The following is a 133991-nucleotide window of genomic DNA, read 5'->3' as shown; positions in this document are numbered from 1 at the left end:
AAATAAGTTCATTTATATCATTTTTTAAAAAATTCCACATATAAGCGATATCATATATTTGTCTTTCTCTGTCTGACTTCACTTAATATGATAATCTCTAGGTCCATCCATGTTGCTGCAGATGGTATTATTTCATTCCTTTTTATGGCCGAATAATATTCCATTGTGTGTGTATGCATTTTTTTTATCCATTCATCTATTGATAGACATTTAGGTTGTTTCCATGTCTTGGCCATTGTAAATAGTGCTACTATGAACATTGGGGTGTATGTATCTTTTTGAATTAAAGTTTTTGTCTTTTCCAGATATATGTCCAGAAGTGGGATTGCTGGATCATATGGTAAGTCTAGTTTTAGTTTTTTTAAGGAGTCTCCATACTGTCCTCCATAGTGGCTGCACCAATTTACATTTCCACCTACAGTGTAGGAGGGTTCCTTTTTCTCCACACCTAAGAAGAGTTTGTTTCTGCCCTGAAGAAAATTAGATATGGAAGATTCACAAAGAGGTGTTTGAACTGGGACATGGAGGACATGAACATGGAGAGATGAGGGGTGGGAAGAGGGATGGTGTTCTAGGTGAGGGAACAGGCTGGGGAAAGGCACAGAGGCAAGTTGAGTCTCAAGTCCATGTGGTTAAATTAAGAGGATAGGATTGGACAGCTGTGCACCACCCCTTTCCTCACAGGGGAGGAGGAGGAGAAGGAGACAGGGGAGGAGCAGTCAGAGAGAAAGGGAGTGAGGGGAGACAGTAATACAGAATTTCAAGGGCATCAAGACTGAATGCCATACAAAGTGGGGCAAGTGTGGTGGACACGTGCGGTTCCCGCATCTATTCTTGTCCTCATTCTGCCAACAGTTACTGGGGTTTCTTTGGCAGGAAATCCTCCACGTGCATTCTCAGAACAAATTGCTTGGGTAGAACTGATGGGACCTCTAGTTCTGAGACTGATCTGCTTATCTAAGCTCAGCCAGTCACAGCAGGAAGTCCTTACAGCCACTGTGATGTGTTCAGGGATAACACTGCCAAGCAGACTAACTGTGTCCAATGAGGGCAGATCCTAAGACTTCTGTTAGGTTGATCAGACAAGAAGCTTTTTCTTTCCTGCTGGACTTGAATCCTGGAGGGAATAGTCCTGTGAATAGAGCCAACACAGACAGCAGGAGGGAGAGATGGAGAGGGACTGGGCTCTTATGACATCGTTAGAGCTCCTGAAACTAGCCATGCCTGAAGTCCCTTTCAGACTTTCCAATGTTTGCTTCAGCCAGTTTACTTTGGGTCTTTTGTCATTTTCAAGCATCAACTGACAGAAAATGGGAAGATACTTCGAGTTTGAGGACTATGTAGTCACATGTAACCTCGGAGATGGCATTTTTAATAGTGGAATGCAAGATATTATTATTACCAAATTTCCTTAAGCCTCAGATTACACACAAACCTCAAAATGATTAAAAATTAGGAAACATCAATAAAGTCTCATAGATTTGGCTGTCAAGCCAGGAACAAGAAACCCAAGAAGGTTATGCAATTATTGTCAAAAGACCACTGTGTAAAGGTGAAAAGAGTAATTGTAAATGTAATGAAACTCCACCAAGCTACCCACGTAACAACACTCTAGGAAAACAAGACTGGGTGTCAGAGGTTGTCACATCCCTTCTGAAACTGCTCAGATGAGTGATTTCAAAGGTTTCTTTATCTCAGACATTTTAGATCATGAAATGCCCTGCAACACAACACAATGCAAACTTTCCACTTTTAATTAACTCAAACTTGTATCAGAAAAGGAGGTTTGTAGAATGTCACTGAAGCAGGAGGAAATGGCTCACTAAGATTCACTGACCGCACAGAAGAGAGTGGGGCGTAAGTTTGAGGAGAAAGGCCAGCTTGCAGGAGGGGTCGTCCCCGTTTCTGGCCACCACTGTCCAGATGCCGGGTGTGTCCAGAGGCTGGACATCATCCAGCAGCTTGCCGCGTGTCGGGGGGCACTCTGAGCAAACGTGCTCAGAGCAGAAGCCTGTCCTCAGAAACCCCTCACCTCCCCCTTCTCTGCCCTACTCAGCCACCTCCTCACCCGGACACTCCGCCCTCTGTCAGGGAGCACGGAGTCCCAGACACGGTGTTGGCGCCGGAGGCGCTCGTTTTAAAGGAGGATTACAAAGATCGCGAACGCTTAACCCACAGAGACATACCTACTTTGAAGTGTAGGTGAGAGCAGTTCGAAAGAAAGGCCTTTCCTGCCCTGACTGATAGTCCTAAGGGACAGAAAGGCAGAGCAGCAAACGGTGACTTCCTTCACTGAGTAGCTCAGGGTTTTTGGGAAACAGACCCGCCGAGCCCAGTTGCATTTAAGTCCCGAGTCTCCGAGTTTTCTTTCCCTGTCCTCCTAACCCATCTCCACCCCTGCTCTCAGCCCCTGTGGCCATGAGGGGGTTTCAGACTGTTGTTTCCACCTAGAGGGAAAGCTGTCCATAGGGCAGAAAGAGGGGACAGTGAGGGTGTGTGAGCAAGACTGCACAAGGAGGGAGCTGCCGTCTCCAGTATGTGGGAGCCAGGCTCTGTGGGCAGGCGCAGTCCCCTGGCCCTCGCTGGGATGGAAGTCTCCTGGCAGAGTAGTGAGTTTATACCTGAATCAGCGATAGAAGAGGTGGGTAGGCAGCCTGGAAGGGAATTGGGAGCTTGATCCCTGCTCTGATGCCAATTTCTGGTGTGAGCCTGGGCAGGTCACTTACTCTCAGGGCCTCTGTCTCCTCGACTGAACAAGGAGGAGCTCAGTGGGCAAGAACTTGTAAGATCACCCTTTGTGCTTTTACAGTGCTGTGGTTCTGTGAGCGGGGACAAGACACCCATCCAGAGGGTGCCTGGCATAGTCCTAGAGTTAAATTCTTCTTGGGTCAAGATAAGTAGCTTGGAGACCATGTAGGACTTGCCTTCTAGATCAGGACTATTTTATGTCTGGTCCTTCTGCTGAGGCAGAGGCGATCTGCTTGGAATGGGTGCCTCATACAGAGTGTAAGCCATCGGGCGATGATGCTTGGTGGGACTGGTCTTGAAGTCTTTTCTCGGGTGAGCAAGGACAGCACCTTTCTGCTCAGCAATAACATGCATGCCAGTGGGAGTGGCCCTCTGACTCTGCGGAGCCACTGCACAACTCCAGAGGGCACTCTTCCCTGAAGCACCAGTCCTGAGCAGAAGGAGGAAATGATAGCCCTGAATGACAGTACCAGCAATGGGAGCTAAGATTTACTGAGTACTCGCCCCAAGTCAGTCCTGGGCCACGTTCTTCACTTGCGTTATTCTACTTCATCCTACACAACAACTCTTTGATTTCAGTACTATTTTCCCCCTTTAACAGATGAGACTTTTGAGGTCAAATGAGCTTCTCAAGGTTGTAGAACAGTAAATGCTAGAGTTAAGTCTGTCACTCTGGAACCTGTAATTTACTCGTTATGAGAGTCCAAACTCTAAAGCCAAGTTCAGATCGTAGCTACACTTGGGCCTCAGGTAATGCAAATGGATGAACATGATCCCAGAAGGAAATCCTGCATCCATCATTCTGGCATCTCCAGCACTTCTGACATGGGGCTTCAAAGCTGCTTCAGACAGTCATCTAATATTGGGTAGCCATTCTATGTTTTTTGCTCAGATAACTAATGTTATGAGTGTTAAAAAAAAAAAAAAGTGGTCCTTTCTGTAACCAACTGAAAAACTGGTGGGACCAGAGCCAACACACCAGTACTGACCTGCCCTGGGGGAAATTTTTCAGCACATGGCACCTAGATAATTCAGGATAATCTCTCCATTTCAATAAATCCTTAACTTCGTCATATCTGCAAAGTCCCTTTTTCCATGTAAGGCAACATTCACTGGTTTCAGGGACTGGAAAGGTATCCAGGTACCTTTGGGGCCTATAATTCAGCCTGTGACAGTGCCTGTCACTGGTCCTGTCAAACAAAAAGACGCCGCCTTCTCAAGTGAGGGCGTAGGAGCACCAGGCTCGGCTCCAAGGTTCCTTCTGCCCATTTTGCCTGCAGCACTAATACTGCTTCCAGAAACTCTCCTGCTCCTCCACCTCACTCATACTGTGCCATGGTTTCCAAGTTATTTGGAGCTTTCTTAGCAAAATGTATTCCAGCAACATAATCATACTTAAGGAAACAGTGAAAGCACTCCCTTGATTAGAAAGAATCTAGTAAGGTGAAAGAAAGAAGCTTCGAGCCAAACTGATCTAGATGTGAGTTCCGGCTGTATCACCCACCATCTGCGGATTGTTGGCTAAGTTCCCTATAGGTTCTAAGCCTCTTGTTTATTTGTTTGTTTGTTTTTTAAATAGTGGTGTGAACCCATAATGGGCGATACATTTTCATTGAGATAACTCATGTAAACCCCATAGCATAGTGTTTGTTAGATATTCTTTTCAGCAAAACCAATGGTTTTATTTCTCTAGTCTAGCATTTTGTTCTTATTAATAGTTTCCCTTTCTAAATGTGAGATCCACAATCTTATGAAATTATTTTACTGCTCCTGGGAAGGCTTTTTGCAGCTTTACTGAGATATAATTGACATTGTGTAAGTTTAAGGTGTACACGTAATGATTTGAGATATGTATATTTTGCAAAATGTTTACCACGAAAAGGTGAGTTAACACATCCATTACCTCACACATAGTTACAACTTTGTGTATGTTTGTGTGTGGTGAGAACTTCTAAAATTTACTCTCTCAGCAACTTTCAAGTACACAATATGGTATTAAGTATAGTCACCATGCTGTATAGTAAGTCCCCAGAACTGATTCATCTTATAACTGGAAGTTTGCACTGTTAGACCACCTTCACTCATTTATAACCCTGCCCATGGCCACCACCAATCTATTCTCTGTTTCTGCGTTCAGTTTTGTTGGAGTCCACATACAAGTGAGATCATGTAGTACTCATCTGACTTATTTCACTTAGCATGATACCCTCACAGTCCATCCATGTTGTTGCAAATAGCAGGATTTCCTTCTTTTTTATGGCTGAATAATATTCCATTTGTTGGCCCAAAACAAACAGACTGCCAGATATTTCTCCAGCAGAGTTGGTTTATTTGCAAAGAATTGCAGTTCAGGATCTGCCACCATTGTGAGCCATGTGCAAGTCCATGCAGGGCAAAGGAAGGAGAACTTGTTAGTGGCGGGAAAAAGGAAGATGGGAGGGCTGTAGTAAACAGAGTCCATGGCTTTTCATTGGCTGAGTCCTTGCCAGGAATGAAGGGGAGTCTTTATTCCTGTTGGGCTCTGTACAGGTTGTGAGAGTTCCCCTTCTGGCCTTCTAAATCTATTTGATTGACCTTTCTGTTTCTTGATTTTTTACACACTGTGTGTATGTGTGTGTATATATATATATAAAACTTTTTTATCCATTCACGTGTTGACAGACACTTCTATGTCTTGGTTATTATAAATAATGCTGCAATGAACATTAGTGTGAAGAAATCACTCTTTGAGATTTCATTTTGAGAAAGTTTTTTTTTTTTTAAGAAGCAAGAGTAAATCATTAAAAAAAATTACTTGGACTTTTGCTACATAAGCCAAATAGAGTTTGAATATTGCATTTTATATATTTATTTTTTAAATAAAAATTAAGTAAAATACATAGATTAAATCCTTCTTTTTAAGTGTACAGTACTATGAATTCTGACAGAGACATGCAGTTTCAAGTAACCACCAGCACAATCAAGATAGAGATTATTTCCATCACCCCCCAAAGTTTCCTGGTACCCCTTTGTAGTCCACCTTCTCCCCTCAACCCTGGCCCCTGGCAACCACTGATCTCCTTTCTGCCCTTTGTATTTTGTTGACGAGACTTGGATACAAAGTCAGCTGCAGGGTATCTTCAGGAGGGTTTACCTACTTTGGGTCTGCAACTTAGAAAACCTATGCCCTGCATCTAAAGCAAAACCCCTTGATGCTGTCAAGGTCTAAAGCTAAAAAGATTCAGAGGCAGATCTTACTAGGATTTACTTCAACTTTTCCAGGAATCCTGGGAAGTCCTGGGCCAGACCACTGTTGGGGCTGAAGCAGGGACAGCAGGTGCTGTTCTGGAGACCTCATTACGCTGTTTTAAGTTATGCAGTCATGACAGTGTCAGACTGACGCTCCAGATGTTGGAGCGTGAGCATGAGACACAGAGAGACGGTAGTCAAGGTGTGGCCCCCTTTACATGCACCTGTCCCACCTCCTCTGATGTAGGACCTTTCTATCTCTGCACTGTGAGGGCCATCTCAGTTTACACTTTTATTTCTCTAATATAACTGGAAGGTAATAGAGTTTATATCTTCCTCCTTTTTTAAAACCTTTATTCATCTTAAACAAATATGTCTTGAGAGAAAATTGCTGTTTTGCTGTGAGAGGTTTTTAGTACCAAACAAGGTAAACACAGTGAAAATGTGGTTTAAGGTCAAGGATAATACCAACTACCCATCTGTTGTGTAACTGTGTACTTAAGGGCACTAATCTGTGAGCTTCTGGGAAGTAAAACTGCACCATGTGTATTTATCTTTGTATTCAGAGACCCATCACAGACCACAGCCGTGCATAAGAAGAGCTCACTAACTCCATCTTCACCTTGTCAACGTCACGCACGGGACTCTGTGGAGGGGCTTTTTAGTGCTTGGCTCATGTTAATAAGAATCCAGTTAAAGCCTGACTTGAGTATTTTGAAAACCAAGTATTGAACTATGTGTTGCAAAATAAATAACTGTAATGCTGAAATCAACCACTAGATGGCTTCTTGAAAAGACCAACTATTCCTTTGGTTTTCTCAGCAATTTGCTGTAAATATACAGTAAGCCACCCCTGGTGACCTTTTATCTCTATTGATATATAGCTGTTATTTTTCCTTTAAAGTTGGAAAAGAAAACAGCTTGTTTATTTATTCTCTTGAATATGACGAATGCATCCTTTGTGGACATCTGTAATGTACAATTTCATATTGTGAAACTATGACTTTCTGGATGTATCAAATATATTTTTCACATTAAACAAAATCTTCACATTATGATTTAAAGAGCATATAGATTGAGCATGATTACTGAGCATATATTAGTCCCTCCATAAATCTTTAAGGAATAATTAGTTGTTGAATTTGAATATGCTGGGCACTGGGCTAAGGCCCTTACATATGTCATCCCATCTCCACAGGAATTCTATGAGGTAGGAAATATTAATTCCATTTTACAGATGTAAAAACCATGGCTCAGAGAGGTTAACTGCCAAAGTAACATAGCTGATCAGATTTCAAGGCCAGTGGTGCCCACAATCACTGCATTATACTGCTAGGTAGATGAAGACAGTATTTTCTGTCTTTAATTCAGTAAAACAACTACTTTTCTCCTGCAGAATAAGCAAGATTATTTGTAGAGGAGTAGCTTAGACAGAACCAATTCTAAAGGCAAACAGAAAAAAATGAATATTATTTGTTTTTGTTCTCTAATCTCTAATAGCTTTATTGAGATACAATTTATATATCACAGAGTTTGCCCATTTGAAGTATTCAGTGGTTTTTAGTATATCTACAAAGCTTTGTAGTGTTCACCTAATCTAATTTCAGAATATTTTTATAAACCCCCAAATTAACTTGTACCCGTTAGTTATCACCAATCCTAATACTCCTCACCTGCAACCTCCGTTCCCTAAATGTAGGCAACTAGCAATCTACTTCCTGTCTCTATAGATTTGCCCATTCAGGACATGTCACACAAAATAGGATCATATCACTTGTGGGCTTTTGTGACTGGCTTCTTTCACTTAGCATAATGTTTTCAAAGTTCATTAATGTTGTAGTATGTTTTAACACTTCATTCTTTCTTATTGTCAAATATATGTCATTGGATGGCTATATTGCGCTTTGTTTATCCATTTATCAAATGATGTATATTTGGGCTATTTCTACTTTTTGGTTATTATGAATAATGCTACTATAAACATCGATGTACAAATTTTCTTTTGGGTATATATCTAGGAGTGGAATTTCTGGGTCTCTATGTATGGGAAATGGTAAGTCTGTTTAACTTTTGAGGCACTGCTCAACTGCTTTCCACAGTAACTGCATCATTTCATTCCCACCACCAATGTGTGAGAGTTTCAATTTCTCCACGTCCTTGCCACCTTATGAAAACTTAATACAGTAAAGAGTTATACTGCTTCCAGTCCCAAAGAGAAAGGCACCTATTGATGCTTCTGCTGATGTTTGAGAGGCTAATGTCTGTCACACAGGTCTGTTCTGAGGAGTGGGAATGAAGTACATAGGCATCCGGTACTATGGGTGCTACTCAGGAGGCACTCAATACGTGGATACTTCTTTTCATTTCACATCTAGATGAAGGTTACAAAGCACTGCTTTGTGCACTTGGCTAACATCTCTAATAACTCATGAGCTAGACAAATGTGAATTATGTTGTACGGTGATAACTCCATCGAAAACAGCAATGCAAAATCTAACCCAAGGAAAGTAAAGGGAACATTCAATGAAGTTGACCTTCACACAATGCACAATAACAAATACAAAGTCAATATTTAAGTCAGACTTTGAAAAACTAAATCTAAAAGCCAAATTAGATAAGGAATTTCTATGTTCCTTGAAATCAGAGCTCAGAGTATAAGAGAGAAATATACGAATATTCAGGTAAAATTTGATCCTATTGTAGTGAAATTGAGAAAAGTTTTTGAATATTGTTTATATGTCACCATAATTTCTGAATAGAGTAAATTGTTTGTATTTCTTTTATTTATATTTGCTCAATATATGTTATTAGGTCCGTAGCATGTAGCCAGCCACATCTTTCATGGTCTGGAGCTCTACGGAAGCTCGGCATTTTGGGGCCTTTTTAGAATAAAATAAAGAAGTCTGTGTCAAGACGCCACTTTACCTTTGTTTAGTGAATCTACGTCTCATTGAGATACAACCATAAGTTGCCCTGTAATCAAGAAAATACGACAGTGATTACTATAAGAAACATGCTTTTAAAGACAGTTCTACTAATATACAAAATTCATGACACTCACGGAGGGGAGCTTGACAAAAGATTATTTAATTTGAAAAATGAGTATAATGAATGACAGTAAAATGTGTTCCACCCTCTTATTTTTTTCTCTAGTTTAATCCTTACAATAACCTTTAAGCATAGGTGTTACCCCATTTTCCAGATGACACAACAGGGCTTAGTGAGATCAACTGATTTATTCAGTTATAAACGTTCTAAAGTAGCAGAGCCAGGATTCAAACTGTGGTGGGTCTGACTCCAAAGCCCAGGCTTTTCCACCTCACTCTATTATTTCTCCTCAGTAAAGCTTACATGTCCCTTTTTGGAAGAATATTAAGTTCTTGTCCGTGAAAAGACAAGCCTCCCTCCAGCACGTGGGAAAATCCACTCAAATCGACATCTCCATATCTTGACTTGAAATCACTCAGTAAATTCTTTTCAAGATATTTCATGATCAGTAAACCATATGTGCTCTAGATTAGCATAGGGCATTTTAGCCTTGCAATGTTCCAGCACTGGTTTCCAAATTTTAACTCTCAAAACCCTTTGTTCAACTGAAATCTCATAGGAAAGTCCAAGACACACAGATGCTGCTGGAAGAAGTCAGGGTCACAGCGACCGTCAGCTGTGACCACGGTATCATCTATCCAGCACTCACACTGCACTTAATTGTCACTATTCTACCTAGTTTTTATATATATGGTCTCATTTGTCCTTCAAACCACTGCTGTTATTCCCAATTTAAGAACCCGCCGATGAGTTAGGCATGCATTACTCTGTGGGTGACTGAGAAGCCTACTACACTTGGTTCATGGAACCAGAAGTTGAGGAACAGCACCAGGCCTAGGCTGGTGCAGTTGCTCAGAGACTTTGGGCTTTTTTTTTATCTTCTTTCCTTCGAATCCTTAAAATGAGGCTTCTCTCCCCCAGGATGTTGAGAATGCAGTGTGTGCTACCATGAAGGAACTAAGTGATCTGAAAAATGACTAGGTTCAAAGAGTCCACGAAAACCTGTCTCCAGGTTCAGCCACTATGGTGATTTCCTCAGGCCCCAAGCTCAGCAGGCTTCTGTCTCCTGGGTCTTGGAACTCCCTTCAGCTCATCCCAAGTGGGCTGCTACTGTCTCTTCTCCCTTTTCTTGCTCCCACTGGGACTTCTATTCTGGCTGCCAGTTCCCTGCCGTGATCCCAGGGTAAGTGGCTTCCCAGAAGCACTTGGAAAGCACACCTTCCTGAGCTTTGGAAACCAAGACTCTTTTCAGACTTTTCAGAGACAAGATCTCGCTTACTTGCTTTGTTTTTTGGGGGGAGGTGTTTAGGTTTTATTTATTTAACGGAGGAACTGAGGATTGAACCCAGGACCTCGTGCATGCTAGGCACACACCCTAGCACTGAGCTATACCCTCCCCACAAGATCTCATTTAATTCAAGCTTCAGAGATGTTCTGTTTAATATTCAGACAATGACAATAATAGCAAACACATAGTCCTTACAATGAGCCACGCACTGCTCCAGAAGCTTTCTATGTTTGAATTTATTTGCTCTTCCAGGAGCCCTTAGTTATCCCCATTTATAGATGAAGAACTAAAGTAGAGTGATTTGCTGAAGATCACAGGACAGGAAGGAGCAGGACAGGCAATGTGGCTCCAGATTTTTGCTCATGATGTTGCCTCTAATAAATTTAAAAATATTTTACAGGTTATGATAACATATATTGAAATAAACTTAAATGAAAAATAACTAATTGTTAACATTCACCAACTGCCTAAATATGCTTATCTAAATTTGTATCAATGCTCTGATTTCTCATTCAAATATGCTAAGGCAAATTGCTATGCCGTTGTATTTCTAATAAACAAATATAAGATATGCACAATTAATGTACCTGACATATGACAGAGGAGCTGAGTTACTCTGATGTCCTTTCTAGGAAATGAGCTTCTTACTGGGACTGTAGCACTGTTTTTCTGCTTAAAAGATTAATTCTGGCAACTTAGTGTTTCCTATACAGCAGGTACTGTCCTGTGGTAGATTAAAGACAGCACAAATTCTTTGCTAAGTCTGTCTGCTATGGAGAGTGGAGTCTATTTCCCTTTCTATAGAATCTGGGTTGGTCTTAGTGATTTGTTTGACCAACAGAACATGGCAGAAGTGACATTCCGGGCCTTCTGAGACTAGGTCTTAAGAAGCTTTTGCAGAGACGTCAATTTTCAAATAGGGGCCCGCATGAGTAAAACAGGTCCTATCGAGTGGCTGTCGTCTTCTCCCTGCAGGTCAGGAGGAAGGAGCTTGAACGGAGCTTGCAGGTGCCTGCTGCCAACATGACTGGGTCTACAGTAGGGACTCAACAGACACCTAATGAATACAGTCTGCTTTTTTGTCCTTTATTCTTTTAATCAGTCCTAGGCATTTATTTCCAGTTTAACAGTGGATGATGGCGTTAAGCGGTAACAGCAGCTAAAACCCCAACAGCGCTTCAGAAGACTCCCCTCACCACATGCTCAGTCCCAGTGAAGGACACTAGCCGAGGCAGGGCTGCTGCCCTCAGAGCCAGGCAACACAGCCCTTTATTCCCTTTTTCTTCCTTCATCCCAACACCAGAGCTCTGACAGACAGACTGATAAGGCAGAATACAGTGGAGAAGATCTAAATGACACATGATAAACTGAGAAATACCTACTACAATATATATCCCGTAAACAGAGAACACATTTTTTTAAAAAGTGATCCTGAAATATTTTTAAAATTAAGAAAAGACAATAAACTCCCCACAACAGATATAACACACATAACATTCTCTTGATGGTCTTGATGCCGAAAGATGAAAATTAATAAAAGAATCAGAAAACAAAAAACTACTACCCACACCAAAATGCCATTAACTAGAAAAAATCAGCAAAGAAAAAAGGAAAAAAATCTTCTTTTATATAGTTTGAGTTAAAGAGGAAATAAAAACAGAAACTTCAGAACACCTAGAAGATAGAAATAATGACAACACTAATACATTTAAGTGATTCAGCTTAAGCAGTGCTCAGAAATAAGTCCACATCTTTAATCTATATTTATAATTAAGAATAAATAAAAATGAATGAATTAAATGCTAACTCAAGGAGGTAGGGGGAAAAACAACAAAATAAAGTAAGGAAAGCAAAAAGTAGGAAATTTATTAAAGAAAAATTAATTGGAAAACAGAAGAATTATAGAAGAGACATTCAAAGCATACCATTAGGGGGAAACAAACAAAAACCAACAAAAATAAATCAACTATTAGTTATCTTAATTAAAAAAATTAGGGAGGAAGCATAATACACATTAAGGTGGAAAGAGCCACAGGCACAAAAGAGGAAGGGTAACTCTGCTCAACTCTAGGCAAATAAACTTAAAAACTTGGACAAAATGGATGATGATCCCAGCTAAGACATAAAAACTACGGCAGACACCAAAAGAGCTGTTTACCAAACATCCACCAGACCCAGGTAGCTTCACTGAAATTTTAAGGAAGAGAAAATTCCAATGCTTTTGTAAACTGTTCCAGAGCACAGGAAAAGGAAAAAAATGTTTCCAAATTTACCAGCATAAAATTAATAACAAAACTTCTTAAAGATAGCGACCCCCCCTCCACTGGACTAATCAGACTAATGAATACAGATGCAAATATACTAAATAACATATGAAACAATCTGGAAATATATTAAAAGAATAATACATATGGTCAAGTAGAGTTTATTTCAGGAATGCAAAGATGGTTCAAAATTACAAAATATATTAATAAAATTCATCATATTAAAAGATCAAAGGAGAAAAATCATATGATCATCTCCATAGAAAATGAAAAGGCATGTGATAAAATTCAACATGCATTCTTGACTAATTCTTTTTAAAATAGGGATCAATGGATACTCTTTAACATGATTTAATGTATATATATCAACCCAGTTCATTATAGCCAATATATTTTAACATTATTTTTAGCAGTACTAAACAATGCAACTTAGACATAAAGAGGTATGCAAATTGGAAGACATGACTGTAAAACTGGAAAACACAAAAGAATTAACTGAAATACTATTGTAAACTATAAGAAAATATGAGTCTGGTAGCTGGGTAGAAAATTAACAAAAAAATCATTAGCTTTCCTATATATAGGAACAGTATAGTAAAATCAGACTAAATTATAAACAAAAAGGACTTCCTTAATAATGGTAACAAAAATAATAAAATTTCTTAGAACTCTTGAAACATGTACAAGATCTCTGTAAAGTAAAATGTGAAGCATATCTGAAGGAAACAACAAAAACAGACTTTAACAAATGAGAACCATTTTCAGAAAGGGCACCATGATTAAGACAGAAGCTCTGTTAACATGGTAATGATGTCACATTTCCCTAAGTTAATCTATAAAAGTAAAACTGTCAAAAAAAAAAAGTACTATGGATTTGTTTTGTGGCACATAATGAGTTGATTCTAAAGTTCAAATGGAAAAATAAGCAAGAATTTTTGAGCATTTAAAAATTACAGTTATTAAGACTGTGTAAGACACATACTAAAAAAGAAAGGCAGGTCAACTGAAGACAATGGAATGAGAGTCTGGAAACATATCCACATAATATGAAAATCTGATAAAAGGGCCATCTCCAATAGTGATGAAAGGATAGATTATTTAATAGACAACTTTGCAGTAATTAGTTACCCAGGGGAAAAAAGTGGAGCCTTAAATTCAGGATATATCAATTTTTAAAATGTCAAAAATGAAGTAACAGTTAATACTCAACTTTAAACATTTAAACAGTAGTAGATACACTTTTTTTCAAGGGAAAAAAAGTGCAGAACAGTATGCATAGTATGTTACAATTTGTATTACAACACAGAGCATTTATACATATGGATACACTTATGTATCTATATGGTGCTTCTGGGGAATATACAAGAATATGGTATTGGTATCTGTCGCCTTTTGAAAGGGAACTAAAAGACCAATGTCAGGGGTAGGAGAGGGAGTTATTTTTTACTGTTTGAATCAATTAATTAAACAAAAAGTTTAAATAAAGTTAATTAAACAAAGAAATTAAAACACACCCCAGGAAACAAAAACAAAAAACCTATACATGATGGAATATTATTGGACCTAAACAAGGTTAATTTAGTAACCCAAATTCTGCCAGTAAAATGTATAGGGGTCTAAAATGTATCTGAAAATAATATAAAGAGAGAACTGGTTGAGTTACTGCATCTTGTAAGATACATCAACTAAGAGACAGTTTTTTCAAAGGCAAAATAATCCTCAGGTCCTTAAGGATTTTTACCCTTAAGAACTGGTATAAGCTACTACTTTACGATAAGGGAGGTAAGAAAGAATATCCCCCCTTTGGTTTCTCTTCTAGACATATTGCATATTTCATGGCCTGAATTTGTATTTACAACAAATGAACAAAATAAAGAACAACTTGGATTTAAAAAGTACCTCAAGGCAATACAAAAAAAAAAAGTCATTTTAATTTCTGATACATATTAAAACATTTCAGTCAGTTCTTCCTGACAGCATAACACGACAAATACACAAGACCTCAAACATGCTTTAAAATGACATTCAGCAAAGTATTTAAAATTTAATAAATAGCAATAATCACACACAAATACATTTTTCATACTCAATCATTAAGCTATTCAAACAGACAGCTAAAGAATAAATAAATGGGAACTGATAATAAAAAAATATGTGGGGTTTTGCAATTCACTTTACTTAAAAAAGGGAGGTGATATGAATGATTTAATTTGCTTTTCAACATGTAGCATGATCCTCCCTGTGAATAAAATTTATTGAAAAAAGTCACTTACTTACAATAATGCGATCTTTAAATACAACAAATAAATATGAACCCAGCAAAGCAACTTCAAGTTGTAATAAAAATGCCACCCTCACCCCCCAAAAAGCTATGGAAATATATAGTCATTATGATAGCAAATAATAGTATTTAAAGTGATAGTGCTTGTGCACTAAACTCATCTGAGACCTTGATATGATTTTAGTGCAAATCCCTAGGGTCCAATACAAGCATAACCCTGTATCAGGGAAAGATACTACCAGCTGGAACATATCTTGTACAATTTTTGTACATATCGTATAAAGTTCAAGATTTAATGCATAGTAGAACATCTTCATTTGCTTAATTCTGTCCTTAAATAGAGATGAAAAAAGAAATGACTTGGGATTTTTACCATTTGGTTTGTACCATATTTGAGTATTAAAGTCAACATTAGAAAATCTATAAAAGTTTTGTTTTTGCCATTAATTTATCTAAGTCTAACTAAATTTCACATCACTGCATGTTAAACATAGAAGAAAAAATTTTAGACAAGGTTTTTCCTTTGACAAGCTCGTATCATGATGAAATCCAACACTATTTAGACATGTTATATAAATAAAAACAGGTGAGTATAAGGGCTTTTTTCTTTTTATATTAACAACCTTAACATCTAGTATTTTAAGTTACAAGATGTATTGGCAAAAGCATAAAGGGTTTAATTAAAAGAAGGTATTATTTTGTACAAAGAAACATTTTAACATAGGATAGATAAACTGACAGTCAAATGAGTTTGAGCAGCCATATCTCTACTGTGAACTACAGTACCAGGATGAAAACAATTAGAAACAAATGGAAGAACATTACTGAACAACATGTATACATAATACATTTTTAGCTGCTAAAACGGTAAACTCTAAAGTTCATAGAGTTACAGTTGTTTAATTTAACCATGCAGGCTAATATACGATAATAAGAAGTCACCCTGCATCTTTTTTCTTTTTAAATTAAAACTAGTTTAACTGTAAAGTTAACAAAAGAATGAATGGATATTGCTCCGACTTGAATCCAGTCTCCCTGGTGGGACCCGTACCTAACAGAGTAACAAAGCTTCGTCATCACTCGTTTCATTTTTCAGCGTTGGTTCCATGCAGGTGTCCGGTATCCGGGCAGTGTGGACAATACCACAGCGCTCACAGGGGCCATCGCGATTACTTGCCCTCACTGCAGGGTTTGTCGTGCTATAAGGCTGTCTGAACCCCTGCCCTTGATCGGAGGCAAGATCGAGAAGGGGTCTGGAGCAGTCATTCACATCAAAGTCTGGCGCTCCTTCAGAAACTGGAATTAGCATTTCGACATCATCGTCTTCTTCTCTTCCATTTACCCCAGTATCAAGCTGTCTCAAAGGGCTCTGGTTCTGACTTACGGAGCTTGACCGCCCTAGTGTGAAACGTACCCAGCGCAGCCCCTGAGTCACACGACTGAGCGCGCTTGTGAGCTGGTGACGTGCTGGACTCACACTTGGTGGATCCACACTTGTCACATCCCGTCCAGGATCTGTGTGACCACCTCGGGTACTCTGAGTTGAGGAGCTTCCACTTGCTCCCACTGTTGCTTCTACAGCTGTTGTGGGAGGGACTTTTTGGGGCAAAGGAGCTGCAACCCCACCAGATGCTCCTGCCGTATCTCTTCTCTCATTTTCTGTGTCTGTGTCGTCAGACTCTACGGAAAACAAACTTCTGTGAGTATGACTTCTTTCAGGTTCTCTGCTGGTACTCTGACTAGGGACAACCTCATCTCCATCTGCTGAGACCAGAGCCAATGACCCTGAATGGCGTGATCTTGCAAAATTAAAAATACGATTCCAGATATTGCTGGATCTTCCTGCCATAGGAAGCCTGATTGAAGTAAATCCAAGCTGAGATCGTACAGCAAGCCTCAGGTTTTCCAAAACAGAAGCCTGCAAAAAAAGAAAAAAAGAAAAGAAAGAAAAAAAAATCTTAAGACAGCTAACAATTGAGATATTAAGATGGAAAATACCCTTCTATTAAGAATGCGTTGTGGCTAAAAATTCTATTACTGAGTATCAGGGTCTATGGAGGATGAATTAAATTCTCTCATTGATACAGGTTCACCCTACTCCAGAATCTAACCTGTAACTTGAATCATTATTCACTGTGTTTAAGATTTCCTTGATGCTTCATTTCATATATGCAACTTTAAAATGATACTTGATGTCAATTATAACAGTTATTTTGTTTCAAAACCTCACAGAGTAATCTAATCCTAGAAGTGTATGGAAGCTGGAAAATAAAATTATTTGATACTTCTTTAGCTAGGAAGATAGAAGAATCTCTACCATAATTCACTAAATGACCTAAAGGAGTGTGAAAACTAGGCCTTTTATCTGTTTGTTTGTTTTTTAAATATACAACAAGTTAGACTTGATTTATAAGGTTAAAACATTCTAAAACATGTGAAAGTTGTATTTCACAGTTGGTTCTCAAGGACTTATTGAATCAGTAGATACTGAGGACTGATTTATATTGTCATAAATAAAGGAATATTTGTAATGCAGCACAGGAAACAAAAAGCCAAAGAAATTAATTTGTTTACAGCACTATACAACGGTATCTGAGACATCTGGGTTCCTTCTCAGTCTTAAAGGTTAAGCCTTATTTTCTATCAGCTTAATGTTAAACATAAATTATATCCTTATTCTTTGAAAAAAATGGTAATTTTTAATTAGTACATATAGGAGGTGACTACATTGTCCAACTGAAAGAAAAATCTACTCTCTCTTCTAGATGATTGACTTTCAGTTTTGTTTTTTTTTATAAAAAAAACTACAGCATTTATAAAAAGTCTTTAAGCGCCATCTAGTGGTTATAAAAAGTAGTAATCAAACTTAGAACAAACAGAGCTTTCATCAATCTGGCATTTAGTATTTAAAATACAGTATTCCTAAGAAATAATGATGAGTTGATATACTCCCTTTTACATGATACAGTTTCCCTCGGCCAAAATGAATGACTCTTGCCTTTCCCCCTCACAGAAGAAAAAAAGAAGGGAAAAGAGTAAGATGTGATAGCATACGTTCCCCATCTCTCTTTGTGACTGGTATTGCATTTATTCTTGATTTCCATATAGACCTTTGAACACAATCCCTAGAATATAATTCACAAAAGCTAATAAGCTACTATCACCAGAATATTTCATAGTCTAGCCTTAGTAAAGAACAGACTGTCAATAAGAAATCTGAATATCAGCACACATAAATTTACTATACAAATGAGTAAGATTTTCTACCACTTGAGAATAAAAACAACAAACAAAAAAAAAAGTTCACACCTCTATGAACTTCGCCATAGACTTGGTCCTCTTCATTTGGCATTCAAGTTCTCAGGCTTTGTGTGAGCACTGTCATTACATTCAGCAGTGAACAGAAGGCTCTCTAGATATCCTCCCCTTTATGCAGCCAGTCACCCATCAAGATCAAGAATGCCTCCTGCACACTTTAAAGCCAACTTTAACAGTGCAGTCTGTCACAGTGAGGCGAAGCTCTCTACTCATTTCAAAGTCTGTTTAATTAAATGATTGCCAGTTTAACATTAGTGTCTACAAGGGGATCTTATGATTGTTCTAGGAATACTTCTATATACTTCTTCAGTTTATGAAGCAGAAGAAAGCATTCCTCAGAAAGGATTTCTATTTTGAATGAAATGGTAATTCAGAAGGTTATTTTTCTTTTTAAAAACTGCTATGGAAATTTTGATAATTTATTTCCAAAAGTTTCAATATAATGAGAATATAATCTCATTAAATGAATAAAATGTAGTTTACCACCTGCAAACGTATTTTATTTTAAAACTGTTGAAACAGAATTCCCTCACAGGGGCAAATTATGACCCTAGAGAAACGCTATAGTAGGTAGTGAAGAATGAAACCTTACCCAAAGTGAGGTCTGATCTGTGCCCTTTACTTCTGGGATGAGATCTCAGACCTTGGAAGGTCATCTCTGATAGAAGTGTTGCTGCATGGAGCCCTGGACCAGCCAGACAGTAACACTGTGTTTTAGGCGGAGGCTCTGAGCCACACCAACAGTATGAAGTAGCGTGGGGGCTTTGAGTCAGCAGTATCAGTCAGTCTCTGGAGGAGCCAGAGACCGTGATGTGCAGTTAATCATGCCCGTGTGATGGAGCTCCAATAAAACCTCGGACACTGAGTCTGAGTGAGCTTCCCTAGCTGGCAATGTTCCATGCATACTGTCACACATCTGTGTTGAGAGAGCAACGTTGGAAGGGTGGTGTTTGATACCCTCCTGAACTCTGTCTTACATGTCTCTTCCTTTGGCTGATTTAATCTGGGTCCTTTCCCAGCAATAAAAGTTATACCTTCTTATACTATGAGTATAATAGCCTTCAATGAGTTCTAGTCCTTCTAGTGAATTACCAAACCTGAGGATGGTTTTAGGAGCCCCTGAACTTATAACTGGTGTTAGAAGTGTAACTGATGTTAGAAATGTAACTGGTGTTAGAAGCGAGGGCTCTTTAGAGTGGATTGTGCTCCCTCTAACTTCACAGTTGGCTAAACTCTAGAAGGTAGCCTTAGGGTTCAGGGGTGGTGGGTGATAGGTGGGAGAGTGGGTGGGTGGAATTAACCATCCTCTGAATTCCTGCCTAAAAAGAAACCTTCCCAGTGGCAGGACTAACAATATATAGACACCACAAGGCAGGTTTTTCCTATGTTGCACACAAAATTCCAACCAGTGGAACTTCTGAATTATTTACCTAGCAAATAACATCCAGAGAAATGTTTTAAAACTACAGATTCTCACAAAGATTTTCTAAGACCTTGTCACAAATAAGGTGACAGACTGTAATCAGAAATCTCATTAACCAAAAAGGAAATGGTCTTCCATTTTGAACAGAATTAAATCACTGGGAAAACAATATTTATCAATTTCTCTTAATTCTAATACTGGAGACAAATTTTAGAAATGTTTCTGGATGAATTTTATATTTTAAATGTATAAACCTTTATGACCTTATGAGCCCTGCTACAATTTTAAGCATTGAAAAAGAAATTTAAAAAGAAATCACTAACAAAAATTTAAAGAATTCAGAAACCTTAGTAAAGAATGAATTATTATTTAAAGAAAATGATACGAATTTTTAAGCACTGTAAAATCCAGCTGTGAAGTTTTCTCTCAAGTCAGGTGGAAATGTTAACTTCATTTCAACTACTTTCATTTTAATCTAGCATGTTACTAATCTATTACTAGGCATATCAACTTTGGTATTCATTCTTCAATCTTCTAAATATTAAGTTCACGTAGAAAATAAGTTGTCAAACTTTACTTTTGAATTTTAATGCACTAAATTATCCTAAGCAGTAAAATGCTTAAGAATCACATAATGAAATCAGAAGTAAAGAATGAAAAGTATTTGAATTTTGTAGTATTTGTTAAAATACAATGAAACAATTAAGAGTTGATCCTTGAACAACATGGGCTTGAACTGCCTGGGTCCACTTACACGTGGATTTTTCTCAACAGTAAACTTAATAGACAGTACTACATGATCTGTGGTTGAATTTGTGGACATAGAGCCTGGACACAGAGAGAGGGCCGAGTTACATGTGGATTCTCACCTGCATGGAGGGTTGGTGCCCCAATCCCCACGTTGTTCAGGAGTCAACTGTATAATTTCAAGTCCTCCAAATATTTAATTCTTGACTTGACTGCAGAAATTCTGACACAGTCAAGGACCTTTACCATTACATGCAAGTACAGATTTTATTTTAAGAGGTATTGACATAGAAATCATAAATTGTAACATACTTGATTAGGTGAACAAACGGGAAAATCTTCAACTGGTGGAATTAAACCCTGAGCAATCAATTGTCCATAAGAGGGAGGAGCTTCTCTTCTCAACAATTCTGCTTCCACTCTTGACAACTGTGTTTCAAATGATCTTTGCGAGGAAACAGGGATTAAAAGGGTTAAAAAAAAAAAAAAGACAAGCCAAAACAATAATTTTTAAATTATCAGTAATTAAAACAATCTGAATTTTAATATGTTTGATCAATTGGAAAGCTTAGTCAGCCAACATTGGCAGAATATCTACACGACCCTACACTGAGAACACAAAAATGAAGCAGACAGTCTATCCTCATGGGGTTTCACACTAGGGGCCTGTATCACTAAGTTTTAATAAATCAGACATCCCTGTAAAAGGTAAAGGTACTAAATCTTTAAACCTCTAAGAATATAGGGGGCTTGAGATGTTAGGTGAAAGTTTTGAAAACTCTTAAAAGACACTTTATTCATCAAGTCCAACACATTTATTTTTCAGATAAGGAGAAGAGTGGAATGAATTACCACAATTCTTTCTGGAATAACTCATTCTTAAACTCAAGACCTCTCGTCTTCATGTTGCAATGCAGTAAAAAATTTTCTGGCCATTGATACTTACACAAGGAAATGATGCAGCATGGTTATTGAGATACTGTGCATCTATGCTTAGCTGTGTTATAGTTGACGTGACGTTCTTTGTTGTACCTATTATTTATAACTCTCCTGGATCATGGTACCCACAAGAGCCTTCTATGAAGACCTCCCTGCCACCACTTCTCCCAGGACCAGCCTGTTGTCTAGCACATGGAGGACAACTCTCCCTGAAGGCTACCCTTTAACTCTGAACTATTTCTTAACTTAAGTGAGATTTTTGACTTTAATATCACTTTGTTTTATAGCTCTTACAACATTTATATTTTTTGTCATCTAATTCTACCCGTTAGTTCCTTCCTCCCTTCTAACTGTAAACTGCTCGGAAGGTAACTCCTTACTCATTTCTCTATTCACTTGTATACTGCTTTGAACATAGTAGGTTCTCAAATATCTGGAATTGTTGAATTAATATTTATAAAAATCCAGGTTAAATAGCTACAATGGAGAATTACAGCCTGCAAAACTCCTGTAAAACAGATTAATCTGAAAAACAGGAACATCATGATACAGATTGGCTTTTCTCACCTCATAACTCTTATGTATTTATTTATTTATTAGCCTTTTGAGTCATAAGCTTTCCACAGTAATTTTATAAATCATAAACATTATGCACCTCTTTCTACAATAATATAACAAAAATACATTGCTAATCACATTAAAATATGTGGTGCAAATATTTGGGCCATGCTTTTATAGTGGACAGCATAAGCACTGTAGTCTTGTCTTAATACTGACCTTCGTTCAAACATCCTCAGAGAATAAAGCTTACAGGTACATCCCAACGCAATGACCAGTAACAGGCCACAGATCAGGCTCCCTATGACGGCTGCAGTTATGACTCGGGTGGGCACAATCACCGGGCAATTCTCCTCATCGCTGCCATCACCGCAATCGTCCTGAGAGTCACACACCCAGCTTTCAAACACACAACGGTTGTTTTTACAATGGAAGTTTCCTGGCTGGCAAAAAAAGCAGTTTTTTTCATCGGAGCCATTTGGGCAATGATTCTGGTAGTTGCAGCGATCAGAACGAGGGTAACAGACACCGTTTCGGGAACATGGAAACTCTTCCTTTTGGCACATGGTACAGTTGACTTCATCCCTTCCATTTGGGCAATGCCAATATCCATCACAACGCTGCTGCTCTGTGTAACACCCCCAGTTCCCCCCACAGGGTATTTCCCACGGCAGACAGAAGCCGTCTACTTGGTAAGTAGCATTAAATCCCCTTGCAGCATTGACCTTATCGGCACAGAAATGTACCCTTATCTGTCCAGAAGAAGACACAACCGTGAGAGGCGCGTGAGAATCAAAAGCAGTTAACACACGCAAAAGCTTGTGTGGATTCTCCTCTAATCCATCATATATTTTAACATAATCACCGTAACCAGTACCATCAAGTTTAAAGTCAGTGAAGCGCAAGATGACTTTACGATGATCACCAGTGTCTATTAACCAGGTGCAGTTGCTTCCAGGAGGATAAAAGTCTGGATAATTGGGAGAATTAAAAGTACCGTAAAAATATTTTAACCACTGCCCACAAGTTGGCACATCACAGTCTATCTCATCTCCAAGGTCGAGGCAGTCAATGTTCCCATCACATTTTAAAGATTCGGGGAGGCAAGTGTAAACTTTGGTAAACCGAGACAGACACTGGAACTGGTTGTAAGCACAGGGCTGGAAAGAAGCAGATGTTGGAGGATTAGCTTCTTTGGCACAGACCTCTTCATCAGAACTGTCTCCACATTCATCCATGTTGTTGCATTTCCAGGCTGCTGGTATACACTTCCCATTACCACAACGAAACTGGTCACAAGCACAGTTTGGTTCCTCAGATTTCCCTGGGAGGACATCGGGAAGAGGGAGATGCGGAGGTAAGGAGAAAAAAACATACTTTTAAAAAGATATATAACAGCAAGTGGTATTTTTATAATAAGTATTGATTAAGCCCAAGGAATTGTTGGGCTTAATCAAAAAATAAGTTAAGTTCTAATGGCAAATACTGGCTCACTGATTACTCAACAATTCGATTTATTAAACATTTATGATTTGTTCCATGAAGATCTCTGCAGCTGATCTAAAGAGAAAGGGCCAATTCAGTTCTTTGCAGAAGCCATTTTATTGCAGAATATTTACTAAAATGATGTAAGAAATATGAGCCACTATGATATATTGCCTAAGAATTTCAAATAACCTATTGTATAAACATTTTGAAGTGAAGAAAAATTTATCCACAATAATCACTTTTTCAAATACATTTTAAATATTCTTCCGGTTATTTATAGATATACATATACACAGTATTTTGCTATGTATGTCATAGCGTATTTTGTAAGCCCATTATTTAGGCTCAAATTTTTGCTAAGATTATCCTAAGGCTAAGTTTACACTATTTATATGTTTCGTGTAACCACAACATGGTACTTCCATTTTATAATTTCTATTATTTTGATACAACTGCAAAATAATTTATGAATCTAAGCTGAAGGTATAAATTTACTCATCAAAATACTAGTGGGAAGGAGAGAGAACTGAAATGTTTATAGAATTCTAATTATCTTCATGTTCTATCCTAAATACATAACAATAAAGAGGTAGGGGAAGAAAATCAAACATTAAAGAGTCCGACGGTCCAAACTGACAATGATGGCCAATACTTACCTTTCCATTAATATTTACTGGTAATAAGTAACAGAAAATGTGCTTCAGAACCTAAATAAATATTACAAAAACTGTTTTTAATTAAAAAAAAAGGGAGAAAGCAGCATATATTTGCTAAAGGAGACCATGTAATTTCAGAAAATGTAAAATGATTTTCACCAAAAATGGACCTGACTCTAATGCTCTGAATTGTTCATATTTGTCACTTTTTGGGATAAAGTTTAAGAACAGCAAAAGATGACTTCTGATGCTACAAACTATGAAGGATAAATCGATTATGTCTTTTCTTTGAAGGTGCCAAGACAATGCTAATGCACATATACAAAAATACATTCTGAAGTAACTTTCAGGATCTGGATAAGCACTTGAGGGAAAAAAGTTGCTTTTCAAATACATGTATTTAAAATGTTCTTAAAAAAAGAAGATTGACTTTAGTTTTTAAAATTAATCATTTTCCTAGGATTATACGAAACTCCTTTTTGAGATCCAGCTCTAGGGCACCTGAACACTGGGCCTCTAATTCATCAATCTCAGATGTGTTTTTAGGATTTGGTCACAATTAAATGGATATTGTTTAGAAGACTCGTCTTAAAGTGACTGAGCAGTTAATACTATGGAATCTTGTTCCACAGCTTTCTTCTTATTTAAAAACACACCTGAGAAATACGCCAGTCTGAAACCCTTTCTAGAGACGCTGTCATCGGAGTGGAACCTGATCCAGACGTGGTCTTGTGAAGAAATATACGGTGGTGGGACTGTGGACCCACAGGCTCTGTAACTTTCAATATTCTTGTATGTTTCTATCGTCAACCAGTCCAAACTGCATCTTCTGGACCCTTGAATATCAAAATCCTGAAAACTACAAATAAAAAGTCAGAAAAGGCTATTGAAAGGGGAATTTTGGAAAAATAATTCATAATACAAAGTGAGTGAGGACTTGATTATAAGCTTCCACACATTCACTGATTTTCCTGGGTCTTCCCTGCATATAACTATATCATCAGCCAATATTACTGCTTCTAGGCTCCTAATATTTATACCTCTTTCCCAGGTTCCAGAACAATACTTCGTAAGTAACACCAGACTACAAAATAATGCTATAAAACAGACGATAGTTGCACCTTTTTTCTTCCCGCTTCTCCCTGTCTGTGTTTAGGAAGGACAACTTCTAATTTATAACACCCTAAACTGTTCTTGGCTTGAACCAGAAACATCTTTCCATAATCCAATAAACTGAAGAACACACACTGTCACTGTCTTCTCTTAGATTAGACTGGCTCTGTTTACTTAATGAAAAGTTTACAGCTTACTTTTTCAGGAGAGCAAATAGCACAAACCTGAGCAAAAAAGGTTAAAAATGAACGAACAAAAAACTTCTTCAGAGAAAAGTCCCTGAGTTTGAGAATACATTTCTACATAAACCATTTATAGCCGAACTACAAGATACTGTTTGGCTATACATACAAAATTAGCCACTGCTATAAAAAAAAAAACAAAAAAACCCAAAATATCATTTATCAGTAACATTTCTCCCCTAAAAGTGAGATTATTTACCTCTGCCTTAAACCAAACGATAATAAAGTTAATTATCCAAGGATTTTTATACCAGGATATTTCCTCTTTAAATATTCTGAGTAACTATAACAAAGGATGACAGACAATCTGATTGCGTCCAGTTTTTTCACTGTTATGAACAATGCTTTAAAGAATCCGTATTCATGTTCTCTCCATGTAAAGAATCCTGTATACATAAGTAAGTGTTTCTCTAGGACAAATTTTTTGAGAAGTAGAATTGCTAGGTCAAAAGACACAATTCCACTTTAAATTTGATAGTGACACTGAGAAAAATGTTTATACCAACTCAATTCCACTGACTGTGTATGAAAAAGTACCTTATACCCTGTAACTTTGGCAAAGCAAAATATTCTATTTCTAAAGATTCACTGCCAATTAGGGAAGGATATGGAGAAAAGGGACCCCTTGTACACTGTTGGTGGGAATGTAAATTGGTGTAGTCACAAAGAAACAGTACGGAGGTTCCTCAAAAAATTAAAAACAGAACTACCCTATGATCCAGCAATTTTACTTCCAGGTATTTACCCAAAGAAAACAAAAACACTAGTTGAAAAAAGTTTTATGTACCCCAGTTTTCACTGGCAGCATTACTTATAATAGCCAAAAATGGAAGCAACCTACTTCCATAAAGTATAAAAATATACATTTAATCAACTAAAATGTTTAAGATTCATGAAATGAGGGACCTGGTCCAGAAAAAAAAGAGTTAATAAACATCTAATTGTGTATGTACTATTGGGGATTTGGTCTGCTAATATTTCACTTAGGATGTTGAAAATATATTTATAAGTGGCAACGGTGTTTCTGGTTTTTCTTTTTTTATGCTTCATAATAGTTCATGTAACAAAGATATGGTTTACAAACCTGTGCTTGTGCTTCTTCAGAGTACAGATGATTTAGGTAGAGATCTTCAATGTCTTCATGTTTTTTGGTTTAAGCAGCTTTTCCTAAACTTTCATTAAGTCAGTGTTGATAATTTAAATGCTCTTAGAAATTATCATTTTATCTTGAAAGTAAAATTTATTATTGCAAAGCTATACATACTACTTTCATACAATTGTTTAAATTTTCATATCTGTGGTCTTTAAATTTGTTTGGATTTTCTACATAGATAAATGTAATACTGGTAAAAAGAGTTTCATCTCTTTTCATTTATTATACCACTAATCACTACTTATTGGAGTGCTGCATTGACTGAAGGTTCAAGTCCAAGCAGTGAAAGCATGTTCGTTCCCCTGTCTTGGTCCTTAGTGCTAAAATTAACTTCAATGTTAAGTTTGGTTTTTAATTTTTTTTTAACAGATACCTTTTATCAGGTTAAAGAAATTCCTTCTCTATTCATTTGGTAAAACTTGCCTGTAAAACTCTCTGGATGTAGAATCTTATTTTGACTGTTGATTTAATTTCTTTAACAGCCATTGCATTAATAAGTTTTCTAATTCTTCTTGAATCAATTTTGGTAACACACACTTAGAAAATGAATCATTTCATCTAATTAAAGTATTAATATAAACAATTCATGATATTCCTGTATGACTTTTAAAATCTCTCTCATTGTTTTCATTATTACAGACACTTTTGTTCTTGAGATTTGGGGGGTTTTTTGGGGTACCTTTCCTCTTTTTTCTTTACTGTTGTCTTGAAATTTGTCTTTGTCTGTTTTCCCCAGTCTTTCCAAAAATGAGTTTTTGGTTTTTTGAATCATTTTTTGTTGTTGTTGTTGTTTAATTATTTTCTGATTTTAACTTTATTTTTTCTACTGAAGATTTACCCTGTAGCTGTTCTTCTAAGCAGCTGAGAAAACGCTGAGCTTATTTATTTCCCATCTTACTAATTTTTAAATCAATGCATTAAAGCTATAAATTTCTAAGTACTCTTTCAACATGTTCCAACAGTTTTAATATATAATGCTTTCATGATAACTATTTTAAAATATTTTAAGTTCCACCATAATTTCCATCTTTAATGCAGGAATTATTTAGGAAAATGTTTCTGAATATATGGGCTTTTAATTGGTTTCTAATTTCATTGCACTGTGGTCAGAGAACACAACCTGAAGGAAGTAAAGGCTGGAAATACAGTCAGAATTCCTTTGTGATTTAATACATATTCAGTTTTTTAAAAAATAAATGTTTCACATGTTTTTGAAAGGAATGTGTATTCTCTGTTCACTGAAATAGGTATAAACATTACACACATATATAATTATGCTTCTACTGGATCCAGCTTATTAATTTTATTGAGTCTTCTCTATTTCTACTAATTTTTTGTGCTTAATGTATTAAATTCAGATTAAAAATATGTTTATAAACTTCCACTATAATTGTGGACTAGTTACTTTTTGTTTGGTAATTTCCCACATTTTGCTTTGCTTGTGTTTCTAGGCTGTTTAACACAATGTTTAACCACGATTATACCTAGTGGATTATTCCATTTGTTACTAATATTTTGTGTCTTCAGGTCAATTACATCCGTTGTTAACCTTCCTACACTAGCTTTCTCCTAATCAGTACTTCCAAAGCTTATCTTTCCCTATCCCCATTTTTCAGACTTTCTGTGTTAGTGCTGCTTTAGGTATGTTCCTATAAGACCATTAGAGGGGTTAATAACACTTAACCAACCAATGAACCTGATCAGTTGGTCTATCTTGCAAAGGTTAAGTCAGTTTTTTTATTTGAATAGTCTTGCTATTTGGGGGGAGGGGGAGCTCTCATTTTCCTCCTTTATTGTTTTCTTCTGTATTAATAGGTTTCTATTTTTTTAATTTTATTTTCTTCCACTAGATGCTCAATTTTGTTCTAATAAAGTCTAAGTAAGAGTATTCAGTGTTTCTATTCTCCTCTCAAATTCAGTAGAAAAATGTTTAACTTTATTTTCACCAATCTGTAACTGCAATTTTAACATTTCCTACACTTAACGACTATAAACAAGCCATGAACAGTATTTACAGTGTCTTTCACATTGTCACCAACAGAAATCACAGATAATTTCATATTACATTTCAGTTTTAACAGATCTCTAAAATAACTATTTACACTCAAAACCACTTTGAAATTACACTAATTGTTAGAACCATCGCTTGCTCACTAATATGTCAACAAGCATATATGTATTATGTTATAAATCTGTAGAAATGTCGGATAGCTATATTTCAAGAATAACTGGTTCCCTCTGTAATGCTATATATTTTGTTTTATAAATTTAAAAACATCCTGGGAAAAGATCTATAGGTTTCATCAAACTACCAAAGTATTCATGGCATAAAAAAAGTCAAGAAAAAAATCCCCTATATAATAAAGCATATATTGTCTGTAGTGAATTTGTGTTCCAGCTTGATTTTGTTGGCTGTTTTCATTAATATTCATTTTTTTCACACATTCTAGAAATTTGGGTTGCAAGCTTTTGTGGAAGTTTTAAAAAAAATCTTCTCTCCCCTTACATTCCCCCAAAGCACCTTTTTTGTGGCCACCTCTACTAAGCCTCCATTGCAAAACCAGCCCTAGCATGGTGGTTCCCAGTGGTATCACCAGTCAAGCTGCGAAGTCAGCTGGGGGCTTAGCTAAATTTCCAATTGTCATGGTATGCCCAGGCAAACTCTCAGCCCCATGAAAGTTCTGGCAGAGGTTAGAAGTTCTTTTAGCTTGCTTTCTTTCTTTCTTTCTTTCTTTCTTTCTTTCTTTCTTTCTTTCTTTCTTTCTTTCTTTCTTTCTTTCTTTCTTTCTTTTCTTTTCTTTTCTTTTCTTTCTTTCTTTCTTTCTTTCTTTCTTTCTTTCTTTCTAACATTTTTTTATTGATTTATAATCATTTTACAATGTTGTGTCAAATTCCAGTGTTCAGCACAATTTTTCAGTCATACATGGACATATACACACTCATTGTCACATTTTTTTCTCTGTGGGCTACCATAACGTTTTGTGTATATTTCCCTGTGCTACACAGTATAATCTTGTTCATCTATTCTACAATTTTGAAATCCCAGTCTATCCCTTCCCACCCTCCACCCCCCTGGCAACCACAAGTCTGTATTCTCTGTCTATGAGTCTATTTCTGTCCTGTATTTACGCTTTGTTTTTGTTTGTTTGTTTGTTTTTTAGTTTCCACATATGAGCGATCTCATATGGTATTTTTCTTTCTCTTTCTGGCTTAGCTTCCTTTCTTGAGCAAAATATCCTGACCCTAGTCCTTGGCTTCAAACAGGGAACAAGAATCCAATCCCCTATCTCCTATGGGTAAGATGGCCCTTGTGTATTCTGGAAGATTTCAAGGGAGAGGATAAAAATGCTTTTATATTACTATCTTTAGCCAGTTTATATTGTTTGTTTATAGCAATTTCATTTCCCTCTTTCATCTAGATTTTAACTATTTTAAATTCAGAAATGAATGCAGTTCTTTTTTTTTTTTACCAAAATGTTTTAAAACATCTTAGTCTAGATAATCAAGTACCTTGCTTTGACTTGTTAATATGGTAAATTAATACTTTCCAATATTGACTCATTTATATGTCTAAATGAGCTGCATTTGAGGATGTATAAATTTCTTTTGAATGACTTATTTTAGATTTAACACCAATAAAATGAATTTGTGAATTTCATTTCACAAATGAAACGTGACTTTGTGTATTATGTGGGTCTGTCATCTTCTTAAAGTTTGGTATCACCATAATGATTTCAGTAAGAACTAGGACAATTACTAAAATTACTCTCATTTTATGAGGTTGACTGTGTAAATCCAAATTCATTTACTCTGTCCAGAATTTAGGAAATCTTCTTAGATGTGGGGCTCACCCTCTAATTTTGTCTGCATTTCAGTATTGTGCTTAGTTTTTAGTAAAGTTTTGTGAAATCTCAAGGATCCAACACATGATCAGAACCAGATGGCAGTATTCCATGTAACCTCCTCTGTGCTGCCAAGAATTTCTGAGTTTTACGTAACTGAGCCGGCAGGCTACAAATTTAATTTGGGGTTGAATTTTTAGGTTAAAAAAAATTTCCAAAAATTCTAGTTTTATGTTTAAAAGAATATTCAGAATCCCTGTGGTAAAATGTTATTTTGAGCGCACATCTGTACTTAGTCATATTTTAAGTAACAGAAAATTGTTCAGATTACAACACTGGTACTGATGCAGAAGGATAACCTTAATGGTACATCCTATCCATCCATCAGGCAAAGGAATTACACTGCTCACAGAGGAATGTTACAGCTTCTATAAAAGCTCAGCTCCAGTGTTCCAGATGACATGACCTGGGGCAGATGCAAAGAATAAAAAGAAAACAAACCATATGTCCCTGTTTTATGGCTTCCACATAGTAAAGGGGACAGACTGCAATTGTGTTTCTCCAGAGACTGGTTTTCTCATTAGTTAATAAATATAAAAAAGGAGGATGGAAAGAATCAAAAGTAGGCTAAATTTATAATCTAATTTTTTAAAAAATGTAGAATGAAGGGATTTGTGTCTGTGATCTGTAAAGTCTCTCCTAAATCTTAAGTTCCATGATTCTTACCTATAAAAGTGTAACTAATGGAAGCATGTGGAAGATGCCTTTGTGCTGGGTCTGTGACAGGACGGCATTCTTAATTACGTTACAGTCCTTGTTTAGGTACACTATTTTTTTTTCTTCTCCCCTTCAGGAAAATTTTCTTTCTAATACCTTGATATAATTTCCTTAAGCAAGCAGTATCTAGTTACACTGAATATTTCCTCCGTAGTATCTTATTCCCACAGTTTTTCTTGCAATTTTAAATGTCTTTAAAATAATCTTAATCTTCCTTATTGGTATTTATTCCCAGAATCTTAAACTTCTGTTTATTTTCCCTAAGAATATCTTCCACTTCGTATTCTCAACAAACGTTCTTTTGTTTCATTATTATGAAAAAAAAAGACTTTTCTAGAACACAGTATTTATCCATCATCAGCTTGTTTCAAGTTTTATACACACATACATACACACAGACATAGCCTAAAACATGTTTTTACTCACTAAGGTAGAGGGCTCTATTAACAGTTAGACCAAGATTACGGGCTAGATCTCCAAGTGGATTAGTGAGTTTTGTTTACCTGTCTCATGGCCAAAAATTATACTCTTGATCCTAATAAGCTATTTTGCAATTGTGTACCTTTTGTTAAAAAGTGGCCTAGAAGAATATGGATGGTTTGGTGCAAATTCATTACCACCATTAGAAAATATTCCAAACATATGCCCCAACAGAAGGATAAGAATGGGCTGTTACTCTTAACCGCAAGATGGTATCGATAAATATAATTTATTATATTTTCTGAAAATCATCTTTTTATATTACTGCATGATGAGTGATGATACCTAGAAACTGAATTTATATTTTGTAATAAAATATCATGTAATAATACAGAAGGGTATCAGAATTACCTTATAGTGATGATTTCCCCCGGGTTTGCCCTTATGAACCAGCTACAGTTAATTCTGTCAGGATATTCAGAAGGCCAGCCTGGGCTCGTGATTATACCACTTGGTGCTCGGATTTGTTCTGGAGTCTCTCCACAAGCTGGAAGACAGCCAAAGCAACGTTAACTAATTATTACACTTTAAAATAAAGCATTGAATAAATCAGTATTTATTTTAAAAAAAAACCACTTCAAGCCATCAAATCATATACAATAAAACATGGTATTACCAACCTTCCAAAAAATTTTATTAGTCTAAGGAGATTATTTTACCTTCTTCCCTTTTAGTCAAAGTATCTTATCCTATTTAAGTACAATGTTTGGAAGGCATGGAAGTTTTCAAATTGCATCTTTGAATAACAACGTAAGAGTCAGAAGTGCTAGCTTTAGCCATGGAGATCAACTGGTCCATCCATCTATCTATCTTTCCAAAATGCATCCTTTAAATTTATTTTATTATAAACTACATAAAGTTCAACTTTACTGAACTACTTTTTGTACACCTTAAATAAGGGAATATCATACAAATAGTGTTATGAACAAAATAATTAAAGGAAAGTACATATAAACATATCAGTAAGATGCTGGGTTGTTAAGAAGTTAGTGGATGATTGGATAAAGACAGCAAAACATTACTTCAAAATTTCTTCAAAGTAGTTCTTTAATTTATTCCATGAATACTTCCAAACTTTATTACAGGATCATAAATGATTCCTAAATTTTAAAAATAAAAGCTTGAAATAGTGATTAAAGTATCATTATGTGATTAGATATCTAAATATTACAGAATAAACATAAAATAAATTCAAACTATTGCCAACACTTTCCTGTTATTATTTTCGTTTCATTATCCTGAACTTTCACAGTAATACAGTTAACACTTTATCAATCCAGAATTCAGCCGATAATCTGACAATTTATTCTCCCTCAATTTGTAAAAGAATCACTGATTATAAAAAAAAAAAAACGTGATGAATGTTTAAATCGTCAGTAAAATTTAAAATCTTGGAACCTCTTATTTGATACAATTTTGACAAGCTGGATTATCTGATTTTTAGAGTAAGAGCAGGTCAGAAGGAGTAAATCAGAAGTGGGGAGATTAGCTGCCAAAATGACTTTTGTTTTTTGTAACAGGGTATATTATAGTCTATTCAATTTAGGTTAAGTATGCTAGGAAGTATACTATGGGTATTTTACAAAGTTTTTATCCATAATGATCAAAATAAAACAAGCTATATTGCTCAGAGTCAATCTTCTACAGCATTACCCATTCTCTGATGAAAACATGCAATCGATGTTTTAAACCTCTGTAGGCTCATGCCTAAAATGGGTCTAGCCTGCAACCAGGGTACACTGCCAGAGGGATCTTGTTTTTAATTACTTTTCGAACACAGAAACTCACGGCATAGAACACAAAGATATAATATACCAAGAGCCTAGCATACATCTTAATTGCCCACACACAATCAAAGCTTCGAATTTTTTGTTGTTGTTAAATTTCATTAAGAGGAAAATTTCCCTTGCAAAAATGTTTAATTTGATACTTTAGAAAAAGACTAAATGTACCAACTGTGATTCTATGTTGAGCTTATTAATAATGAAGTGCCAGAGTTTGCTTCCAACTTTGCTCTGAGTTATCATCATAATAATTAATGAAAAGGTGCCCTAAGTCATTTATAAGACCTTTTTTCTTTCTTCACTCTTGCCAAAGCATTCTGCAGCAGTATACAGAATGAATTCTTAAGTTCATGAAGATACAAATATACAAACAAACTGGCAAAAACTATCATGACCTCTTCCCCAGAAAGTAGAAAATTGTTCGTTTTCACTAAAAGATTCACTTACATTAAAGAGAATAATACAAGTTTGAGTTAATCTATACTTAACTTATAATTGACTTATAATACTGTAATGGCATGTAAGTACTCAAATATTTATTAGCTGCTCAAACAACAGTGGGACACATCCAAAAACTAGGTGGGAATAACTTATGACAAAGCTGATAACTCTTAACCTTTAAATAAATGGAGAGACTAGTTATTGGGAAACACTAGAAAGAGTTTTATTAGGTTTTTGTTTTATTAGGTTTGCTTAAAATTTCCTCCCCAAATACCTGATAAACCCATAGGTGGTGCTCTCATACCAAAAACTAAAGAAATTATGGTCTGGAATGGATGCTCAAAAATACTGTTGTGAATATTTTATTTTCACACAACTGCCAAAGGGTAAGACACACCACTCGTAAATAAGAGTGATTATTTAAAAATTCCGTAGTTTACATTTCTAATTCACTAAGTACTTTTATAACATTATCTTAAAATATTAATGATTCTCCCCAATCAAAAAATTATTTTCTAAATATTAGTTATGAATACATTTTGTTTTAATTTTGCACATTTGCAACATGACTGAGTTTGGCATTTTGCTTCAGATGCAGCCAGTGGCTTTTTATCAACACATTTTTATATGTACAACACACAGGGCATGCAGATTAATATACTCTAGCACAACCATAACTTATTCCCTTCTATATGTGACAAAGAATAAATTCCAATGCCCAAAGAGTATGAGAAACATTAGAAACCATTAAAAAATTTCCCTCCCTTTTGAGTCTACAGTTTGCCTATATATCCTGGCAGATTTGTTTGGAGTCAGAAGACCTAGATGCTGTGTGTCCTATGTGTCACTACTTGCTTTGCCATCACATAAACTACTGAACCTTTTTGGGTCTTGGTTTCCTCATGGGTTAAAATAAGGAGTTGCTATTTGAATAACTCTAAGTACTATTTCAGCCTTAAATCATGCTCCCCTTCATCATATTTCTGCCATATTTCTGATACTTATCAGGATGCACTGATACATTTCAAATGCCCACTGGACATTCCAACCTTAAATTCAACATGATCAGAAGAACTGTGCGTTTCCCAAATCCTTTTCTTTATCCTATATTCTCAATCTTTATTGTCTTAGGTATCGTATTTGGTGAAAGGAATAGTTGTTTCACCTAATTCAAGTGAAAAGGAAACTTAAAAGATTACCACAGGCAATCTCAAGGATTTTTAAGCACAGGAAATAAAGCTCACAACAACTAAAACTAGAAATCTTAAAGTCAGAAGCTGAAGTTGCCTGCATCACGTCTTAAGGAATCAAGGTGTGCTTTATGACCTGCACATCTGCTCCAATCTTCCAACTGGCTTTCTGAGTCCTCTATTTTTTCATTATTTCAGTGTCTTATAATGATGTCCCATTCCCAACTCATCATAACACTTCAGCTCAAGCACCTTCCATCAACTGTAACTTCATTTTTTTCTTTATTACATTTATACTATTATTCATTTTATATTATATATACCCTTTTACAGAAAGAATTGGAGGTAACTGATTATTGCAATCAATTTGATAACACTTAATCCTCCATTTCCTCTCTTGTAAATGGGGATTAAAGCACTACCTACCATGTAGGGTGTTGCAGGAATCAAATATAATTATTTTGGTAAAGGATTTAGCACACTGCTTGGATTATGGCAAGTTGTTAATAAATAATATCACATGATATGCCAAAGCAGACTAGGTAGCAGCAACTGAGGTGATTACTAAGGCTGTGTTCAGGCTAAATGGGAAAGAGGGCAGTGATCATTTAATATGTGCTGGGTATCATTATGCTAGGAAGAATGAGAAATTATGCCACAACTAACTGGTTATCTGACATGGGTTGGGATACACAAAAAACATTGCTTTAGGGAATGAATTTTTGTTTTAAACAAAATTTTTATATGGTTCTGCTAGTTTGAACCTCATCTTTCTAGATTTTGACTACACTCCAATTTAGGATGTACCAAACTTGACCTTTCTTTACCTCCATTTATTCTACCCACACCTTCTGACTGTTTACATACAGTCATTTTAGCTACTGTCTGGTTATTTCTTCAATAGAACTAGTTTATGTGTAATTGGCAAACAGAGGAATCTCGTCAATATAATGCTAAGTACTGGAAGATTTTATTCCCAGGATGTTAATGATTTGAAGTATCCAGGGGCAGGAGAAAACCCCTACAGCATCACCTTCCTTACTGCAAGAAGGGGTTAATTTTACTGGTTTAAAACTGAACTGCTTGACCTTTCTTTATATTAAGCTATCTTGGGAGACTGCAAGTATAGATGGAAATGGTGCACACATTTCCCTAGAATCAAAATAAAACAGAACACCTTAATTGATGAAGGGTATCTCTGAATTATGTTTTTAGTTTTGATTGAACTGGTCTCCATTAGAAGCATCTACCTTCAAGGATGAAGAATGAACCCCAGAATATATGGCTGCAAAGAATGGGCTGAGTCCAGGTGTAAATGTCAGGAGGTATTAGACTGTGTTGGCGTCTGGATCGATATTTTGTTTGTTAGGGCTATGCTTACAAAGTTACATAGTTGTAAGCACTCTGTACCAACACCACCTTTCTCATAAGTCCTGTCAGTTAAGTGGTCACTTTCGCAGAATGTGAGATTTCCCAGGAACACATCCATGGCATTATGGCAGAAATGACTGTATTTTAGTCTCTGTTCATTTTGCTTCCTTAATATCTCCCTTAAAAACCAGTGTCATTTTTTTGTCCTCAGAACAGAAATATCTACAAAAAAACTTATCTATTTAACTTGCTTTACATCAGTATCTTAAATAAATGTCCATGTATTTTGGATGATAATGATATATATGTCTACTTTTGATAAATTTCCACCTAACTCCAGAAATAGAAATCCCCAAATTAAAGGGGTTGCAAATGTTCAAAAAATAGTAACTTTCTGGGACATTCTGCTATACAAGAGAAATTGATACACCATAACTGACTATACTTTAATTTTAAAAACCCCAACAAAATAAATAAATAAATAAATAAATTTGAATCAGTGATCAGTGGGAGAAAAAAATAGCAACTTTCGATGTGGACAGCATCTTCTTCCTAGGAGAATGCAGTGATTAGGTTATCTGATTAGCCCCCAAAGCCTATTTAATTCACAGTGCACTAGTGAACAGGACATCTGGAATGAAAAATAAAAGAAAATGGCATTACTACAAGGCCAGTGGTTAAACTACACTAAAAGGCTAAACTAAATACATACAGTTTTTAATTCATCATGTATGTTCTCAATTAAGAAAGGGAGAATTAACTGAAGAATAAATAGGTAGAGATTCTCTGGAGTTCTCAATAAGACTGATAATTTCCAGGTTTAAAGTACAAAGATCTCACTGTATAGTTTAGAAAACAGGGCAAAACTGATTGAGAAATACTCTAGACTTCTTCATGTTTATTCTAATACTAGTTCAATGGTCCCACAGAAAAGCAAAAAGCTATGGTTCTAAAACTAGATTGATACACCACACTATTATCTTTAAAGCAATCATTTAAAACACAGGATGTGTTCAAACAACCTCTATTTCACAAGACACATGGGAGAGAAGAGGACGACTTCAAAGTAATGTCAAATGAACTGCCCTTACTTTGGGATTTCATGGTTTTTAAACCCTGAAAAAAAATAGGCACACAAGGAAATTTATGGTTAGAGCTGAACCACTTGTAAAAGAAAAAGAAAAGCATAATTTCCTGTTCCACATATGAAGAATTGGGTTTCTTTTCAAAACTGACAAGGGTTGTTGACACTTTATGACTAAAAGTGACATGAAATCTTTGTGCCTTTTGTTTTAATAAGTCACAAAACTGAAATGCAAGTAAAAATCAGCTATGCTTACTGGCTACCTAAGTGTATACGATACATATGAAAAGCACAAAAGAAGAGCATGAAGAAAATTCATGCTCTCCTGGAAACTATAGTTTTGTAATAATGAGACAGGCTTATTAACTGAATCCAAGAAACATATAAGCAGCTATGAAAGCATACAAGATAATATAGACCCAAGCAATACAATGCATATTTAAAATAATTTTAAACAACGTATATCATATGGCATGGAGTATTATTAAACAGAGACAAAGGCCCACCTTTGGGCCTGCATTAGGTAAGTCAAGTTTACTTGACTATTAACATAGTATTTCTTTCACAGAACTGAAGTACACAGAGCCAGCGTAAAGGGCACATTCCAAATGAGAAGAATTTAATGGCTCAATTCTGTAGATACTAGCCAACTCATGGTAGGCTACTATTAAAAGAAGTGATATGATTCAAATATTTCATAAAGATCTCTTTGCTGTCCTATAACCTACGGGAAGGGAAACTGGCGAGATAAAGAGATCGGCTAATAAGCAAACACAGAAGCTCCTTTCCTTGTAAAAACTGTACTTTATGAAAGTTTCAGTGTGGAACAAAAGCACGCTCACCCTGTTCCCAAGCAAAGGACAGCATTTATAGTCAATGGTGGTCATCATTTGGCTATCTCATTTTTCAGAGTAAAGAGTGTTTTATAAATAGGAACTCCATTGTGGCTGATGAATACAAAAGCAACTCCAAATGTTGAAAATATGAATAAGAAGGGTTTGATTCCAATGAAAAAAGTGAACTTAAAAAAAATCTTCAAAATAAAAAATTAGTAAGCAAATGGTGACTGTTGAATGGCCATGTGGGATGAGAGTAAGAATCATTCTGAGGGTAATAACTGAATCACACAATACTTGGAAAACACTGTGCCCATACATGCAATAAAAGGCATTTAGACACAGTTAGAATGCAGAGTTAGATGATCAGCACAGAAACCAGACACCTACTGGCCCACTGTTAATTTAGGAGAAGGGTACCAGTTTAAAAACTGACAGCTGAGTATGGCGCACAGTGCTGAAGATGAGATTTTTGTTGCAAGTCAGAAGCTCATGGTTCACAAGTTCAAGGCCTGTGAATATACTCAAAGTGAGGAGTGTGTGGTCAGGTCTGTGGAGCCCATGGCTGATGAGAATGTGAACACCTGTCAGCTTCTTCCTCTTCTCAGGTCTTTTTGCATTTAATTCTTAGTATCATTATCCCTGTTTAACTGATGAGGAAAAAATGGAAGACAGAGAAACTAAGGAATTTTCCTTAGGTCACAATAAGGTAGTAAGTGTCACAGCTGAGACTGGAACCCAGGAAACAGGCTTCAGAGCTGCACACCTAACCACTAAGACACACTACTGCCCTCTAGGGGACGCCCTATGACACCTGGGATAATTATCAGGAGGGTGCCTCAGCAGAATTTCAATAAAGGTAAAGTTGGTCTATTACGGGAAAACAAAAACAAACTCTTGGTCTTACACTGACGTGGAGAGAAAAGGGATAGAATCTACAATGACATAGAAAGAGGGTATAATTAGATTTAAATCAGCTAAGGACTGATTCCTATCTGCTACAAGTCTACTACAGGGCGGGACAAAATTGCTTCTTAGTCTCTTTGGGAGTAAAAAAAAAAAGACTGTATAAAAAGGATTCTAGAAGTTCCTGTGATAATAAAATATACACACAGACATTAAGTACAGGTAGGCTGATGAGGGCGTGGGCAGAATGGAAGCAATAAGCGTATGCAGCGAAGGCTGAGGAAGCTATTTCAGAGGGAAGAGAAACAGAGAAGGCGAAAGCAGAGCAGGCCAGGCGACTAATGAAAAGTGGTGGTGGTCTTAAAGATGCTTAATACTGGGCAGATGGTAGGCGTTTAGACAGCAAGCATGTTGAGTATGAAGTTGATGGGTCACTAAGAACACAGGGTAAGTACCAAGTGAGCGTGAGAATCTGCAAGGTGGATGACACTGAAGTACAATGTTGGGGCCGTCCCCAGTGACACAGCTAAGCCCTGCAACTCAACAGGGAACACAAGAAGCCATGGCCAGGAAGAAACTACTTCAGTTTGAAAGTCCCCTTCTTGCAACTTGACTGGGTTTGTTGCTCACATGTAGCGTCTTGATTTCTTTGACCCTTTGTTGTCCAGACTCCTTTCATACCTGAGCTCTGTCATACTGGAAATGTCAGAGCAGTCAACACACTGAGGATGGACTAAGATAGAAGAAGACAGAGGCTGGACATGCGTAGCACTCCCTTAGAATTATTCCGAATTTCTTTCTAATTTTTTCAAGAAGTCAGCAAACTGAACTTCTTAGGGAAATAATCACTAGCACTCTTAATGGCAATATTTACTAGTCCAAGATGGGAAAGCTTTTAATTATCATTTAAAAGGTAAGAATCAGTGCAAGCAGAAAAATGTATATTAATCTATCACTCACACTCTGGAGACTCATTACTCTCAGACCTATTACTAGAGATCACACATTTCTATGGCAAGCAGGAAATCCTACATCCAGCTGCTTATAGTTAAATGAATATTCCTCTGCATTAGCAGAGATACTTAAGAATGAATGCAGCAATATATTTATTCCTATTAGTCTCAGTGATCTTTTTAAGGACCAAAATATTTCACTTGGTCATTAGCTCTAATCAAGGCAGGTAATCCTTTTTTTTTCCAAGGTCACTAATGCACAGAACAAACAAGTAATAATTAGAGGTTACACAGCAGTAAAATAAAATATATTAAAAAGTCAAAAGAGGCACAAAATACAGAAAAAGAAAAAAATGGGAAAAAAATACAGTTTTTCCAGGTCTAATAGGGTCACAGACACAATATGAATAAGATGAGAGTACACTTAATGGAAAGATATAACTAGCTTTATCCTAAAATTTCTAAGGGTAAGAATAATTTTGAATTTTGCTAGCAAAGCATAAGATAAAATGAATACAGAAGGTTCAACCTTTTATACCTTTCTAAAAAAGGACATAAAAGGGCAATTTCTTCCTGTAAGGGCATAAAAACGATTGATATGGTACCCATTTTCTAAATTTAAGCACTCCAGATGACTAAAATGCTAAGTAAGCTACTGCTTCTATTTCCTAAATGGGAAAAACTGTTAACTTTTGAAGTTTACTGTGATTCTTGCTGGAAACATAGAAGGGGTAAGGCAGAAATCAGCACCTGAGTGAAGATGAACTGGCCTTGAAGTTCACCATTTTCCAAGCCATTTCTGTCAGCTTTCACATAGTTTTCAGTAACTCACAACTTCCTCTAAGAGTGTTCCAGTCTTAGTGTCATCTGTAAAGGGTGATACCCAAAGATAAACCTAATACTCAGACTATGTTTAAGGGATGTACTTTGTTCTGGATACTGTATTTCTATTACTGCAGCTTAAGATCAAATCAGCCCCTAACCTGTATCGGGCTACTAGTCAACTTGAAAACCAAAGCTGAATTGCTCACCTGCTAAGTGACTAGATTTTGCACAACAGCTGCACAGTACCTCCACTTCAAATCCATGTCTTAGCAAAATCTTAGAAAATCAACAAGATACCACACTGAAGAATTATTCTCAAAGTGAAAAAAGGATTATTCTCAAAGTTACAGAGTGGAAAAGAAAATGTCAAATGTTTGAATGCAACTTGTTTTTTTACCTCCACTCGATCTGGTCCACTCACTGAGCAGATAGACTTCACTTCCACCATCAAGGCATCACACACATCTGTCACATCACAACCTGTTCTGTCTAGGGTCCTGGTACATTGAATGTTCTCCTGCTCAGTTCATTTATTGTTTATTATAGTAATATACAATTATAAGATATCATAACCTTGCAATAAATATATAATTGTTCAATAAACAGTTGATAATATATGAAATGCTATGATTATGTAGTATGCTTCCCATAAAATATATTATTGTATAATAAAATGTTATAAAGATTTAATTACATAGCACGTAATATTACATATAAAAGCATATTATATAAATACTGTAATACCACCATCACTTTCTTTTCTAAGACTTACAGTGAATGCTCTACTCCAAAAGCTTGTGTCTCATAAACTCTCTGAAAGCAGGCAATGCCTTTAAAAATTAATAATTTCCTAAACTAATGGATTCTTTTTTAAAAAATGTACTCTGTCTTGTATTATCCACTCACAGTTTCCTTATTTGAACGATAGTTTCTCATAGATTCACACTGTTCTATTTTTATATTCTCAAATCCTAAAACCCCTAAAATATATAAGCTTTATTTTTTCTTCACTTGAAACATGGATAGAAGACACTGTATTGGTCAAAAGAACCGGTGAAATTCTTTTTCATGAGTCGAGCAATAGGTTCAGGTATTTGATTGAATAATTGAAAATAATATTAAAATAACATAGGAAAGGTACAAAGGATCACTTGCACCTGCTGCTTTCCTCATGTAACTTTTCTATATTTAAAAAAAACTGTACACTGTTATCAAATAATTATAGTTTAAGCTTCACTTCCTTTCAAACTTTTTATCTGGAAGATATGAAAATCCTAGGATAATAAAAGTGTTACCAGACTATATATTCTTTCAGGGAAATGTCAGGACACCGTATTATAGTATTTAAGCCTAAAACTGTGGTTAAAACACAAACACCATTTTACTATAGTGCTCTACAGTATTACAAAGTGCTAAGTAATTTGTAAGCAAATTATTGCCATTTAGAAAATAATACATCCTACTTAAAGGTCACAACTAAATTATTAGTTTTAAAAGTCTTACGGGATCAGCAGTGTGCTAGGCTTCTGAGGACTACAATAGGAACTGTAAAATGAAAAACGCTAAAGCAAGGAAGGGTGATGATTCTGATGGAATAAAAATTCCGATAGAATACAGGAAGAACAACGCCCAAAACTACTATTTTCCATACTCTGCTAATTCAGGGAATATGAGCAAGGATTAAGTAAGAAACTTCCCAAGTAGATATTTTCTTTCTCACCTCTCAGAAATGGCAGCCTGGCCTGACAAAAGATTCGAAGTCAAATGTAAAGTACTCAAGATCAGGCTAACTTCCAATAGAGATTTTCGTGATGGATGTCGTAAGTAGAAACGTTTAGAAGCTGGATCATTGGTGAATTGGGAATAACGTGTTAAACCTCACATATGAGAACTTTCTAGTTGAGAGAACACATGCCCTAACATCTGTTCCTATTAACAACCAGAAAATCTTTTTAAAATTTCAGGGCAGTTTTCACCTAACTATAAAAGAAAACCAATCTCATTCCTTTATTCTTTGCAATGTCACAACTTCAGGCCATGAATCTAAAGAGAGGTAAACAGGTATATTTCTAAACAGTTTGGGGAAAATGAAAGGTTGAGACTTTAATAGAAACATGGTAAGAAAAAGTTCAACAGGAAAAACATGATTATATCCAAAGTAGTGCTCTTGTACCTTGCAGATAGCTGTGTAAATTGGTACAATCCTTTTCGAAAGCAATCTGTCAAAAGGTTTATACAAATCATTAAATTATTTATGACCTTTAGTAAAGTAATTCCAATTCTAGAAATCTATTCTAAATAAATAATCTTAGAAAATTTTTAAAAAGCTAGACATATATTAATATGTCCCTTGCATGATCCAGACTAGGGCGAACACACTGGAAAAAATCCACTGATATGTTTGAGCACATTACAATATAGCCACAGGATGGAAATTTTATATACAGGTATTAAAATAACAATTATGAAAAAATTTATTCTATAAAATGTTAATTAGAACAGGCAGGAGATAAAATTAGTTATAATTCAAGTGCATATATAATTATTTTTAAGGAATGTACAGAAAAAGGACAAGTGAAATACTACTATTAATTATACTAATAATTCGGGGTTAATGGGTAATTTTCTTAATTTTTTTGCTCTTCCTCAATTTTTCCAAATGTTTAATGAAGCTTATATAATGAATAAAGAGAATCTGTGAAAACAAATAAAAAACTTGATTTGGAAGTAATTAAGAGTAAGGAGGGTATAATCAAATTATTTCTAGAATTATTCTGACTCGAAGACAGATTCTAGAGTAAAATTCAATTTAAAGTAGATATATTTTAAAAATCAACTGTATGTAATGTATGGAAAGGTCTTGTTATAAATCCATCTGACCTAAAAATATTTTACTGTACGTAGGAGATGACAGTTTGTTAGCTCTTTTAAAAATTTAGGCTTTCTAAAAGAACATGAGACATTTAATTTAGACACTTTTAGAAAAGAACATGAAAATAGCCTTCCTACTCTCTCATATATACAATTAAATTACTTGCAGTTTCTGTGATATAATTTCATAATGATTTTCACATATTACTAGACTTACAAAAATACCATATGTCTTTTCTCCTTTCTCTATTTTATATAGGAAAGCAGATTTAAAATTACAGGTCATCATAAGTTCTAAAGAAAAAATATAAAAAAACTACTTTATACAACTACTTTCTATTATACAATCACTAGATGTATACTTTTTGATAATTTACATTTTCTTATGACAATTCCTATTGCATAAGAACCAGCAAAAGGACAAAAACTCAATTCTCTTAGCAAAGGTTTGAGGAGGAGAAAGATGAAAATGAACAGAACATTAGAAATAGAAAAAATTATCCCAAGTATAAGAACCCAAACTATATTATCAATGAGAAATTATCAATTCCTGTAAAAACTCATACAAGCAAACAAAATTAAGTACTTAGTGCTATTTACAATTAAAGTAAGAAAAATATTAAGTCAACTACATATCAGACATTGTACCTGGGCCTTTTATAAATTCATGATCTAATTTAATATGGTCATTACTTACCATAGATTTACTACACAAGACAGCATTATAGGTGCATTTTCTACACATCTATTTTCTCCATTAACTGGTAAGCTCCTTGAGGCAGGAATGTTTTACTAATTGCATACTTCCACGCTTCCTGGCACAAGGTCCGTATTAGGTGTTTAATACTAGCTAAGTGAATTTAATTTATTACAGACAGGGTGACTATACATCTCCAATTGCCCAAGATAGTTCCAGTTTTGCCTGTGGTACCAGCATTATCAAAAAATATTGTATCCTTTTCTTTCAAAGTGTCCTCATCTAAACAGTAAATTACCTGAAAATACTACTGCAGTAAATTTAAAGTTCTTTCTAAAACTGTCATTAAAATTTCCAGAATGCAAAGAATGAATGAACTAAGGCACTAAGCACAATCAAATAAAGCAGCAGAAGTGAAAAGAGCAGGTGAGGAGCAGAAACAGGTAGCACCACAGAATACTGAGCCACCTCGCCTCTTCTGTGGCCTGTTGGTCTCAAGAGAGTGCAAGTCCTACATTCAGGGGTTCTTCCAAAAGCTAATTTTGCATTTAGACCAGCACTGAAGGGGTTCTCATTTCAACTGGGGATGCAAGGAATTCAGAAGGCTTATAATATAACAAGCATTACATCTTCTATGGCTCCCTACTGACCAAAGAAAAACTGTGATGAATCTGTATATTCAAAAGCACCTTTGGAAAGAGCATCCATTTATATTTTTAATGATATATTTGGAGTATACTTCATATTATTCTTCTCTTTCCATTGAAGAAAGATTTTATAAGACCAACCTTCAGGAAAAACAATAAGCCATTAATAAGGCTTCACTGACTTCTGAAATTAAGTAATTTATTGATACATAAATACATTTAATTAAAACACTAGTTTTGTTATGGGTTGAACTGTGTCAACCCTAAAACTCCTATGTTAAAGTCCTAGCTCCCAGTACCTCCGAATATGACTGGATTTGGAGACACGATCTTTAAAGAGGTAACTAAATTAAAAATGACATCACATGGGTGGGTCCTAATCCAATATGACTGGTGTCCTCACAGGGAGAAATTAGGACACAGATACACACGGAGGGAAGACCATGTGAGAAGGGAGAAGATTGCCATCTACAAGCCAGAGAGAGGGGCCTCAGAAGAAACCACCATTGCTAACACCTTGATATTGGACTTCCTGCCTGCAGAACTACAAGAAATATAAACGTATGTTGTTTAAGTCGCCTGGTCCATGGTGCTTTGTTATGGCAGCCCTAGCAAATGAATATACATTTCTAAACATATGCCAGAAATACAGAAGTAGAAAATAAACAAGATTAAAGAAAATAAATAAGATGAAAACATGTTTTACATATTCTAACCAGTTAATTTTTTTTAAATAGAAATTTATTTAAGGATAGTTTCAATGCTCAACAAGAACCTACCAGTCTAATTTCAGGCAAACGGATAAAAATAAGATGTAGAATCTGATCTTGATGAGTTGAAGCAAAATTTAGAATTTAAGCAAATACTGGATCTGTCCAAACTTCTATAACCTCTCACATTCCCTATAAATCCACCTAACTCAGCAAACCAGCATTTTCAAATATCTAATGCATATTATAAAATGATGCATGGTGGAAAAAAGATCCATTTAAAGAGCAAGAAAAGCCACTGTTTTTTAATGTAACATAGAACAAAATGTCCACTGATTTGGTTTCAGATTCCCACTTGCAACTAACATTTAAGAAACTACCACTTGTTGAGTTTTGGCATAGTATCAAAGAAGAATATTCACAATTACCCGAAAAGGCTATGAAAATACTCCTCTCTTTTCAAATTACACATAGGTGTGAGGCTCAACTATCTTCTCATTGTTTAACAAAGTAACATGTTACAAAAGGCTGAGTGCAGAAACAGATGTTAAGAATCCAGGTATCTTCTTTTAAGCCAATCTTTTAAAAACTTTGCAAAATTACAAAGCAATACCACTCTTCTCATTGATGTTTTTGTTCTGGGAAGTATATTTTTAATAAAAGTATGTTATGGGATGTAAACATGCAATAGATTCATTACTATTATTGGCAAATTAATTAAGATGTGTTTAAACAATTTCTCAGTTTTAATTTCTAATACAGTAAACATCAGTAGCTATAATCTATATAAACAAAAACTCTTTGAAGTTCTTGTTATGGGCTGAATTGTGTCCCCTCCAAGCTGATCTGCTGAAGCCCTAATCCCCAGTGTGACTGTATCTGGAAACAGGGCCTTTAACAAGGTAACTCCTAAGGGTGAGGCCCTCATCCTACAGGACTGGGGTCCTTAAAAGAGGACGAGACACCAGAGACCCCTGTCTGTCTGAGTGCTCAAAGAGGCAAGGCCGTGTGAGGACACAGCAGGAAGGCACCATCTGCAAGTCAGGAAGAGAGGTCTCCTCAGAAACCAACCCCATCAGCACCTTGATCTTGGACTTCTGGCCTCTAGAACTGTGGGAAAGTAAGTATCTTTTATTTAAGCCTATGGTATTTTGTGATGGCAGCCCAAGCAGACGAACACAGTCCATGGTATTGTTAAAAGAGCTCAGAAGGGGTCCTGAGACCAAAAAATTTGAAAATCACTAAGTGAGAAAACAACCATTTGGCTGTGCAAATTAAGTGTTTGTAAACAATCTCTTTTCATGTTTACAACTTGGAAAAGTAATCATAATTTTCATTAGCTATCCAAAGTAGAAAAAGGGAGAAAATTAATGTTAACTCTAAAATAACCTTTTAAACCTTGATATATACAGTTACACGCCATTTGAAAGCATACAAAAACGGGGAAACACTGTGAAAGAATTAACGCAGGCTATGAAGATGGCTACCTTTCATTTTCAGGAAACCAGCCTTGTCAATCTGTCTGGTCTAGCACAGGCTAACTCTCAGAGTACTTGTTAAAGTCTATTAACTTTCTGAATATAAAATCAGACATAAAACCAAAGAGGAAACCTCCAGTTTTGCTTCATGAGAAAAATAACCAAAAAAATTACAAGGTGACAGGAAGAAATCAATCAGTAAACTGACAAACACACCAAGGGCAATTTTTCTAACCATACAAAACTTACCAAGGCTATAGGGAAATAACACAGTAATAGTAAGAAACTCTGTTTCAGTACATGCAAAAATCAAAGATTTTGCTCTCCTAGTAATGATAGTTTATAAATCAAAAATGGCATCAAAGCTGTGGAAGTCACCTAAGAATGAAAATTTTAATAGTTATGGGCCTTTAATTAATTATTAGGTTATAAAAGCTTAGATTGAGCGGAAAAAAATGCATTTACCTCAACAATATTCTGAATCTCATGGACACAATATGTTGTTGGGTTGCTTTTTAGTAACATATCAATCGTGCACTCAAGTACTACAGTTTTCTGCATGGTAGTCCTCTAAAAATCAAGCAAAATGCTTAATATCTAACGCTCTAATGCTAGGAAGAACATTCAAAATTACATTTTAATAAATTTCATTTCATATAACTTTGTATGGAAAAGAAACACTAGTTCAACTTAAGCTAACTTTTCTCTTGGCTCAATGTTTGTACAGAAAAATTATCATGCAAACCTTTTGGAAAAGTATAATCAATCCATGGGCATGCAAGTATCAATTTTATCTTATGAGAGTTTCTCCATGTTCCAGTTACTTCATTCCTTATTACATGCTGCAAAAAGCAGTAATAATTTTTATAGCCAAATATCACTTTGTAAGATACCAGGTGGCTTTCAATATTTACCATATAAGTCATGCATGAAATTTAAACATTACAAAAAATGACTTACCAGTTGACATTCCTGAAATATGCACATTTTCAGAATGTTCTGCAAGAGCACCATTTCCTAAAATTAAACATAATGAATAAACTAATTTCCAAGATAAAATTTTAAAAAAATTTTCAGATTTTCCCTTTAACAGAAAAACTACACAGAGTTACTTGTAATTTTCAGAAACTAAAGTCTCTTATAATAAAATCTTCAAAACAATACCACAAAGCCCAAAATTATAACAGTAGTAGGGAAAACAAAATGTTTTAGAAATCACAACAATATAGTGTAATAGATAAAAACAAAAAATATAGATCTGATTAATACCAGAAAGAATTTTCTATCAAGTTAATAATCAAAAGAGAACTTAGTACTATTACTAAAAAAGAGACAATCATATACTTTTTAAAAACAGCATTCCTCTGAAATCAGTCCACAACGTGCTTAGTGCTAGGGTAACACATGTTGGTACTTACAAAAAAAATGTTTTGCATTGTCTTGTAAATCTTTCCACATTTTCTCACCAACGACTCTAATAGTCTTTAGACTGGGGACAGAATTAAATCCTATTCTGGTAGCCCCTGATGTTCCTACACCTCCTGCCACAAAGTTGGGCACATGGATGCATTCAAGTAACTTACTTAAGTGAGTTATGAGTGTCACCTAGTAAAATAAAAGTGTTTTAAAAAGACTCCCATTTAAAGTATTGATACTATTTACTCCTTTAAATTCATGTAAAGTGTCTCCAGGTGTTCTTTTTTAAAATTTTATTTAATCATAAATTATTTCTGTCTACTTTTCATGTACAAATTGCTTATCTTTACTTCTAAAGTTTTGTCTCTTTCTACTCACTAGGTCAATTTAGCATCACAAGACCTAAGGAATCCAGCTGACAGAATTCTCCCCAGAGTGGGGCAGGGGAAGAAACTAGGTGATAGAAACTTAGGGCAAAAGCACAATTCTCTTCGAAGGCTGGAAGAGTAGAGACGATAGCAAATATAATCAACTATTCTTTTGCAACCATCACACTTCTATGGTTACTTGATTACTGCATAGCATCCCCCAATGCACTAAGCTCTAGGACAGCAGAATCTGTGTATACTTGGCTCATCATTGTATGCAGTTCCTAGAACAGAACAGGTGCTCAAAGAGCTAATGAATGAATGAGGGAGGTCATGACGATTCAATGAAATCATGCCAATTAAGCACCTGACATAGTGTTTGGCTCACAGCACTGAACAGGAATTCATTTTTGCCACTATGTAAAATATATTTTTATGATTACTAAAGAATAATAGTGATAAAATAAACTTTTTAGTTCAACTATAGCTATAGCCTTCAAGATGAAAAGAAATGTTATGTTTCCCTCCATTAAAAATGATACAGTGGACATGGTAACATAGGTGTGTAAGCCACATTTAGTACACAAATAAATCTGATTACAGTTATTTACTTAAGTACTGTGCATTAATGCTGCAGAAAGCACAATTTATTTTTCCTAGCAATGTTAACGCTACAGACATAGAAATGAAACCACTAAAAAGCTCCCACCTATTTCTTCAAACTGCACACAACTTACGGAAATTGGTAGCATAAACAAAATGGTGTAAGAAACTGATTCAATAAAACAACAAGATTTGCCAAAGGTCAGTATAAATTGCCTAAACCTTTGCTACTTACAAGGTAGATCAACAGGTTATTAATAGAAATGTAGAGTCTCAGGCCCTGGTCCAGATTACTGAATCGGCATTTACATTTTAACAAGATCCTCCCCGATTCCCAGTAATGCGTATGCACATTAACATTTGAGAAGCACTGGCTTAAACCTTCCACTTCTAGAGCAGATATGACTCCAAATTACAGGTGTGTAATTTGTGACCCTAAGGTTTCTAATATTCTTAAGGTAGCATATTAAATTATTCTCAGAGAGTTCCAATATTAGACATTTTATACACTAAATTTTTTTCTAATTCAGTAAAAAAGAGTTAAGACAGGCAGAAGGAAAACAGTAACACAATGTGGTATTTAAGACTATGGATTCTGGACTAGATTGCCAGGATTCTAACCCCAGCTCCACTACTTATTTGCTGTGCAATGCAGGGCAAGTTATACAACCTCTTTGTATCTTAATTTTATCTCGAAAATGAAGAAAATAATATGCCTTACGGGGCTTGGTGGAATTCTTTATTATAGAAGAAGAATTTAATCTACATCTCCATCAGCATGTAAATGACTAAAAATTGCCTTATAATAAAATATTCAATAAACTGAATTAAGTAATTCTGTATGTACTAACTTAGAAAGACATGCACATTAAGTTAAATGTGTTTCAGAATAACATTAAAATACAACCTATTTTTAACTTTTAAATGTTTTATGTATAACGTGCATATGTTTACATAGGCAATGATATATGCATGTATATGGATTTACATACATATATATATTTTTTGAAGAGTCTAAGGGTATATCAAATTGTGGAAGAAAACCTCTGGAACTGAAATTAGAGCAGATGTGTTTTGTATACTTCAGCATTGACTGAATTTACCGTTACAACAGGCACAGATTCCTTTAAAAAAAAATTTAGTCATATTGAAAAAAACAGAGAATATAGTTCATTTCCCATCATTCTAAACAAACAAAAGTCTAATAAATATTGTGTGAAATATTATAAAATATTACAATTTCAGGGGTATTATTAATTTTTACTCTAATTTATTCTAACTTAAAAATAATCCTATTTAGAAGTTAGAAAAAAAATTTATGCTAATTTCTTTTTTTTTTTAGAAAGTAATCTTTTTTTTTTTTTAATGCCATTCACTTTTTTTTTTAAACTTTTTTTGGCGGGGGGGAGGTAATAAGGTTTATTTATTTATTTATTTTTAATGGCAGTGCTGGGGATTGAACCCAGGACCTCATGCATGCTAGGCATGCACTCTGCCACTGGGCTATACCCTCCCCCCAATGCTAATTTCTGATAACATCAAATAACTATCCCTTTTTTGGGGTACATTAGATATTTCTTATTCTAAGTATCATGTGAAGTAACTGGGTACTTAATTTAGGGGTACTGCCATTCTAAAAAGTATTTTACAAAAATTCCACTTATAAAACACAATTATTTCTATGTTATAAGCAAATAGCACACCCAAATTGCTTTGTTGACACGAAGTTCATTGTATTTTACTAATGTCCTGCCCCCAACTCCTGAGAGAAGAAAACCCATCCATATATGAGGATGTGTACCATCTCCTTACTACAACTACAGTGTAGCCCTGTTAGATATTCTCACTGAAGTCACCCTTTAGAGGCGCCACATACCAGAAAAAGATACAGAAGTAATGTTTCATCAGACTATAGCTATACACCAGCTGCTGACTAATTAGTTAATGGACCAGCTAATTAACAAGAACTAGAAAACAAGAAGTTTTATTATCACCTAAGTCAGGAAATAATTTTCTGTTAACTTTTTTTTTTTAGTCCTACTAACCAAATACCTAAGGTGATCAATTGTCCCCATTTATTCTTCTTGCCAAGCTGAAACACAGTTTTGTAGTTTTTGATTGCAACACAAGAGAAAGAATCTTTTAAAAGATGTATGTTCTGTTTTAGGAAAACAGGCCACAGGGTGGTGAGTGTGAGCTCTGGAACCAGACTGTGGAATCAAACTCCAGCTCTACTATTTATTTAGACATGAACCTTAATTTCTCCTAAGATTTGCTTTACTCACCTAAATAATCAGGACGTCATCATTAAGAGATGTCTAAATTTAGTCTCTGCATCCCTGTTGCTTTGTATCTTTCTTTGTTTATTTTTATTCTTTTCATTTAAGAACTACGGTTCTTAAAGAATAGCTAATAAATACAGCTGAGATTTGAGAGATACGTGCCAGCCAAATCCTGAGTGCCTTACAAGGCTTCCTTCAGCTCATCCTTACATCAGCAGTTCATTTTACCGGTGAGAAAACCAACTTCTAGCAATTTAGTAATTTTTTTGAAGAGCCAGTAATTGGATAGATTGAAAATTCAGATTTACAGTCATTAAGAAGTTTGTCTTCCTTACTTTTTTTTCCCCTTTGAAGAACTCAGACATGAATATACTTCTTGCTTGTAAAAGAAACAGCACTTAGTTTTCAGAGTTAAAAACCACCTGCCACAACTATTCCAATTTGTATGGGAAAGATCATTGATTTAAAAAGTTAACACGGGCAGTTACAAGTAACTTATATGCTCAGCATCTTAAAATCTTGTTTTCACTGTGCACTGAGAACAGTTATCACACACCAAAATGTGTATCTATGTTCATATATATACCCCCAAAGCAAACATCATTCGTATTTTACTTTATTTAAGGAAAAGCCCCAAATCCTAATAATTAGGGCTTACCAAACTCTCCACAATGTGGTTCTTCCCAACTACTTCAGAAGCTTCATCTCTTGTGATCCACATTTCCACTCTCCCTCTTCTCTCCAGAAATATTGGATTTCTTTTAGAAAAGGGTTGATTGTCTCTCTTGCCTTTGTACCTTTGTTTAATACATTATTTCCTTAGAGAAGCATCTCCTGATTCTCCTCATACTAGGTTAGATCATTCTGTTATAGGTTCCTATAGTATCTAATACTGTCACTTTTTGAAAATTTATCACACTTGTGTTATCTGTGTAATGTCTGTTTCCCACCAGATCTTAATCTTGGCGGGGAAGGGGAGTGTACGTGGTGATGGGACATAGTTGGGTTTGTTTGGTTTTGTAACCCATTGACCAGCACAGCACATAACACAGTAGGAAATATTTAGTCCATATCTGCTCAGATGAATGAATGGCAGGTTGATATACAAGGAAGAGGCATAGTCCCTGCCACCAAAGAGCTGATAATCTCTTGAGAAAATAAAAAACAGATGAAGCAGAAGCAAACAATATAAACCTAAAATAAAGTCAGCAAGATTCTTAAGTGAGAAGCCCTAGAAGCTTTTCTACTAAAAATGGAAATAGAAAATATGGTGCCCATTATGGTTACTGATAGTAGCCAGAGCAACTACACAAAGAAAAGACAAATTACAGGCATAAGAACTGGAAAAGAAGAGGTAAAACTGTTATCTGTAGATGATATGATCATGTATCTGTGTGAAAAACCCAAGAAAGTCAACAGAAAAAGTTGTAAACAATAGGAAAATTAGCAAAGTAGCAGGATATAAAATAAGCATACAAAAATCAAATGCCTTTGTAAATACAAACAACAGCCAGTCAGAAGATACAGAAGACACAACTTTTAATAGTAAGAAAAAAAAAAGATTTTTAAAAACTCAAAACACAGAACTCCTGCTGCTGGTCATGATGGAGCAATGGGGAATGGACCAGCAATGTTGTGAATCACGAAAAAAAATAGCAAAAAGCATAAAAAAAATTCAGACATAGGACAACAGACAGGGTAAGACGTGATCTCTGAGAAAAGGGAAACAAATTAAAATGAACCTTATTATTGCCCTAGCTTTCCACCTGGAATCTTTCTGGACTGTGACACATTGAGGGAGAACCTAAGTTCTTGTCAGGCTAAGGAGACAGCCTATAGTTTGGAGAGGCTGAGGCAGCTGAAAGCAGCTCAGAGTATCAGAGAGGCAGGTACCTCATTCAAACAAATAAACAATGTGCATCTGGGTCCTAGTTTCAGGCTGAATGCTAAGCTACACATATGTAAGGTAAGACTTCACAAGGACAAAGAACAAGTGCTGGAAGCTGGAAGCTTAAAAACTTCCATCCCTTAGGGTTGGAAGATGCTGAAGTTCTGATCTACAAGAATAGAAAGACATCCAAAGGGGACTTACTATTGACATTTTGTTCATATTTTTCTGGCTGTTTTATAAGCTCCTGTGTTTCTTTTTTCTTCTCTTGCTCTCTTCCTTTGTTATTTGATGACTTTCTGTTATGGTATAAGATTTCTTTCTTTTATGTTATCTACTATAGGTTTTTGCTTTGTGGTTATCATGAGGCTTAAATAAAATATCTTATCAGTCTATTTTAAAGCTGTTGACTTTGAATGCATACTAAAGCTCTACATTTTCACTCTCCCTCTCATTTTGTTTTTGATGTCACAATTTCCATCTTTTTACCTGTGTATTCATGACAAATTACTACAGTTACAGTTGTTTTTAATACTTCTGTCTTTTAACCTTCATACCAGAGTTATAAGTGATTTACCCACCACCATTACAACATTAGACTGCTGTGAATTTAACTATATATTTACCTTTACCAATGAGATTTATACTTTCATATGTTTTCTTGTTACTAATTAACATCCTTTAATTTCATCTTGAAGAAGTCTATATTAGATGTTGTTCTAGTATCCAGACCAAATTTTTCTAAATTGTGCAAAGGGTGTAACAGAATATGTTAGACCCTTGTAGAAGTTAATAAACATTTGCCTCTGACATTTCTACTATCAAACTGTAAAGGATATAAGGTTTCTCTAACATTGTTCTAACCAAATCCATATGGCTTACAGATGTATTTCCTCTCCTAGGTGTTCATAAACCACTTCTTTCATTTTCTATTATCTTCCCTAGGGCCATTATCACTACTTGCTGGTTTGTGGAATTCTCATCCCTCCTGCCCTGTTTTGGAAAATCAAAATTGCATTTGCTGTTACCAGTCACCTGATCTTTCTTTCCTTCCCTCATTCCTTGGGAGTATTTTAGTACCTAAGTCAGAACTCTTTAAGTTGTTCAGAATACCTGAATGAACTATAATCTTTGCACGTATGTCCTTCAAAAAGGTTTTCAGATATAGTTACTCTTACTCTTTCAGTCCGAAGAGAACATCTGACAGAGAGCACATAAACATCACCACTATTACACCATCTGCCCAAGCGGCAGCCCCATATACCTTTCTGTTACTCTTTATTTTACCAAGAAATGTTTCAAAGACCAATTTATTGCCCTTGATATTTTTGTTGAACTCAATCTTGCGTTTTCTCTATACTAGTAATATTTATAATTCATTCTTGATTAAATATCTTTTTTATCTTGCAAATATGTTCTTAATTAGTCTGAAGTCATTGAGCAATCACTTAATTTCTTTAGAATTCTTAATTTCTTTAGGATCTTTTCCTGCCATTCATTTCTTTTGGGGATTGTTTGTGATTTTAATAACCAGAAATTATTTCTGAGATCTTAATAACCTCTCTGGACTGTCTTTGCAGATTTTCATGTTGTGAAGACGTATTAATACTTTTCCTAAATTACTTTAGAATCTATAGGTCTTAAGCTCTGACTGTGCCCAATCTCATTTTTTTAAAAAGTGCTTATAACATAGTTATATCTACCTGGTCAAATAAGGTATAGAGTAGTACACTGTTACGGACTGAACTGCATCCCCCCCAAATTCATATGCTGAAGCCCAAATACCCAATGTGACTATATTTGGAGATAGGGCCTATGAGGGTGAGAATTAAGGTTAAAGGAAGTCATAAGGGTTGCCACCTAATCTAAGACTGGCTTCTTTAAGAAGAGATATCAGAAATCTCTCTCTCCATCTGCACACAGAGAAGAGGCCATGTGAGGCCACAGTGTGAAGGACAACACAAGCCAGGAAGAGGGACCTCACCAGAAACCAGCCCTGCTGGCACTTTGATCTTGGACTTCTAGACTCCAGGACTGCAAGAAAATAAATGTATGTTGTTTAAGTCACCCAGTCTGTGGTATTCTGTTATGGAAGCCCAAGCGGACCAGTATACACACTTTTCCCAGGTTATCACTGAACCAAGATGTTTGTGAATGTTTTGAAAGTATATGAAAAATTCAGTACATTCTTCTAAAGACAGGCTCCATGGGGTCTAACAAACACTTGTAATGAGATGTTTCATGCAGAAAAAAAAGCTAAGAAATCCCTAGGAGACAGTTTACTTTCCTGCTTTATTTAATTACTGGTATTCTAAAAGTATTGCTTCCACAGCTTTTTAATTGCAGGCATTCATTATGGATTTAATAGACTTTTATGAACTGGCTTGAACCTACCTGCCACTTAAAATAATAGTAATGATCATTTATAACACTGCTTTTAATGGAAAAGTACATTCTAATTTTCAAACCACATTCTTAATAGACATTTGGGAGTTCAGTTGTTTTTAGGTTTAGACTTCCCGTATTATGTTAGTGAGATTTTATCTTTGAAATGTCTTCAAATAAGGGTATGATGACAATGAACTATTACTCAAAGTACAAATACTAAACACAAGTTCCTAGTATTCAAAGAATGAATCATATCCCTGAAAGAACATGCAAGAGAGCTATGAATCCTACTACTCATCTCAGTGACAGTGTTCACGCAGATGGAAATAATTTTCTTTATTCTAAAATAGCCTGAACCAATGATGTAAGAACTCACAAAATAAAACAGAAAGGGACTTAAAGACCACATGAGTTCATCTAGTTCAAAAAGATACATGCACCCCAGAGTTCACGGCAGCACTACAGACAACAGCCAAGACATGGAAACAACTTAAATGTCCATCAACAGATGACTGGATAAAGTTGTGGTATATTTGCATGATGGAATACTACTCAGTCATAAAAAAGAATAAAATAATGCCATTTGCAGCAACATGGATGGACCTATAGATCGTCATTCTAAGTGAAATAAGCCAGAAAGAGAAAGAAAAATACTATACATGATATCACTCATATGTGGAATCTAAAAAAAAAAAAAAGGACACTATGAACTCATCTACAAAACAGAAACAGACTTGCAGACATAGTAAACAATCTTATGGTTACCAGGGAAAGGGGGTGGGAAGGGATAAATTTGGGAGTTTGAGATTTACAAATGTTAGCCACTATATATAAAAATAGATTTAAAAAAAAGCTTCTGCTGTATAGCACAGGGAACTATGTTCAATATCTTGTAATAACCTTTAATGAAAAAATATGAAAACAAGTATGTGTATGCATATGCATGACTGGGACATTGTGCTGTACATGAGAAATTGACAAAATATAACTGATGGTACTTCAATTAAAAAAAAAAACCACATGAGTTCAAAGGTTCCTACCTGTGATTTCTGTGGTTCACAAGAGAACATATGAAGGTTTGAAGGGATTCCAAATTCCAGAAAAAAACAGAATTATACACCTATATTTCCAAAGAGATTTATTGACATAAACTTCATTTAACATAAAATTCATCTTTTAAAGCGTACAATCCACTGTTTTTTAGTATATTCAAAAAGTTGTGCAATCATCACTACTTTCTCATGCCTGAATGTTCCCATCACCCCCAGAAGAAAACATGTACCTAAGAGCAGCTACTCCTCTTTCTGTCCTCCTGTGGCCCCTAGCAACAACTACTCGTTTCTGTCTCTAGGGATTTTCCTATTCTGGACATTTCATATAAGTGGAATCATACAATAAGCGATCTTATGTGTCCAGCTTCTTTCACCTAACATAATGTTTTCATGGATCATCCATGTTGTACCATGAATCAGTACTTCATTCCTGTTTGTGGTCAAATAGTATTCCACTGTATAGATAAACCACATTTTGTTTATCCATCCATCATCAGCTGACAGACATTTGGGTTTTTCAACTTTTTGTGAATAATAGTGCTATGAATATTTGTGTGTATGTTTTTGTGTGGACATATGTCTCCAATTCCCTTGAGTATATACATAGAATGGAATTGCTGGGTCTTTTGGTAACTCTATGCTTATCTTTCTGAGCAAAGGCCAAAATGTTTTCCAAATGGCTGTACAAATGGCCTTACACTAGCTACGCATAAAGGTTCCAATTTTTCAACATCCTCACCAACACCTGTTATCATCTGTCCTTAATTATTAAAGCTATCCTAGTGGATGTGAAGTGTTATCTCACTGTGGTTTTGATTCACATTTCCTTAATGATGCTGAGGTTCTTTTCATGTGTTTATTGGGAACTTATGTACATTCTTTGGAGAAGTATCTACTCAAATCATTTGCCCATTATTAAACTGACTGGATTGTCTTCTTGTGGTTGAGTTGTGACAGTTTTAAGATATTGTGTATATTAATCCCTTATACGCAAATATATATATGATTCACAAATATTTTCTCCCATTCTATAGTTTGATTTTTTCATTTTCTTGACGTATAGGTGTTTGTGACATTGAAACAGGTGTTTGAAGTACAGGTGTTTTTTGATTTTGAGACAGTCCAATTAACCTGTTTTTGTTGTTGCTGCTTGTGCTCTGGTGTCGTATCTAAGAATCCATTTCTTAACCCAAGGTCACAAAGATTTATTCCTATGTTTTATTCCAAGTGCTATAGTTTTAGCACTTGTATTTAATCTCTGGTCCATTTTGAGTTAATTGTTGTCTACAGTGTGAGAAAAGGGTCAAATTCACTCTTTCACACGTGAATAACCAGTTGTCTCATCACAATTTGATGAAAAGATTATTTTCCCCATTGCATTATCCTGGCACTTTTGCTGAAAATCAATTGACCATAAATGTAAGGGTTTATTTCTGGACTTTCCACTCCATTCCATTGAGCTATAATTCTTATCCTTATGCTAGTATCACATAGTCTTGATTACTGTAGCTTGATATTGCAGCTTCTGAAATTGGGAAGTATGACTACTCAAACTTGGTTCTTTTTTGAGATTATTTTGGCTATTTTTAATCATTCGAATTCATAAATGACTTTTAAAATTAGCTTGTCAGTTTCTGCAAAGACAGCTGAAGTCTTGATAGGGATTGTACTGAATCTGTAGATCAACTTGGGGAACATTAATACTAATTCTTAACAGTACCAGTTCTTCAGATACATAAATATGGGATGTGTTTCCATTTATTAGGCATTCTTTAATTTTTTCCCATAATATTTTGTAGCTTCTGAGTATTTGTTTTGTGTTTTCTTTGTTATATTTATTCTTTTTCATCCTCTTGTTAATGGAATTGTTTTCACGATTTTCAGTTGTTTACTGCGAGCATATAAGAACACATTTTTCTTGTATTCTGCTGACTTGTTTATTAGCTCTCATAGGATTTTTTAATATACAAGTATGTCACATTTATAAACAGATAGTTTTACTTCTTCCCTTCCAATTAAGGTGCCTTTTTTTCTTGCCTAATTGCCTTGCCTAGAACCTCCAATACAATGTTGAGTAGAATTAGTGAGAGTAGACGGACACCCTTGTCTTGCTCCTGATCTTAAGAGAGAAAGCTTTCAGTCTTTCACCATTAAGTATGATGTTAGTTGTGCGTTTTTCATGGATGCTCCTTATGAGGCTGAGGAAGTTCCCTTTTAGTCCTAACTTTTTGAGTGTTTTTATTGTGAAACAGTGCTGGCTCTTGTCAAATGCTTGTGTCTACTGAGACGATCCTGTAATTTTGTCCTTTATTCTATCAATATAGTGTATCATATTGATCGTCCTATGTTGAACCTCACATTCTTGGGAAGAATTCCACTTGGTCATAGTTTACAATCCTATCTATATATTGCTGGATTTGGTTTGCCAGTATTTTGTTAAGAGGATTTTTGTATCTACATAAAAAAGGGAAACTGGTCTGTAGTATTATTTTTCTAGTAGTGGTCTCACAGAATGAGTTGGGATGAGTCTGTGAAGGATATATATATATATACACACACACAAATAAATACTCACACATACATTCAGTGCACTGCCACTTATGCATTTTATTCTCATTTAAAGAAACATCAGGTATATTGCTCTGGCTTCTAATTTCTCTCCTTGGTTTACTAAACTTCATAGCTTACTACGGAGCAGGAGGTAACGAGCCTGCTGATTACATTTCTGGAAAGTGACTAGTGGCCTGTTTCACTCTAACGACATATCAGGCACAGTATCCAGAGAGACAAATCCAGTACATGCAGTCAGCTTAGCACAGAAGAAAGTGTTACAAATAAAAGGTAATTTCTCTTTCTTTCTTCCTTATTTCCCAACAGGCAAAATCGTTTGCAATGTGGGAGTGGCCTGTGACTGGGGTTGGGAAGGGACAGTAGGAGAAGCCCAGTGATTGAAGTGTTGGATCTTTGTTATCAACTCTAATAGTTGATGGAACTGAAGTACAGAGAGAAGGGAAAGGCAGTTACTTTTTTAAAAACATCAGCTTTGTTGAGGTATAATTTACATGCAAAAAAAAAATTCATTAATTCCAAGTATATAGTTTGATGGGTTCTAACAAGTGCATGTGGTACTGCAACCAACACGACAATCAAGACACACATTTCCATCACCCAAGCAAGCTCTCTGGGCCCCTTTACAGTCAATCCCCTTCCCGCACTCCTGAAGCCAGACAACTAAATGGTCGCAGACAGTCATCTTTTGTAAATATTAGGCACTGCAATGAACCCATGATGTACTATATAATCTTCTGCCGAAAGCCGTAAGAATACTGTTATTCCCATGTTATGGATGAGGAAACTTGACTCAGATCAAGTTAATCATGCAAAATTCTTTAGCTAGTAAGTGGTAGAGATAGGCTCTAATCCAGATATACCTAATTTCAATGTTAAAAATTAAGTTTTAACTTAAAAATACTGAACTTCTTGACTTCCATTGAAAAAACATTTTGTATGAGTCTACCTGTATTCACATATGTAAATCTACTGAGCTCATTTCCTTCAGGAGAACTGTGCACTTTGCAGGTGCCCAACAGCTCCATTACCTTCTACTGTCATTCTGGCACTGACTCCAGGCCCTCTTAGCTCATTTGTGTTACTTTCCTGGTCTTTGTCAACATTTGAAGTCGTGACCTCTGGTATATTTTGGAAGTCCAACTTACATGTGTAGGAAAATGTATGGAATGATACCAAAAAACGTGCTAACAATGTTCACCCTACTCCCTTAACCCCATCCCCGAAAGGTGGGGACAGAAATGATTAGCTTTCATTCTTGATACATTCTATAATGTATGACTTACTAAAGTATATATTACTTTTGTAAGTTAACTCATGTGGATTGAACATTATGTACTAAAATGCTACCTTCTGAAAAAAATCAACACAACATAAAATTCTATAAGCTATAGTTTCAAGTTTTTCTTTTATAACAATCATAATTTAAAAATGATTACAGATTCTTTTTTCTTAATATTACTGACAAAATGGTACAAGAACTATCAATATAAATGCTAAAATATATTCACTGCCCTCTTGTATAATAACAGATCACTTAAAAAATGTTCTTAGACATGAGATTCAATAATGAGAAGACTAATGTGTGGCTGCCATCTTCCTATTCCTGCGACACCCGTAATGACTCTAGGGTGTTTATGCAGACTACAGCACACAGGAGAAACAATGCTGCTTCTGCAGTAACAACAAAGATAAATGAGTCTTAATCTATTTGTATTAGCCTGCAGCCTTTTAAAGGCAGAATTATAAACAAAGCAGAATTTTAAAACCAGTAACCATCTAAATTTTTAAAGTATACTTTTAAGAACTATGAAAAGAAATCACTAAACTGTTAAAATCACTGTCAATACTACTTGTAGACTTATGTTTTTCTTGACATTCACCCTGCATTTTTTTTTTTTTGCATCAAATGTCCACATTGTCTTTTTCTACCCTTATTACTTATGAAAGATGAGATGGTAAGTAATTTGTTTCTCCTTCTAGTCATGGCTAAAACCAGGGCACATGACACTGTGAGTGTTAAGCCTTTCACTGGTAGGGAAGACTGCTCTCAAGTCTGTCAGAGGCCCTATCATGCGAACCAAGAACAGCAGGTCTAAAAGCACTCTGGATCCTGCAGCCTCATCAGCCCCTCTCTTTCCTTCCCCTGCAGACCTTTTCCCTCTCTGGTTCCTTTGTCTCCTCTTGATATAGTCAGGTCTTTCTCATCCATAAAAGAAAACCCTTTTTGCCAGTATGTCTTTCTGTTTCTGCTTTCCTAGCTTGGTCTCTACCTTCTCAGCCAAACCGTTCAAAACAATCCATACTCTCTAACAGAGCTTCCTTACCTATCACTTGCTCATGAACTTGCCTAGCTTTTACCCCAGTCCACTTCTGAAACTCATGTGTCAAAGATCGCCAAAGATGTACCTCACAAACACGATCCTCAGAAAATGCACCTCTGAGTCCAGTTCTCTGATATTGGAGAAAACCCTGTAACTAGGAAGAACTGTGTCACCATAAATTCATGGTTTAATCTTATCTGGACACTCATTACTGGAGTATAACTGTTTAATAAAACCTTATTCAGCTCCGTCTCCCCTTCCCTCAAAAACTACACAGGTGCTTCATTCTTCTCTTCCAGCCTCCAAACAACTTCATTGACCAATATGCTTAGTAAATTATCTCCCTTGCCAAACACTCTGGGATCTTTTGGCATATTATCCTCTCCCTTTCTAGAAACTCTTCAGCATATATGTTTAAAGGTTCAAGTCCTCCAGGTTGATACCGCTCAGATGTTTCCCATAATAATCTCTCTCCTGAGGTACAAATATTTACTTGACATTCATCTCTCCAAAATTCATGGAACACTTACCTTGTGCCAGTCATGGTGGTTGGTGCTTTTCATAGACTATTACTGATCTTTACAGCATCTCTGTAAATTAGATACTATCACCATTTTACAAGAAGAGAAACTTAGACTCAAAAAAGGTACTGCCAGGATTTAGGCAGATTAGTCTAGCTCAAAGTCCATACTCTTAACAGCAGCAGCAACTAACGAGTCTGTACTCTGAGCCAGATGATGGTCTAAGCAATCACCATGCTTCAGCACATTTAATAGTCACAATCACCCTATGAAGGAGCTGCTGGTATCATTTCCATCCTAAAAGCTATCTTTTAACTTCCTCCTGTAACAGGAATTCGGTATTCCCTTAATATCACCTAGCGATCTCAAGCTCATGACGTCTGAGATCGAAAGAACTCCTCTCATCTACCCTCAACCTGCTTCTCCGCTCACACTCCACCTTGGTGAACGACACTGACATCTCCCACCTGTCGGTGGAGAAACATGCCAGTCACTCCAGACTTCTTCGCCATCCCCTTCCTTCCCTTGTGCACTATTATATTATCTTCCTTCTCCCCAAACCTGCGGCTATTTCCTTCCTTCACATCACTGATACCTCTTTCTAGTTTTACTGCATTAAATATAAGCTCCATGAGGACAGAGTGTAGAGTGATGCCTGGCTCACAGCAGACATCTGATAAATACTTGCTGAATGTATAAATTAGTTTACCAGCAAGCTTTCTAACTTTCGGTCTTAGAGTTCTCTGATCCATTCTTCACAATGCTACCAGGGATCTTTTTATTTTTTATTTATGTATTTATTTTTGCTCTTTTAAAAACATTTTTACAGGGGAGGTAATTAGGTTTATTTATTTATTTTGGGGGGAGGTACTGGTGATTGTGTATGCTAAGCATGCAGCTCTATCACATGAGCTATACCCTTCCTCCCCACAGAGATCTTTTTAAAAGGCATATCTGATATGAATCTTCAGCTCATAAATCTGTAATTGGTTCAATCCCTTATATGTATTAAAGTCTTTGAGGCCCACTATAATCTGGCTCTTCTTCTGTGTCTCCTCCCCTTAACTTTTAATCTCATACATATATATTCCTGTTTCATCACAGCTGAAGTACATACAATTTCTGAAACTGTGATGTTTTTGAATGTGAAGTTCTTTCTGCCTGGAACAGCCCAGGGCATTGCCACCTGTCACCCCCCTAACTCCTTCAACTTAGCCTTGGGAAACAGATCTCCATCTTTCTCAGGATGATTACAAGTCCTCCTTGATGTTCCCGGTACGTCGTATTTGTAGTAAGCTATGAGCATGTGACAACCACAGTCCTCATCATCCTGTTTTGCCCATCTTCCACACCACATGCTGAGTGTCCTAAGAGTGAAGGCAGTCTCCCTCCTCCTTTCCTCTTTTTCACTCTCTTTCTCCCTGCCCTCCTATTCCTCAGCAACCATCTCCCACTTTCTGACACAAGGTGAAATTTCAGTAACTGTTGATTTAATGAATCAAAATGATCAGATTTTGAAATTAAGCATGAAACACCCTCTGTACAATTAGCCATTTGGTATAGTTTGCTCAGAGGGTAAGAGGAAAGAAGGAAAAGGATGAAGAAACAAAAATAGGAAGCCAGGTGTTCTTTCATCAGTGAATGAAGTTAGAAAGCCATAAGGGGAAAGAGACTTCAGATCCAAATGCCCATCTGGACCACAGGCTTTAAGAGAGCTATTTCTTACCATAGTTCTTCAAAATGGAAAACGTTGGTAAATGATTATTCAAAGCTCTTGAGCAGCTTCAGTCCTTAGACTGTATGTGACTGTACTCTGCATTACCTTTAGCAACTTGTTGGTAGGCAAGAGAGGACACCAAGCCAAAGGCATGACGCTTTTACCATTTCTGATCTTCAGTGGCACCTGGTTTTCTTAATAGTGTATAGCCCCTAAATCTAATAAACATATTTAAAGAATTCTTCTTTTCTTCTTTGAGCAAGTGGCTAGCTTTTCACCTACCTCTGTTGAAGCTCCTCTCCTAACTTGCCTATTCTTTCACAGAATCTTAAAATAGCATCTTGCAGCTTATCCCGTCAACTAGGCACTTTCCTATAGAAGTTTCATTTATAAAGTTAGGATTACCCTTTTTACATAACTTTAAACAATTATCCAATGTAACTATATCTATCCTTGCTATATAGGTATGTTTCCTCAGGTGAACAAACAGAAAAAATATTTATTTATCTATTATGTATTTGTTGCTATACTATGAACTTTGACAAATTTTGATTTACTTCATCATCAGAACAAACATTTGAGGTAGGTATTGGCTCCAGTTTACAGACGAAGAAACTAAACTTCAGAAATAAGAAACCACTTGCCCAAGGTGACAGGTCTAAGAAGGAGTATCCAAACCCTAGGTCTATCTCATTACAAAGACCATGCATTTAATTTCTTCACTGTACTTTCCAAAATACAAAATGGGTCATATTTTAAATAATGATTTTATAATTTATAAAACATTTTCCTAATATGTATCTTTTAATTTTAAAACAATCCCAGGATCCTCTGGTTTCTCTTCAGATCGCATAGATCTTTCACCTTTTTAAAACAATCCCAGGAGTAATTGATATTCCTTCCCACATTAAGGCCCAGGAAGTTGAGACTCGGAGACTAAATTGGTAGGACCAAATCTCAGCTAATGAGAGCAGAATCAAACATAGAACACCAGATCTCCCACTACCACGGCCAGAAGATGCAGTTACCCTCTGTTAATGATGTCTAGACACAGTGGAACAGGAAAAGAACCAAGAGTTGCACTTACATTGACAAGAATTCCAAGAGATGAGGGAATTTTAAAAAGATCAGTCAGAAGACAATACTAAAATCTATGATAGTATAGACGGCATGACAACACAGTGGAGAGCATATGAGCCTTGACATCAAAGTCTGAGTATGACTCCTGCTTTTAGTACTTACTTTATACTTTTTTTTTCTTTTTTGTGAAGTATGTTAAAGTATATGCCACGTATCATCCCACCTTTATATACTTCAACATGCATCTCTGAAAATAGACATTCTCATCAACTACAATGCTCTTCTTTTAACAAAAATTAATAATCATCCTTGATATCATTTAATATAGCCAGGTTATAATCAGGTTTTCCTGGCTGTCTCATAAATGTCTTTTTACACTTGGCTCATCTGAAGCAGGATCCAGTGTCTCCACATTGCATCTGGTCAGTGTGTTTAAGTCTCTCGTAACCCACAGTGATACTCCCTTATTTTCCATGCCACTGACTTGTTACAGAAACCAGATCAGTTGTCCTGTAAGAGGCCCACATTCTGTGGTGTCACCTCCTTTTGGTGTCAATTAACTTTGTTCATCTAGCTCAAGGGTCAGCAAACTTTTTTCTGTAAAAGGGCCAGATGATAAGTATTTTAGCCTTTATGGTGGGCCATACAGTCTCTGTCACGACTACTCAACTCTACCGCTGTAGCACGAAAGCAGCCACAGGCAAGACTTAAATGCATCAGAGTGGCTGTGCTTCCATAAAATATTATGAGAAAACAAAACAAAACAAAGCAAAAAACACGCAGTGGGCTGGATGTGGCTCAAAAGCCATAGTTTGCCAGCCCCTGCTGTAGCTTGACTTCACGCAGGTTCAACATTTTTGGCTGGAATATTTTTGCAGAGCTGGTGCTGTACGCTTTATACGTATCCCTGCAGGCACACACTATCCACCTGCCCTACTTTTCATAAGTCTGAAATTAATCAATAGGTCCAGGTCGGGTAGCCCAATCCCTCCATTGTAAAGCTCCCACACGACCATCTGTCTAATAGTTTCATTTACTGATCACAGCCTAAATAATTATTTCATTAGGGGTGGAAAAGTGATTTCTCTAATCCTGCCATTCTTTATGCACTCATTAGCTAAACTTCTGCAAAGAACTTTCCCTCAGTGTTATTTTCTTACCTTGAAACACAGTTCATACAGAGAAAAAGGAAGAGAAATACTTAATTCTTTCCTTTTAATTGCTTATTTTCAGAGTATGGAGTTAGTGCCCTATTTATTACCACTGGTATCTGGTAATTTGTTGTAGGGGGTGTGTGCGTGTGTTTGTGTGTGTGTGCGTGTGTTTCTTATTACAAGTCTGTTGACAGGAACCAAGGAGTTTTCTATATTCAACCAGCTAACCTTATTATTCTTTTTGATACTTAAGTTCCCTCATCTTTGGCCAATGGGAACCCCTTTCTGTTGGTCCTGGTGTCCTTTTGGCATGAACCACTAGTCTTTAAGAGTTTTCTTGCTTTTTGATACAACAGAATGTCCTAGGCTTATCTTTTGGTATTTTCTGCTCTAGGCTGGAATGAGCCATTCATCCATGACCCCTGGATCCTTTCAAGGTGGGAGGGTATTTATCTGAGTTCTAGTTGTGCTCAATGCTACTGTGTTGTTATTGCAATAGTTCGCTGATGAGGGTATAAAAAATGGATAATCTTGAACTCATGGGCAAAGACTAAAATTGTACACTCTTTCTGGAAAACAAACTCTCTAATTGTGTGACCTTAAATTACTTAATTCCTCTACGGCTGAGTTTCCTGTAAAACGGAGTCAAAAACTGGGCCTAGTCTCATAGTTTTGATATAAAGAAAAAATGAATTTACATTTATTTATACATTTATTTATATATATACACACACACACACGGCATTTAAAGCAACAACTAGCATGCAGTGAGCACTCAATAACAATCAGGTAGTATTTTTTACTGAGAGCTATGAAAATACTCCAAACTTTGACCCAGTAATTCCACTTTTATGACTTAATCATAAGGAATATGAAAAATTAAGATAAAAATTAATAAAAGCATGTCAATTATAGTATTTATAAATGTGAATAAAATTGTAAACAACCTAATGTTCAACATTAGGGAAATAGCTTATACAGAAAAAGTAACATGGAAAAATGCCCAAGATATATATCAAGTAATACTAATAAACCTATCAGCCAGAGATACCATGTCTACTAGTCAAGACTGAATGCTCATCTCATCGCACCCTAACCACACGTTGATTTTTACGTCCTTATCGAATATTTTGAACACTTAACAGAACAGTTTGCATTTTACATATTTACTAAATTAGTATGTGGTATTTACTTGTATTTCTTTGTGAAGTTAATTTTTGTTTCTAATTTTGCAAAGCAAAATTAATTCAAAAAACACTAATGATATGGCACCTGTGGCTCATCTATCAGTATCACAAGCAGATGAGTTCTAGTAACGAATTTAAAAAAGCAAATATAATCAGGAATTAATCAGTTTGCATGTAAAGTGCACTGGGTTTAGGGAAGTCTCTAAGTAAAACTACAAAGAAGCAGTGTAGTGTAATAGTTAAGAGCACCGATTCTTGAGCCATGCTATCTGGGTTCAAATCTGAGCTTTTCCACTCACGAATTATGTGATCTTGGCTAAAAATAATTAACCTCTCTGTGTCTCTGGTTCCTTACATGTAAAATAGAAATAATAATAGTATCTAAGTTGATAGGACTGTTACGAGAAGTAAATGAATGTGTGTGTATATAACACACACACACACACACACACACACACACACACACATACAAACACAGTGAGTAGAACAGTGCCTGGAACACTGTAACTGCTGTGTAAGTGTTTGCTATGGTTACAAAAATGAGTTTATAAATCAGTCCCTTCTTGTCTCCTACTACTTCACACAGCATAGCTTGTTACTCAAACATTACACTGTTTTGCAACTATTTCAAGATATTCCTACTTGAATTAGCTGTGCACAATTTGGGTGATCAAGGGACAATATTTTCAAGTGTTTCTGATGACACAGCAGACATATTTAAAAAAAAAAAAAAAACTGAGAAAGAACAAAGCTGGGGGCATCACACTCCCTGATTTCAAACTTTACTATGAAGCTATAATAATTAAAACAGTGTGGTAGTGGCATAAAAACAGACATGTAAATTGAACAAAACAGAGAGCCCAGAAATAAATCCATGCACATACAGTCAATTAATTTACAACAAAGGAGCCATGAATATACAATGAAAAAAGAATAGTCTTTTCAATAAATGGTGTTGGGAAAACTGAACAGCCGCATGTGAAAGAAGGAAAATGGACCACTATCTTGCACCGTATGTAAAAATTAACTCAAAACGAACTAAAGACATGAACATAAGACCTGAAACCATAAAACTCTTAGAAGAAATCATAGGCAGTAAGCTCCTTGACACAGGTCTTGGAAATAAGTTTTTGAATCTGACACCAAAAGCAAAACCAACAAAAGCAAAAATAAACAAGAAGGACAGTATCAAACTAAAAAGCTTCTGCATAGCAAAGAAACCATTAACAGAATGAAAAGGCAGCCTCCTGAATGGGAGAAAATATTTGCAAATCATACATTTGATAAGGGGTTAATATCTAAAATATATGAAAAACTCATATAAAAACTCAACCCAAGAGCAAAGAACAATCAGATTACAAAATGGGCAGAACATCTGAACAGACACTTTTCTAAAGAAGACAGATGACCAACAGGTACATGACAAGATGCTCAACCTTATTAGTCATAAGGGAAAATGCAAAGCAAAACCACAGTGAGATATCGTCTCACACCTGTCAGAATGGCTATTACCAAAAAGGCTAGAAATAACAAGTGTTGGTGAGAATGTGGAGAAAGGGAATCCCTGTGTGTTGTTGGTGGGAATATAATTTGGTGCAGCCACTATGGAAAACAGCATGAAAGTTCCTCAAAAATTAAAATTAGAACTACTATATAATATATTCAACTCCACTTCTGGGCATTTATCTGAAAAAAAAAAATCATTAACTCTAAAAGATATATACACCTTGATGCTCACTGTAGCACTTACAATATCCAAGATATGGAAACAACTAAATGTTTATCAATGAATAAATGAATAAAGAAACTGTGGTGAGATATATATACATATACATATAAATAAATATATATAATGGTATATTATTCAGCCATAATGAATATCTTGTCTTTTGTGGCAACATGGGTAGACCTGAGGGTATTATGCTAAGTGAAAGAAGTCAGACAGAGAAAGACAAATACTATGTATCTCTTACGTGTGGAATCTAAATTCTCTCTCCCTCTCTCTTTCTCTCTTTCTCTATCCAAGCTCACAGACACAGAGAAAAAAACAATCAACATAGATCACATACACCACAGCACTACAGAGGTTTCTAACCTCCCGCAGCAGTGCTCTCGAACCTGAATATGAAAGAAAATCACCTGGAGATCTTGTTAAAATGGAGACTCTAATTCAGTATCCAGGGCGGGGCCTGAGATTCTGCTTTTCTAACAAGCTCCTTAGGTAGTGCCAATGCAGCTGGTTCAAGAACAGCACTGTTAAGGGTCATACCGAGCCTTAAGGAGTTCTGGAATCATACAATATCATACACATTTTCTGTGAATGTGCATTTATGGATTAGTTTTTGCGGAAAGGACCTATGTACAGTTCTTACCATATTCTCAGGTGTGGGGGTGTGAGTAGGGGAGAGTGCAAGTAGAGAGTAAGGTAATTCGTGGGAGAGGTGTCAGAGACACAAATCAGTTCTTTGGGAAAAAAACTAATTATAAAAAGGAAAAATTATTTGTAAAGGCAATTATTTTATATATATATACAAAACACAATTATAACTTACAAGACTAAGCTGAAGAATTGGACAACTCTATATTATAGACAATTATACTCCAGAAAAATTGTAACTTAGAAGACTAAATTGAAGAATCTTTAAATTCTAGATAAAAAGACAAGGATAAGAAACTAAGAGACAAAAAAGATAAAGCCAGGATCTACTACTCACTTATAGGAGTTTTAAGAGTAGAGAACATAGGATAAAGGGAATTTAAAATACATATACATATGTATACATATATACACACTATCACACATATATGTACACATATGTATTTTAGAAAAATATCTTTAGATCATACAACTAGATATGTTCAGATAAAATGCCCACCAAATACCAAACACATGTAACAATGACTGAAGATAACATAAAAAACATGCCAGTAAAAATGGTAAACTCCAAAGATAAAAAGAAAGTTATTATAAGCTACCAAAAGAACAAAGGAATCAGAATCAAAATGGCGACCTAAAGTTACAAGATAACAAAGCAATACACACAGAATTCTGAATAGAAAACATTGGAACCTGGAATTCTATACCCAGCCAAACCATTATTCAAGTGTGAGGGCAACATAAAGAAACAATTTCAGCTGTGCGCATCTAAGAATATATACAACCAATATGTATTTCTTATGGGGGGAAGGATAGGAAGATAATACATGAGAATGTACTTCAGCAAAACTGAAATATCAGTCTAATTAAAGACTTAAAGAAAACTGACACAGGATAGAAAATGGTAAAGGAGGGAAAAGAGAACTTAAGGAATCAAAATAATTGCTGAGAATGAGGATGCAAATCTTAATGCAATTAATTTGGGGAAGTATTTTAACATCTTTTTTGTTTTCTATGCCAGTCTATTTGTATTTTTTATAAGTAAGTTCATTTGTATCATTTTTTTAGATTCCACATATAAGTGATATCATATATTTGTCTTTCTCTGTCTGTCTTACTTCACTCAGTATGATCTCTAGGTCTATCCATGCTGCAAATGGCATTATTTCATTCTTTTTTATAATTGAGTAATATTCGTGTGTGTGTGTGTGTGTGTGTGTGTGTGTGTGTAACACAACTTTTTTATCCATTTATCTGTCAATGGGCATTTAGGTTGCTTCCATGTCTTGGCTATTGTTAACAGTGCTGCTATACACATTGGGGTGCAAGTATCCTTTTCAAATTAGAGCTTTTGTCTTTTCTGGATATATGATCAGGAGTGGGATTGTTGGATAATATGGTAACTCTTATTCTTAGTTTTTAAAGGAACCTCCATACTGTTCTCCATAGTGGCTGCACCAACTTACATTTCTACCCACAGTGTAGGAGGGTTCCCTTTTCTCAACACCCTCTCCAGCATTTATTATTTGTAGACTTTTTGATGATGGCCATTTTGACTGGTAGAAGGTGATATACCTCATTGTAGTTTTGATTTGCATTTCTCTATTAGCAATGTTGAGCATCTTTTCATGTCCCTGTTGGCCATCTGTATATCTTCTTTGGAGAAATGTCTATTTAGGCCTTCTGCCCATTTTTTGATTGGGTTGTTTATTTGTTTTTATACCAAGAATATAATTCATAAAATAAAATATTAGTAAACTGAATTCTGTAAATTAAAAACTTTTGTTTTGCCAAGGGCACTGTCAAGAGAACAGGCCAAAACTTGCACATGAATGTTCACCAGGTGAACTAACTGTGGTACGCCCATACACAATGGCATACTGATCAGCAATAATAAATGGTTGATCCATGCAACAATGTGGATGATCTCAGACATTATGCTGAGTAAAAGAAGTCAGTCTCATACTGTGCAATTTCAGTTATTTGAAAAAGACAAAACTGTAGTGATGAGAAATAGATGGGTGGTTATCTGAGATTATGGGCGAGGAGAGGATGTGACTCTAAAAAATGGCAGGAGGGAGATTTTTCAGGTGATGTATCCTGATTCAGGTGGTAACTACATAAATCTGTATGTGCTAACATTCACAGAGATGTACACCAAAACGATAAAGAATCCATTTTACTGTATGATAATTTAAAAAACAAAAGAAAATAAATAAACAATCATCTTAAAAGTTAGAAAACAACAAAATAATCCCCCCCAAAAGAATTAGGTTAAAAGAAGAAATTAGTAACATCGAAAACAGAAAAATCAGTAAACCATAAAACCAAGAGCCGATTCTTTGAGAAAACCTGTGATAAGTATGTTCAAGAAAAGAATGACAGACAGATATTAGGAATGACAATGGTGCTATAATCACACACATAGAAAATATTTTTGAGAGCACATTATTTACAACTTTAAAGCAAATGTGGAAATACAGATGAAATTATAATATTCCAGGAAAATATGACTTAGCACTTTTAACAAAACTGACTCAAAGAGGTAGAAATTGAAAAGATGTTATTCCTCAAAAGTACCATGCCCTTACAGGTACAGGACAGAGTTCTGAAAAATCTTCACATCTTTTACTATTTTAAATTTTATCGTAGCTAGCCCCCTACTTACATCAGGGAAGAAAAGAATAAATTTTTGAAAAATACACAAAATAATTAAAAAACAGGGATAAATCATGTATCCATTCTCTGTAACACACTCCCATACTTCAGTCAAATCAAACACTCAGTTCCTTATTGTAATGCAGTGGAAAAAGTAATGTGGAGTTGAATTCTATTCAGACTGAATTTGTGTGATTTTATGTATACTCACTCATATTTTTCATATGGCCCCTCAATAAAATCATAATATTGGTGCTCCAAAAAAACTTCTGCACCAATGCTCAGAGCAAACAGGATGTTTTGTACTTAATGAAAGTATGCTATTCAGCTTTGAATATACAAAACATGTATACTGTAATCTAAGATGGTTTCAGGGATTTTCAAAAGAACTGCGTTTTAGCCTTACTCACTGACATTAGACCTAAGCTCTGTGTAGTGATTCCACTCCAGCAGCACCAAGAGTAGGCTCTCCCATCCATCTCCCACTCTTTGTAACAGGGTGAATACTCTTTAGTGCAAGCAATCATGTCAGTGACACCACAAGGTCAAGTCTTACATAGTACTAGTGCCATGTTTTGGTTAACTTTATGGTTGTCACCTTTTGAACAAGTAAGTTTGGTCTTAAAGTATCATCATCCCCAAAAGACGAAAGTACCCAATTGGCAGAACACAGCAATCCTGTCCCTTGACTTGAGCTCACTCTTCATTTAGTGTCTCCGTTTTACTCTACAGACCTTCCTTTGGATGTGAATTCTACTTCTCATCCAATCAGTCCATCTCCACTAAAGTATCTTATTTGCTCATTTGGCCATAAGGCTCATTCATGAAAAGGATTTACATCTTACAGGCTCATCTCTATTATCTTACTTAGTGAAACAAAGTTTAACCACACTAGGAACGAAAACATTTCTCCCGTCAGCAGGACAAAGCTGTTCATTTTTGCTTTCTTACTGTAACTGTAGCTATACAGTTCATAAACACTCTCCTTTTCTAATCTGAAAAGGCAAAATAATCACAACTTGAACCCTAAAATGTTTTACACTGTTCTTGACCACTGAAATCAACTTAAAAAAAGGTTTAGCTATTATAAGTGTATCTTAAAGCACAGATTAAGAGATATGAAAATCAGGCAGAGAGAGGAAGTCAGGTTACAGGAGAAAGAAAAGGGGTGGAGGGAGGTCTGACTACAGACTGATCTCATAGATAGAAACACTAAGCCTTAAAACAATTAGTACATGTATTCCAGCAGATTAGAAGATAATATATCATTACCAACTTGATGTGGCCTATCCCACAAATGCAAAAGTAGTTCAACATTAGGAATCATATGAATGTAATTTATTTCATTCATGGGTAAATGAACTTATTTATTCAACAAGTACTGTCTGGTATTATGCTAGGTATGATTCACTCACATTATTCTGGCCCTCATAAATACCTTATGATCATTTTGGAAACAAAGAAACTTATGTGACAAAATTAAACATCTATTCTCAAAAACATATTTTATACAGGAATTTAAGTTGTATCTCCAATTTGATTAAGAGTATTAGAAACCTATAGCAAATTTACACTTAAAATTAAAAAATAGAGAGAGAGAGAGAAAGGGGATGGGGAGCCAGTAAAAGACTTAAAAGATATCAATGATTGCAGAGTATGGAGCTTACTTGGATCTTGATCCAAACAGTTTCTAAAATATCATATTTATATGACAACCAGGGCAATATGCATATGGCTAGATATGTAATAATAACTAGGAATTGTTAACTTTTAAGTGTGATAATGGTATTGGGCTTAAGTTTTGTGGGTTTTTTTTTTGGAGGCTTTCACATGTTAGAGATAGATACTGAAATATTATTAGATTAGTTATTTGGGATTTGCTTCAAAATCATTTGTGTTTAGGGAGCGGGTGGAAGTCTAGATAAAACAAGGCTAGCCATACACTGATCATTTGTTGAAGCTGGATGTTGGGTATATCAGGTTAATTATACTAGTGTCTCTACTTTTGAATATGTCTGAAATTTTCTAAAGTACAAGGTTTTAAAATTATTTTTAATTATCTGACACAATGGGAAAAAATTAAACAAAAAAGAACAAAAAACACAAAACACTAGAGAGAATCTACATTATCAGGAAACCTTCTATGGACATTTTATTCAACATTATTTGATTTAAAAAAATTATTATTTAGTAACTTTCAGTTGAAATATACATACAAAAATGCACAAATTGTTAAGTTTCTAGTTCCACGAGTTATAACCCAAAAAACCCCTATCTGTGTAAACCACCACTTAGGTCAAGAAACAGATTTGACCAGCAGCCCAGAAGCTTCCCTGGTACCCACCTCAATCACTGTCTGGTCCCTGTCTCGCCCCAACAGATAACTACTCTCCTACATTATTCTAACTTCTCACATTATAATCGTACAGTAGCTATAATTTTGTGTCTAACTTCTGATCAACCTGTGAAATTTACCCATGATAACTGTAGCAGTAGTTTGTTCTTCCTTTTTCTTTTTTTTTTAGTTTGTTCTTTTTCATTACCTTGTAGCAAGTTACCTTCAAAGTGTGGTCGGTAGACTTCTGGGAGTCCCCAAGACCCTTTCAGAGTTTACCAGAACGCAGAAAGTTCACTGATAAGATTTCAGATTCCATGTTGCAACTAAACTTTAAAAAACTACTACTTATCAAGTTCTGGTGTAGCATCAAAGAATATTCACATTTATCTGAAAAGGCTACTAAAATTCTTCTCCCTTTACAATTATCTACGTGAAGTCATAGTTTCTTCCTAATAAAACACATCACAATAGACTGACTGCAGAAGCAGGCATGAGAAATCAGCTGTTTTCTATTAAGTCAGACATTACAGTGATTTGCAAAAATGTACAGCAACACCACTCTTCTCACTAAACCTTGTTTTTGAAAATCTAATTTTCATTTTACATATTTTAAAAATGTATGCTATTTACAGTCACATGTAATGGGGTTTCTTATCATTTTAAATGGGTTAATAAATATCTTAACAATCTCTCAACTTGAATTTCTAATATTATTTTAAAACATACATATATGCCAAAATGCAAATCAAAATTACAATGAGGTATCACCTCACACCAGTCAGAATGGCCATCATTAAAAGTCCATGAATGATAAATGCTGGAGGGTGTGGAGAAAAGGGAACCCTCCTACACTGCTGGTGGGAATGTAGTTTGGTGTAGTCATTATGTAAACAGTATGGAGATTTCTCAAAAAACTAAAAATAGACTTACCATATGATCCAGCATTCCCACATCTGGGCATGTATCTAGAGAGAACTCTAATTCAAAAAGATATATGCACCCCAATGTTCATAGCAGCACTATATACAATAGCTAAGACATGGAAGCAACCTAAATGTCCACTGACAGATGATTGGATAAAGAACTTGCAGTATATTTAAACAATGGACTACTACTCTGCCTTAAAAAAGAATAAAACAACACCATTTGCAGCAATCATGGATGGACCTGGAGATTGTCATTCTAAGCGAAGTAAGCCAGAAAGAGAAAGAAAAACACCATATGATATCCCTTATATGTGGAATCAAAAAAAAAAAAGAAAAAGAAAAAGAAAAAGAAAAAAAGGACATTATGAACTCATCTACAAAGCAGAAAAAGACTCGCAGACATAGTAAACAATCTTATGGTTACTGGAGAAAGGGGGTGAGAAGGGATAAATTTGGGAGTTTGAGATTTGCAAATATTAGCCACTATATATAAAAATTGATTAAAAAAAGTCTTCTGTGTAGCACAGGGAACTATATTCAATATCTCATAACAACCTTTAATGAAAAAGAATATGAAAACAAATACGTATGTATATATATGACTGGGACATTGTGCTGTACACCAGAAACTGATACATTGTAACTGACTGTACTTCAATTTAAAAAAAAATTTTTAAAAGAAAGGAAAACATACATATTTGCCATCTAAAAACATTCATTGAATTACTCAATAATTATGGATCCCTGAGTCCCAAAAACTTAAGAACTGCTGCTGCACAGTTTTCCCTTACACGAATATACCATAATTTATTCATCCATTTTATTGCTGATGGACATATGGGCTGTGTCTAGTCTGGAATTATAACAAGTAAGGATGCTATGAATATTCTTGTACGTGTCTTCTGACGCACATGACGTCTCTACTTCTGCTGAGTTCATATCAGGAGCAGAACTGCTTGATCATGGGGCATGTTTACACTCAGCTTTAATAGATACTGACTGTTTTCAAAGTAGCTATTAACCATTTGAAATGTGGTTAGTCTGACTGAGATGAGCTGTAAGAATAAAATTTACACTGGATTTTGAAGACTTAGTATGAAAAACATAATGCAGACTATCTCATTAATAATTTTGTATTGAATACAGGTCAAAATGATAATATTTTAGATATACTGAGTTAAACATACGATTAACATCAATCTCACCTGGTTTTTTTTTCTTTTTAATGTGGCTACTAGGAAATTTAAAACTATGTATATGACTTACATTTGAGGTTCACATCATGTATCAGTTGGATAGCACTGCTCCAGGGGAACACAGAGAAGTAAAACAGGAAAATACCAAATACTGTTTATAAGAACAGTCCGAGATGCTTAGGAGATGGGCACCTAGTTTTGAGGAACCAGGAAAGACTTCCCAAAGGAGGTAACATCTAAAGGAAAGCCAAAGGACCGCAGGAGTCAGCCTAGGGAAGAAAGTGGTGGAGGAAGATGGCTAAAAACAGGAAGGGGGAACAGTGTATGCAAAGGCCAGGAGATAGGAACGAAGACAGGAACATGGGCCAGGAACATGGGCATGGGTGGTGAAGGGGAGTGACAAGAGACAAGGGAAAAACCAGCTAGCTTGTGAAGGGCAGAGTGATGCTTCCATTTTAAGAATAGGGAACTACTGGTAGGCTTTAAGCAAGAAAGTTACATAATCATACCTTAACTTTCGAAGAGTCACTCTGCTGCTCCTATGTGTGATATGAGTAAATCAGGACAAGACTAGAGCCAAGACAAGTGGGGCTGTTACAACAGTGGAGATTAAAAAAATAATAATAATGGGCCTTTACATGAAGAGAACAGCAGGAGGGAGGTGTGAACCTTAGGCAAACCACTACTATCAAAGCTTCAGTTTCTTCTAATAATACCTACTTTGCAGAGTTATTTTGAGGATTTAAGCAAGGCTTTTTTTTTTTGGTAAAGGAGTTCTGTATTCTAACTCTCGGTAAAAGGTTTTAGTGCCACTAGAACAGGCAATAATAATTTCAAGAAACTAAATTCCATTTCAGAATATACCAGATAAAAAGTTTCATCTTTTCTCCAACGTACTAAAACCTGAAAGATACTTTAACAATCAGTGAAATTGTTAGATAATTACATTTGAATAGTAAATTCCAACTACTAAACATCCTACTTTGCTCCATTTAACCTCAATATGAAAAGATCAGCACCATGTCCTACATCTCTAAAAACTGAAATTTCAGAGAATTAAAGGTTAGGTATCAAGCTAGTCTCATTCAACAGTAAAGACATGAATGTAAAACAATTTCACTTCTTCACCAAACTGACACTAGCAGGGTAGTGAGTTATCAATTCTAGCTCTCAATTCTAGTTCAGAGAGTACTGGAAAACTGTTAAGTCAGCTTCATTTATTTTGAAGTTTTGGGACCTTCTAACGTGGTGCCTTCTATAAATAAAGTCTTCAACTCAGGGGAAAAGGTAAAAAGTCACTTTATTTTTCCAAAAATTTCTTAAGAGCTCTAATCCACCAATTCATTCTTGACTCTCCTAAGATATAAAGCAACCTTTAATTAATCACTTAGTACAAAGCATTTAATTTATGCAAAAAGTCCTTGAAACCTAACTTTTCCACCCTTTACTTTCTCCCTGGAATACTTTTACAAAACTGTAGGAAGTTTTGTTTTCTGTACTTATTTCATTGACAAAAATGATAGTCCTTAGAACTGAGTTCTCCGCCGAACCCTTCTTAAGCCTCCCCTTTGTAACTTAAATCCCCAACTCCTGCTGTCACAGCTATTCACTGCTGTGTCCTTCTTACACTGAGCCTTCTTAGCATCCTCTCTTCTAGATTAAAAAACAGACACTTAACTTCCTAGGGGTCTAAACTGATTTACTGAATTATGGAAACAGAAATCTCCCCCAACCTCTCATCCCTTTCTTCACTCTCACCTGATGATCTCATGTCCTATTACTTTGAGAAATCTCCATCTTTCTACCCCAAAACCTACAGACCTAAGTATACTTGCACCAATATTTTCCCCCTTCCCTCTTGTGACAAGAGAGGAAGTACCCCACCCCATCAAAAGGGCAATCCACACCCTTCTTTCTCTCTCTACTATCACCTTGGTCCAAGCCGTCTCTCACCGGCGTTACAGCCCAAACGTGATCACCCCATCAATACTGGTGCCTAATTAACAATCCACATAGTGACAGATGCAACTGTTTCAAGACATAAATCACACGATGTCACTTAAAGCTTATCAACAGCTACACTTAAAATACACCCAAACTCTTTACCATGGTTTCCAGAGCCTTGAGTTCCTGCCTAACATTCTAGCCTCACCACGTCACTCTTACGACCACTGTGCTCAGGCTCCTGCTTTTATTCCTTTACCTGCAATGCCCCAGCTCTTCCACATCAACTCTTTCCTAACTCTGGATCTTTCAGTGTTGTTCCCAAGTGGAAGGCTCTCCTATCGCAATCGTAACATGGGTAGCTATCCTTGGATCTTTTATTCTCTCAAGAAAGCATCCTTCCTCTAATTACCCTGCGTCTGTTACCATCTCTGCCCCTTGTTTTTCTTAGAGTGCTTACTGCAAGCTATTCACTAGACTGTGAGATCCACGAGGGCAGAAACCATGTCCGTCGGGTTACCATGCCTTACACAGTGCCAGACATAAGCAAGTGCTCAACGAATATGCGCTAAATGAATGAATGAGTGAAGAGAAAGGTCGGGGTTGCAATTTCAGCTCTACTACTTCCCAGTGGTTTGACCTTAGATAAGTGACGCCTTCTCTGAGCCTCAATTTTCTCTTCTATAAAAAAAGGGATAAACATGAGACCTAATTAAGATTAACGGGCAATGAATAAAGACCCAGCACAGTATTTGAACTTAATTTAATAAATGTTTGTTTCCTTCCCTTCCTTCTCTGGTTTAGACTGTGAGAATTCCCTAAGCTAATTCAGTATTGAAACTAAATAGAAACAGACAGACAGACCTATCTATCTGTATACACATCTATTTAAAAGACGAATGACATGCACCTGAACAGATAGACTGGTAACTTGTATTGGCAGGATCTAATCCTACACCTTAGAAAATGGGAGTAAGTAGCATAACATCTATTACTCACCCCCCTCCTTCCACAAAGGATGGGGTGGGGTGAGGAGAAAATGAAGAGAAACCGTAGGGAAAGGTAACTATAAAAATTAGAAATCATTAACTCAACTTCAATTCCTAAGTTAGAACAACCTTCATTTACCCATAAAAACTTGTAGCAAGAATGGGATTAGTATGCATTCTAAAACCCTGAAATAAAACATTTTCTATTTGCTTAAATCTACACAAATCTCATCTATAGTAAAGATATTCACCTTCTTTTTACCTTTCATTCTTTAAAATGTAATTTCATTGACAAGATGTAAGAAAAAAACAAGAACAACAACAACAAAAAAACCCCAGACACAAAAAGTGCCTTGGATCAGAAAAACAAAAAGTTCTCACTATTGCCTTAATTTTTTGATAAGCTTTAAATTTTCTAACCACAAAAGATAAGTCCTTTCCCACATTTTTTTTTTAAACTGCTGATCACTTTTCAGCCTGACATCATGTTTATGTTTTCTTCAAAGATTTTACTTTCTAGGAACCTTCTAAATAATTTACCACACATCATTCAAATCTCCTCCATACTGCACCTTGGAACATAGCTACCCCTCTGAAAGTGGCCATTTAATACTTTCTGCCTGGTAAACACCTAGAACTTTGTGGAATGTCCACATACCTTTATATTCTCCCTAGGGTATGGATACAATTTAGATTCTAAACCCAAAGAAGGGTTTATATTAAGCAATTAATTCAGTTTTAGTCAACATATTTTATGTAATCAAGCTTGACTTTTTTAGAAGTAATTGGAAGCCGGTTTAGATTTTTTTCTCATATTCCACTTATTTCTAAAAGCTTTCTAAAATTGGAACTTCTAGTCTATCCTTAAACTGAAGATTTATAAAATGCTGCTGAAAGTTCCATAAAATTCACAGGAAAAGATCTACCCATTAGACATAAAATGCAAGAGTAAGAAGAATATTTTATGCTCCCACAACATCTAGAACAGTAGTGTGTACAGAAAGGACTTTTGACTATAAGCTAAAAACCAGTCTAAAGATTAATTTTTTCACAGGTTAGTATACGTCAAGAAAAGTTCTTACTGCTCCCAAAGGTTCTAGCAGCAAGTAACTAAAGACTTTACCATCTGCAACTTCTCAAGGCTACTCTAAAATGATATACAAATACAGCAAACATTTTAAATTACATTTTAAGGCTTCATCTAGGGCAGTGTTTCACAAACTAAGAACTGTATTCTATTAGTGGGTCCAAAATCAATGAGTCCAAACTAGCAAACGAAGAAAGGAAGGGGAGAGAAGGGAGGTGAAATACAGCAAAATGTCAACGTGCATTACAGGTAGTATGGGCAAGTATTATTTCAAGAGCTTTGTCTTGTTCTTTTTACTGGCAGTGACATAAAATGTATTTTAATGGGTCTGAATGAAAAAAAAAAAGAGATTAGCAAACACTGATCTGGGAGACAAACAGAAGCAGAAAAGGATAAATCAATGGAACTGCCATAACTACTAAATTATGGCTTGGGAGGTGATTAGGACTAACAGCTTCTGTTGACAAGGAGTCAGTCTGGGAAATCTCTACATATCTTAAAACCAGATATTCCCAAGTGAGATGTGAAGAAGCACCTTCCCCGCTTACAGCAGGCCTAAAACAATGCCCAGCAAAGCTCACAGTCACCCCACTAAACTTTATCCCTTCAAACTTCCAATAACGGCAGAAGTCAACCTTCACCTTCTCCCAACTCTCAGGAACACAGTGCAGGTAAGCTAATGAAAGATAATTATTGGTCTGTGAACAACTAGTCCTAGAAAACATTAACTGCATTCCATATCATAATTTAGAGTTTCAGATAAGGCTTTGGCATTCAGAAAAGCAACTTGAAAGTAAAATAAATGGTCACATTTAATAGTCACATTCTCCACTAAAATGGTCATGTGAAGAGAATAAACATCAGGAGGGAGGTGCCAAGACGATGTTGTAGAGAGACTCACAGCTCGCCCTCTCCCACAAATACACCAGTAATTACATGTACAAACCCACTAAATCACACAGAACACCTACTGAACTCTGGTAGAGTGTTTCTCGCTTCAAAATACAGGATTCTCACAAAATCTGATAAACAACAGATTCATACCGTATAGCACAGGGAAATATATTCAATATCTTGTAGAAACTTATGGTGAAAAAGAATATAAAAAACAAATGTATGTATGTTCATGAATGACTGAAGCATTATGCTGTACATCAGAAACTGAAACAAAATTGTAAACTGACTATACTTCAATAAAAATATATAGATACAAAAAAACAAACAAAAAAGAGAATAAACATCAAAGTAAAGATTTTTTAAGGTATATGAAATATTTCAAATATTCAAGGCATGACTTAGAGTCCTTTAACACTGCGATTATAGATAAGAAAAGAGTCACTCTGTGAAGAGTTAGTATCAAAATTGCCCAAACATTGGCCAATTAACCTGCATTTTTTCACTGGGTCTATGTTAAGAGTTACTCTGATCATTCAATTGCTTTAACAGGGATTCCTAATTATTTTTGAAGCCACTTAAAAAAACACACACACACTTTTTGATGTATGAGGGACAGTTTAATAAATTATAGCTAATGTGTTCTAAAGGTTCAGAAAAGTTGATGGATATCTCTCAGGATGCATCTGCTACTCATCACAATTACTGCATATTCAAGTAAAACAAACCCCACCCCCTCATACTACTGTTACAGCTTTTTTCCTCTAATATAAATCCCCACACAACTGGAGAGACAGAAGAAGACAAAGTGCAGCAATAAAGAGAATTTATCCAATTGCAGAGTGAAGGGTTCCTTTAATCTCTGCTTACTCTTTAATGTTCAGCCTGGCTCACTATCTTTTTCTTTATACTTTTAAAACTTGCTGTGTGGCTTGAGATATCAACCCTTGGCATAATTACTTGCTAATTTTACAATCTCACCCCATATTGTTGGAAAAAGGAGTTTTAGTTTTTGCCTACGAACAATTCCTCACTAAACACAAAATTCCTAAAACATAAATCTCTGATAAGCACCTACCAGAAAGTCGTTTTGTGTACAATTACAAAGGAGTGCACCAAGACAAATTATGGGGTTCACAGCCTCTTATCCCTAGAGGCAAAAAGACTTTTAGTCCAAACATTAACGACATAGCTTTTAATGAAAGAAGAGCTAAAAGAATCCATTTATTTATCCATTCAGATCAGATATTACTAAAGCTCAATTCTGATTATAGGACAGGACAAAGCTCGACACTCTCAATCACCCTAGATTAAAGATACCTCTCACTTTCTTCTCTCCTGGACCATTACACCAAACTTAGAGCAGAACTAGACCCACCTTCAGGCTAGAAAAAACACATAATAGCTTATTGATCTCTGGTGCAGACCCAAACCCACAAGTCACCAGGCGAGCAGGGATCACAGCCACTTGATACAACTAACAATCAGAAGTCACGCACTGGGTTTTCTGGTCACAAATAAGCATACCATTGGCAATTACCACATCAAATGTGGACCAACTCTTCTCCTTCTCCCAAACAAACAAAAACAATAATATATTAATCAGGTCTGGGAGTAATACATCTGGAATCACACAGAAAAACTATTTCTTGGCTGTCAGTAAATGCCAATTTCAGTTCATCAACTTCTTCATTCTGTGTAATTTCTCAGGTTTTAAAAGTCACCATCACATTCAAGTCCACATATAAATACTTTTCAAAGAGACACTACTTGCTCGTAAGTTACGTGTTGCCTGAACTCCATCCCACCACTATTAGTGGAATTAATGTTTGTGGCAAATGACTTAGACTTTTTATAAGTAGAATTTACCAAAAAAAATGGTAACTTCTAATTATTTTCCTCTGAAGAATTCAAAGCACCACTCCGAAAAGTAAAGGTTAACTGTGTTCTCTGGAACAGCTATTTATAATGTTTTTAACTGATGAACCAAGAACAGTCAAGTCAGAAGTGGAACTCAAGTCTCTCAAGGAATGAATGTTCTTTCCAATTAATTCCATGTAGCTCTTGTTCTGACCTCAGTGTAATACATAAAGCTTGGTTCTAGTCTCAGCCCTCTCTTAACCTCAAAGGAATATATGTAACACAACCCACAGATTGGAATAAAGCAACTGTGACAACATTAGCGGACAGTGATGGATGAAATGACAAACGAACTAGGAGTCTGGGCAGACACGTACGCCCTAAGAGGGAGAGACTGAGGTGGGGCTGGAAACTATTTTCTGGCCTTCTTCCGCGCGCTGCTCCAGAAGGGACAGGATCCTGCACGCCCGGGATCAGCAGAACGTCGGCCCCCGAGGTGCAAGGATGGAAGACGATAGCGGGCTGCTTTTTCAGGGAGTGGGGAAGGTGGGGGATCCGTGCGGTGCGAATTTCACTGGGAAGAGAACTTCCTGACCCCGGGAAGGTCGGGGTGGCAGAACCCTCCGGGCCAGCGGCGAGGGCGACCTCCCCTTCTTTCTCCCACAGTCGCACATCTTTGTGCGTGTGGAGTATGCAAGGGGCTACGAGTCCTCGAAGAGCCGGCCGCCGGGGCCCTCTAGCCCAGGTCGGTAAGTCCGCCCGCCACACTCTCGCTCCCCGGGGGCTCCCCTAGCCCGGACGCCCCAGCCCCCCTCCAACACCCTGAGGGTCTGGCAGCGGGCGAGTGGACCAAAGCATCTTTGTGTGGGGACACCCCTTCCGCTGCATCCATCCCTCACCGGGTCTTTGTCCCGCCGGGGGCCGGAGTCTCTCCCCGGTTCTTCGGGGAGCCCCCGTCCTGGAGGCCTCGGGGCCCAGGGTCGTCCCAGCTCTGTTCGGTCAGTGGGGTGCGGAGACGCGGACACTTACCGTACACCCCGGCGAAGAAAAGCAAGACCAGCGCAGACCTCCACCGCGGAGACTCTTTTGTGCTCCAGCGACGGGCCATAACCACAGCAGATGGAGGGAGCGAGGAGGAGATGGAGGAGGAGGAGCAGAAGGAGGAGGAGCTGGGGCCAGACGCCGCCGCCGCCGCCGCCGAGCCCCCGGCTGCTCCCTGCGCTCTCCGCGGCGGCGGGAGGGGGAGGGGAGGGGCCGCCGCCGCCCGCGCGCTCTCCCTCCCTCTCTCCCTCCCTCCTGCCCCACCTCAGCAGCTCGCCGGCTCCCACCCCGGGCGGCGTGACAGCCCTCAGGCGGGCGGCCCTCCCGGGGACGGGGACAGGAACAGGCAGCACGCGCGCGAGCGCGAGGGAAGGGGGAAGCGGACGCGCGACTCGGGCCTCGCGCCGCACAGGTTAGCCCGCGCCGCCACCAGCCAGACAGCGGGAGCCGGCACCCGCGTCCATCCGTGCTATCGGCAATCCCCTGGCCCGCCTGCCTTGGTTCCCGCCCCGCGCTCCGCCGGACTTTCCAAGTCCTGAGGCCGCTTTCTCCGCGACTGGAGCCGGAGGAGCAAGGCAGTGCCAATCGATGAGCGAGCGCGCGAACGCCGGCCGCGGTGTTGCCCAGCTCTGGAGAGCCGGGGCCAGCGTCGGAGCTCCGCCGCAGTCCAAGGCCTCCGGGCTGCCCCTGCGGGTGGCGTGAGAGCGAATTGGGAGGCGGAGGGTGCCTGAGTGTGCGAGAAGAGTGGCTGGTGGGAGGCTGGGAACTTGGGAGTTCCTCTCCCCTACCCCTCCCTGTCTCTACTTAATACCCGTGCGGAGCTGGGGATGGGTGGGCGCAGATTAGTGCGGGGACCCCAACCGCAGGTCGGTATGGATGCCTGCTGGGGACCTGGGGCTGGCCGCCCCAGCTCCACGTGCCCGGGAGGAGTCGGGCAAGGCCGGAGTACGGAGCACTTCCAGTCTGGCGTGGAAGCCGCGGGAGGCGGGTTGACATCCCGCTGGGGAGTTGGAGCTGGGGCAGGATGCTGGGCTGGAGCCACCGACCGTGGGGGTCAAGAAGTGGGAGAAGGATTCACCCAGCACTCCCTAATTTCCCTAAACATCTTCCCGGGTCGCAACAAGTGTGGCCCTCCTTTCTTTTACATTTCCGCGGCACTTTCTAAGTACATTTGTAGTAACACCGGCACGTCAGACCTTCCGCCTTGTAGTTTTAAAGTGTTTGTCTACCTGTCTTATCTCCCCTATTGGACTATCATGGGCCTTTACACTCACTTTCCGGGTTAGTCATTGAAGACGTATAAGGCACTATGCTGTCCTATTGACATAAATTAATCTCTTTTTAATCCCAAACAACTTTGTGAGATAAATACTATTATCCATATTTTATAGATAAGAAAACTAGACTCAGGCTAAATTAACCAAAACAGTGTAAATAGTGTATGGTTTGAGACAATTTTTCTCATTCCAAATCCAAGACTGTTTCCTCTCTGCTGCAGCATACTCTGTATCTGTTTAAGATTTTTTTTTTTTTTTTTTGCAGGTGCATTTAGGCTTTCTCTCTATCCCCTACCAATTTGTCCCCTTTTAGATTTTTTTCCCCAGGAAACGGAAGTACAAAATATGAAATAATGATTATCAAACCATACAAAATCCAATGATAACAAATCTTGTATCATTTGGCAAAACAAAGTCCGTAACTCCAAAAATGTTTTCCACTCTCATTGGAGAAAAAGGAGGAGCTTCAGTGTTCTGCCTTAACCTGCAGTTGGTTTTCCTAGTTTTAGGATTCCAGACCATACTTGCTTGTTTTCTGAGATCTCTTGTCATAAACTGCACTGCCATGACCACTGTGTTTAGGACAGGCCAGAAACAAAATGAAGAGAGACTGGGCTGCATCTTTCCCTCTCTACTTTTAGTACCACTCAAGGAACCCTGTCCCCAAGACAAGACACACAATGCTCTCCTCCATCCCTTGACTCCTGCCTTCACACCCTCTCACCCCTCGACTTACTCATCCACCCAGACCTGTCCTTTGAAACTTAACTAAATTCTCAAACTTTTTGATCTCAGGTTGATTTAAGTACTCACCACACTTAAAATGTGGTGAGTACTCCAAAGAGCTTTTGTTTATGTGGGTCATATCTACTGATATTTACCATTTAGAAGTTAAAGCAAGCTTAAAGTATTGTAAATTTACTTTAAAAATGCATTACAGGTTAACTATTCCCCCCCCCCCCAAATTAGTGAAAAGTGTGGCATTATTTCCATCTTTGTAAATCTGGCTTAGTAGAAGACAGTTAGAGTCTCATGTCTGCTTCTGCATCCAATCTGTTGCAGTGTTGTTTTTGTTGAAGTATATGAAGAAAATCCAGATTCACACAGATACATAGTTGGCAAAGAGAGGATCTCATGTGCCTCCACAGGGTCCTTAGAAAAAAATTTGAGAACTATTGATATAGGTGTCTATCTTAACACCTTCAAAATTCAAGTATTTTGTTTCCCATTGGAAAAAAATCTAATAAATATTCATTCTAAGGTATTAGCAGCTGAGCACTTCAGTGTTCACCAACCAAGGGTATTTATGTTTCATGAGGGAACATTTTATTTATACAAAATCTAATCCTAATAGAATATCAGACATTTGTAAGCAACATCACACAGAGTAGGTGTTCAATATTACCCTTTTTCTTACCTAATCTATTGAGCTCTAGATGTCTACTTCTAGGCTAATACATCAAATAACTCAGATGCGAGAAAGCACTTAGAAATCTATAAAAACTACATAAAGTGGTTAGTATTGGTAACAGTTCTATTGCAGCTGGAGTGCTGATTTAACTTGGCCAACATTCCTGTCTGTACCCTATACAGCATAAAACATGCTCCTGAGACCCCTGGTTCTCAATCTGGGTCTATAGACCCATAGCTGTACTTCAAGGATCTTGCAATTTATGAAATTCTGTGCTCACGTATTTTTATAGGCAGAAGATTTGTTATTTTCAGCAGATTCTTGAAGGGCTGTGTCAATCATTAAAAAAAAAAAGTTTAAGAAAAATTGAATGAGGCAACTATTTGAGTTGCTTCTTAATCCTTTTTCAAATGATTCTCAGACTCCTCCAGTACATGCATTTGGAAGTGGAGAAATACATGGACTATTTCTTTTTCTCTTGACACATTCTGAAAAGAGCCATGCTCCTCCACTTTATGGAGATGTGCTCTCAGATAATCTTTTTGATTTTAAACTTCTCTTTCCTGCTTCTTTGGTTATCACCACATACGATGATTTAATTTTTACTTTTGTCACTAATAAAAATTCCCTCCTTCTGGGTGTAGACCCTGCTCCATTTAGTAGCCTTTGAGAATCTCATCAACAACCAGTGAGGTTAGACTGGGAATTTAACCACTCTGAGCATTGTCTTTTATTGGAAAGAAAATTGATGGTAGTGTTTTTTCTACTTGGCATGCTGCCAGGCAAAGCTGAATCTTTTAACTCCTCCTCCAAGGAATATTATATTTGAAAAAGAAAAACAAACTTGATAAACACATATAAATAACTAAAAGGGAGAGAAAATTTTTTTAAGGATTGAAGTTAAATAAATGAGATCTTTACAAGCAAATTGTAATTTCCATTGGAGTTGAATAATAGAGGGCAGCAAATGGAATCCATCAGTCTAGTCAACTTCTATACCAGCTCCCTAGCACATTTATTGTGGTTATTAGTTATTATGTTCTGTGCTCTGACAGTCTATACCCAGCACTGTACCAAGCAGTCAAAGACATAATCCTAGCTCTAAATTAAATATGCCCAGTCCACATAGATTTAGATTTACCCTCATAAACTGAACTTCTTAATTGCAAAACCTGATCGTAGACCATGCATGAATTTACAAGGCTAATAACATCTATCTCTTGTAGCCATATGAAACATTTACCCCTTCAAAGAAAAAAGGAGGGAAAGGGGAATTAGCTACAAACATTGGCATTTAAAAGGGATACTCTGAGTGTTTGATTGTTGTTTAATTGCTAGGATTCACAATGTACATAGCTGTTGTTTTTTTTTTAAAGTTCTTCCCATGATTGATTGAGAATATGACCCAGAAATAATTGTAGGATGGAACCATATTCCATATGAGCCCATCGTAAGTGAATTTAGCAACTGTGATGGCAACCCAATGTTCTTTATAGGGAAGTATTGCTATTTTCAGGCATATATAACTTAACTGTTTGTACTCTGTCCAAGTGCAAAAAGGATTTGAGGTTCCCAGTGTATTTGGCAATAAAGTATATTGTAGTCGTTAAAAATACAGGTCTTAAGAGTTTAACGGAGCTGAGTTTGACCCGAGTGGTTAACCCTGGTCAAGTAACCTAAGTACTTCATATTGCCACCTATAAAATGGGAAGATATAAGAGGGTCATTAGATTATCTGCATGCCTCAAATGAGATAATAATTGCTAACACATATTGAGTACTTATGGAATGCTACACATTTTGTCCTCAAATAATCCTATGATGTCAGTACTATTATTATCCCCACTTTTCAGCTGAACAAACACACAGAGAGAGATTCAGTAATTTTCTCAAGATCACACAGATAGTAAACGGTCAGCATTTAAACTCAGGCAATCTGACTCCACAACATGCACTGTTAATCATTCTACCATATTGTCTGTAAAGTACTTAATACAATGCCAGGCACTTAGTAGGCACTCAATAAATGGCAGCTACTGTTATTAAACACAAATGCCATAAGCAAAAGAGTCCTTATTTTCTAATCTCATACACTTTAAAATACAGTATGTGTAATAATTTTCTGTCTTCATTTATTTCCTGGAAGTAGCTGATACTATCCTGAGTTTGGTTTAAGATAGACGTAAGCCTCTTTTAGATTTCTTTTTAAAAAGAAAAATCACTTTTTAAAGTTTTATTTCCTTGAGTTTTGGAAAACATCAAGTGAGTATCAGTTAGATGAAGTGTCGTAAGTCTGGCTTTTTGCTGCTTGTACTAAAAATTTTTTTCAGTGACCTTGTAGTCACTATTTATAGTTTCCTTTGAAGATCAGAAAACCTTAGGTTGCTTACTGCCCTCATCTTCAGAAAAGATCTATGACAGACTTTTCTGATGCCAAAGAATAACATCACATCATACGAAACTGCTCAGTTATCAGGCCATGAAAACAGAGGTCATTTCTACTAAAGAATAGATTACTCCAGCTTCATCATGAAAAGAATATTCTCCTTGGAAATACCCAGGCGGGTTTGCATTTTGAATATGTACCAGCTGTGATGGAAAAGAACAGTCTAATCCTTTGGATTTCTGTAGTCTCCTGCTTCACTTGAACAGCAGGGGATGTGAAAGAAATGGTGTCAAAAAGCATCTCAATATAAAATTTTTATTCTCATACTCAATAAAATGAATTAAGCAACTGAAAAAAAGTTAAGCCCTTCAGAACATTAAGTCCGTTGGTTCTAGTCACCAGAACACTTAACTCTAGTCACCATAACTTTTTTTTCTAGCTAGCTCTGCTTAAGGATAGACACTCCTGAGATGGAAACCACAATTTATAAACACTCATATATACAAAATTAAAAAAAATACTTTTGCCTTTTAAATGCTTGACTTAAGGGCAATTAATGTCAGCTGGCAGGTAGAGACCTAGTTATGTGGCGTGTCAGCAGGCATATGAATGAGAAAAAGGACACAGTCCCGGAGCAGCTGTGCTGACCGTGCTCTCTCTGGACCAGAATCCCTGCCATGCTAACCTTCAGCACTCCAGGGACCAGGATCTGTGGGAGGATGGTGTCTTCCAAGAAGTCTGTTCTCAGTGTGGTCCCTCCTCATCAGAACAGTTGACCTATTTTCTCAGGAGATTCCTTCTAGTGCAGGTTTCAGATCTGTTCTGGCAAACCACCTCCTGGGCACCCCTCATTAACTCAGAATTGAGACGTGGGCCGGTCTCTGAAGATGAGAGAAGTCACTAATCTCATCTGTGGCCCCTGGACTGGTGCATTTGCTAATCTGAAGAGTTAAACCAGCATAGTCAGATTCTGCCATCTTCATCGATGGAGGTGGGTAAAGAAAGGGAGGGAAGCTCTAGTGAGACAGGGCCTTTTATCTCTTTTGGTCACTACTGTGTCTTCAGCACCTCGAAGAGGGCCTGTCTCCCAGTAGACGCTCAGTAAACATTTGTTGAGTGAATGACCAGGGAGTTCAGGAATGCAGTAGATCCCTGGGGAAAAAAGAGATGCAAAGCTATTGGTCAGGGTAATATTGAGGAGAAAGGGCCCATGCTTGTCCTGCAATTCGTGCCCAGGTGGCCTGCGGAGAAGGCAGTTTGCTTTGTAGCCCAGGCACAAGTGGAGTGCAACATCAATGCTTGGTCTTCTAGGAAGAGCCAATAAACCTCACTTCCAGGTTGAGGCCCATATAACCTTGTGTGCTGAGACTCAAGATACTGCTTAATGAGGTCTAAAAAACCTTAATGAGGTTTAAAAAAAATTCTGGTGTTGAAGCCAGTTTTCTACAATTTTATTGCTAGTGTTTAGTATTTCCAGTATACCGTAGGTTAAATGGACTTTTATGGCCTCAGCTGGCCTTATATGCTCTATAAGTTGGACACTACTTATTTTATTGACTATTAAAATAAACAGGACCTTTGTTCTCTAATCTGGCAGAAACCCTCAGAAAAGAAGACTTTTTAAAATGTTCTTCAGAAAGCTATGAGCTAACACTTTGCTTCAGACGTGCAGAGAAATTCCAATTCCACTGCCTGTGAAGGTAAACTGTTCCTTAACGTCAGTCTAAGAGGTGATGAAATCAATATCCAGTGTAAAGTCAGGACCAGAGGGCAGAGAAGGAAATCTAGAGGGCCAGTATGAATTCAAGATTTGTTTAATGTATTATGAGTTTCTGGGTCATCAGACGCTCCCATATTAAAACGTAAGTACAAGGAAGTACAAAGAGTACTTTCCAACTTCCAACTTCCAAAATAAATTATCTTTATTGTTTATAATTTGCTATTATCAGTATTGTCTTCTCTCCATTAATGTATATTTGCTGAAGTTGATTGTTCAGCAAAATAAAACCAATTCTCTAAAAATTAATATTGTTGATATTGTCTAGAATATTTTTTGCAACTTTAATAACATTTCACTTTATGTTTTGAATACTTGAAATATACTTAAGATTAATTAATGGTGGAGGTTCTTCTACTCTGCCAGACATCACAGACACAAAGGAGCTTATAATCTAGTGGGGGAAACAGTTATACCAATAAGTACAAGCAACACTCATTCAGTCAACAAATATGAATTGAGCACTTACTATGTGCCAGTTGTTTTTCTAGATGCTGGGACTGCTCAGTGGACAAACGTGGTAACTCCATGGTAGAGGTACATGCACATAAGAAATTCCAGAACCACAGGGGGGAATCAGAGAAAGCCTCACAGAGGAAAAACACTTGATTTGAGGGAAAAAAAAACATAAGTAGGAGACTAACAACAAAAAAGGAGGGAGGCAAGGGCTGATGGAAAAGCATTCCAGGCAAAAGAATGTTAAGTGGACATAGGAGAGGAGAATAGGGTATGTTCTGGGGATGTAAAATAGTTTGGTATTGCTGATTTCAAAGGGGTGTGTGTGTTGGGTGTAATCATAAATTATACCCTGAAAGGTCTTAAATGACATGCATACGTATGTGTAGATTTTATTCTGTAACACGCAGGAGATGGGAGCCTTGAAAGAACTGGAACGGGAGGGGAAGGGACTGGAAGAGCTGTGCGGAGCGTACTGCAGGAGCGGGGAGTGGGATGCACTGAGCAGGGCCTACTGGCAGTAGGAGTGGAGAGTAGGTAATGCCATCAATAGTTCTTTAGAAGGTAAGGATCCATGACCCCCAGGTTTCTAGTTTGAGCAACTGGATGTTAATACCTTTCCTCGTGAATAGGGGATATGGGAGAGGGAGTGTGATGGAGAGAAGAGGTGAGCATAACTTTGAGGAGCACGTTCAGGTAGAGAAGTCCAACAGGCAGATGCATATACTGTATATCACAGAGGAGAAAAACGGGCCCAAGATAGAAGACTATGGGCATTGGTAAGACTACTTTTGGAGAGGGTGAATTTTCCCTTAGAGGATACGAATGGCATTGGTGATGCACGGGGTAGAGGTGGTAGAGGAGGTAGAGGAGCACACGTGGGAGGAGCGTGGAAAGAAACGGCCAGAGGGTGGGAAGAGATGCAGAAGAGCTTGGTATCACAGGAACCAAGCACAGAGAAGTTTCAGAAGAAAGGAGAGGTAAAGGGTGTCCACGCCAAGGAGACCTCAAGTGATAAAGGGCCGAGGTGTGAAGAGGAACTAGCAGAATTGGCTACAAGAAAGTCTCATGCTCCTACCTGAAGACTTCTGCACACATCTATTTGGCTTTAATTTAGGTCACAGCTGAATTCTTGGTGATTTATATATTCTGTTCTTATATCTTCAAGAATTTTACCATTTTCTCCATAGTCTGTTATATCCCAGCATCATCGATTTAGAATTTAAACGTAAGAATTTCTAAGTTCAGTCTGGACCCTAGACACAAACATTAAACTTCATCAAGTCCGTCTTCACCACCCGGTATTCCTTTTCTTAATTTCCCCTCTCCCCTCCCGAGCCCTGCTTACATTCTTTTCCTCTGACCACTGACTCCTGACATGTTCGTGCTTTCTGACCCTCAGCTTTCCTCCATCAGAAATGATTCTCAGGAAAGAACTTTATAAGCAAATCCATCTTGAAGGCCAGATACGGTTTCTCTCTTAGGAGGACAGGGGAGAAAATGGTAAACATCCTTGGTGGATGTTTCAGGGCTGAGTGTCAGTGGACGGGGGAGAGACTTGGGGCCTGGGAGGTATTCCCAATGGCCCTCTAAGGTGACCTCTGTCCACAAGGCAGTCCCTGCCTGAGGTAGAAGATATGGCGGTGCAAGAATGCCTAATTTTTCCTCCTAGAACCATACTAAGCCTTTAGAAGATTGAAAGGTCACAAACATTTATTATATCAGTAGTGTTCTTTTTGGAAATTATATTTTTGGCTGATAGTATTTCAGTGTACTTATTTGCTAATGTAATAGCCAAGGAACACATCTCCTTTATCTTGTTTAATGCCAATTACTCTGTCACTATTTTGCTTGGAGCTTTTGGAATAACTTCAAATGTGGTTTGGGACAGACAAGTTCAAGTCCACAGAGGCCATATTTCCATGTCCAATGAATCAGCTGTTTCCTATTGAATTTTTTAAAAATATTAATGACTGACTTCTGTACAGCCAAGTAGCTTGATCATGCTTTTCATTTAATTCAGTTGTTTAGGAAAGGGAAACAATCCCATTAATCATTTTTAAAGATTCTGTTTAAGCATGTGATATAGATACCGTGTTTCCTGAAACTGTCTTTGCTGAAGTTTTTTGATTAGGAAAAAAAAAGAGTAGCTCAGTGAGTAAAAAATTTAATTGTTATGAACTTCGTTTCTAAAAGTAAAGATAAATGACAAGAGGATTTGCGTATTCTGATATGTAATGGAAAACTATATTAACTTTTGCTCAGGATATTTATTTAAAATGTGTTATGCTTTCATGGATATGTTTGTATCTCATGTAAATTAATTAAATGCTCTTAATCCTTTATTTACATTTAAGCCTCAGGTAACAAGTTTCCTAATAAATGCATTGTGTAAAAATATTCTCTTACTGAGAGAGAGGAGGACATGGACAAGCCCAAATGTCTCCTCACCAGCAAAGGCCCAGTACCAGAGGCATGTGTGGGTCCTGGCCAGAAAGTTTACTGACAAGCTGCTGAGGGGAAGGAAGCAGTAGATTAGCAAGTCTTTCCTTTTAAATTCAATTTGTGTCTTGTAAGAAACGCAGATGGAAGATCTTTAGCACATCCCTTACTGGTCTGACTAGAATAAATTGAGTGAACCAATAATAACTAGAGTATTTAAGGAAAAAATCCTCCCTAAGAAATAGAAATATTACTCCAAAGGAATGGTGAGAAATTGATCATGAGGAAAAAAAGAACTAGGCATAGATATGTAGGAATAGAAATACTTCAGGACCTGGTGTGATTTTATTTTCTCTGAGGTGCTGCCAAGGACCATTAAATGGAAGCCACATTTATAGGTGCATGAGACTGTCAGAGCTGAATGGGTCATCTCTAGTCCGGTCTCCTAATTTTACAGGTGGGAAAACCCAGGCTGATTTATACAAGGGTGATAATTCTCTGTGAATTCTGCTAGAGGACCGGCATTTGGGAGTAATGAGAGCCTAGACCAACAAACTTGGGTGGAGATGGAGGAGGAAAAAGGGACTGGCTTCCAGAAGAGAAGCCCAGTCTCATGGAAAGGACATGGTACAGGAAGGGTAGAGCGACAGAGACAAAGTCGTATCCTGGAAAAGTAGCTTCAGCTGGAAGGACTGAGGCAGCAGGGGTCTTCGTTAGATGGATGGCTGGCACTGGGAGGCCAGCACTTGGGACTGGAAAATCTGAGGAGGTAGTACCTCCCTAGCAGGTAACTTGTACCCTAGTTAATTGATCTTCCATCCAGAGGCAAGTGTCCCGCCCCTGGAAAAAAAGGAAGCTTCACAAAGCAAGATAGGGCTTCAATCCCAGAAAGATACCTAACTGGGATGCTAGTTAGGCTAAAAACATGTAATCAGCATTGAATTACCTGGATGTTCAAGTTGTGTATCTGCAGCTTTAGAATAAAAGGGAGAGTCTTAGTACCAGGGCACAGGGTGAGAGCTAATATAAGCAAAGTAGACAAATGGTGTGTTCTGAAATGCTAGGCTACAAGCCCTACATTCCTCTTAAGGAAGGATTTTTCTAAGAAATTCTAGTTTGTGGAAATCCAGTGGTTCCAGCTGAGAGGAGAAGGAGGCTTCAAGTCCCATGAGAATACATTCAGTCACCTCTAACACTGCAGACCCAATGTCACATAGAACACGTTTCTGCATTATCAGGTAACTTCACATTTAGTAAATGAACCTAATCTAGAGATTTCACCTGAGCAATTCTCAAATATAACTTACATTAGCATTATTGTGATGGAGAAGTAGGAGAAAATTTGTCCTTTCCTTCCTCATTAATAATACTGATTGTTCTCACACATGCGTCTAATCCTAGAACTTTAAATTATAGCTCTTGCTTTTGCTTCTGGCACAAAGAGAAAAGTAAAGAACAATGTAATTGGAATATCATGCAAAATTTCAGATGAGTGGGATAATCTGTGTCGTTGAAAAGTAATATTCAGTCCAGCATTTACTGAGACCCTACCATGTGAAGGAAGGTTAATATGGTAGCATGGTTCATGCTATAGGTCAACTTGGCTAGGTTAAGGGGCCAAATTTGGTGTTGGTCAAATGTCAGCCTAAATGTTGCTGTGAAGGTGTTTTTGGTATGTCATTAACATTTGTATCAGCAGACTTTGAGTAAAGCAGATTGCTACAATATAAGTGCGCACTGTTCAACCAGTCAAAGGCCGTAAGAGCAAAGACTGAGGTTTCCCAGAGAAGAAATTCTCCTTAAGACTACAACATAGAAACTCTGCCTGAGCTTTCACCCTGCTACCCACTGGAATTTGCACTGCAGCATCAACCCTTGCTTGAATTTCCAGCCTGCAGGCCTGGTCTACAAATTTTTTGATTTATCAGCCCCCACAATCACATGAGACAATTCTTTACAATATCTATCTATCTACCTACCCACCTACCTACCTAATATCCATCCTACTGGTTCTGTTTCTCTGGGGAACTCCGACTAATACACATGGCCTATTCTAACACTGAGAATCAAATGCAGAAAAATCTTCAATACCTCTAGTAGCTTGATCTGGTTAGATAGCATTCAGATTTTTTTAAAAGTGTAATCAGGAAAACAATACATCTCAAAACATTGTACTTCAGTTTCTCATGCCAAGGCTTGATTCGTTTTGTCCAAATTCAAGTCACAATAAATTTTGCATCTGCTGAATCTCTGCCATTTTTCCTTTCAGGAGCTCTTCAAGCCAGGTTTCAGTGGAGACATGTGAAAATATCTGTGAGGCCCTGGTAAGAAAATCTGAGAACCTGAAGGGCATTTTGATGAGCAGCCTAGATCATTATGAATTAACTGTTGCCAAGTATTTATGTAAAAATGGCATCAAGTTAAGCTGTTGATTTACCGTTTATTGTTAATCACAACACATTTAATTCAACTATGGATTGAAGAAACCCTTTTCCACTCATATTTTTATGATTTCTTAAAAGTTGACGCAACCTAACTACGGTTACCAAAGGGGAAAGGGTGTGGAGGGATAAATTAGGGGTGATTAACAGACACACATTACTATTTTATAAAATAGATTAAAAAAACAAAGACCTACTGTTTAGCACAGGGAACTGTATTCAATTTCCTGTAATAACATACAATGGAAAAGAATCTGAAATGAAACATACATATATATGTATATGTATAACCGAATCACTGCTGTACACCTGAAACTAACATTGTTAATCAACTACACTTCAATAAAAAAAATTTTTTTAAAGTTGATGCAGCCTAAAAGGATCTCTAATCTAACTTACTGGCTTTGCAAATGAGGTACAGAAATATTAAGTGACTTTGAACACTGATTTATTTTTAACTAGCAGCCAGAGTGAATTTTTAAAAACATGTCAGATCATGTTACACCTACTCCAAAATATCCAAGGACTTCCCAACATTATGTAGGGGGAGCTTGACGAGGCAGGAGAGAGGGGAGAATGTTGGGGTAGATGAGAGGATAGGATCAGTGGGTCAGCGGAGGGGCTGATCTCAGACAGGAGCACATGGGGAGGAAGGCAGACACTCTGGAACAATAGCTTATACTATTGGATGGATAGGTTCTGGTGGCAGGACCCTGAGAAAGTTCTTTTCTGGTTGCTTCAGTTTTCTCAGTGAACTAGGAAGCAAGACCATCAGCTGAGGGAGAACGGGGGAGAACACAATTTGTTGGAGTTTCTAACTTGTCTTGTGAGTGGGGAGTGGGAGAGAGATCTTCTATTAAGGAAGGAAACGCATTATTGAGATAAACGGAAATAGGGATCTGAATTGGTTGGTTTGAAACAAAATTAAATGTGACCTAATCATGTGCCCCAAGCTGGGCACAAGTTCTTCAGAGAACTTATAAAATTATACCAATAGGAAAAGAGAGAGAGAGAGATTATATTTTAAGGAATTGTCTCATGCTCATGTGACTTGGAGCTGGCATAATTGAAAGTCTGAGATCTGCAGGGCAGGCTCGCAGGCTGGAGACCCAGGGAGAGTTGGAAATACAGCTTGAGTCCAAAGACAATCCAGTCTGGAGACAGAATTCCCTCTTCCTTGGGAAACCTCATCATTGCTCTTAAGGCCTTCAACTGATTGGATGAGGCCCACCCACATTATGGAGGATAATCTTTCCCAAAGTCTACTGATGTAAATGTTAATCTCATCTAAAAAATACCTTCACAGCAACATCTAGACTGGTTGAGTGAATATCTGGGTACCATGGACTAGCCAAGTTGACACATCAGAGTGGTAGAGTCTGAATTAACCAAATTGACCATCACTGATTGACCATAATTACCAAATTAACCATCATAGTGGTATAGTCTGAAGAAGTGAGAATCAAAGTTAGGGGGAAATGAAATGGAGAAGAGAGGAAAAAAGTTGTCGAAATAGCAGTGGGGAGTGAGGAGGATTCACCCCATGTTCAGTCTGAACTTAATGTTGGGTCAATTATTTACTTAACTAGAGAGTTTTATTTTCCTGTTATACAGGAATGAGATTGGTTTTAGAATCAGGAACAAAGGTAGCTAGCAGATAGGTATAACATGGTCTTCAGCTGTTATAGCCAGTAGAGCATGATCGCTGTGGCCATTGTAGCCTCATGTTATTTTGTTTGTTTGTTTGTTTGTTTGTTTGTTTTTGGTGTGTGTGTGTGTGTGTGTTCTGATTTTTGGCCACATATATTGAATATACTTGCCTAATAGTTATAACACTTTGCTTCATTTTTCCTCTTACTACATATAAAACATTAAACAAGGTGTGTATCACATATAATAGAACAAATGAACCCTCTGTGCTTCTTTTCATTGAATATATGTATTTTTGTATTTTCCCTACTTCCTGTTTTTAAAATACAAAAATAATTTTAGGAAATGTCATGTGATAATGAATACTGGGTGTTTGATTTTAATAATAGCAACAATGGAAATGATTATGATCAATTTTCCTATGTCACCATAAATTCCATTACAAATTCCCTTTGTAATGGAATTTATGGTGACAGATGTGCTATTTCTAAAGTGAAATGCTACTTCTATCAACTTTACTACAGCCAATAGAACTGGGTATCTCACTATATAATCTCCATCCTAGCCTAGCAGGTCAGACCAACCTGAAGATACCACCTTCATTTCTTGGAATTACATTATGCTACATATATATTTCCATTTTTGGCTTTGGATAATAAATATGTTTGTTATGATTATGGTGAGGGTTACTCATTGACTAAATCTGATTTTCTTAGGAAGAAATATGTGAGTAACTTACCAGTTGCTATTTGGCAAAACTACCAGCAGAAGATTGTAGCTGTGAGACCAGTGAACTTCCTTTTCATTTTGTAAATTTTGCTGGCATATCGATAATTTTGTTATGGTCATAGATATGTTCCTTTCCATTGCTGTTTTTCCTGTTTCTTTAGAATATGGTTTCTTCTTACTCTTCCTGGTAAGGCTTGAGATAGAGTCTTCACATATCTCTCAATTCTACTCTCTTGTAAGTACTATTTGAGTAATGATTTTTTTTTTTGGCAAGTTAGTTCTTCATAATGCTCATAATAACCACCATTTCTTGAATGCTGCCTTCTGTTCCTGCTATTTTTAATGCTTATAATTTTGATTTTTGCAATTAAGGTAACTAAGGCTCAGAGAGGTAGAATAACTTATGTAAGATGTCACAGCCAATAAATGGCAGGGCATGATTTGAACCCAAGTTTGTTGAACTCTGAAGCCCTTCCTCTTTCAACTATGTTATGCTGCCTACACCAATTCCTTTTATCTTCTCAATAATAATAAGAACTGACATTTTTAAAAAAACAATGACCGTGTACGTATTTCATACATTTGGCACGTATTATCTCATTTAATCCTTAAACAGCTTGACAAGGTAGGAAGTATTATTAGCCTAATTTTGTAAAAAGAGGAAATGGAAGCACAGAGGAGTTAAGTAATGTGCCCAAATCAACCTGTTTCTGGTGGAGGTTGGATACATAAGGGAGATGTCATTATGGTTCCCATTTTACAGATGAATAAAATGAGATTCATAGAGAGCCATGATTTATTTATGTTTGTAAAGCTGGTATTTGGCAAAATTGGATCCTGTGGGTTCAAATTTCATAGGTTTAACAAGAGTAGTGTAAAAGTTATGTTTAAAAAAGAAGAGTTATTAATGGCTCTTGAAAGATATGAGAGCCGTGTAGTGAGAACTCTAAGCATTTACTGTATATGAAACTTAAAGGAAGTGAATGCAAGTGAAGGGTACAGAGGAAACCCATTAAGTACAGTGAACAACCATTTCAGACCGTGAAGGATAACCATGGATCGTTGAGAAACAGTAATAAAAGACAGTCCAACCAAGCATGCAGAAATCAGAAATTGGATTGCTCTTTGGAAACAAATGTCACTAGCAATTGCAAAGATATTTTTTAATCTGTGAAGTAAGGATAACCTTTTAAGTCTATATCTTTCTTGTTCTCTTTTCAATATTTGAAATGCAAGCAATCTTGACTTTATCATATAAAGCTATGAAGTTTGTAACCTAAAATGTAAGAATCTAAAAGAGTCCATTTCTGAACTCCAAATTCTTCCTAGCGCTTTTCTTTTTAGGAGTGAGTGTAACTATTTACTACCAACAGTATGTTTCAGCAATAAAAGAATTATTGTAGAGGCACTTGATGTCAATCCCGGTTATCTGGATAATGTGCTATTTCCAGTAGCCTGTGGTCCAACTGGTAGAAACCTGCCCTCATGCATGCACATGTCACACGGACCAACAACAGCAACATTTGAGACAGACAAACAAAAAATAACCAAGAAATTTATACTCTTGTAGGAGTTCAGATTTCAGTCTTCAAAATCTCCAAATATTATAAACATTTTTTTAAAAAGAGATTATCAGTTTGGTAATTGAAGGGTTCTATGTTGCTAAGTTTATAATTGAGTGTTATTGAGTGACAATGTGTATGACGTGGAGTGTATTTTATCATCGCTGATCCTTTAGTTTCTATGTGGAATCAATTATGTGAAGCTCAAAAATGCAAACATAGGAAAACTGAACAAAGTTCCCCTTGTTGATCTTCTAAGCCTCTTTGAAATGTATGCACGTGTCTTTGTGTAAGGATGACAAAACTTTAAAGGCTGTTTTGTTTCCTTATGTCACTTTTAGGATAGGACATTTACTTTCAGTAAGATTACCCATCCTGTAAATACAGCTCTTTGTTTTCTCAAATATGCTAGTAAAATATATTTTGTGTGTGATTTTTGGTGTACGTTTATAGGAAAGAAAGCATACGCTACTGCATCAGCATGTTAGTAGAAAAAGGACTGGAATTGATCCAGTCTGGATGTTCAGCAATTTAAGAAATAATCTTTAAAAACTTGATTAAGCCTCTCACAAGATCTCATACCTCAACTCTTCAGAGTATGAGGAGGATCGGTGTTGGAATTCTAAGAGTTAAAGTTCCAAGTGGAGGAAGAGAGGTCCACTGAGGACACTGAGAAGGGGTAGCCAGAGAGAGTGGGGGAGTTTAGCATCAAAATAAAGCAAAATGGAATCATCAAAGAAAGAGGATCATATTTTAAAGTTACAAGGACATTATTTAAACATCCAGAGGAAGGCTGAGTATACCAGACAATTCTCTGCACAGAGAAAGATTCACAGTGGAATTCCCTAGGAAAAAGTAGTGATAGTAATCTATTAACATCTTTTAAAATATTTTAAGGAAAGTGAGCATAATGAAGTTTTAGGGCTTGAAGAGTAGAAAGGGCCTCTTCAAGTGGTGAACTGTTGAACGAGTTAAGCTACATCTCAGGGAAAAAAGTGGCTGATAACCTTGTGGGGTCAAGTGTGAGATAATAATAGTAGTATGAACAGTAACCATATCCTACGTGCCAGACACTGAGCAAGGTGTTTGATGTACTGTGGCTTCGATTTTCACCAACACCCTTGCAGCAGCTTCAAGGTCTCCCCATAAGCAGGGACTTGGGAGTCCAGCAGTGGAGTTCCTGTTATGACCTCACACCTGCCTGTTATTGGAGGTTAGGCCACTTCCTGAAATGTTCTGCCTGATACTGACAGACCATCTCTCCCTATCTCTACTTCTGAAGCGCTATCCAGTGATTTCCCCCTTGGATCATGTAATCTTTGATTTCAAGGAACCATGTCTGAGACTGGACTGCATCTGCAGGTAGCACCTTGGTTTTTTTTTCCCTTCCAGTTTTATTGAGATATGATTGACAGACAGCACTGTATAAGTTTAAGGTGTCCAGCATGATGACTTGACTTACATACATTATATGAGCAATGGTTACCACAATATGTTTAGTGAACCTCCCTGATTTCATATGGATACAAATTAAAAGAAAAAAATACTTTTTTCCTTATGATGAGACCTCCTAGGATTGACTCTCTTAACTTTTATATATAACATAAGGCAGTGTTAATTATACTAATCATATTGTATATTACATTCCTAGTACCTATTTATCCTAGAACTGGAAGCTGGTGCCTTTTGATCACCTTCATTCAATTTCCCCTCTATCCCCTGCCTCTGGTAACCACAAAACGGATCTCTTTTTCAATGAGTTTGTTGTTTGTTTTTTGAAGTGTAATTGACCTATAATACTATGTTAGTTCCTGGTGCACAACATAATGATTTGATATTTCTGTATATTACAAAATGATCACCACTGCAAGTAGCTCCTTGTAAACCTTGGTCTCTGATCTCTGCCACGAGGGACCCCCCCCCCCTTTCTGGCTCTGTTTTTGTTACTCTTGCCAAATTTCAATGAATTCTTCCTTACTTAGCTGCTCTCTCCCTTTACTTATAGGATGTGGTGCATGTCCTCCTGGAATTAACTCTGAGAATGAACTAAAAGTCAGAGCAAGAAATGGGTCAGATTCAGGTAGTCAAACTAGATTCAGGAAGGAAGAGAGAGTTAAGTAAGGCAAGGTCATGAGTGCTGGATAAGATTTTCAATAGAATCCCAGTGTGGGCTTGACTTCGGATCACGGATGCCTTTAAAAGCACAGAGTGTTCATGTCAGAGAATGCCGTTCCCGCTCCTGGCTCTCTGCACTCTTACGCAGCAGCCGCCCTTTGATGCCTCAGGGCCCACAGGTGAGCAACTGTAACCTGAGGGAGCACTCAGAGGCCAGCAGGGCCGCACTGGTTCTAATAGGGCAGGAGCAGAGGGGCTGCAGTTCATGGAAGGAGCCTTACTGGATTGTACAGCAAATCTCCAGATAATCATAAAAACCCACGCTTACCATCTGCCTTGGAAAATGTTATTCAGTGAGAATTTAATATTTCATTATTGTTATAGTCAGAGTTGTAGTCTAAAGGTGGAACCAAATTTTGAGGTAGAGATGAGTGTTGATGGAGTGAATTTTTAATGTGCTATATTATTGCCATTTCTAGACAAGAAGGACTATCTCTGGTGATAGCTTTATTCTCCTGACAATGGAAGGGCCAGTCACTCATTCAGCAAGCGTACGTTATTGTCAGCTATCTGCTGCACACTCTGTGCTGGGAGCAGAAAGACGAACAAGTTCCAGGTCTGACATCAAGGAACCTAAAATCGAGTTAGGGAAACTTAGAATACTGTAGAATTATCTTAAGGTGCAATGGAGTGTCTGGAGTGGCTTGGCAGATGTCAGCATAGAATGTGTTGGGAGTATGAGGATGAGTCGTCAATTTTACGGAGTTGGGCGGGTTAAGAAAGCTCCATGGAAAATGTTATCCTTGAAATGTGCCTGAAAAGTGAGTAAACAAGGACTAAGACACTCCAGGCCAAGGAATGTGGGTGGGCCGACACAAAAGTATAAAGAAGCATGGCTTAGAGGAACTGCCATTTGAGAATAAACCTTCTGACCATAACACGGTAGGTGGATAGAGGGGATGTGAGATTGGAGGTGGAGAGAGCCTTAGAATACTGTTTCCAAGGGCTTGAATAAGGTGGTAGCCTCAAGGATAGAAAGGAGACAGATTGGAAAAATGATTTTGAAAAGATAGAGTCTATAGGACTTTGTCGTGGGTTGGGATAAAGAACAGGGAGGAATCTCAAAAGATTCCCAGATTCCTGGCTTTCATGACTGGATAGAAGGTCAGCCGTTCACTAAGACGGGGAAAGTTTAGAAGAGGAGCGAATACAGAGCACAGATTGGAGATGGTTTTGAGATGTCTGTGAGCAATCTAGGCAGTGAAATGGGTATTCCTGGACCACAGGAGAGAGATCTGATACAGAGGCTCGGATCTGGGTGTTACTAGCATGTAGGTGTCAAGCTATTGTAGCTCCAGGAACTGATAAGATCACAGAGGAGGCTGTTAATATTGGAAAGCAACAGAGAAGTCATCCCTGGCAGTTACCACCCCTAGAGGACTAGGGAGGAGATGGATCTGGCAAATAAACCAAGAAGGAATGGCAAGACTAGTAGCAGGGGACTCAGGAGAGCTATTTCCACTTGACCAAAGGAAGAGTTGTTCCAAGCAGGAAGATGTCAATATGGTCAGGTGATGCAGAGAGGTCAGGATTTCCAATAATTTATAGGTGTCAGTGTGTTAGGATGTCAAAGGTGACCTCTACCAGAGCAGAGTCAGGGGAGTAGGAACGGCAGAATCTTGACCACAGTTCACTGAAGAGTCAATACGGGAAGAAAAACTCTTCTTTGGAGAAGCTTGCTGAGAAGGCACAGGGATTGCTAGTGTGGAATTCAAAGCCAAAAAGTGAATATTTTCAAGGGGGAGCTTGAGCTGGCTTAGCCTCCTGAAATGAGCCTTTGGAGAGAGCAAGATGTTGAAATACAGGAGAAAGAGGAAATATCTTTGCAGCAAGTTACCAGAGGAGATGGGAAGAAATGGCTTCAGGAACCCAGGTAGAGAAGTTAACCCAGACCAAGAAGGACACGTGTCCCTCTGAGACTCTGGGGAAGAAGGGGAGATCTGGCATGACCACCTTTCTTCCAAGTATCCTACACAGCATCCTGCAAAGCATTCCAGTCCACATTTTCCTTATTGTTTTATCAGGATATACTGAATCATTGGAATGTTTGCTTCAGGTTTTCATTTTTCTTCTGATATTTAATCAAATATTGGTGCTTGTTTATTAGTTATATTTTCATTTGTTTTTGATTTTTGTAAAGATGCAGTCTTTCTGGCACAAGCATTTGCAAATTAAGTGCTATTAAATCCACAAGAGCTGAAAAACCCTGATTGCCAGCCTTAATTATCAGCTTTAATTCTCCCAGTAGCATGAGTGTTGGTGTCATAAGGCAAATCCCAAATGTCTGCTTACAGAAGTTCTTCTGTTATAGTCTTTAAGAGCTATAAAAACTGAAGCTACTCTCCTTATGTAATTTTCTGTGAAGGTTTCCTGAGAATCAAGCCCTTAGTTTCTGGTCTTGTAGTCTGTCTCTCCTTCCTTCCCTCCCTCTGGCTCCTCTTCTCTCTCTCCTTACCTCCCTCTTACCTGGCTTCCCTCCCTCCTTCCTTCCCTCCCTCCCTTCCCCCTCCCTTCCCCCTCCCTTCCTTCCTTCCTCTCCAAATCACATATTTTTCTCTTTTCTATGTTGTAAACAATTCTATAATCAGTAAATCATCGCCAGTTCCTCCTTTCTGACCTTCAGCATTTCTTGCTTTAATTGTGGCAACAATTTCCCAACTAGTACTGCTGCTACAAGTCTTAATCCTCCCCAATCAACCTACCAAATGTCCACCAGCATTGTTTCTTTTTTTTTTTTTTAAGACTTTTAAAAGCACTTATCTGCAAAAATGGAAACAGCTGTGGCCTTGACAATACTAGCTCTAGTGGAGCGGGGTCGCGAAAGCCGGAAGGACTGCGGTGGTGGATTGTCTTACTCTCTTCAGAGCCTAATATGACTCTCACTGACAACAGGATAGAGACCAAATATATAACCTGTCTCCAGCTTACTTTTTAAGACTTGACCCCTGCAATATATCTTATCTCTACCATATATGTGTATAACTGAAATTCTACTTTTTTGCTATCCTGGAGTATCTTCTTTTCCCAGAACATTCCATGTTCTCTCACATCCTCATGTGCCATTTTCCTGAAAAGCCTCCCATATTTTTCCACATTAAAAAACAAAAACAAAAAAACTCCTACTTATTCTTTAAGGCCCAGTTCAAATATCACCTTATCTGTTGTCTAGTGTCATTTTCATCCTACTGTGTTGTCGTCAAAGGAGGTGCCAGCAGTTATTTCAAGGAAAGCAAAAAATGGCTAGGAGGAGGGATTCCTGTGGTTTGACCATGCCTTATTCTCAAGATAAAAACTTCTGCTGACTGCATTTGAAGGAAGTGAGCCATTATCTCAGTGTTCCATTATAGTTGTCTACTTGTCTTCTCCTGCTAATTAACTTTTATATTCCAGCCCTTAGCTCCTAGGAGACACAAATAAATGTAGAATAAATAACATTTAACTGCACAAATAGGTGATCCCTAAGGATCAGCTTTGTTCCTGGATGACAAGAGATGCTAAGAAGGAGTCCAGGAGATCCGCAAACTCTAATAAGCAATGTTGTATAGTCGTAGTTTGAAAGTGACTGCAAGGTGTTTAGTAACATGGAGAGATGAGTGGTTTCTTACTCTAGTCAAAGTTCACCATTGACCCAGTTTTTATAAAGTGCACATGTGGTTTCAGGGCTCACAAGGCAAGTACAGCTCATCAGTTTGGGAAACTTGAGGACGAGCCCTATAAAAGACTCTAGGTCTGCTCAGTTTACTGTATGAAGAACCAGTCTCTCAATCATACATTTTAAAGTCTTTTAAAACAGATACTACTTAGCAAGTACGTGTGTGTGTGTGTGTGTGTGTGTGTGTGTGTGTGTGTGTCTGAGGGATGCCAGCAATAATTTTGTCCACTAAAAGAAGATTGGCTATAATTCTTGGGCTCGTTTATTTTTTACATAGCAAAATGAAAAACTAATCTACATAGCACAGAAACCAAATAGACAAAAAGTGGGTTTTTTGAAAGTTGTTGTTCAGCGGTATTAATAACAGCTACTATTTTTATCAGAGGCTTGTGACTGTATCTTCTGTTGTGGAGAAAACTATAGAGTAAATCTGTTTTAAAAGAATCTAAAATTGTTTTAGAACAATTTTTGAAAAGTTACTGAAAGAGTTAAAATGCAGAGAAATACTTCAATAGCAGGAGTAATGCGGATAGGGGTGAGACCTACCATGTTTGAAAACAAATTTCAAAATGCAGTATTTAAAACTGTATGATACTACGATGACAGACTGATCAGAGAAACACAATGTGTTGACCAGAAACAGATACCATTATATGTAAGAATTTAATATACAACAAAAGAGGCATTACAAAAGCAGTGGAGAGCAAACTGATTGTTCAACAAATGGTGCAGTAAAAGGCATTGTTACATGGTGAAAAAAAAAATCAATTTAGTTACTCACCCTGCACCATACACAAAAGTAAATTTCAGGCAGATAGAAGGGTTAAATATAAAGTCAATTAATGGATAATCTAAAAGAAAGTAGAAGCTACTTTTTATCAGGCTTCTAGAAAGTGGAGGAGACAGACTCTGGAAGCTTAGAAGCAAAATAAGAAAACACTAAGGAAAAGATGAACAGCTTTGTCTTGTGTAGCTAAACGTGCACAGCCTCTTTAAAAATCAAAGACCTAAATAAACTGGCGAACAATAGGGTAAGATATTTTTAGCAAATTTAAGACACAAACGTTTAATATCTTTCCTAAAGAGAGAAAATATACAAATCTCTCTAAAAAATTAACTTCACATACCTGCAAAAATAAAAACCTGATCAACAAATAAGGGAAAATATTTGTCTTCATTAGCAACCAAAGAAATATAAATTAAAACAAGAGTGAAATGCTGTGTTCACATATCAAAACTGCATATATCAGAATTAATTAAAATAGTGATGGAGAGAGTATGGTGAATAGACTTTTTCTTACGGTATTGGTATTTACGTAAATTGTTTTCTGAAAGCTATTTAGTAATTTTCATTGAGCCTAAAAAAGTGGTCGTATATTTTGACCTATAATTCCATTTCTAGGAATCTGTGCAAAGAAATTAATTGCTAAAAGCAAAACCAAACAATCCTATGGGAGAAGATGTGTATCAATGTTTGTATTAGGATATGTGGCTGCTTTAGCAAATTGCCACAAACTTGGTGGCTTAAAACAATAGAAATTTATTCTCTTACAGTTTTGGAGGCTGGAAGTCCCAAATCATTATCACTGGGCTGAAATCAAGATGTCAGCGAGGCTGTGTTCCCTCCAAGGTCTTGAGAGGAAAATCCATTCCTTGCCTCTTCCAGCATCTGGTGGTTATTGGTTTTCCTTGGTTTCTGGCTGTATCACTCACTCCCATCTCTACCTCTGTGGTCACATGGCTTTCTTCTGTCTGTAGTCAAATCTCCCTCTACATCTCTCCTATAAGGACAATTCTGATTGCAGTTAGGGCTCACCTGGATAATCCAGAATAGTCTCTCTGCCTCCAGATCATTAATTGATTCACCTCTGCCAAGACCCCTTTCTTTCCCCTATAAGGTAACATTTACAGGTTCCAGAGATTAGGGCTTCACTATCTTTGTGTAACAGGGAAGAACCAATCTGACTCCATATTAGATCTGTTCCTTTTGCTCTGACCCTGTGCTCTCTTTCCTGAGCTTAGTCACACTGGTTCTGCACCTTTTACAAAAGAATGTTGCCTATAGCCTGAAATTTACAGGATAACCCATTATCAAGGCTCTGACCTTAAAGGGGATAACATTGTTCCATTCATATAGAGATAAAAAGTTGCAGAACAGAGAATAACATTTGTTTCATGGGAGGTTTACAGGAACATGGCGACCTGACCTACATGAACTGCGGCAAGAACAAAGGATTTCAACACTAAGAAGTTTGCAACAAGCAACCACACCCCTTCCTCTTTTTAGTATCAGGGTGTCTGAATTCTAACTTGGGTAAGATGGTTCTCTAGGTCACCGGTCCCCGCCCCCTCCCATCTTCTTGGTCTGCTGGCTTTCCGAATGAAGTCATTATTCCTTGCCTCAACACCTCATCTCCTGAGTTATTGGCCTGCTGTGCGGCAAACGGAACGAACCTGGACTCAGTAACAAATTTTGTGAAGCCAGCCTGGAGACATGCTGCTCATGGCCAGCTGGCCCCAATTGGAGAATATTTGTGTACGGCCCTAGCCGCTACCAAGACCGCTTGTTCTGAGATCTTCTCTTCAAAATTCCCCCAAGTGGCAACCGCTGCCCCAGCTCTTGGCAGTTGGAACAAGGAACCGACCCTGGGAGCTGACGGGCTCCAGACAGTAGGGTAAGTTCCCAGTGTGTACAGCTGGAAGCTTTATTCCTCTCCATTTGGGGCTTTTCTTCCTCTGGAATAAGCCAGGTGGTTTTGTACTTGAGTCGGGTACCTTGTTGGAGAGGGGAAATAGTTGCTGGACTTTTACCTGATTTATGAACTGGTTTGTTTCTTTGGATGCTAGCATTTGTGTGCGCCATTTGTGTTTTGTTTGTGTTGTGTTTCTGTCTTTAGAAAGAGGGGAATGTTTCAGTTACCCCCAAAGAAGCGCATTTTGGATAAGTGGTCTGATTACAGCTATGAACTCATGCCTAAGAGATGGACAGTGTGTGGTCACAAAACCTGTTGTGCTCGTCACAGGGGTTTATGTGGGGTTATCTCCTTATACTGCCACCCTTCTGTTAATTACGTCATTTGTGGTCTCCCATGTCATCGGTATACGTGAAACCCGAAGACCAAACTTGAGCATTCGTTTAGGGTTTTCTGTTTGTCCTTTGGGCTTTTTGTTTCGTTTGGTTTTGGTACCATTTCTCCATTTACAGCCAAGTCAGTTTTGTGATATTTAAACTTTTATTGATGTCAAATGGATATAAGGAACAGAAAAAAACAAACAAACAAAAAAAAACCCAAACAAACCCTGTCTGTTCTTGTTCAAGAGTGGGATGTTCCCAGGGAGAATAGAAAGATTCCACTTGGTTCCTAAAATCACCACATGCCCCAGCCCAGAATTCAGCCTGGTTGGTTGATGCCAAGACAAAATGGTTAGAGAGAATCAGTTGCTATTTACGGCTTGACAATAAAATGCTGAGGAATTGTGGCCTTTGCAATTACAGATATTCTGTGAAAAAGCAGGGAAGAATGATGAAATCCCCTCTGTGCAAGCATTTGTGCTGTTACATCAGGGAAAACAAGAAAAGCAAAGGAACGGGAGCTAGGATAGATTGTTTCAAACCTTAACTCCTCTGGCTGAGGTCGCTGTCCCAGCCGCTCTGGCCCCTCTGCCACTGTATCTACCCCCTCCACTGCCTCCCGTTCCTCCACCGCCAGCCCAGTTCCTGACATTGAGGGTCAGGAAGTGGTCGGACTGGCTGCCCTTCCTTATAGGGATCAATTAGAAAATCCTGTGTTCATTCCTGGGGCATGGGAACCTCATCTGGTTTTACCATCTAAGACCTGACAGGGCACTCAGTTTGGATCAGGAGCCACACCTGACACAGAGAAATTTCCCCTACGCCATTATCCCATAGGGGGCCTGAATGCAAACAGCCAGCAGGCTGGGTTAAACAAAATTAAATCCAGCAAAAAATGAATAAATCCTCTCTGAGTTTTTGGAAAGGATTTATCAGATCTACAGAAGATCCCAAGGCCCCTGAAAATGCTAGAATGCTAAATATGAGAAAATTGCAAAAATTAGATTGTGCTCTTGGAATGCTTCTCAACTGCTTCTCAACCTTCGATTTTAGCCTGACGAGGTGTTGCTCTGTGCAATCAAGTTTCTCCCGGGTGCTCTGTGCTTTCCCAGCACTCTCTCCTTCCCCTGGCACAACCCTACACCCAGTTCTAGCTGCCTCTCTACTTGTACCTATTCTGCACGAATGTGTTACTTCTGAGAGATCCTGGTTTATGTCTGTCTTGGTCACTATGGCCATGCAGGCTTACTATCTCCTAGTAGAGTATCTGGCACATACTCCATTCCAGTAAGTGTTGAGTGAGTGAGAGAATGAGGGAATTAGGGAATAAATGAACACAGCTGGTGGGGAACTTCTAACTAAGAAGCACTCACTTACCAATCCTTTTTGCATGGACTTTTTGTTAAATATGCAGCTTACCAAGGTAGACTAAGCACTCGATTTGACATAGGTCAGTCAGACGCAGGTTCGAGATTTGTTTTTCTGCTGTTCTTAAGTGTGTATCTCTGTATCGCCTAACAACCCTAGGCCTCATTTCTGTTATTCCGTCTATAAAATTCAGAACCTGGATATATCTAGGTCTCTATCCCGCCTTTCCTTGATTATTGCCATTTCCCAGTCAGACTGTTTCTTTATTCATGCACTTCTCTCTTTGGAAGGCTTTTTCTTGTCTCCCCTGGGGACCTCCCGATAACCCCTTCAGGCATAGCTCAAATATCTGCTGCTCCCACTTCTCCCCTGAAGCTGGCAGGACTCCTCACTCCTCTTCCCAGAACACTTTACAAGCATCCCTCTTACAGGACATAGCACACTCTGCACAACTGCTTATGTATTTCTCATTCCACTCCCTTCCCCGGCCCTTCGCCTTCAACTAGGATGACAGTGCCACCAAGCAGGAATGAGTTTTCATGTTTTAAATCTCTTTGTATCCCTACTCCTGAGTGCGGTTCCAGCATCAATTAGCAGTGAATGTAATTGAATTCATTCTTTTTCCTTTCTCCCATGTTACATATGCGCATTTGGGAACAGGAGGTAAGAAGGTAAGAATGATGTTAGTATCATGGCAAGTCAGTAGCAATTTGGTAGCAGCAGTGCATTGCAATCCTGTAGTTTACACAACTGCTCTGTTCTGCTATGTAAATTCAGTCCAAATGGTTACTTGGTGTAAATGTAATTTTTAGTGTCTTATAAGCAATAGATGGACTAGGCTGAGGTTGTTCAGAGCAGGGAAAGGAGGCACAGCTTACTTCTTACGAGGAAGTAACAGGTAGTAACCTTTTTGAGCTACCTGGATCCATTCAGTAATTTACCTTTAGTGAATTACTTCAACAGAACCTCAGTGGCCTAGAAAGTTAGCACATCTGCCTAAAAGTAAGCAATTGACTCTCTTCTCAGTGATGGGATTAGTCCTTAATGGCCTCTTTAAATCTTAATGACTTCCTCAGAGTGTGGAACAGCGTAGTCTTTATGGTATTCTAACTGAAGCATTTCAAATCAAATCACATATATTTACTGAGCTCTGTGCAAAGCAGGCACTTAGCTGTGGGGCATGCAAAGATGAGTAAGATATAGTTGCTGTCACTAAGGAGAGTACCGTCTTATTGGGCACACAGGACAGATGTGTGATAAATTAAATAATAATACATGATTTAAATAACAACTTGAGAGACTCGTTGAAAGTATTTCACAAGGCAGTCAGTGATTAATTGACAAATTAATTATTCAGAGTACATGTAGTAGGCATTCTGGTGAGTGGGGAGAACCCTTTAGGTTATGTAAGGCATTATGAAGAAGGAAGTATTAGAGTTAGGCCTTCAAAAAGGTCTGGGAAGGGAGAAAGAATTTGTATTATCTGGGGACACGAGTGGGAACGACCTGTTACCTGGCTGGACAGGTAAAACTCTCAGGAAGTAGTAGGTGGTAGGTTGTCTTCGTCCATTTGTGCAGCTACAACAAAACGCCACATACTATGTAGCTTGTAAATAACAGAAATTTATTTCTTAGAGTTTGAGAGGCTGGGAATTCTGACATCAGGGTGCCAGCTTGGTCAAGTAGGGGCCCTCTTTCTGCTGCAGACTTCTTGTATCCTCAGTCCTCAGATGGTGGAAAGGGTTTGGGAGGTCCCTCAGGCCTCTTTTATAAGGACATTCATCTCATTCATGTGAGCTACACCTTCATGACCTAATCACCCCCCAAAAGGCTCTACCTCCTAATATCATCACGTTAGGATTTCCACGTATGAATTTGGAGGGGGACACAAACATTCAGACCACAGTATAGGTCAGACACCAGGATCAGACAGGGAAATTACTGGGAGAAAGAGAGTTCAGCCTGTAATATAGCATCCAGAGGCGAACAGCCAACACATGTGACATGGTCTTGGCAGGAAGTCAGTATCGCGAGATTCAGCATAAAGGAGAAAGATGTCAAGATAATTGATTGTACATAGGTGATAGTTAATTATAGCAACAGTGACAATTAAACAACAACAATGGTGGCAGCAGTAATCAACAACTTTTGGGTGCTTGCTGAGTGCCAGGCACATACCTGTGATCTCATTTCATGTATTAATTCTTCTAATCCTCACTAATTCATTGGTTAGGTACTATTATAATTCCCATTTTACAGGTAAGGATATTGAGATATCAATCCACAAGTAGATGATATTTACCAGTCAAATGGCATAAAGAAATTCTGTCCACAGATGGTGCCGGTGCCTGGGCAAGAGCTGCCTTGGCAAACGTCTTAGCTCTCCAAGGATCTGAGAATTTTAAGCAGGTTTTTAGGAGATGGTTTAATACACAGGGGTCTTCAACCTGGCCTGAATCATCCATTCACCATGTACTCATCAGCCCAGGAATTTAAGTTGCGACTGTCCGATGGTGTCTGTGCCATTTGGCTGTAATTTCCCAGTACTTCCTCACTCAGACTCGATTTCTGCCCTGTTCTACCCTTCCAGCTCTGAGATCTCTGCCTCGATTCTTGCCTCCAGCTTCTGCATTAGTTTTGAACTTAATCTCTCTGGTCTTAAAACTCTGTATTTACCAGTAGACATTGACTATTGTCTTAATTGTTGGCCTGTCTTTAGCAGGAAGTTCTAGTTTCCATTTCAGCCCCCAGACTCAATCTTGTGAGACCCAACATTGTCCTTAGCCAACATTCCACACAGGCCAACCCCCATGGCTCCTTCCTCACTGTTCCCCTAAGTGGGGATAGGGTGGTTGGGCATATGGGTGGGTTCAGATGTGAAAAAAACGGAGCCATGTTTGGGAACCCGTGAATTTGCCTGGAGCAGAATTCTTCGAGGAAATAGAAGAAAAGTATGATACAATCCTTCGAGATTGAGATGGGGAGGGCCCTATCTTGAAGTACTTGAAATGTTGCATTTCTAGCAATAAGATTTAATGTGAAAATAATCACAAAACTAACACAGAAATGTGTTTCAAATGCTCCAACTCTGGGTTATATTTGCAAAGTTAAAGTCACACGTGGGGTCTATTTAAGGTAAATTTTTCTTTCCTGTTTCGAGGAATACATACAACTTCAGGATATCTTGGATTAATGTTTCTTAAGGGGTGATTCATTGGAATATCAGGCTCAGACATATAAAATGAAGATTCCAAGGGGTAATAGATTTTTGGTTCTCACCTCAGGTGATTGTTGAGTACACCAAATTTTTAATGAGAGGAAGATCAGTAAACACCACAGCCGCATAATCAGGCTTTACAGAAAAGTGTAAGAACTTTGTGATTCAGTGTGATGCTACTGATAGTTTTTGTCTCTTTAGCAGTATTGTTATTTATCTTAATATCTCACCACTATGACTCTGCTTTTTTATTCTCTACAGTTACATCTGTAGCCCTTACAACTGGTACTGTCTATTCTCCTACTTGCTGCCTGATTTTTGCTTGTTTATGGTTTCTACTGCCTCAGGCCTTATTCTTCCTGCCTTTTCTCTGGATTTCTGTCCGCTCTGCTCTTCCTCTCAACTGATGGTTTTGTTATTGTTCAGGCAGAAGTCTTAAATCAGAGATGAGGGGATCTCTGCATGAGATAATGCTCATAGTTTTTGTTTCCTATCCTCATGAATAATTTTCATATTTGGAGGATTATAGAAGAAATAAAACTGTGATTTCCATTTCCCAGGTTATGTAATTAAACTCACATACTCTATTGCGTCTTCCCCATCTCCCTCTCACGCTCAAATGCCCTGCATTTAAACTCTACAGCAGAGAGATCCTGATTTATTTAGTTGCCCACTTTCCCTGGTAGAGAGTAGCTCTGTTAGCAGAGGTCTCACGCCGTTTCAAGTGTCCCTTGCCAGCCTTGCGTCAAGGACCCATCCTTGTTCCAGTTAACTGTAGCCAGAGTAGTAAGGTCACATGACCAGCTCTCCTGATAATAAGAAACTATGGACCAGCCAAGGACTTAGAACATAAACATCTCTCTCTAATGTGCAGCCACATCGGTTGAGTATTTGGTGATTTGGGGCTTTGGGGATAGCCTGTTTATTGTGTGTGTGTTGTATTTGCGAAAATATAGTCTAATACATCACTGCCTGCCTCAAGTATTTGGATTCACTTGAGGATGGCTCTGGACACAAAAGGAGCTCACCGTTGGCTACCTCACTGGGTATTTGTCACCGTGGCTTTACAGTAGAAATGCAAAGCGAGGGCTGGCATATTCCAACAGTCACACACTACTACTTCTCCACTCCCCAGAGGCTGGATGCATAATAAAGATTCATGAACCTTTATCTCAAGTGCTGGCTAAAAACAAGACAATAAAGTTGGCTGAAGGATTCCATAGATATAAAAAAAAAAAAATCACAGCCCTATAGCTTCCTCAGACCAGAGAAACAATTACATGCTAGGTTCCTTGAGAAACCATGCATTATTATTTATAGCAGGCATGTCAATTGATTATTATGGATTGTACTCAAAAAAAAAAGAAGCCTTGATTTATAGGCACCTGTTTTCTCACTGTGGATATGAAATGCTGCTGTCCACTGTGTTCATGAGACAAGAAAAGTTATGCAACACATGTCATGAGGGCCCTATTACTGAAAAATCTAAATGGATAATTATTTCCCCCGAACACTGGCTGTTAAACATATTACATGGAGCATGACACTTTTATTCAAAAAGAATTGCTCCTTGCAAAGAGGAGATTCAAAGTTTATATTCTGTAAAATCTTTTCTACTGGCATTATTGTGAATATTTACTAAATACAGGAAGTTCCCAACTATCCACTCAACAAATATTTATCAAGAGTCTATTATGTCCCAGACCTTATGTGCCAGACACAGGCAAGATACAGTCCCTCTTTCGTGGACCATACCTCCCAGTGGGCGAGAGCAGGAAAAAATAAGATGATTTCAGATAGCGGGCAGTGGCTGGAAGAAAATAAATTAGAGTAATGGACAAAAGGGTAAGGGGATGGATGGAGGTGGGGGAGTTAACTAGACAGCTACTTTAACTAGCAAGACCAGGAAAGGATGCTCAAGAGATAAAATCTGAGCTGAGATCTGGACAAAGAGCAACAGGAACTTTATTTAATGCTGGTGAAAGCGTGTATTTTCAACTTGGTGCCAGGCACAGGGTTATGAGGTGTCAGGAAGGCTCTCATGTGGCTTGGTATTAAAGAACCTGTTTCCGCTGGCTGTAGCCTGCTTAGTCTTGGAGAGGGGAGTGGTGGGGAGGGGGGCTCTTATCAGCCCAGCGTCTTGGGAGGAAGCCTGGCAGCTGGTGCGGCCACTCAGGACCGGGGCCTGGAGCTGGTTTTGCCAGGCTGACCGCCGGGCTGATGCTTCCCCGTGGCTTCCCAAGCCAGGTCACAGGTGATCGCGCCAGTGGAGGTCTGGGGCGATTCCGCGTGCTCTGGGGACTCCAACACTGTGGCCATGAATGGGAGAGTGGACTTCCCGAGAAAGAAGCTAGCCCACCAGTGTGCCTGGCGGCTTTGGGGAGACCGGGGTGTTGGGGGGTGGCTTCCCCAGGGTACCCTGCACTTCCACAGGAGCTGTTACTGGAAGTGGAGTCCAGGCGGCACCGGGACTAGTCGTGGGTGGCCACGAGCAGCAGCTGGAGAGAGTGGCTGCCTGGCTCCTGCTTGTGGGCTGGTGAAAACCTCGGCGGTGACCCCTCGCGGGCCTCAGCGCGCGATCACAGGTGGCGGGGACAGGGACCCTAGGCCACCCACCAAGCCCATTTGCAGAGGTGACCGCGAGCCACCGCTCCACGACCCAGGCGCGCGGGCGCCCAATACAATATTCTGGTGTAATCTATGGGAAGTTGAGGACACACTCCCTACAACTGAGAAATTCCTCTCCCAGTTGTATACTCAACAGAAAAACTAGCAAGTTTGTACCAAGAATTATGTACGGGGACTACCTGTAATGAGGCTACTTAGTAAGGAGGCTCACACCTGTGCTGGCCTCATAGTGCTCAATGCAGAGAGCATGGAGTTGGGATGTGTCCTAGGACCTTTCTGACTGCTGTTGACTTACTGAAAAATACACTGCTCCAAACACCTACAGTGTTTCACAGTCTCAAACTGTGAATGAGCCACATGTCCATCCACAATAGGATGCATAAATAACTTGTGTTACTTTGTACCATGGAATACTTCACAGCAATGAAAGTGTATGAATTACATCTACATACCCATCCTGGATGAATCTCACAAACACAGTGTTAAGTGAGCCTGACAGAAAAGAATATGTGGTGTGTAATTTCTTTTATATAAAGTTCAAAAAGGAGGCAAAATTCAACACTGGGGTTTAGGGGATGTAAGCTCAGGTGGGTAGTCTGAAAACAGGCGGAGAGGTAACTACCGTATAGTTCAAGATAGTAGTTACGTCTGGAGGAGATCGGGGTTGGTGTTGGGAAGTGGACAGGTGGGAGGCTTTGCGATACTGGCTTTGGGGCACTGGTCTGTTGACCTGCAGGATAATCTGCCTATCCTGACAATCTCTATTGACCTGGGTTATAGTTATATAGATCTTCCCTTCGTGATGCTTCGTTGAACTTCATGTGGTTATTTTCTGCCTATAACTATTTGTTATGTTTCACAGAAGAAAAAAATTCCTAAAAGCACAACCCATGCATAATTGAGTACTACTTTTACAATAGAATGAGAACAAAATCAAAGCTTACTATTCAAACTAGTTTTTAAAGCATATGAAATTTAAAAAAATTATTGATGGGATTTTTATGTTGCATTTAAAATGTTTTAAATTATTTAATATAAATATGAGTTTTATCTGCAATAGAAAAATCTTATCTTTCATTAGTTTTTAATTTGCTACTCCGTTGCTGTTTGCCTGTGAAAGATGGTTATTCTTAACCTTAAACTATACCAGGAGGTATTCCAATCATTAGATCAGCAACAGGAATGGAAAGTAATGTTTCATATAACACCTTTTATGCTGAGAATGCCTTCAGGCACTTTACAGAGTGAATATGGGTAATGAGTAACCTTGAGCACATTTTGCTCTTGTAATGCATTTAAAAATCTATACATATCAAATAAGGAAATGTTAGCCAGAATGCAAGGCTTTTGTTATTATTAATATTTATTTCCATGCCTACTAGGAGTGCATATATATATATAATAAAACACCATGCTGAAATAATAAAGGTCAACAATCATAAAAACAAAGATTTACATGCCTACTTATCTACATGGTAATGATGCTCCTATTTGTGCTGACATCACCGTGCTCAGTACTAAGCTTCAGGTGTTGGGATGTGTTATACAGTGTTGCCAACAACTATCGATCCATGAAAAACTTAACACTCAATCCACCGTTATGTAGGAAACTGCCAGGGTGTACAGCAGTCTCATGACAAAGGAAAATCTTGCATGTTTTTCCTTAGTTCTGCTATACCATCTGTAACTTCTTTTTCCCTGGGTGTGTGTTTGTGTGTGTGCATGCATCTTCCCACAAAACGTACTGGATCTAAAGTGATAAAATCTATTCGCAGCTGTTAGCCACACTCTTGCTGGTACCTCAAACGGGAAGCTCAAAGTTCGCTAAGACAGGGGTGAGCTAAATTGCATTAGGAACCCAGGGACACCCCAGGACAGAAGAGACTGAGATACCACAAAAGTCAGTGTTATAAAACCCTGTTGAGCTAAACTTGTTGGTCCTGAGTAAGGCCCAGTGGTGGAGTAGGTACAGAAACTTCACTGATGAAATTATGAGATAAAATTACTGTAGTAGGTAAATAGACTTAAAACTAGAGGACTGGCTTGGGCGACAAGATGGACAGTTAAAGAACAATGATTTTTCTGGGGTCTGTGAGGCAGTAGATACCAGAACCTATGTATACCTTTGGCACACTTGGGTCCTGGGGAGGTGTCTGAGTGGCAGAACCTAAAACTGCAAGGCAAGGAACCCAGGCCAGAGCAGGACCTTCCTCTCTCACTCTAAGAAGAACAAGTACAATCCAGCCAGGAGTCTTCGTCACAGTGCTGGCTCACCCAGCTCTCTTGCTTTAGGGTGGACCAGCCAGGATTTATGCCCTTAGAGAAGCAACAACAGAAACAAATGGAGAATTTCTTCAGACAGTCTTGGGAAGGGGCTTCCCCGAGGCTGCTGTTCTGGGAAAGTATGGTCCCTGGAACAGGAGCATTAGCTCACTTGGGAACTTGTTAGAAATGCATGTTCTTAGCGGCTCCCCACTCCCCCCACCCCGAATGCGGATCAGCATTTTGTATTTTAACAAGTCCTCCAGGTCACTCTGATCAAGCGGAAAGGTTAAGAACCACTAATCTAGAGCCACCAGCTTCCGGCAGAAGTGGTAGAATCCTCCAGCTTCAAGGGTCTAACAACAGGGTGAGAACCACCAGGAGTGGCCCTTTAAGTCACTACAGGTGGTGACGGACGATGAGCTCTTGTGGTGGTGACAGCATCGGCAATCAGTGATAAGGTCAGGGGCCAGTGCGCTGTCTAGATGATGGTGGCAAGAGCAGCATGTGTCAATTTCTAGAGAAACCCAACAACCTTCATTACTGCTGGGCTTCCAGCAGCCTGAAGGGAGCTCGGCTTCAATGTGACTTAAGAGTGGATCAGTTGGAACTTAGGATTCCAGAAAGCAGTCTGGGGCGGGGCGGCTTTTTGAACATTCAGAAGAGGGAGATCCAGGAGGAGGAGAGACTGAGCTCTTTCTAATCTGTGATGAGGGGGTCCCAGTGTTGCATGGCGCAGTGTCAAGGGCTGCTTTTGTACCTAAACCTTTGGGGAGGGGGCACCCTAATAATGCAAGGAGGTATTTTCATGTATTAATTTACATTTTTAGCCCGTTTTGTTTAAAATGTTAAAACTTGAAACATTTTTATTGAGTAATTAAATGATCAGCATCCTGACTTGTGGTATTCCTGGCTCCGCGTTTGCATTCTCTATGATGGCCTTCTGTCTAGTAGATGTTATCAAGGAAGGAGTTGGTGCTCCTATCTGGAAGCAGCCACTGGGACAAAGCACTCAGCGGAAACACGCTGCTTTAGCCTCTCAGGAGAATAGGACTGAAGTCAACGTTGCCTTCAGGAACAGAACTGAATACTCACTACAAGAAAGATGACAGGGCCTTTGTCATGCTTATCTATGGCTTATGTTATAAGAGTTAACATCTAAAAAAATGAAAAACAGTGTGAGGACATTATTAAGATCTCGTGTAAAACAGTGCAAAGCTGAGATTGGAGAAGATTGAGGAAACTATAGGTATTTATGGAAGGTCTCCTCTGCCTTGATTTTTAAATACCTTGTGCAATTTCTCTCTCCTCTAAGGAAGATGGGATAAAAAATTGAATTCTCATACCTTAATATAAAGATACATCCAATGTTTAAAAAATGTTGTTATAGCTAAGCTTGGCACCATTATTTTGTATTTTACATTCTCATTAATTTCTCTCATTTTTCTGCAGCCAATGAATATATTACATCATCTCCATATTAAAGGACTGTGGGAAGCTATAGACTTCTCTGCAAAGTTTTTGAAAGGGTGGAAACAGCCATACTCATAAATCGATAGTGCTTAAAATGATCATAAGCTGTAAAATCTTACTTTAATGTTAGCATATAAATGAGAGCAGAATTTGTTCTGAGAAAGTTATTGCTATACTGGCACTACTTCGGTGGGGCTGTTGGGTTCCCTGTTTCTGTACGATTGGCTATACCTTATGGTCTAAAATAAGCCAATAGTATATTTCTTTATCTAGTCAAAATCTAGATGGTCTCACAACTAGTAATACTGACTTTTTTTTCAGAATCATCCACAAACTGCAGATCACTATGAATAATTCTGGTTTGAAATGTAGTGAGATCCTGAATCCAGCTAATTGCAGAATAATGTGAGATGCTTTTCACATATGCCTTCATATATATCCTCACCCCTGGAGATTTTGACTTAAGTCTAGGAAGGAACCTGAGAGTTTGAATTAAAAGAAAATTCCTAGGTGTTTCTGTTATTAACCAGACTTTACAACCACTAAAATACTCTGATTATCTATCTGTCTGTCTGCCTGCCTATCTATCTATCTATCTATCTATCTATCTATCTATCTATCTATCTATCTATTTATCTATATCATCTATTGGTTTATATCTACATAGATATACAAATTATGTTTAAAACTTGCTCATAACTATAGTTTACAAAATGTATTCTGAGATAACTGTATGAACTGCATGATAAATGTTGAGGCAAGTAGGGAAATTTTAGGCTAAAGACTTGAGGCTCAGAGAAGATCTCAAGCTGAGGTTCTGTCAGTTTGAGGTTGGCAGGACTGGGCTTCAAACCCATAACTGCAGGGCTACAGTAAAGTCTTGCCACCAATTCAACACCATCTTTCTCCTTCAGGAGGGTGTGATTAACCCAAGCTTTTGCAACTGAGAGACGTGGGAGGACATAGGGAAGAAAAGTACCACTTTCTTTCCTTTTTCCAGAATAACCCAGTGGTCTGTGCCTTCAATAAGGTGATAACAAAGAGTATATAGTAGTATATGATTATACTAGGGGTACTTGACCTGGTGGGAAGGAAAATTCCAGAAGATACATGTATGAGTGTCAGAAGGTCTGTGAACCTTCCAAAATTATATGTAAAATTTTATATTTTCCTACAGTTGAAACATTAGGGTTTTTTGGTACTCTAGTCTGCTGCATTCCACATTCTTTGAGTAAAATAGTGTCACCCCATGGATGAGTTACACTCTTTTGGTGTGCAACTTTGTGTTGGAAGCACTCTGGGAGGCTCTTAAGGGAGGCACCCCACTCATATCCAGCCCAGAACTAGGTATATGACCCATGTTAAACTAATTAAACATACATTTTAAAAAATCTGAGTAATGAAACAAGTAATACAAGACTGAAATCATTTGGACTTCATTCTTTTCAAGCAGAGTTGTCCTGAGCAGTCCTGTAACTGGGAGACTTTAGAATTGCTTGATTCCTAATTTTCAATCTGCCTGCCTCCCCTGTGTATGTGTGAATTCCTTGTATGCTTCCATAAATGACTTTTGTTTGTGTCAAATCAAAAGTTCTGTGACTTGCAACCAAAGAGCTTTAGTGACTGGATAACTTTTTTTTCTGGGGAGAAGATTCAAAACTTTCGTTAGATCTTCATTTCAGTCAGTGGCCTCAAGAAAGCTAAACGTTGCCAGTCTGGAGCACTGAAAAGGGATTTGACACTATTCTAGGAATGGGTGGTGGGGAGAGGGCTGCAGTGGGTTCTCGATACAATTTGAGTGGTGGGAGCAAAACCTCACCACACATTACCCCTTCCTCTTCTGAGCTGCCTCTCCATTTTAGGTGTGATTCTGATGGCCCAGGTGGCACCAAAGTGAAACAGTGCTTTGCAGAATCACTTTTTGTCTTCACATCTCCTGCCCCATTCCTTATCTCCCATTGGCACACGAGTGAATCTGTTTTCTTCCTTGCATAAGAAGTGCTTATCTAAATCAGTATTTCTCAGAGTGTGGTCAGGGGCCCACCCACATCAGAATCACACAGGGTCATGAAAAATCTATATTCCTGGGCCTTTCCTACTGCTACAATGGATGAACGGTCCCTGTTTTTCTGTATGGCAATTCTTCTTCTCACGTTCTGGGTTTTATCACTTCTCACCCGCCCAAGAATTGTACATCACAGTGACCTCCTGAATCTTGTGCATCATTAAATTCTGTCCACTGGATCATTCCCTGCAGTGCAAACATGTTATGTTATCTCCAGTCTTAAATCCTCTAGACTGCTATTCCCATGTAGCGACTGCCCCGTACCTCAGCTCCCCTTTTAGCAAACCCCTTTGAAAAACTCTTTACTTTTTTGCATTCTTCCCCCAGTCAACTTCAATCAGGCTTTTGTTCCCACTACTCCAAGAAACTTTTCTTTTTTGAGCTATGAAGGTTACTAACAATTTCAGTTTTGTCAAACCCCACGGTTGGTTCTTACCTTCCTGGCAGCTTTTTACCAATTGATCACTTTCTTATTCTTGGAAAACTCTCCTCACTGTCTTCAGAGACAACATGCTGATTTGGTTTCTCTCTTGCTGCAGTGGCTCATTTTCCTTTGACTTCCCCCCTTTTCCTCATCTATAAGTTGCAGAGAACCAAAGAGCTCGTTCTTCTGCTTTCTTAATCTATTCTCACTTCCCAGGTGAATTTTTCCTACCCTACTTGTAAGCTGTGTGAATTTCAAATATTCTTCATTTTATCAGGTAGATGTGTAAAGTATATCACACTTGGACTGAAATAAATCTTGTTAAGAGAAAAATCTGTTAGGAAAGCTTCTTACCTAGTTTTGTCCACTCTGGGATCCAAGGATCTTTATACGTACCAGCTAGAGGTGTTCTTTATCGTGCTTGTGAAGGTGACAAGAGGAATTTGTGGAGAATTATTCAACCTATAGTCTATAGTGACTAGAATTTACTACCTGCTCTTCATATGTGTATATCTCAAACTAAAAAGATTCTGCTGTCTTCAGTCTTCTCACTTTGGAAATAAAATGAGCCCTTTTCCCATGCTAAGGCAGCAGTCCTGGGTTCTCTTCTTACTTGCCCTTATATGTTTGCTTCTTGAGAGGGACCCTGATGACCTGATCTCAGCCTTTGTTCGTGTATTTATCTTTCATCTGAGTCTCTTAAGACTTGAATCTCAATCAGAGGCCATGTAGGGGAGGTTTTGCTCCCTTTCAGTGTAATCTAGAAATTGTTAGTTATGGTTGTATTTTTTCACTTCCTGCTTGAAAGTGGATATCCCTGGTATTGGTCAAACATGTCAAAATGATTGTGATGACTTTAAAACATGTCTGTAAATTCTTTGACCCTTCTCCGATCAAGGGGTGAACTCTTATTCCCTTGCCCTATGGAGTGGCCATAGTGATTCACTTTTAAAGACTAGACAGACTGTGGCAGAAGTGTTTCTATATGAAATCTAGGCTGGGTTAGAAATAGCCTGATTTTTCTCTTTGGGACACTCACTTTGGAATCCGGCGCCATGTTCTGAGAAAGTCCAGGCCATATAGAGAGTCCCAGCTGACAGCTTCTATCAAGATCCCAACCAACAAGTCAGCAGCAACCATAGTCATGTGAGTGAGAAGACCTTGGAGGTATCTCTACAGCTAACCACTGTTTGACAGCAACTGCATGAAGAGTGGAACCCAGCTGACTAGCTGAATCTGGTCAGCCCTCACACCCATGAGAGGTAACAATGATGACTCTTGTAGTCTGACATCCCATCACTTGGGGTGATTCATGATCTAGTAATAGATAATTGGAACAGCCAGGGTACTCCCTTGGTAAAACCTCAGTTTGTGCTTCTGACCTTAGCTTTTTGCTTTGTGAAGCCTGTGCCTTTTTCCTCTCTAAAGTTTGTGATGCAATATGCTGACTCATGTTGAGTAATGTTTTTAGAGCAAATGGGCATGAAAGGGAATTAGTGACCAAAGGAGACAACAGAGTGTCACCATTTTTCTTCAACATAAAAAGAAGTGACTTGGGAGCTGCAGGGAATTCAGATAGAGAACTCAGGTGAAAATGGTAGTGGAAGGAGAGTCAATTACTGGGCATGGCCCTAGCAGGTGTCTCCACCTCTTCTTACCTCACTGTAATCCAGTGTCCTCACTGTGGCCCAAAGAATCTTTCTAAAGCATCCTTCCCATCACTCACCTATTTAAAAGTCTTAAATTCTCCCTGATACATTGCCTTAAGGGTAAAGCCAAGCTCTTTGCACAGCACACCAGCATCCTTATGAACCCTGACCTGGACCACTGCCTGTCTCTGTAGCCTCAGGACTCCTCCCTCCCTCCCCCTACACTCTGTGCTGCAGTTATGTTCCTCATGACTGCACTTTCCCTGCACTTAATTTTGTACTTGGCTCTTCCTGATCCTTGGAATTGCCTTTCCCCTTCTTTTTTCCATAGTCAATTCCTATTCATCCTTTAAGTCCAAATTAAACGTTGGCTTCTTCAGTGTTGGTGGTATTACATACACATTCTGTGAATTCTCTAGGCCCCGTGGTTCCTCTGTCCTAGGACTTTCTGTCTGGAATTGTCTTTGCCCATCCCCTTACCCAGCTGTGAGCTCCTTGAACCTAGGTGTTGTTATCTGTCAGAATCCCCAGAGCCCATCAGTCCAGTGTGGTAAACACTCATGCATATTCCATGATATATCAACTGTAGTGGACAGTAAGTAGGGGAGAATAGAGAAAGGTAAGCTGTTGTTCCTAGTCACTGGGAGGAAAGTGTTATTGTGATATTTAACACTGGCAATTTGACTTCTTAAAGTTTAGAATAAAGTGAAACACATGGGGTCTCAGCTGTGAAATTGCTTTGGGGTAGACTCCAGATGGGAAAAGGATGGGGAAATCAAGTGATTATAAGTAAACTTTATCACAGTAAACTGGCAGAATCGTTGTACCTACAGGTGTTCTCTTTCCATCTTCTATGTTATAGTGCACAGAACGTATCTGTTATAAGTGAATTTAATTTATTTTGTATCCTACACAATTGTGTGTGTGTGTGTATGTGAAAAAGAAGGGTAATTTTGTGGGATGATACAGCCAACGGCATGCTACGGACGCTCATATGGCTCACATGTGCTTGTAAGAGACAATTGTTAAATTTTCGGGAGTCTTGCAAGTTGGTTATTAAACACAGCTTGAAATTGGCCAGGGTGGCAATATTTACATCCTACAAACCAGCAAGTGCTGCAGGTCTGGTTCTCCTCCCCCTGTACCCAGCTGGTTGTTACACATTTACTAGTTTATTACTGGTTGCAGTCCTGTTTAACTCAGTAGTATTTTCATGCTCAAAGGCTGCATAAACTATGTCCTTTGGAAACTCATGAAAGATGAAAGATGATATACCCATGTGTGGGCAGAGGACAGGGAGAATGAGACTGTCCCCTTCACATATGACCAAAACTTGAAACTTTCAAGCATAATAGAAATATCACTCTGGTTTTGTGTCACCAGTATATTCTGTCTATATTGTCAATTTGGGGAGCACGTTCTACTGAGATCAATGAAAAGGAGAAAGAGCTACGTTTTTCTGAAGTGAAACTTCTCATACTATAACAGTCAAAACAACTTTTTTATCTTAAAAAATCTACAATAAAATGCTAAATAATTCAGATGCAAACTTATTATTAGAAAACTTATCCATTCTGTAAACATTCATTGAACGCCTATGATTGATGAAAGAGGTCATACTGAAGGGAGGATAAACACAGGTCTGCCCTTGTGGAGTTCACGAACTGGGGAGACAGTCAGCAAGTAATTACCTAACTTGTGTTAAATGTTATGAAGAAATTCAGAGGGAAAAGGAGGAACTAAATATGAAGCTGATAAAGTTTAAGCTTCAGGATGCAGTTGGCACTCCCCATGGATGTGTAAAGACCCTCGGCGTGTTTTACAAACTAAAACGAGGCCAAGGTGCCTAGACTATTAGATGAGAAAGAAACTGGCACCTGTGAGGCTAGAAGGTGGGACTAACATCACTGAGCACCCTCGGAAAGGGTTAAAGACCTTGGACTTTTTCCTAAGTATGATGGGAGACCCATAAAGTATTTTAAGCTGAGGAGTGACGTGTTTTAAAAGATTGCTCGGAACTGCTGTGTGGAGGATGGATGAGGGAGTGGCACATAAAACATAATGAAAGATGGTTGTGTTGTGAATTGGGAAAGCAAGAGGTTTCCCAGGAGAACGCTAGTGGGATTATTATTATGAGGCCACTTACACTGGATGTCCTTTTTAATGACCTGGAAGAAGTGATAAAAATAATTTGATTACTCTTGCAGGCAGTAATACAGAATTACCCATAAAAGTGGGAAAAGGCATCATTTTTAAAGCTCTAGAAAAATTATAACCAGTTATGAAATAAAGCCATATTAATCCTGAAAGTCTGTGTGCACATACGTAAGAATTTGTCGGCTCTGATGGAAAAACGCCTTGTGAACAACAACGCGTCTTGCCCAGTGCTGCTTTGATTCTGAGAGCTCTCTAGCTGGTTTAGCAAAGCAGCTGTTCCCGGTCAGCTCCTCACGCTTTTAAAATCTACCTCTGCCAGAATGACGACTGACTTAGATGTCTACTTAGAGCTTGCAGGAGGACAGCCTTCATGTTAAAAATTGGGAACAGCCTTGCTCCTGCCATGAAAGAATCAAGAATCCCCTGTGGTATCCACAGTCAACAAGAAGCTCTCTAAACAAGATGCCTTCAAGAGTCTGCCCAGAACGGAATTACTGAATAACCTAACTGGCCAAGGAAGCTTTATATAATGTTTGTTGCTTCTTATCACAGATGAAGAATGGAAGAGTGACAAAATGCAACAACCTAACGTTCAAGTGCGGAAGTGTGAATATTCAGCTTTCATTATGTCCATGGGAGACAAAACTATCCAACTGAAAAATCCAACTTGAATTGCTCTGGAAAAAGCACTAATTTAAGTTATATCCTTGGAGAATATTCTGTTCAGTTCCTCCAGATGAAAACTCATTTACCTTCTGTTTCATAAGTTTAAGTCATACTGACTAGAAACTGGCTGCTTCTTGTCTGAATTCCACTTATCAAATCAAACGGAGCAGATGGTCGCCTTAATGCAACCCATTTCATTCAGAGTCACCAACAAATAAACAATACGGTTAGTTTGGCATATAGGGAAATTAGTGTGCTGATGACTAGTCATTAGGTTTGCAACTGCAGTTTATTAATTCTGATTTTTATGATTATTACATTTGTTACCAGGAGAGTAGGGTAATTGCCAGAGTGAATAGTGTCCATTTTGCCCTCACTAAAAACTAAAAGTGTTATCAGTGCTGCTACAGTCTCTTTTCCCCAAGAAGAGAGATGCAAAACACTGGGAATTTTTTTAAAAAATGTTATGTTTGAAGAGAAATAGTATAAACAATTTGTGATGCTGATGGTTTGTGATGTGATGAGATTAGATGCTTGATTAGAAAGGTGGCTAATCCTACACAGTTGCCTGGTTTACAGACAGAGTTGGGCAAAAGATTTTTCAAATGCTGTAGTGAATTCGCCTATTTGAAAAATGTGTTACTCAGTCTTTGTAGATGGGAGGCCATGACACTACTGAATCATGTCCCTCCATGTGCTGGTTGGCCAGGACCCAGGCTAATGCCTAAAAATGTAACCCAGCGGGTGAGGTAGCATCCTGGCTTTGGTACCATGGAGGGTACTTTTCAGGTAGCACTCAGTCTAAATTCTTTCTAACGCTTGGGTAAGTCTGGGAAGGAACAAGGAGGGGAGAAGTGGAGAGACAGGGAGGAAAGAGGAGGCAGAGGTAGAGAATTCCTAGGTAAATGGCAGCAGCAGACAACTTGGGAGAGTGGATATTGGAGGAATGTGAAGCTATTTTAAGCCTCATAGTGTCGAGGTCTGAGTAGTAGCAGATTGAAAGATATACAGGTGAAGCTATGAGAACAGGATTGGAGGTAGTAAACTGGAATGCATACGGGAGCCAGGCAAATATCATAAATGTAAACAGGGACCAGAAGGGTCCTATAAAAGTGTGCAGCAGGCTGCAAGTAAGAGATTGGTGTCTTTATTGCCACTGAGCAGAACACCCGTCAGGTTATGATGCCTTTTAAGATACAATTTGAGCTAAGAGAAAAAAATTACCCTATAAAACACACTGAGGTTGATTTGTGACCTCTAAGGTTCAGTGCTTAGACTTTGAACTTGAGCATGATGCAGGGAGAATTTTCTACAATGACTGAAAAAACCTGAGACCAGGAATTGTTCTTTCTAACGGAGGCAAGCAAGATAAAAGAAGAATATTTCAGAATCATATTTTAAAAGTATGCATGGCTAAGGGTTTTTGTTTTGTTTTTGTTATTTTTTCAGTAAGTTCCCAAATGGGGAGGGGTTAGACTTAATAGCAAAAGTTCCTTTTACGTTATTTATTCCATGTGTGTATGCACTATATATTTGCCCAAGTTAGCGCTTCAGTAAACTTTTCACAATTCATTACTCAGCATGGAATTAGTCATTGTCAACTCAGCCCTTTTCTGTATAGTGTTCCATTTCCAAGTTAAGCTTATTCCCCATTGTCTCTGCTTTGAATTCTTGTATTTTGCTCTCACTATTTTTTGTTTGTTTGTTTTACCTCCAGTTCCTACTTCCCTTAACTCATCATTTCTAGCCACTTTCTTAGAGAGAGTCTGGGACTGGCCCAGTTGGGATTTCCATCAAGGGGCAGTGGTGGTAGCTGAGTGTGTGAAGGCAAGACCAGCACAAACTCTTCTGCCAGAGGTGGTCTAGAAGTGGAGGAAGTAAATAGTCACAATAGTCCATTGGAGAATGTGGAGACTTAAATGTTGGAGAGTCCAAATACCAAGGCCAAAGTGTGAAAGGTAAGTTCAAAGTTGGGGATGAGTGAAGAATTTAGAGTTGGGTAGAGCTAGGTCAGGGGGTGATCACATGAGAAACATACATCGACAACCTATGGTTCATGTCCTTTGGTCACTGGGGGTGTGCGTGGTGGTAGGAGTGTCAGATTGGGGCTGGGACAGGATATATGTTATCCTCTTCACTGCCGTTAAAGGGGACTTGCTAACATATGAATTGCATCATGTAATTCCCTTTCTAACAAACACGCTTAGAATTCTGCTCAGAACCCTACTGCTTGCTGTAATGCTGTTTGATGTGGAGTCACAGTGTCCTGGTGTGTTGCAGTGAACTATGTGTGCAGTCACTTTTAGAGGTGTCTCATGTAATCTGTTGCTTATAATAAAATGCAGGAATTTGTGAAGCACTTTTTTCCCCAATATGAATTAGAGCAGATTGATTCTCCATACTTTGTCAGTCTCTCTTGCACTTGAGGTGGTTTCTCGAGTAGAAATGAGAGGTACGATGTTACAGGTAAGTCTTGGGGGATTGCATATAACCTTAGGCTGCAATCTCTTGGAAGCAACTACCTTTCCTAACGTGCTGATAGTTAGCTATGATCAAAAGGTGACTGTGAATTATTTTAGTGCTGGGCTTCATCAAACTGTGATGTGCCCAAGGGGTGTGTTGTCAACGAGAATGTTATCCGTCATATCTCTTTGGGAGAAAAACAGGTTGAGGCCTGCTAGCAAAATCCAAGCTTGTAGTTGTACTGTCTGGTACAGCTTCCTCTTTCGCTCCCCTCTCAGGTGTGTTAGACTCATCTCTCTGGTTATAGAGTCACCTCTCCGTGCTTTCACTCGCCCGTCCTTTTGCCAGGAATCTGGGGCTGCTGTATTGTCTGACTCTACAGAGCACAATTTCTGTGGCATGCTTGAGCTGTCCTTTGGGAACTGGGCAGGGCGTGGCATTCACCTAGGTGAACGATGTCCTTGATCTTGTACTCGGGGGTATTTTTCATTATGCTTCCTTTCTCTCAGAGATCTGTGTATGTACATATATATATTTTTTTCTCTTTAAAAATGTGTTATTAAAGTCCTCTTCTAAAATTGTATTAATTATATATGATCAGTTAGCTTTTGAAATAGATCAAAGCTTTCTACATTTTAGAAAATAGTCATATACCTTCATCATGTTTCCATTCTCATTCTCACCAGGCTGTCAATGAAAACAGCCCTGTGCCAAAAAAAAAAAAAAAAAAAAAACCAGAAACTTTTTCCAAACTCATCCAAGTATCCAAATGTGAATGTCTACATCTATAGCTGTATCTTTGGCCATTGCTTATTTTTCAAAAAACAAGATCCTCTAAGACAGTTTCTGTACAATACCCTAGACTTTCCTGTCGCTCCATATTTATAGACAGAACTCATTATTTTCCAGGGCTGCATTTAGAGTTCACTGGGGAGCACTGAGGGTTGTGTTAGGATAACCAAGTACCAAACGCTAAAGGGCCAAAGATAGGTTCAAAGTGAGGCCAGGAATTTAGAGTTGGGTGGGGATAAGTCAGGGAGAGATCAGGTAAGGAACAAACTTAGGTGGTGCCTGGCTTCTGTCTGCTGGAAATGGGTGTTTGTATGGTGATTAGAGTGTCAGCCTGGTCTAAGGGATCAGCTTAATAGTTATTGATCTAGCTCATTCTTTTAAAGCTCTGCATTCTTAGCTTGAATGTACCGCGATTCATTCAGCTCTTTCCCTATGCGGTTTTGCCAACTGCCTCAGTGCTATATAACAAAGAGCCTTGTGATGTGCCCTTAGGCTCTGCAGCTTTGTCTCTATAGAGCCCCGGAAGCAGGACTGAGAGGTTGAAGGTCGTGTGTATATCATGTTTATTTCTCTTGCCAGGCTGCTCTCCAAAGTGGCTGCAGCAATTCTCATCCTTTGGATATTTTCTCACTGAAAGAATATACTTTTAAATTATATAGGCCATAATCTTATCTTTGCATACTGGAGCTCATGCTTTGAGTTTGTGGATCAAAAACTAAAATTGAAGCTGTTTACAAGAGAGAACACTTACTGACCTTTTTTTTTTTTTTCTGTTGGCAAACATAACCATTAAGCCAACAGAGGAATAATACAGTGATCACCTTGGAACTTGGTCAAAGTTAATTTCATTAACTTCAGCAAAATCAGATAGACTGGAAGATGCTAGCACCTGGAAAGCCCACCCAGGTGGAAGTGAGAAAGGGCTCACACCTGGCTGTGACAGGAGGACATCCCGTCCGGGTGGTAAGTCGTGGAATGAGGAGGCTCATTCAACAGAGCAGTGGGAGTTAGAGCCCATGGCACCAGGGAGGCCCAGGGCTGAGCCCAATAAGGGAAAATTCAGGAGCAGAGGCTATTCAAAGAGCAGTAGGCAGGTAGTTGGCATTAGGGTTGTTTGTTGGAAACAAGCAAGGATCCAGTCACAGGACTGGGCAACAGGGAACCGTGAACCCCTGGGAGAAGCTCAGTTTCTCTAAAGCAGACAGTCTTGCTTTCAAATGCTGGCCTTGCTGCTGACTAATTCTTTGACCTGGAATTCTTTCATCATAGGTCTCAGTTTCTTTATCTGTATTGCATTTCAAGGACTTGGCTCAGTGTGTAGCACAGACGCTGTGTACAATGTTTGTTGGCATTTCTAAGACTGCTGAATTTTTCCTGTGACAAACGCTGCATTAGCGGGCAGTGTGTGAAATGAACTGATGGTTGTAAGTCCAGTCTCCAGTGCGCATGTTTACCTTGTCTTCCTGAGTAGCACTTGGTTGCCCCATGGGAGCTGCAGCTGTATCTCAATCTTAATTTCCTGGAATCTCCTGCCAGTGTTCTCTACTGGGAAGTTTTTTGGAAAAACTACAGGGAACCTTGAGGCTGTCATTTGCCTAATTTCAAGTAACACCAATGCCTGGAAGGCCCCCTTGCAGGGCTCACTTGCTGGAGTAGCCTTTCTTGGATATTTATTTTAAATGTCCCTCTCTCTCTAGTACTAGGTTCTGGTCTGTCTCTTGCCTACTCACCTACTTTCATAAATTCTCAAAATATTTCCCAATCAAGCGAACCCGAGTTATGACCCAGGGCGGAAAGGAGGCAAGTCCAACCCCAGACTCTGATGCTGATCTCAGAGTGTTGACCTCACACCCGTGGAAACCCTATTGCCTAATGGTCTTATTTGGCCCTCAGGTAGGGAGTGGTTTAGCCTGTCACTCAGGGGGCTGTAGACATCGGTAACCATTTAGTGCTTGGCTGTGTTAATGTTTATAACTGGATATTCATTGCCTGAAAAGTATGTTATACCAAGTACTTTTTGTACTGGTTAGACAGAGTAGATGCTAATGTCCTATGAACAAGAAGGTCCTTCTAGTATTTTACGAATTTCTATGATTTGTTATGTTAACAGCAAACAAAATAATCAATTGACACATTGTGACTGACTTTACTTCAATTAAAAAAAAAAAGAATCAGTGGCATAACAAACAATAAAAGTAAGAAACTCACAGTATGTATACCTGCTAATTTTGCTCAAATTCCATTGTCCTTTCTCTGGGAAACTGTATCTCAATTTTTCCTTGGATCCCCCCCCCCGCCCCCAACTATGGGTACCTGCCATGAGCAGGTGGCCCAGGTCCCGCCAGTCAGCGTATTTCAGTTGCTAGTCATGGCACTTAGTTCAACAGTAAACTGATCCAATAAAGTTCAGTCCCAAGGTTTTTGCTGGAACTATTGGGAAGGAGGTTGTCTCCTTCTGCTGTGGAATTTGGCTGGTAGAGCATAAGCCTGGAGGTGCTGGTGGTCATCTTGCCAAGATATGGGAGGAGCCTGTGTAGCCAAACTGTATCTAA

At 37.9% G+C, this 133991-nt stretch overlaps 1 protein-coding gene across 2 annotated transcripts; it reads right to left on the bottom strand.

The window, feature by feature from the left end:
• Positions 1-12721: 12721 nt before the first annotated feature.
• LRP12 (LDL receptor related protein 12) lies at positions 12722-85416 on the bottom strand. Of its 2 annotated transcripts, XM_010981860.3 has the most exons (7): positions 85233-85416; positions 48347-48403; positions 31945-32080; positions 24643-24845; positions 22062-23166; positions 20658-20790; positions 12722-16775 (listed from the first exon to the last, which is right to left on the bottom strand). In XM_010981860.3, exons 1-7 carry the CDS (start codon positions 85309-85311, stop codon positions 15909-15911), a joined length of 2580 nt encoding a protein of 859 aa, XP_010980162.1. In that variant the 5' UTR covers positions 85312-85416; the 3' UTR covers positions 12722-15908. The 2 variants fall into 2 exon arrangements, with proteins under 2 accessions (XP_010980162.1, XP_031295336.1); XM_031439476.2 differs by lacking the exon at positions 48347-48403 and having other exon boundaries at positions 85233-85413.
• Positions 85417-133991: the final 48575 nt, after the last annotated feature.

This window comes from Camelus dromedarius, chromosome 20 (assembly GCF_036321535.1).
Source record: "Camelus dromedarius isolate mCamDro1 chromosome 20, mCamDro1.pat, whole genome shotgun sequence".
NCBI classification, from domain to species: Eukaryota; Metazoa; Chordata; class Mammalia; order Artiodactyla; family Camelidae; genus Camelus; species Camelus dromedarius.
Note: the sequence above shows the minus strand (reverse complement) of the source record. Positions and strands in the feature narration are given on the sequence as shown.

What these genes read in the sequence shown, in the direction of transcription:
- LRP12 (XM_010981860.3), bottom strand. Translation starts at nt 85,311, where the DNA reads ATGGCCCGTCGCTGGAGCACAAAAGAGTCTCCGCGGTGGAGGTCTGCG. An exon ending in TATTTCAGGAATGTCAACTG is followed by an intron (nt 32,081 to 48,346) that starts GTAAGTCATTTT and finishes GCTGTCTTCCAG; the next exon opens with CTTGTGGAGAGACTCCAGAA. An exon ending in GGGGAAATCATCACTATAAG is followed by an intron (nt 24,846 to 31,944) that starts GTAATTCTGATA and finishes TTTTATTTGTAG; the next exon opens with TTTTCAGGATTTTGATATTC.